Raw genomic sequence first — 141,102 nt, forward strand, 5'->3', positions numbered from 1 at the left:
CTGCAGGTTCCCCACTCTGGCTCTACAGTGACTATTAGGCACCTGGAAGAATCATATCACACTATTTTTTACTGAAAACTAGGGTGCCAGAACTCAGAATTTCAAAAGGAGAAAGCAGCTAATCAGGGCTTCTCAGTGCTCCACAGCTACCCTCCTACATAGCAGGAAGTTACAAGACAGGAGCAGTCACTAGACCTGTGCATGCCTACATTTTACATGACAACTGCTAAAAGCACCCCTGACGGATGAGGTGGCGCTCACCTCCAAAATCCAAGTAAGTTCATTAACCTCCAAAGTTTAATAATAATAAAAAATCATAATACAATAAAATAACACACCCCTCCCTACCCTCAACAGCCCACCCTCCCCTGCTGGAAAAAAGGAAAAACACTAAAAAGAGAAAGACAAAAGGACTTTAGTGTCAGAGCCTGAGGCAGCATGGGGCCCACGATTTGGGGGTAGGAAGGTCAGGGTGGAGTAGAGGCTGGAGTGGAACGGGAAGATTCCTTGCCCTTTCCACCACCCTAAAGAACAAAGTGGTTACCCCAGTTCCTATAAAACCCAACAGGTACCAGGAGGAAGATAGGGGTGTTTGGGGAGAGCTGCCCCTCTGTGCAACAGGAGGCGCTGCCCCTGTTGTATCTAGGGAATGCTGGTACGAGGAGCAGGGCACTGCCCTTAAGAGGGCACCTGACTCCTCTTACTGCCAGAAGCAAGGAGCTGGGGATTTTCCCAGCACACACTGCTATCGCCACCCACAACAGGTCTCTGCAAGGCTCTAGTCCTTACAGCAACAGGGTGCACCCTGCTGCTTCCACCAAAGGGAACTGGTGGGTCCTGCATTTGGTGCCCATGGTGACCCCTGCAATGCCTCCCCCTGCCGAGGTATCAACAATACAAAAGGAGGAAAAGAAGAAAATGAAATATTACATCATCTGAAAATAGTCTGGTGCAGGGCCAGTGCTGAGTCCGGGTGGGGGAGATTGTAGCCTCCAGCTTCTGGGACTAGGTGCCTCCCCCCCATGCAGAGTGCTAGTCAAACCAACAGGGTGACATGGGGCTGCCAGAGTCCCTTGCAGTGCAGTATAGTCCAGGAAGGGGAAATCCAGGCATCATCTAGCCGTCACAACTGCTAGAAAAAAGGAAGACAGTTACTACACATGAACTATTCGCCTGACTTAAAAAAACCAAGCACCCAACCCCTGAGTGCCCCACTACTAGCTCGGAACATGCCCCATTCCACATTTACCCCAACTCCATTGTGGCTGCAATCTGTGCCTGCTGCAGGGGGAGCCCCACCCTGAGGCAGCGCTGGGTCTGCCCCCCGGATCTTCTTTGGCTCTAATTCCTCCTTGGGCAAGGGTGGGTAGTCGCCACGCTCTGTCTTCCGCTTCCGCCTTCGCTCAGAGTCTCGGCCTCTCCCACGGGTGCCACGCCGCTCTGCTTGCTCCAGCTGAAAAGGAACAAACAAGAAAGCAGGGGTTGACAAATCCTGTTTTTCTGATGCGTATGTGGGGTTATTACGTAGTTTATGCCTCTTACAGATACACAGTGTAATATCCTAGCCTACTGCAAGCTTAGGGACGCGGGTGGCGCTGTGGGTTAAACCACAGAGCCTAGGACTTGCCAATCAGAAGTTTGGCGGTTTGAATCTCCGCGACGGGGTGAGCTCCCGTTGCTCGGTCCCTGCTCCTGTCAACCTAGCAGTTCAAAAGCATGTCTAAGTGCAAGTAGATAAATAGGTACTGCTCCGGTGGGAAGGTAAATGGTGTTTCCGTGCACTGCTCTGGTTCGCCAGAAGCAGCTTAGTCATGCTGGCCACATGACCCAGAAGCTGTACGCCGGCTCCCTTGGCCAATAAAGCGAGATGAGCGCTGCAACCCCAGAGTCGGTCACGTCTGGACCTAATGGTCAGGGGTTCCTTTACCTTTTACTGCAAGCTTTGGCTTAATTTCATTTTTTCCCCATGGCAGAACTACACCACAGATACAGATCTGTCATGATGGCACTCATCTGTGCCTGTGAAGTTGCTGCAGCCAACTCACTCAAGGCTTTGCAAAAGTATTCAAACTATTCAGAAACCCAATATTGGGAAAATGTGAGAAATGTACAAAGTACAACAATGGGCAGGGTTGATTTCCTTGATGCCATATAGAGCAAGACCAGGGTGCTCCAATTCTGCCCCTGTGTGACTTCCAGAGAATATCACAACTGCTGCAGTTACTGCAAAATGCAAAAAGAAAAAGGATGGATTCAAAGCTAATTCGAAGATAATCCTGTGCAGGTAATTCTAATGCCTACATAGTAATCAGTTGCTTCTACAATGCTGTTAACTTATGACTCAACCCCTCTGCACTGACCTGCATGATAAGCCCTTCCTCAGGCCCCTTCACACAGGTAATGCAACTACAGGCACACTTATTCTACACCAGAAGTCTACCACTTATTCTAATAAACCGCCTTCAGTTTTTCTGGATTCTTGATCTGCTCTCTACTAGAGAGCAGGTTGGATAAAAGAAGCCATGTTAGGAAAACAGAGAATGTTGCAGCACTTTAAAGACACAACAAATATCACATTTTTAAAGGTGCCCCAAGGCATTTCATTGTATTTTTGTTTATTGCTCTTAGCTGAGCACCATTGTTTTGAAAGGCAGGATACAAATGCAACAATTTTTTTAAAAAAGAACAACAACCAGCTGCTCAGTTCAAGAGTGCCTCCAGCTCTGATCAGAGTCCCTTGAGGTATGAATCTATTCCTAATTCACTGACAAATACCACATCCAGGAGTCCTCCTCCAACACTCTTGTGATGAAGGGGGCCATAATGAATTCATGGCTAGTGAAAGAAGTCCCAACAAATAAGGAATCAGATCAGGATTTCTGATGATAATTAGAATATGCCCCCCCCGGGGGGGGGAGCGTGGTTGCTTACATCTAGCAGTTGGTGGAATTTGTCGAGCTGGGGAGCAGAAGCAGCCTGCAGCAGGCGCCAAATGCTCTGGCTCTCATCTAGCGTCACCTCCAGAAGATCTCCCTCCATTAGCAGCTCCTCCAGGGGTAGGCGAATGGCATCTGTCACCTCCAGTACAGGGCCCTGCAGCCGTGGCAGGTAAGAGCAGAGTGTCTCCAGGTCTGTGAGAGGGGCAGAAAGGCAACTGAGGAGAAGAAACAGATAGAATCCTCTGCTGCACAACAGGGCTAGGACTAATTTCCCCAAATAATTGTTAAACCAGGCAGACACCAAAGGTGCCTAAAAATAAGGGGAACACTCAACTACAAACTTCCTAAATTCTACGTAGGGAAGCTGGCAAAATAAGGGCTTTACTAGAGAAATACCTGAGGCACAGGAGCCATTCTTTTCTGGAGCTGTGGAGTCTCCGTTCTCCAAGGAAACCTGGTTGAGGAAAAAGAAGATGCGTGATGAAATGGACTTCCACGTCACAAATGCAGTTTCTGCACAGGGACTAATGTAGCCCTGCAGAGAGATTCACTTGAGATCATGGTAGTCAAGGCAAGGCAATTCAAAAGATGTATATTACATCACACTTTGTCATGTTCAAACCTTTGAGAGACAGAGTGGCTAAACTGGTGTGATGGATTGGAATGCTCAGCTGTTTAAGGAACAAAGCAGTTGGCAAACCAGCTTTTGAGGGAAGAAAGTGGTAGGTTTGGGTGAGGCTGAAATCTCACACACAGTTTGAGGACTGTGAGGAGGTCCCAGGACATAAAACAGCTATGGAAAGAGGGGTTCAGAATAGGCAATACAATGAGAGACCTGTAGAAAGTGTCAGGAGAAAAAGGCTTGCAGAAATGCAGAGAAAACTAGGAATTGAGGCAAGGGACTAATCAAGAAAAGCAGAAAAGGACACTGAATGAACTTTCCAGTGCTTAAGGAGAAGTGCTGCATACTAAGTGAGGAAGAGAGAGAGGAATGCTGGAGGTGGTGGTCCAGAAAGAGGGTGGCTAAAACCAAGTGGGACAAACTAGACAGTGGCCTGAAGAACCAATGGGTGATGGATGTGGGGCAAAATAACACACAGTGTCTGGCGATAGGACAATTGCGCATTAATAACAGGAAGTGGGCAAGCAGGGGTGTATAAGGGCTAGATGCAGGAAAATTCTGGCAGCAGTGGCTTCTCCTGTTATTATAGCAGTGTGTCAAGGGAGATGAAGGCCAAACAATAGGAGTGGGAGATGAATTTCACATATTGATCTGAATCAAATAATTATTTGGTTTCCAAAACAGATGAAAAGATTTAAGATTCAGAAGCTGTCAAAGAATTGTATTTTTCCAAGTGGCTCCATTCTCTTGCATATTAATGGTTCTAGCACTTCTTTTTGTAAAAAGGAAAGTAGATTATTGTTCCTCCTTATCTCCCTACCTACAATATTTTTTTGTAATTTTCATTTTTTTAAAAACCAAAATTACCAAATTCTTTGAAGGCCCCAAATACAGTAAAGTGTATTCAGAATTCTGCCAGTAGGTGTGGGCACTAACAAATATACAACAAAAGAAGTTTCTTATTGCAAAGGCTGTAAGGGTGAACACCCACCATCCACTGACTGCACAACCGTACGAAGATTTCACTGCCCTTTCTACACTGGAACACATGGATTATAACCATCAATCTCATTTAGATACTTATTTGGACAGAAAATCTATACATTTACTTTTTATTGTTATTGCTAAGCTGACGTTTCTACAAAATAAGAACATTCTGTCACTGGAAAGCAAACACACCTATATGAAAGACAAATACATGCACCACACTTGTGCTCCCAATCCAGACTTGGCTAGTTAGCACTAAAAACCAACCCATCTCCCCCTGCACTCACTTACCTTGGTCTGTTCATTACAGCTGCTCTCTTTGAGAGCACCTGCCTCCTTGGCCGAATCTCCAACCAGTCGTTGCCGCAGCCCCGCCAGACGCTCCAAGGCAGCTGCTACATCTGAGGAGGCTAGGAGCTGGCGGGCACGGTCCTGCCATGTAATGGCTCGCTCTGTCAAGCACTGTAGAGCTTCTCCCTCGGGCAGTCGCACAGGAAGCTTTTGTAGGGCTACAAGCAGAGCCAGGATCGTCTCCAGGCGGGGCCGGCGCGAGCGCTGGCAGAGTGGGCAGAGGAATTTTGCTTCCCATTCCCACCATGCAGGAGAGGGGCGGGGGTTGCCAAGGCGGGGCCAAGCCACACAGGTGGTGTGGAACCAGTCCTGACACAGTTCACACTGCAGCATAGCAGGGCTTGGAGGCTGGGAACATACACAGTACTGGCCCCCGGGAGGACTGTGCGTTGATGGCACAGGCTTCTGGGCATTTGACTGACGTAGGCGTAGGATCCCCGCTTTCTCCTTCTGCTCACCTTCTTTGAAGGCCAAGATCTGCTGGCACAAGGTTACATAGTCATGATTACACAGAAGTAAAAACGTAAGCAAAATCCAATTCTCCTCACTAGAACCTAATTTCCCCTTCTCCAAACAAGGTACTACTAGATTAGTGATGGGAAATCTGTGGTCCTCCAGATGTTGCTGCACTATCTGGCTGGGCATTTATAGGAGCTGGAAGGTTACAGCTACCCCATCTCTGAACTAAAGCAAGTTATTAGCAGAAATCCAGACATGCTACCCATTTCCCAGATTCTTCAGTACTCATCTACAAAAGCCCAAGTCCACCACATCAATTTTTATATTTCAATACCAATGCAGTCCTGCTTGCTTTCAGAATCATTAAATTTTAAATATGGACCTCGGCAATATCTAAAGCATTGCTATGATTTTATTGAATTGTATCAATCATTTTGATGAATTTGTTGTTTGCTTTATTCATGTGTTACTGTGTTTGATAGTATAGTGATTGCAATGTCAGTTGTTTTTTAATGCTACTGTGATGATTGTGAGCTGCTTTGAGCTCAGAAATATTAGATCAAATCAAATCCATCACCATTGCAGGTGAAGATATGAGAAACAATCCCACCAACCTGGGGCTAGTTCAGAACCAACACCTCTCATAGGAGAAAAGGCCCCAGATCCCATTCATAATACAAACAGCCCTCTCAAGCCAGCCACTCACAACGGAGCCAGGGTCCCTGAGGTCTTGTGCTGAGAGGCCCAGGCTTTCTGTATCAGATTTGTATAGGCCTGGTTCCTTCTCCCGCTGCCACTTGGTGCGTTTGACACTGTCCGAGTCGGCATCAGCACATGGGCACAGCACCTGGGAGAAAGAGGCAAGGTATGAAGCCTTTGATTCAAGAGGTCAGGCCCTAGAATGGCATCCACCCATCTCACATGCACAACGCCATCACTAACCTCAAGTAACGTGTAACAGGAATTCTTTTTGAGGAAGGTTTTGGAAGCCTTTTCCCGCCAGGAATGTGCAGTAGCCACTTGCACTTCTAAGTGACGCAGTTCCTCCAGACGCACCGGCAAATCCCTACCCACAGCTACAAGCCCCTCCAGGTCATCCAGGCAAGGATAATGATCCCCATTCTGTAAAGAGGTTATAGGACATATTGAAGAGGTTACTGTGTGATCCTGGGGCCTTTACAGCAAAGTTACCCAAATCCTCAGGGCTACAGCACACCTGGATCTCCTCAACATCAGCAATCCAAGCCTGTGCCTTAGAAAGAGCCTCCTTGAGTGACAGGATATTGGGCAGGTGCACTGGGATGTTCTCTGCCTCTTTGATGATGGCCTCTAGTGTAGCTGGTGGGTGCTTCTGCCTGCAAGTGATGGGGAGGGAAGTCATCAGACAAGGATTTTCATGGGCATGTTTTGGCACATACACAAATAACTAAGTTCTGTTGAGGTGAACCCTCCCAACAAGAGCTGTGGATACTCAGGCATCTGAACTCTTCCCTGTCAACAATGGTGCTTAAACCTCACCTGGCCTCCAGGCACATCTGGGCTTTTTCCTCCCAACGCTGGGCAATAGTGAGTAACTCCTGTAGTTCAGCCATGGCTTTGTCCACAGCAAGGCTAGGTGCAACCCCACAACCAGAGGTGATGAGTGCTCTCATAACAGATAGAGTGACTTTATCTTGGGGTGAACGCAGCGTCTGCTTGACCTCCTCCAGCCAGACAGCCTGTTGCACCTGTCTCTCCAGTAGTTCCATCTCTGGCACCTCCACCCCTAGGCATGTTCCCTGAGCCAGCAGTCTGTGCAGCTCTGGGGAGTTGCCTGGGAGATCCTGTAGAGCTTCCTGAACCTCAGCTTGGAAAGCTTCCACCTTCTCCAACACACCCTAGAATAAGATACATATCATCAAGTCAGACGGATTCCTTTACAGTCACTCAATGTTTCACCTAGAAAGCAACACCAGTCATCAGTGTTCCCAGTGGAGCACAATATATCTTCAGTTGTGGCAGGGGGCCACAAGACACCACCAATTATCCCACCTGGACTTCTTTGATTTGGTGCATGACACAAGGCAAGTTGCTCATTTGCTCTAGGAAAACACGCAATTCTTCCACTGTCATATGGACTGATGGTTCCCTGTAAGAGCAAGCAGGAAAAAGGACAGAATGCACTTAGCAGCTATAAAGAGAGAAATACAACAAAACTTGATCCCACAGAAAACTACTGAAGAAAACAGCCCCCTCACCAATTCAGTACGATTAAAACAAAGAAGAGTATCCCTGCAGAAGAGGCACCCTGGAAAACGGACTGCCTCAGCCCAATGGACATATAAAGCTGGATGCAAGACTATGCCATCCACACTTTATATTGTTGTATATAAAACTCATTATCTGCAGTCTTCACTCACCCAGTTTCTTGGCTGCTTATCAGACCCAGGGCCTCTGAGACACACTTCTCTGCTTCACTCAAGCAGCTTTTGAGTCGATGAAGGAGCTCATTCTCAGGGAACTTCCTCTCACGCGCCTCGGACTCTAGGGCACGCAATTCCTCCAAGGCTGCAAGAGCAGACACACTTCATGAAGTTCAGAGCCAATTACACCTCTTCAGTTACACCTCCTGCTATTAACCTCAGGAACCCAGGTCAGAAAAAAGCCCATGAGTTGCCAAAAGCTTTCCAACGATTGTGGGATTCTTGTCTCTCAATCAGTGGGTGACACATTACCTGATTCCCAGCTCCATCACTCTCATTCTGAATTTTATGCTTCAGTTCCTACTACCGTGTCCCACTTGTCACTGCTTTTCTCACATTCTGCTTTACAAAAGGAAGCCCTAATGCTTATAGCAAGGGTGCATACTTTCTGCTTACATCATACCTCAGCCTGTATGCAGGGCCTTGGGGGATAATTGCACACATCCCCACTGAGACCACAGAAATTAACCTTATTCGTTAGAAGACACCAGTGCCTTAAGAAATAAGAAGCCCAAGGTCACTTACTTCTTTTGCGTCCATCTTCAACTTCCAAAGCAATTCGAACCTTGTTGGCCCACATGTCAAAGCACTCAGCTCGAACCTTCAGCTTGTGTAACATGGCTGGGAGCTCATCCAGAGTGTACCGATACCTGAATGGAGGAGAAAAAAGAAGGGATCAGTCTGATCTCAAAATCAGAGCAAAGCCCACAAAAGTCCATTCATCAACCCTCAAATCATACCTAACAACCTGTACTGAAACTATTATTTCCTCCTCTCACAAAGCAACACACCATCTTTTTAAGAATTTGAACGCACCTACAATTTATTTTAGTGTCAATCTTCCCATCACTTTCATTGTGTCGTAGTTACTAGAGTGGCTGGGGAAACTCAGACAGATGGGTGGGGTATAAATAATAAATTATTATTATAAATTATTATTATTATTACTAATGGCTACTGCTTATCACTTCCAAGTTAGCATCTCTGAAAAAATGAAACCTTCAGCATTCCTATTCTGCAACCTTTTTACAGACAATAGGTTTATAGGAGCACTTCAGAGAACTCTTAACATAGTAATAAAGTATCCTCCAAACTTCCACATGCAAGCCTGAAATGTCAGGCAGGCACAGGTGTGCCATTATCTTGCAATGCTCTCAGCAAGTTTCCCAAGCCCACCCACCCCTTTTTCCCAGGGTGTCTCCCAACCCCAACATCTGAGTCAGGGTACCAAGATGCTGCCGTGTGAACCATTGGGGTAAACACATCACTCCTAGAACAGTTGTGACTGTTGCCAATTTTGTGTGCTAGACAGATGGCTGCCTATGTTAATTTTGTTTTTGAAGTGTGACAGTCATGACGATTTCACCTATACAGAAGCTGAGCCTAGTAACACTTCAGGAGTCATAAACCATACATTTCCCTGTGTCCAACTCAGCACCTCTCCTCTAAAGTGACACCAAGAAAACAGTCTTAAGATCTTAGCTGCTTTTTAAAAAAAGCAGTGTCACATGTTTCCAATGCTATAATACTCAAATCAATGTAAAACACCTAGTTCAGGCCTTCAGCACTGAAAGGGCCAGTCAGCCAGATGAAGGGATACAAATAAGGGGTGGAAACAAATAACTTGTTCAAAATAACTCATTTACATGTCTTGCATTTACATGTCTTTTTGCTCTGGCTGGTTAAATTACCTGATTTCTTCTTTTCGTGTGCTTTAAACTGATGTTTTGTTGCTTTTATGTAATTTTTTGTTTTAGTTACACACTGCTTAGAGCTTTTTAGAAGTCTAAAGTTGTTTATAAATGCATTTAAATGAACAAACAAAGCAGTCTACTTCTTTCTGCCCACCTGAGGTACTGCTTGCTGCTGGGGCACTTGCAGAGGTCATTGATGTGGTAGAGGCAGACAAGACAATCTGGACAATCATAGCAAGCTAGTGCTGACAAGAAGCATGTTGTCTTGCACTTGTCACACTGGCGCTCATCATCTGGGAGCAGCTCAAAGGCCTCCCGCTCTGCCTCCGTGATACCCTGGGGTGGGAGGAAACAATGATCAACTGCTCAGGCATCCACAGCTATCATACAATTGTTCCCTGCCCCTGTATCATATACCCATCATATTTCCCTGCACCTTGTCAAGAAGAGCCTTGCGCAATTTGCGTTCCTCTTGCACCAGAATAAACATCTCTTTGTGCACAGCAGCTGCCAAGTTCAGGTCCAGCTTCTCAGGGCAAGCAGCCATCTTACAGATAAGCTCCTCATGTGAGAACACACAATATCGACGGAGGCGGCGGTAGTGCTCAATGCACTGGCGACCAGCTGGCAACTAAGAAGAAAAAGAAAGAAGTCCATTTGTCAATACAGCTGAGGATCTCTGGCTCCCAGGATTGTCAGGTGAACCTTACATACTCCACAGTCATAAACTGCAACCCATGTGCATCAGCCTGAAGTCCTGCTTTGGTAGCCCACCACACTCTTTCTTACAAGAAAAAATTTCTAAAACTGCAGAAATATGACTCACCCAGTCAGCAGTACAGAAGTTTACTGCTTCAGCAAAGTTATAGCCCTGGTTGAAACCACTGTGGTAGGCTCTAGGGAAGGTAATGACAAACTCTCCAGCACACTGGTTGGTTCGGACAACCTGCAGAAGCATACAGGGGGAAGCAATGAGAACAGGGCAGTGCAAGGGAGACACACACACATGCTACAGACTGATAGATTACTCACTGGGACCCCATGAGCCATGAGTGTGTTGGGGTTCATGAGCGTCACCAACTGGTGCAACAAGTCTGGCTGACTCTCAAACAGTTCTGGGGTCAGCTTCTTCATTACATCTTCCAGGTGTTCAGCAGCAAATGATGGGACCCCATACCAGGTTTTGGGCTCACCCCTGAAAAAGAAATTGAGTCAGGAAGTGCTGCTTTCAGCTACCCCTAAAATACGGGAGAAGGCAGCCTGAGCATCCACTGATTCCCAACCTCAAAATGCCCCCTCAAGACATATGGTTACTGAAGTGTATAGAAAGAAGCAAATTTTATTTCAGACAAATTTTGTCTCCCAAACTGGTTCACATCAAGGTTCAAAAACAGGAGGTAGTGAAGGAAGTCAGAAAAAGGGAGGAAAACTGACAGAGTAACAAAAGAAAGCGTACTCGCTGCACTGCTTATTTTAAAGGCTTATTATTTAAAGACTATATAATGTGACCTCCATTATAGAAGAATTCTTTCTGGGGGTCCTCTAAATTCCATGCAAAGTGCCATGAAAGCGGGCTTGTGTTCACTGTTTTTCTATTTAGATTTAATAAAAATAAAATATTATTTCGCCCTTATTTGTGATTCTTAAATTTTTACTGTTTGTAATAGTGACTTTCTTACTTCCAACTTGGGCTGCCTTTAGAGAAGCCTTGCACTAGACAACAAATCCAGCCTCCATGGCCCCTCCCCTCCCCACCCCAGATGTCTTACCAGTGGAGGTAGTTAATAGAGTAACTCCAATGATCCTCGATGTGCCAGCAGAAAGCAGAGAACACCATGCCCACGTAGAGCCATGGAACCTTCATGCCCGAAATATCAGCATTTATGTGGCATAGCACTGATTGCTTCAGCACTGGCATCACATTGAGGTTCCAACCGCTAGCTGCATACTCCTGCAATCACATGTAGAGAGCTAAGAAAGAGGGTAAGGCTAGTAGTACAATGTAAGCCTCAAGTTACAAAGGGTGAGGGGCTTAAGATATGTAGGCAAGAGGACGTCTGCCTTCAATAGGGTACACACCGCTTCCTCTGGAGAGAGCTGCCTTTTGCCATCATTGATGGGGAAGCCACTTCCAAATTCCTTGGAGTGGATATCAGCCCCATACTCCACTGTTACATCTTCTTCAATGCTGTTTACTAAGCGCCAAAACTCCTTTTCCACCAGCTCTGTTGGCACCATCTGGGAAAAGAAGCAGAGGAAGAAGTCAAGAATACAGACCCCACATTTTTAAACTCAAGACACTAGAAACTGCATGGCAGAATCTGCAAAAGAACAGGATGCTGTGTTCCTTCCTTCCAGCACCCAGCATATTCCACAACCTTTCCAGAAATAAGTTGGGTCCTACTAGCCCATGGCCTAGCCTACAGTGAGGGTACTGTGACTCACATGTACAGGCATATTGAAATAGTCTGCCTTGAAAGAATCTGCCATCTCGCCAAAGCTCTGTAGTGTGTACTCTCGAGTGGCCTGCTCAAACCCAAAAGCCTCTGGGGGGCGCTTGCATTCCTATGGAAGAACAAAGACAGAAAAAAATAAGTAAAAGGATTCAGACATGGCCACTGCCCCCTCCCACCAAATTATCAATGATGATCAGGTTAGCAGTAGATTCATAATTAGTTTTTAATAAAAAACAGATCCATTTAGATCCATTCTTCACATCTAGACATGAAAGAAATGTTCCACTGTGCCTACTGTCAAGAGGCAGAAAGGGACCCCTTACCGCCATGACACATTTAGGACACCTCCAGACGCCTTTTGGAATTTCAGGTAAGGGGGGCAATAGGCAGAAGATGTGGTAGTTGTCATCACAGCCATCACATAACAAGAGCTTGTCATCCTCATCTCCCCGTGCACAGATACGACAAACAAAAGACTCAATCTGGAAGAAAATAGAGCAAACCCTAAGCACTCATATAAGAATCAAGAACATGTGTCTGCTAAACCCCATCAATGGTGTTTCTTTGACAGCAACCATCACTGCATGTTCCAAAGGAAAGTACAAGACGGTGATTCAGCTATTGAATACAAGCACGCAAAGTGTGACTGAGGTCACATCTCCCTGCAACCAGCATCTATTAATCAGTCTTGATCCATCCCATCACTGATAAAGAGGAAAATGAGATCCTGAGACCTTGAACAAGAGAGAGGAGGTAACCCGCTCTAGATGCCCTCCTCCGCCAACAAAGGATACTTAATGCAAAGGCAGGATATAGAGGGGCAAATGGAGGCCACCTGACTAATGAGTAGGAACACAGAAGATTCCACTTACAAACTGAGTGTTGTGGTTGCGACGCAGGCGCATTGTCATCTTGGTGCAAGGTTCTGGACTGTGCCTCAGCTCCTCCTTCATGTTTGCATAGCGTCGGGGTGATGTGGGCTCCAGCTTAGTCTCTGGAACAGGGGCCTCCTCTTTCACAATCACTGTTGGAGGGCACTCAGGCATCTCCTTGTCTATATTTGGGGAGAAAAAACCTTAGGAATGGAGAGGGCCGACTCTGCCTCCGGCTTTTCAAATGCAGGGCTAGCTCACAATTCCCACCTTTCTTGCGCATATTCTTGTCCTTGGCCACAAGCCCCAAACCGAGCATTTTAGGCCCAGCACCATAAATCTGCAGTTTCTTCAGTTCTGGATTCTTCTCAATGTCTTCCTCTGTTGGCTCTGGCTGCAAGGAAGGTGTAATTAGAAAGGGGATAACTATATAAGGTTACCAGCCTTAAACGGTGTCACAAACACTCGAAGAAAGCAGCAGCAAAGGAAAGCAACAGCAGAAGATAGACTGGGGAGAAGAACTGTTGCATAGGGAGAACTGGATAATGCAAGGATAGTGCTAAGCTGTGACTGAGCTCCTGGGGCAGAACCTCACATTGTGCAACAGAATTCTTGATTACATACATCCCTGATGTGAAACATGCCATACTGCAACATAAACAAAAGTCAAGAGTGTATTATGGGAGATTTAGTCTCCTTAGGCCGTATTTCCCATTCTATGTGGTCTATAGACTTCCAGCCATGAAGCAGGATAAGTAAGAGTAAAAGAGAGGCAGGAGAGATGGACAGAACAGGAACTGTACCCATGCTTGAGGCGCTCGCTCAGGTAACAGAGCTGGGGCGCTGGGAGGCTCAAGGCACGATTCGGATTCCTGTAGGAGGGCGACAAAATGAGTGGGGAGTAGGGATCAACAACAGGGCTGCAGGAATTTTAATGAAGGGAGTAGTACTGGATTATAATGAAGGAGATGGCTGCCTGGTCTATGACTTCTTTTTCTTGAACATCTAGAAATGAAAGGAATTAAGGTGCCTTACAATTGAAATCCATCTGCTACAATGGAGCTACAACTGGTTAGGCTTTACTCTCCCCTGGAATTCCTCAAGAATTTCAGGGTAGTCATGGTGGGGGAAGGGGCAAGAAGGAAAGGGGAGAAAAACTAATTTTTGGTTCATTTTACTGATGGGGAATCAAGAGGGGAACTATTCAGCAACACAACAAAGCTTAAAACATGGGAAGGGAGAAATAATCCTGAAATTTTAATTCTTACCACCACCCCATATCCTCTATAGACACCCAAGGCACCTTAATGTAGATTAGCTAGCCCTTCACACCTTTAAACCATGCTGTCACCCTAGTTCTTTCAGAGTTTTGAGAGTAGGAAAATGCGGATTTTGAGCTATCCTTTCACTGTAAACAGACAAAGTGGGGATTCTAATCCATATTCATGATGAAGACCATGGAATCATAAGGTTATTTCAGATTAATTCATGCCAAAGATCTAACTTTGTTTGGAAGACATATCCCAATAAATTCCCATGCTCCTAAAGATGAGCAACTCCCAACCCCTTTACTATTATTGGTTGTGTCTTTCATTTTACAACTGAAAACAAAATATATGAGGCTACGCTCCAATTGCACACTGTTAACCACAAGACTCATGTCCCCGCCAACCCTGAGAGAAGTTCTTAAAAGGTTGGGCCAAGGACATCCAAAATGTTGTTTGCTCTTCATGATCCAACCTCACCCGCTGAGATATGGCAGAAAGGTCTTGCTCCATGTTCCACCACCGCCTAAAGTAGGGATGGGGAACTCCCAACTTCTGAACCAGATACAGAACTCAGCGGAACTCCTTCAGGCTTGCTAGTTCCACTCCCACCTATCAGCTGTTCAGCAGGGAATGGCTGAGAGGGAAAACTGCTTTGGTGTTGTGCAAAGTGTGCAAATGCAGATCCTTTCTTTGTAAGAAGATCAGCCAAGAGGTAGTCTTGTGTTCCTGGCAAATATGCAAAAAGCATCTGTACATATTGCAACTGAATGCATGAAATGAGGCTTTGAATAGCTGCAAAGCAGGGCCTGAAGTTTAGCGATGCATTGAGGTTATCTGCATTCTTCTGCTGGTATTATAGGGTATTTTTTGTTTTTTTGGGTGTGTTCCTTTTGCAGTCAGGATAAAGGGTTTTGAAGAACTTTTTTTTTAGCACTTTTAAAAACAAACTAGAAATGGTGAAACTAGAGGAGATTTACTAAGAATTAAACATACGTCTCTGTTTCCATGGGAAATAGCTTTGCGTGTGTGTGTGTGTGTGTGTGTGTGTGTGTGTGAATATGACTGTGTGGTCAGGCTCCATCCACTTTTGGGGCTGGTGGCCCCCCAACCGCTACTGGAATGCAGCTGACAACTTCCCACTGGGGTAATATGGTTTTTCACCTATGAGTTTTCCCTACCTCTGGACAAAAGGATAACAAGTGGCTATGCAGGACAGGGCTCCCTCAAGTTGCAGCACCCATACTCTGGAATGCTCTCTCTTGTGAGTCTGCTCTACCCCTTCCCTCTACTGAAAGACAGCCTCTTTAGGCAGGCCTTCTGCTTGGAATAATCTGCACTCCACAAACCAGCATATTTTTATCCAACTCTTAATGACATGGTGTCTGCTGTTCTCTTATTGAATCTTTATCATATTTTAGTTATTTTATTGCATGCCACTTTCAAAGAAGCTGCTGCAAAGCAGCTTATGTATTTTAATTAATAAAAATGCATAAACACACCTGTCCCTTGAACATGCTCTAAACAACTAGATTCAACATTTACACATACTGTACTATACAGGTACAAGAATAGTCAGATTTTGCTTTCTTAAAACCAACCAACCAACAAAAAAACAACAACAAACAAACAAACCAAAAAACATTTATTAAAAAAAACAACCCAAAACTACATTCCAATAAACCTTTAGTGGTTCTCAGCTGACTAAGGCTTAAACCTACATTGTTAGCTCATAAAGATGAAGCACACACACAAAAATGTGAGGCAATATCCCTTCTATAGAAAAGAACACCCACGTTTGTAAACTCTCATCTACTTGGTCTTATCACCATTCCTTTCTCTTCCTGCCATAGAAATTTAAAATCACTGAGCTTGTTCCTTCCAAAAGCAATGCTTTGTCCCAGAAGAGCCAAAGACAAACATTTCCAGTCCATAAGACCTGTGAGGACAAGACTTCTTTATGTGGGAGGGATGCACCCCAGCAGGTCTAGGAAGAAACAAGGCTTTCTGCAGAGTCAGGGAGATGCATGTGTTTAACAGCCCTGGGAGTTAGTGACTGGCCCAACCCAGAACAAAAATTGTAATTAGGGCTGAAGGTGTGTCTTATACTCACCTCCTGCTGCAGACGCTTGGCCCGGCGCCCATAGCTGTTGAACTTGGATGGCTGAACCGATTGGCGCAATGGGATGCTGTGTGGCTTATACTCCTTGTCTTTCTCTTCGTTGTCAAATGGATGGGTATTGCACTGCTGGGGGAGAGTAGAATTAGCACCAAACAGACCTCATGACTACACCGACCCCATCACTAGGAATCAGATAGCAAGTGCTTAATCCAGCTCTCCCACAAGAACAAGAGACTAACACAAGGGAACACATGACATCTTTGTGCAGCTCAAGTCTCTGCCTTCCTGCCTACAAAAAAATCATTTTCCAGAACAGAATAGTTCCCAAGCGGAATGCATTCATGAGGTTCCAATCTTTCCTATAAGCATCTAAAATAAGAAGGAAATGGCAAGCGCAATGAGGTTTTAAGAGATCTGCTACTCACCACCAGGTTGGCACCGGACTGGTACATTTCATAAGGATAGATTATGCGCTCATAGTGGGAGCGAAGAAGGGATCCAATGTTCTTCCCCGATGGATAGGAAAGGCGTTGAGCCACTCGTGCCCACCGCCGATCCTTGCAGATGGCTTCATATCCACCTTCCTCCATCACAATCTGGAATACAAAAATATTGAGAAATACTATTCCTCCCAAGCTTGGCTAATTTCACACAAAAGGAATGCATATTCCAGTATCATACTTGGTTTTTCCTATCCCTGTCTCCAAATCACGATCCACAGCAACCCAAGGCTGAGCCCTGGCAGTCCCTTCACCAAACCAGTAATGAAATCCATCCATTCTACCATCCCTTTTAAACTTTACATATTATCTCCCATCTCTGTTTTTAAGGAATAGCTTATTTTCAATGGAGGAATTTAGTTTCCAACTTACTTTGCTGAGGCTGTACAAGTCAAGGATTCGCCTCTCTACATTGGGGATTTTCAGTGCAGAACCTTGGATTTCCCAAAACTTTGCAATCTGGTCTAAATAGTTCAGCTTCACTCTGGTCTGTGCCTGGCAATAGGGACATGACAAACTGCAGTCAGCTTTTCTCATATCAATGACTTACATTAGTTTCCGACTAATCATGGAATCTTTCAATCACCAATTACTGACCTCTAACATATTTTCATGGTGCCATGATGAAATCAGTTTTGTAGATAGCAGACACACTCATTGAACTGGGCTTAGACATGTGCACTATTTATTAGACATTTGACATATTTCAGCTTTTCTCATCTACATAGCTAAGACTTTAAACTTTAACTACTTCACTCCAAAAAGGAAGCTAGAGTGCTAGGTCACCATCTCACACCTTAACTCCTTACAGCACAATCCTATGTAAGTAATTCTCAGTGCCTCCAACAGGGCTTAACAAGTGCATTTAGGATTGCAGCCTCAGAATGTTCACTTATTTTACCAAGTACAACTCAAGCTGCAATCCTATACACATTTAAGTCGGAGAAAGACTCACTGAATTCAATGGGGCTTTCTTCTGAGTAGACATGTATAGGATTGTACCATCTTGCCAGTACCTTATGCACATATATCTTTTAAAAGGTACAAGAGAAGAAATCACAAGAGCAGAGAATCAGAGATACCCTAATTAAAGCAATGAAGATGTGGGGAAACCCTTAAAATAAATTGTAATACAATTACTACAATACAAACAAATATACTACATACAAAATTGACAGCCATTAAACCCAGAAATCCCACAATTTCTCATTATCCTCCAGGGTGCTCTCATATTTCTCGAATTATATTAATTTTGCTGCAATTGATTAAAGGCTTCTCCTGATAACCTTTTCCAGTACCAAGAAACAAGAAGGCACGGCATCTGTCTTATCTAGCCTATTCATTCTATCAAAAATGTGCAAGGAACCTTACAGTTCTCTGTCTCTACACTTGCAAGACTCACCTCTAGTTCATTGAGCCTCTGTATTCGTGGGGTAAACCGGAAGTTATCCACTTCCACAGCAAAGGGAGGCTGCCAGTCCTGAGAATGAGAGGGAAAGATGGTGTGGTTAGGATCCCAATGCTCTTTGTGCACACATGTAAATCTTTTAAATCTAAACAGCAAGAGATTCCAGTACTTTTGCTCACAACACACCACCATGAGCACAGATTAAGCTAAATATCTACGTGCCTTGAAGCTCAGAAAGTAGTCTCACAGGATCCCATTTGATTTTAAGCTTAGACTGCTTAAGCACGTTAGTTAGATTAAAAACAGGAAAACTTTGGCAGAAGGGGGAATACCCTTGATGTAACAACAAAACAGCCCCCCATACACAAGAGAGATCAAGCAGAGACCCAGCTGACACTTGAAAGAGGCCTAGCTTTCCACATGGATGCCTCCTAGTGAAGCATGAATGCATTAGGCAGTGTAAAGTGGTGCGCATGTGTATGTCTTCATCTTGACCATTTATACAGATAGAAGCACAGGACATCATCAATGTCTCTTTCACCCATTAGCAATATTCTTCCCCAAGGCACTGGACATACAGGAACTGAACTATGCTGATGCTGATACGCAGGCACTTCAAGGGTGGGGCAACTGCTTATGGTCATCAAATGCCAGACATAAAGACAAGGGAAGGCCTGTGAATGAGTGTGTGTGTGTGTGTGTGTGTGTGTGTGTGAGAGAGAGAGAGAGAGAGAGAGAGAGAGAGAGAGATTCCAGGTCTCGTAACAAAAGTGGGTCAAACTGATGGTTACACATTTTAATTTCGATCTGCTTGAACAGCCACCAGGATTTGTGTGTCCCCCTTCCGATATGATTCATATAAATATGTGCTATTTCTTGGACTTGTGGCAGCAAAGAATGGTATTTTATTGGTTTCTAACAGTATAACTCAACTAAAAAAAATAAACTTAAGAGGCAGGCTAACTTGGAAAATTCCTGTTTTCTCAGTTGCAAGGCATTTTATCACGTTGCTGATTTCTAGTGAAATGCTTGCTTAAGGAATAAAGCAGATCTACAATGCCATACATTCTACTAAATGTTAGCACACACACAAAATCATGACAAAGATATCAAACAGTAATGCCTCTTAGAATTCCAAAACCTAAAAATGGAAGAGGAAAACCAAACATGCTAACAAGACAACTCTTAGGCACCATTGTCCAGACTCACACCATTGTCCAGACTCACATTGTCCAGGTTCCCATCCTACATCAAGCTTGACTACAGCAGAAACAGTCGATATGGAGGACACTGACTAGTTTCAACTACAGCATATAGCTCTCTAGAAACAAATGTGGAACAAACCACTTGTTCAAAATGTTCCATTTTACCTTCACAAAAACGCTATTCACTGGACAGATGTTGGTACACTGACTAAAAACCACAATAGTTTCTCAGTGAAGAAGAGAAAGAAGGGTGGGTGGAGTTGTTTCAATAGCTTAAGTGGGACCAGAGGGCAAGAAATGCTAAAACAGATGGGCCCTCTCCTCTAGACACACCTACCTGAATTCCATTTCACCATCTCTTCTGGTCCCACAGAAGAATCAAAACTCTATGCAATGCCTCGTTTGATACAATCTCTGCTAGAAAAGCAGCATTGCTCTAATAATACTTACTAGCCTTTCCCTCTACTGCTTCTTAGACAAAGTTTATGTCATTTGGACATTACAGAAATGCTTTCTGTTTCGGGTTTTGAAATCTTTAGGCTATGACCAGTTCCCCTGCATCAAAATAATACAACAGGGAAAGAACTAAATAACATACATGCAAATCAATAATATAAGCTTAATTTCATCACTGTTGAATGAAACTGTTAGCTGTAGTGCAGTTTACAGCTGAGGCCCAGCAAGGGAAAAACTAAGAAATTCATGAGACATCAGAATGTAGAAATAATCATGAAGTAATAGAAGCAGGAGATAACCCAATCTACAACTTCTACAACTTTGCAAAAGAACAAGCTCTACATCAAAACACACATTTCACCACATCTTGACAACTCAATCAGAAACTGAAGCCTCTTCCAAGCCCACAAAAATATGACAGAGGTTGATACAAATATTATGAAGACCGAGAATCAACATTCTTCCAAACAAAGCCAATCACTCCATCAACTTGCTCATCTACTCAGCATCCATTCACTGATTATGTCACAAGTGATGCTCCAATGTGAATGCAGATGGCTCAGCTCCCAAACAGCATGCTGGGCATCACTGCCTCAAGCATCCACAGATGCTACGTATCCATTCTTATTATCATGCCAAGACAAGCATCCCAAAGACTAAAAACACCTAATGTGGTGATCTCCAGATATTGTTGGACTACAACTCCAATCATCCTTGATCTTAGGCCACTCTGGTTGGTGCTGATGGGAACTGGAGTTCAACAACCTCTGGTGGGCACTGGGTTGGCTCCCACTGCTATGACTTGCTGGAAGAACCCAAATATTTCAAACCCACCAAGGCCATACATCTTCCACACCACACTCTACTCCTTCCATAACTATGACAGCTCTCAATAGTTCCTTTCAGGAGCTACAACAGCCCCATACATCCTTATGACAGCTCTCAATAATTCCTTTCAGGAGTTACAACAGCCCCATACATCCTTAAAGTCATGTTATCCACACCCAAGCCCTGTCACTGGTGCTTCTTGAAATTGAACTCTCTCACCCACTGAAAGGGGAGCACCCCAATACAAGTCCCACTCAATCTACTCCACTTGCTCACTGGCAGACACTAGCCCCAACGGCCCTCACCTGCTCGAAGCACCTGCCTGTCGCACACCAAGAACCTGCTGCTCCAAATTCCGCATGCCCACTGGCAGGCACGGGCTACTCCGAAATCCACAGGCGCCCCCCAACTGGTGTCCCCTTGCCCACAGTATTCCATACTTACGGCAGGAGGGCGGATCTTGCAGATGCCGCTCTTCTCTGCGATGGGCCGGATTTTCGCAATGTAACCTAGTGGGTCGCTGAATTCAGCCCAACTGGGCTCAAAGACGGGACACTCGGGCGGCGGCAAGAAATCCTCCGGGGGCAACGGGGGATCGGCTTCCCCTGCCCAGGCCGGGCCACGCTCCACCCACTCGCCTTGCTCTGCCCCCCACAGCCCCCGGTCCGCCTCTTTGGGAGCCCGAAGAGCTCGATCTCCCCGGGGACCCCCATCCCCTTGCTCAGCCTTGTCGCCCCTGGGAGCCCCTCGCTCCCCCTTGGCAGCCCGCTCGGACTTCTCTGACCTGGGACCACGCTCCCCACAATCCCCGTGCTCCCAACTCTCGCCGGAAGGGCCTCTCTCCGCCCGCGAACCCCGCACCCCTCGCTCCCCTTTCTCCTCGCGAGGCGCCCAGTCTCCCTGGCCTTGGTCTCCCGCCTCGGTCTGCTCCCCCGGCTCCTCCCGGGACTCCATGCCCCCCGCCCGCTCCTCCCTCCCGGGGCCCCTCAGGGGGCCATACCCGGCCCCTCCCCCTCACTTGAGCCGCAGGCCTGACTGAAGAGGGTTAACTAGGCCGCTCGGCCGTAGCGGTTCCCCGGGGTCGCCGCTCCCCTTAGCCTTGCTCCCGCCTCCTCTCCGGGGTCTCCCTGGTGCCTCTCCGGGCCCGGTGCCGCTCTCACAGCCCTCCCTTCCCGGACTCAGGGCCTGCCGGGTCCCCTCGGCCTGGCAGCCGCCGCCATCTTGGACTTTCTCAATACCCTCCGCTGAGGCTGTGCCATCAACAACAAAGCGTCTCCCTCCGCCACTCTCCTCAGGTACGAAAGGAGCCTCCCCCAAATGTCGCCGCGCGCCTCTAAAAGGACCTATCTCGTGCAGGAACCCCCATCCAAACGGCTCAGCTGAGTGCGTTGAGTTACGTCGGGAGCTCCAGAAGCAAAAGAAAGCAGAAGAAAAAGTCCCTCAGGGCCAAGGCGGAAGGATTCAACCAGCAGGGGAATGTGGTTGCTGGAACTCCTTGCGCACGTTTAAAGGGCCGCATCGCGCCTGCGCCAGAGAACAGAAAACAGGAAGAGGGGGGAGGACGGTCGAGTGGGCGGGGCAAGTGCTAGCCCCACCCATTCCGTTGTCAGAAGAGCCTAAACCTCACAGCTGGTTCGGTTCAGTTCAGTTTCTATTAGCAGGATCAATAGCTGCATATTGTTGACAGATTACCTCATGCGGACTCCTTTAGGCGTGTATGCGATGCGTTTAGGAACAAGTCAAGCTTTTGACTCCCGATTCTTTGCAATCTGTTGTTCTAATATATCTTGGTCCAGCAGCTGGCTTTTCCATTTTAATTGCAACCCATCCAACAGGGTTCAGCACGAGCTTCTTCAGCGCACTCAGGGCAAGGCAATCTTGTCCCTGAGAGAATTGCTATAATATAGACGTTTATTTCTTGGAGCCTGACAATGCTGGAGGACAATGCGGGTGGCGACAAGCAGGGTAGTAACTAAGGTGTTGGCATGTTGCTGCTGTATCCTGGTTTGATAATTTCAGAAAAGTATTCTATTAGATGTTCCTTTCTACACTCATAATGTCTACAAGGGTGTGTTGCATATTGCTTGTGGAACAGGCCAGTGCTTATCACTGATGCAATCTATCCTTGTTTTTCTTTTTCTTTTTCTTTTTTTAAGATTACATGGAAATAGTGAAGTTATCAGGGGTCCTTTGCCAAATATCAGTGGGCAAGGAAAATTACCAAATGCCTAAAGTAACTGGGGTCTCAAACAGGTAAGAGACCTTCTAAAAATAGATTAGGGAAAATAACAGGATTCTGCCTATATCATAAATGATATAGAGTGGCTGGGAAAACCCAGCCAATTGGGCAGAGTATAAATAATAAAATTATTATAATGATTATAATGATTATTAATGCTCATTTTTGTGGCTATACCACTTCAAGGACAATGGAGTATATTTTTTCATTTTTATATATATAAAACAAACAAACAAACAAACAAACCTGAAGTTCATTCCCATGTTTACAAAAGAAAAAAAGGGAGGGAGACGTGACAGAGCACTGCTGAGATCCACTGAACCCCAGAAGTAAATTCCACTCTAGGGAGTCATGCAGTGCCAGGTTGACTTCATCTTGACACAGGAGTTGTAACACTGATTTGGGGTATTTGAGTAATGTTAATTTGGCAGGCCTCCTTCATGGATCACTGCCTTGCCGTGGCGAAGGGGCTTGAATAACTCAGGGAAGCTATGAGCTATGCCGTGCAGGGCCACCCAAGATGGACAGGTCATAGTGGAGAGTTTTGACCAAACGTGATCCACCTGGAGCAGGAACTGGCAAGCCACTCCAGTATCCCTGCCAAGAAAACTCCATGGACAAAGACAACAGGCATATAAAAGTTATGACGCTGGAAGATGAGCCCCTCAGGTCGGAAGGTGTCCAACATGCTACTGGGGAAGAGCGGAGGACAAGTACAAGTAGATCCAGAGCTGATGAAGTGGCTGGGCCAAAGCCGAAAGGACGCTCAGTTGCGGATATGCCTGGAAGCGAAAGGAAAGTCCAATGCTGTAAAGAAAAATATTGCATAGGAACCTGGAATGTAAGAACCATGAACCTGGGTAAGTTGGATGTGGTCAAAAATGAGATGGCAAGAATAAATATTGACATCTTGGGCATCAGTGAACTAAAATGGACGGGAATGGGCGAATTCAGTTCGGATGACTATCATATCTACTACTGTGGACAAGAAACCCGTAAAAGAAATGGAGTGGCCCTCATAGTCAACAAAAGAGTGGTGAAAGCTGTACTGGGATACAATCTCAAAAATGATAGAATGATCTCGATACGAATCCAAGGCAGACCTTTTAACATCACAGTAATCCAAGTTTATGCACCAACTACTGGTGCTGAAGAAACTGAAATTGACCAATTCTATGAAGACTTACAAGACCTTATAGAAATGACACCAAAGAAGGATGTTCTGCTCATAATAGGGGATTGGAATGCTAAAGTAGGGAGTCAAGAGATAAAAGGAACAACTGGCAAGTTTGGCCTTGGAGTTCAAAACGAAGCAGGGCAAAGGCTAATAGAGTTCTGTCAAGAGAACAAGCTGGTCATCACAAACACGCTTTTCCAACAACACAAGAGACGACTCTACACATGGACATCACTAGATGGGCAGCATCGAAATCAGATTGATTATATTCTCTGCAGCCAAAGATGGAGAAGCTCTATACAGTCAGCAAAAACAAGACCTGGAGCTGACTGGCTCAGATCATCAGCTTCTTATAGCAAAATTCAAGCTTAAACTGAAGAAAGTAGGAAAAACCACTGGGCCGGTAAGATACAATCTAAGTCAAATCCCTTATGAATACACAGTGGAAGTGAGGAACAGGTTTAAGGATTTAGATTTGGTGGACAGAGTGCCTGAAGAACTATGGATGGAGGCTCGTAACATTATACAAGAGGCAGCAACTAAAACCATCCCAATGAAAAGGAAATGCAAGAAAGCAAAGTGGCTGTCCAACGAGGCCTTACAAATAGCGGGGGAGAGAAGGCAAGCAAAATGCGAGGGAGATAGTGAAAGATACAGGAAATTGAATGCAGATTTCCAAAAAATAGCAAGGAGAGACAAGAAGGCCTTCTTAAACGAGCAATGCAAAGAAATAGAGGAAAACAATAGAATGGGAAGAACCAGAGATCTGTTCAAGAAAATTGGAGATATGAAAGGAACATTTTGTACAAAGATTTCCATAATAAAAGACAAAAGTGGAAAGGACCTAACAGAAGCAGAAGACATCAAGAAGAGGTGGCAAGAATACACAGAGGAACTATACCAGAAAGAAATTGATGTCTCGTATACCCGAGGTAGTGTGGTTGCTGACCTTGAGCCAGACATCCTGGAAAGTGAAGTCAAATGGGCCTTAGAAAGCATCGCTAATAACAAGGCCAGTGGAAGTGATGATATTCCAGCTGAATTATTTAAAATTTTAAAAGATGATGCTGTTAAGGTGCTACACTCAATATGCCAGCAAATTTGGAAAACTCAGCAGTGGCCAGAAGATTGGAGAAGATCAGTCTACATCCCAATCCCAAAGAAGGGAAGTGCCACAGAATGCTCCAACTACCGCACAATTGCACTTATTTCACACGCTAGCAAGGTTATGCTTAAAATTCTACAAGGCAGGCTTAAGCAGTATGTGGACCAAGAACTCCCAGAAGTGCAAGCTGGATTTAGAAGAGGCAGAGGAACCAGAGACCAAATTGCAAACATGCGCTGGATTATGGAGAAAGCTAGAGAGTTCCAGAAAGACATCTACTTCTGCTTCATTGACTATGCAAAAGCCTTTGACTGTGTTGACCACAGCAAACTATGGCAAGTTCTTAAAGAAATGGGAGTGCCTGATCACCTCATCTGTCTCCTGAGAAATCTCTATGTGGGACAAGAAGCTACAGTTAGAACTGGATATGGAACAACTGATTGGTTCAAAATTGGGAAAGGAGTACGACAAGGCTGTATATTGTCCCCCTGCTTATTTAATTTATATGCAGAATACATCATGCGAAAGGCTGGGCTGGATGAATCCCAAGCCGGAATTAAGATCGCCGGAAGAAATATCAACAACCTCAGATATGCAGATGACACAACCTTGATGGCAGAAAGTGAGGAGGAATTAAAGAACCTTTTAATGAGGGTGAAAGAGGAGAGCGCAAAATATGGTCTGAAGCTCAACATCAAAAAAATGAAGATCATGGCCACTGGTCCCATCACCTCCTGGCAAATAGAAGGGGAAGAAATGGAGGCAGTGAGAGATTTTATTTTCTTGGGCTCCATGATCACTGCAGATGGTGACAGCAGTCACGAAATTAAAAGACGCCTGCTCCTTGGGAGAAAGGCGATGGCAAATCTAGACAACATCTTAAAAAGTAGAGACATCACCTTACCAACAAAGGTCCGTATAGTTAAAGCCATGGTTTTCCCAGTAGTGATGTATGGAAGTGAGAGCTGGACCATAAAGAAGGCTGATCGGCGAAGAATTGATGCTTTTGAATTATGGTGCTGGAGGAGACTCTTGAGAGTCCCATGGACTGCAAGAAGATCAAACGCATCCATTCTTAAGGAAATCAGACCTGAGTGCTCACTGGAAGGACAGATCGTGAAGTTGAGGCTCCAATACTTTGGCCACCTCATGAGAAGAGAAGACTCCCTGGAAAAGACCCTGATGTTGGGAAAGATGGAGGGCACAAGGAGAAGGGGACGACAGAGGATGAGATGGTTGGATAGTGTTCTCGAAGCTACCAACATGAGCCTGACCAAACTGCGGGAGGCAGTGGAAGACAGGAGTGCCTGGCGTGCTCTGGTCCAGGGGGTCACGAAGAGGCGGACACGACTAAACGACTAAACAACAACAACAACAATTTGGCAGGGAGAACTTATTGAAGTTATTTATTGATCTTATTATTTATATGCTGCTTAATGCCAAAATAGGCTTCCAATTGGTTTGCAAGTAAAAAAACCAATTTACAATAAACTCAATATTTCATCTAGGCATTTTTTGTTTGTTTTCTCTTCTGCTATGAACCCAATATTTCACTTCTACTGTACATCTTCTGTTTTCTTCTCTAGGGCTTCCTGATAGCCTAATGAGGAATTTAAATTAACATTCCAGGGTCTAACTTACCTCAATAAGTTTTCTGTTAAATTCTACTTTTGAAGCATGTTACTAGTAAAATTACTTTTTAAAAGTTAAACTGTAGTCATTTTGAAATCAATAATTTACTTTATTTCCAGGTAGGTCTTCAAAGGGGGCTTTTCAACCACAATAGCAGATGGATAGTGGCAAAAGTTGGGGGCAGGTGAGATTTGTGAGGGCTTGATATATTCCACTATTATAAAAACCTGGATGTTCTAAAAAACAATAAAATGAAGAAAACATGTCTAAACTTTCTGTAATTTATCATGACATATCTACCTGATGAGTGCCATGAGTTAGCCATGTTTCAGGCAGCTATGTTGAGAAATGGCTAAAATGCAACACTTTAAATCCATTTCCCTTCTTCAGCAATTTTCCTTTTACAGCCATTACTCCCCATAAAGTTCCTTCTGTCTCCCTCCCCCCAAATATATATATTTTGAAGAAAAATGGTAGAGAATATTGCAAGGTCTTGGTTTTCCCATGTTTGTGAAAACCATAATGCCCTCATAAAGATATACACGTTTAAAGCTATCATTGTAAAACAGGGCAAATCTTTCAACCCATGCTCAGTGTGTGCCTTCTGCAAGCAAGTAAGTGCCAGGACAGTGGGGGGGGGGGGGGAGAGAGAGAGAAAAGGCCCCTGGTGGTCTGGATTGGCAGCACAGAAGCAGTCCTCCCACATGCATGGCACGATGCCCCCACCCCCTAAATCTTGGACCTAAGCTGGCACCTCTGGTTGAGGGAGCTAGGTATGTTCAGCCTGGAAAAGAGGAGACTGAGGAAATATGATAGCCATCTTCAAATATCTCAAGGACTGTCACATGGAAGATAGAGGTGAGCGAAGAAAGTATACCTGTCCTTAAGCAAAGCAAAATGTGTTGAGTGCTGGGGAGAGCTGGGTAAGTTGTCCTGTTGAATGTGGAAATCTAACTGCCTACTAGGAAACTTTTCCTCCCATAGAATTATAGTTGGATGATCATCTTGTCCACCCTTCTGCAATGCAGGCATCTCAACTAGATCACACATGACAGATGACAATCCAACCTCAGCTTAAAAATTTTCAAGGAAGGGGAGTCCACCACCTCTTGTGGGAATCTGTTCCACTGTCAAACTGCTCTTACTATCAGAAAGTTCTTACTGATGTTTAGTTGAAATCTCCTTCCATTGGTTCCAGTCCTAGTCTTGAGAGGAGAGGAGAAAATAAGCTTGCTCTGTCCTTGTGTTGAACCGAAGGTGAAGTGTTCCAGCTTTGCTAATTTAACCTTGGTAGTCAAAATAACCCTACCATTAGTTGATAGCAACGAGGTCATATATGTTTATATACACTTGCTTTGATATAAGCTAATTGGCTTGCTTTGATGTTATCCTTATCTGTGGGTTTGGGGTGCTGGGCTCTGAGCTCAGAAAGGGGAACTATTTGTAAGATTTGGGTATCTGTCACCTATGCCATCATTTGGGCAGGTGAAGCGATGGAAAATCCCAGACAAAGCAACGTATGTTGGAGGGTATGGAGTTATGCAACTCCCGAACCAAGGAGAGAAGTAACTTAAAAACCTTTAAACATTAACCTTTAAACCATTGTTTAATGTTTTTATATATGTTGGAAACCGCCCAAAGTGGCTGGGACAACCCAGTCAAATGGGCAGGGTATAAATAAAAATGGTTTTTGTAAACCTAATTTACCCTTCCCACATATTTAGGGCTTCTGAATGAATACTGACTCCCACTGTCCCCAATTATCATTTAACTTTTTCCTGCCTCCCCCCCAGCTGTCCCAGCTTCCTTTTTTTGTTTAGTCGTGTCCGATTCTTTGTGACCCCCTGGACCAGAGCACGCCAGGCCCTCCTGTCTTCCACTACCTCCCGCAGCTTGGTCGAACTCATGTTGGTAGCTTCGAGAACACTGTCCAACCATCTCGTCCTCTGTCATCCCCTTCTCCTTGTGCCCTCCATCTTTCCCAGCATCAGGGTCTTTTCCAGGGAGTCTTCTCTTCTCATGAGGTGGCCAAAGTATTGGAGCCTTAGCTTCCTACTTATGTACTGTACAATAAACTCTGGGATGGGTAGTTCATGAAAGACAGAGGAACTATTTGGATGCCGTGCTGCCTCTTACCTTCCTTTTGCACTTTTGAGCAAAAGTGTGCATGTATGTGGCAACAGTATACAAGGTTTGAACCACTGTGTTGCAGGAACTCCTGGAGACCAGCAGTAAACTGTGCATTGGAGGGTGCTCTGTTATCTGGAAGGTGCCATGGGAGCACAGTCCCATCAGTGCGAATGGATTGGCTCCTTCCTTGGAGGAGTGACACAGGGATGTTGTCACCACCGTAACCCATTGTAATAAGAATTTTAAGGTCTTAGATATATAATAAATGTTCATAAATGTACCAAGCAAACACATACATAAATGTATAAACCACATGTCTGAAGCTGCACAGGAAGACAGTCCTGAAACCATTTTAACTCTCCCCAACTGACCAAATGTTTCTCTGCAAGGAAAGAGGAAATGAAAAAAAACAAAAAACCTTCCCATTGTCTTAGGAATTAAGTAATCACCATCTCAACGGAATGGCAAGATTACCAGAAAATGCAATCAGATAAGGCATTATCAGATAACCTGACAGACAGGAAAAACAACAACATTCAAATTTGTGTTGTAGGCTGCCTCTTCTGTGATCTATGAATGATGTATGGAGGGGTGGGCTTGAGCTCCAGGGCAGGGAATTTCAAAATGGCTATATAACGGCAAGCACACATGGTTCGTGGTCCTCCTCCTCTCTCCTGCTTGTGGGGGGAGCACCCTGTTGCAACTGTTTAATAAAGATTAGGCTTACTAGCTGCTTTGCTTCTCAATATTCTCTGGTTGGCCTCTGTTATTTTCTCCTACCGATGGAGAACCTATAAAGGACTCTATAAGGGCTCTTATGTCCCCCATAAGGGAATAAGGGCAGATTTTGTTTACAACACCATAAATGGTAACGGACAACAGTGTTGCCACTAGTTTAGGGTTGCCATGTGTCCAGATTTTCATTGTTTGAAATATGGCAACCCTACACTAGTTTTGCATGTGTGCTTTTTTTTTTACTGCAGCTCTGCCCTCTCTCCACTTACGTGCTGGGAATATATATAGTGCATGTTGCAATACTACTATTGTGCTGGCATAAATGTCCCTCCTCTCTTGTGTAAGTGGAGTGGAAGAGCCTGTGCTTGTGGCAAGGTGAGGGGTAGGGAATGCACAGATGTTCAGACCTTATGCCAAGCCAGTGATGGGGATCCTGTGGCCCTGCAGATGTTGTGGGACTAAAACTCCCATTGTCAGAGATCATTGGCCATGCTGCCTAGGGCTGATGGGATTTGGAATTCAAAAATATTTAGAATGCCACAGGTTCTCCATACCTGTGCCAGACCACAGGTAAATGTGCTTACTTCTCACCTTGCCCACCAGCAGCTCTAGCCCTGCACACTGTCAGTATGCTGCCTCCAACATATTATCCCTGAGGTAATGTGGCCCTCACTGGAAAAATAGTATCCTACCCTTTTAGTAACTAAATCAGAACTGCCTCTTCCATGTACAAACCTACATGAAAACTCCCTTTCACTTTGGAGGCTCTCTTCCCTGTCCCCTGACCATCAAAGATGCAGTAAGTGAACGAGGGACCCCCCCCAGCTGTTGCACAGTGGAATCCACATTGCAGAATAGCTGCCCCTGGCTCTATTACTGGTGACCCCTTAAAATACTGAAACTGAGCTTGCAGTGAAAAATAAAATCTGAATTTTGGAGGATAAAACAATGCAGCTAACACCAGCTACAGTCCCAAATGCATGTGTATAATAAAGCTACTTTAACTTGCAACACCCTTGACAAAGTTCAGCATGAGTCACCCAGATGTCACAGTGCAATATCTTAGGTAGGTAGCACTATAAAATTTTAGGTTGCACAAGCATAGCAGATACACACTCCACAGAAAACCAATCCTTCACCCTTCAAAATTTAGGAAATGTTCCCTAAGAAAATTGCACCTTATTTTAACACAGAGAACAATCCCAAAAAGCCATCTTGGCTCTCCTGATGACTCTAAATATTTCCTCTATAGAAGAGAAACCTTTTCCAATAGTTCTTTCACTTACAAATCCTACGGGCATATTTGTGGATGAATAGGGTAGGCCTGTGACCTGGATTCAAGAACTAAAGCATTTACCATCTCAAAAGAATGGTCAGACTGCCCAGGTAATGTAATGTAGACCACATCCAGTGATGTATGCATGATGCCTTGAGGGTGGTCTTTGGCTAAGGGGTTAGGCAATGTCTTTAAAGGTTCCTGCACACTTTTGCTCTGGGTCTCTCCTACCTCCTTGCAAGAAGGTGGGGGGACTCTGTTGCAAACAGAAAAAATAAAAGATCTGCCTTGCTTTCTATGGATCTTGCCTCCATCCATTCATCTCTGACCCATGATGGACTTAGGGGACTCAGTCCCTTGGGGAATTGGGCAGCAAAAGCCACCCCCCCCCTATTTTTCCTGCAACAATAGCTATGCGACTTATGAACGTTTATTTATTGGATTTTTTTTACTGCCTTTTTGCCAAGGCCCCCAAAGCAGTTTACCATTGTAAAGCACTGATTATACGTTATATATATACTGATTATACGTTATATTATACGTTATATAAAACGTCGAGACTGAGAGCTCTCATGCCAGCATTGGCGCCCTCCCTGGCCTGGGCGCCGTCCCTGCCGCCTCCCCTCAGGGCGCCCAGGTAGCAGCGCCTCAGGTGAGGTGGGGGAGCAGCTGCCCCGGGACTCCCGCTCCCAGGCCTCGCGCGGTTGATGGTCCCGTCAGGAGCAGGTGGCGACTTATGGGCGCCGCTCCGTGGAGCTGGCGCGGGTCGCCTCCGCTGCCGCCTCTGCCCCGGGGCGCTGGGCGGAGCCGGCGGGAGGAGCCGCTGCCGCCGCCGCCGCTGCCGAGCTCCAGTAGCAGGAAGATCCTGCTGGAGGCCGGATCCGGGTGAGGCGGCGTAGGAGCGGCGGGATTCGGAGGCCTCTCGGAGGCGCTTTCCCAGGCCGGCGCCTCAGGGCGAGAATCGAGGGGCGCCATGAGGAGGAGATCGCTGGGCGGGGGAGTTGAGTATGTGGGCCGCCGGACTTGGCCTCGCGCGCGCCAGGAGAGACGAGGGGGCTGCCTTGGGGTTTGGGGGGCGGGCGGGCGGAAGGGGGGACGGGGCTGCGCGAGGGGCTGTCGGTGGGTGGTCGAGCGAGAGCAACGCGGGGAGCCGTCTTCCCTCACGACGAGGGCCCGGCGTCCTTTCCAGGGTCGCGGCAGACAGAAGTGCAACAGGTCTGGCTTCCCTGCAGCATCTTCTGCGTAGCGACCGGCGGGCGGGAAGGAGGCTTCAGGAGCTGCGCCGCGGCCGCCCGTGCAGCTGTTGAAGGCTCGGGGCCCGCCTGTCACCTGAGGGGAGGGAGGGAGAAATTATTTAAAAAGGTTGATTTTAGAGTAACGTGGGGAGGGGTGAAGGACAAGATGGGGGGTTAAGCTCCGCTGCCCCAAAGGTCCAGCTTGGAGGGAAATCCGAGCAGCTTTAAATTCTCTCTCCGTTTGTGTATCAGATTCCCTTCCAGTGTCCAGCGATGAGTGGATCTTTGGCTCCCCAGCCCCGAAGCTGTAGGGAGAGAGGTGATCCAGGGCAGGTTAAAAGGAAAAGAGCCCCAGGGTCAAACAAGGAGCGGTTCACTCATGGCAATTGTGGCAGGGCAGGCCTGGGCTCAGGAAAGATATCGAGGTCAATTCAACTCCATAGAATTCAGGGGGTGGTTATTAACTACAGTATTGTGCAATTTCTTTGAGGCGATTACCCTTTTTTGCCCCTGTGGCTTTTGAGGACAAATGATGATGTGGAGCAGAGAGGAACAGGACTAGCCAAGATCCCGTGACCAGAGAGATCGTAGTGGAGTAGGAACTTGAACCCTAGGCCAATGCTGCTAATATTCTGCCACTTGAAGCCTGGTCTGCAGGCAGGCAGCGGAATGAGAGGGTGATAGAGAATTCTGAGGTTCTGCAATGCATTGTGCCACTTCAGTCACAAGGCCAGAAACCACATTCTTTCCCCAAAACACTCCATTGTAAACGAGCAAGTGAGCAGAAACCACCTAAAAAACAGCAGAATGGGGGGAGAGTTCTAGCTCAGGTCTCCCTCACAGTCTACTGTGCACCTGTTTTTTGTTTAATGTGGGAGAGCATTCAAAACATTGCTCCCGCCAAAAAGGGTACAATCCATCCTACCACCTCGTTTTGCTGTAGACCAGGCCTCACTGCTGTCCAGTGAGTGGTTTGACAACATTTCTGGGACATTCCTCAGTCACTGCACCTCAGTTGTAAAACATCTTTGCCATGGTGACTTGCTGAAGTCCTCTTCATGTGTTGGATTTTTAAACAGGACAAAGACATGTTTAAAACAGAACATAGTTGTTTGCACAGCTAGCCATAAAGATTCCTGCTGTGTTTACTTTGAGATTGGAAAGTGTCCAGTAGTTACAACTGATTAAAAAATGTACCGGTAGGTGCAAAACTCTTGTTTTGTAGTATAATACCTACTTTGAAGGAGCTGCACTGGTTACAGATAAGTTGTCAGGTGCAATTCTTGCACTTATGTTGACCTTCAATCCAAACCCACTGATATTTGACTAAGTCAAATTGTACTCACAGGAAAGTTTAAGTTACTGAAGTTACTGATCATAGTTGGGTTTTGAAAACATTTGTTGAGGGAGTTTGGGGGCAACATTCTTTCTTGCCCCCCTTCTTAAGCTGGAGGCCAACCCATCTGACATGTCCAAGGACATGGAGATGCACTTGTTAGGCAGACTGACCACCATCTGGCCCTTCATTCACCACCATTCGGTATCCCCTCGTCAGGCCTAATTGAGTTGTACATTTATTGCCCACAATAATTAAGTATCCAAGAAGAGCGTCATCAGAATTTTGCACTTGAGAGAACTGAGCAATAAGATTCTTGGGAACCACTAGGAAATGGGTTGGAGCTTGTGGGGAAATGTCACGGAAGGCAAGGCACTTATCGTCCTCGAAGATGATCTTCCCAGGGATCTCTTTGTGGGTGAACTTCCCAAAGATGGTGTTTCTGCCTGGCTGCACCACATGTGCTTTGCTGATATTGTCGGCCATCACTCTCCCCACCGCCTCACCTGCTCACTTTTCGTATGTTTGATTGAGGGGTATTGCAAATGTTGGCTTAGTAGCTCTGAGCTGGAGAGAAAGAATGCAAAACTCATTTCTGTCATGCTACCTTTAGGTGCAACAAACGCTTCTGACGCTAATACAAGTCCAAGGATGAACTCCCCCCGCCCCCCAGTTTGGAGCTGGGGTAGAAGGCAAGGATGAGACACTTCATCCTATTGTAACATAAACAAAGGACAGAGTCACCCTGAATTTTTGTCTAGCTCCCAAGTCAGAAAGCAGTGAGATGCTAGGTGCCTCTGAGGTCAGGGAAAGCCAGGTCTGTTTGTCAGTCATACACCATTGAGGAATTGGCAGGTATAATTGTGGTCCGTTTATGGTTGGCAACAACATGACTGAGGGTTGTGATGTTCCAGAAATGGAATTCCCCTGATTGGTCTAAATACTTAGGAGGTTAATGAAAATGATTCATTTTTAGAAGAGTATTTGGATAATTGGTTTAGCACAGGGTTGGGGGACTTAGCGTCTTCCAGATGTTGGACGCCAGCTCCATCATCCTTACAGCAGCCAGCATGGCCAGCAGTTAGTGAGGTAAAGTGGTTTGCATGTCAGTCTATGACCTGGGAGACCAGGGTTCCAATCTCCACTTGGCTATGAAGCTCACTGGGTGACCTTGGGCCAGTCATTGCCTCTCAACCTAACCTACCTCACAGGATTGTTGGGATTAACTGAGGGGGAGAACCGCTTTGTGATATAAAAGCAATAAAGCAATAATGATGGGAATTGTAGTCCAACTACACCTGGAGGGTACAGGTTCCCCTTCTCTGTGGGTTGATGGGGTTTTTTATGCAGTCTGATGTTGATATATTTTATTTATTCATTAATTTATATATATATACCACTTGACTGTAAGAAAAAGCCTCAGAACAGTTTTAAGTAATTGAGGGTTTTGTTTTTTTTACAGATTCATTTATTAGTACATAAATTATTCTTAATGGTTTGTCACCACAGGGGCCTGTATTGACTGTTTTGGCAGAATAAATCTATTTCAAATAAAATTAAAATTGGGTTTGACTGTGGCTCCCTGCTGAGAGGGCAAACCAGGGTTTGTTGCTGTGTAAATGTATGAAATGGCCCATAGTCTGGAAATAGTACAGGATTGTTATCTTGGTTGTCTCGTTGGGTGATGTGAAAGTAGTACTTTAATATTTGTTTGATATTTTTATGTTTATGTCTTTTGAGTAGTGCAGACTACAGTATGGGCTGTTTGCATTTTAAAAATTCTTTGGGCTGATTCAGATTACCATTTCTGATCTCCGTAGTTTGAAGGGTGCATGTGACTAACCCATCTCAGAATCCCTCACCTGCCCTGGCACTTCAGGAGCCTAGTAGCATTGGATTGTCGCTGGTTCCGGACACCCTCAAGGGGCCATGAGACTAGCAGGTGAGTTTTAGCTTGAAAGAAGTATTGAAAGTTTTAGCTTGAAAGAAACATTTAGATTTGGTTAAGACAACGGAATTGCAGCACTTAGCCAGTGATATCAGATATGCCTTTTGGAGCCCTTAAGCTCCTGGGACAACAAGGGAAAGATGTAGTAGCAAGGACTGCATTATGACGGCAGTTAGGTTCAATCATTCAGGGGTTTGCTGGTGTTGTTGCAGATCTGACTTTGTCTGTCTTAACCATCTCAGGTCCCCTTCGTGTTGTTGTGATCGTCTTGACAGCAGGACTGACCTGGATCCTTGTCAGCGTCTTGTTGGGTACCCAGAGTGGCTTCTCTCGCCTGCAGCAGTTCCTCAGGAGTAAGAACCAGAACAGCTAGGAGTGGGGATGGTGGGCTATGGTGGGGAAGGGTTGGAGCACTGGGTCATGGCGGAACAGTTGGCTTTGCAGCTGCCACTGCCTTACCTGTGTCTGCTTCTCCATGCTTCAGTCCCAGCCATGTTGTTGGGTTCAGGAAAAGGTGAAAGAGGACAACTATGGTTGTTACACCTAGAGCAGGGATCGGATCTGTGGCCCTCCAGATGTTGTTAGACTCCAACTCTGATCATCCCTGGCCATTGGCTATGCTGGTTGGTTGAGGCTAATGGAAGTTGGAATCCAACAGTCTCTGGAGAGCCACAGGTTCTTCATACTTGATCTAGAGGTGGATGTGTGGAACTGGCAGCAGAATAACTGGAAGGCTAGGATGATTTTTAGATTAGCCTTGCATAGGTCTAGTAAGAGCTATTCGCCATGAGATCCAAGTGGATCTTTTCAGACAGTGTAACTCCAAATACCAGCTGCTAGGGACTGATAAGGGGAGAAGGCCCCTGCCTTCATTCATTTCATGCTTGTCATCTGCTCCATGAGGGCTGCATGGTGAGCTGCAGAGAAAGTTCCACTGTGCTATGAGCATATTGTATCTGTGAGTGTTTCAGTGTCTTGGGCTAGCCCTACATGGCCCTAAACAGGAAGTGAGATTAGAGACCTTTATGGAGCCCAGTCGCAGGGTCACTAAAGTCTCTGTGCCTATAACATGTGACTTTAGAAGAGTAATTAGGCTTAAAGCAGAGGGGGTACAGAAGCCAGTGGCATAGCGTGGGTTGTCAGCACCCGGGGCAAGGCAAGTAATTTGCGCCCCCTAACCCGCGATGTTGTGCCCCCCCCCAGATGTTGCGCCCAGTGCGGCCGGGCCCCCCCCTGCACCCCCCACGCTACGCCACTGACAGAAGCTCCCTCATGGCAAAATCTTCTGATATTTACTGAGTGCAATTTATTTTCTGCTGATGTTTTCACACTTACTTTCTCAGACATGAGATGTTACTCTAATGAATAATTCCAAGAGTACTAATTATGTAACTTCTGCAGAATTTGCACTTACTGTTCCAATGCAGTTTATTTATTCCCCTCTTTCCCTGCCTTGCTAATTTTTGTAACCCAAAGGAGTTAAGGGCCATGTACATGGGCTTTAACACATTTTTTTCCATCAATGTCCCTGTAAAGGAGGTTAGGCCAAGCTTGTGTTTAAGCACTTGTTTGTTAGCCATAGCATGTAGGCTGGTGGAAGATGGACAGGGTGCACCATCACTCCTCTGAACCTAGCATGAGATCCAAGCAGGCTGCTGAGGTGGGGGGCAGCTGTCTCCTTCATGCCTAGTGTAGAAATGCTGGAGAATATACAGCGCTTAATAACAATAACAATAATAATAATATTAATATATCCCACCCATCTGGCTGGGTTACCTTAGCCACTCTGGGTGGCTCCCATAAGACACACTTTTTCCTCCCTAAAAAGTAAGGGGAAACGTCTGTGTGTCTTCTGGAGTGAATGCACTGGACAGCAGAGGGATCCCTCGGCTGCCACTGCAGTCGCGAGCTGAGGGATGCCTCCGCAGCCGGAGCCATGGCTCCCATCGGTTATTTGCTGTGAAGCCAGCAGAGCAAGAGCCACCTGACATGCTCTGCGCAGCTCTCGCTATTCTTGCTTTAAAGTGAGAGCTGCACAGAGCCTGTCAGTGGCTCTTGCTCTGCTGGCTTCACAGCGAAGCGGGAGGAGGGACGGACGGGATCAAGCAAAGCGAGAGCCGCTTAAATGGCTTCTGTCCTGCTTTGTGCAGCTCTCACTTTGTTTACCCATCCCTCCTCCCGCCTTGCTGTAAAGCAAGCAAAGCACCTGTCCCGGTGTCTCCTCCTCCTCTTCTTGCTCCAGCGTCGCCGCGCTTTACAGCGAGGCGGGAGGAGGGATGGGCAAGCAAAGTGAGAGCTGTGCAAAGCGGGACAGAAGCCATGTAAGCGGGTCTCGCTTTGCTTGCTTTAAAGCAAGAAAAGCGAGAGCCGCTTACACACTCGGCACAGAATATTTTTTTTCTTGCTTTCCTTCTCTAAAAACTAGGTGTGTCTTATGCTCAGGTGCGTCTTATGGAGCGAAAAATACGGCACTTCCCTAAATAGGGCTGCCTTCAGATGTCTTCTAAAAGTCAGATAGTTGTTTATTTCCTTGACATCTGATGGGAGGGCGTTCCACAGGGCAGGCACCACTACCGAGAAGGCCCTCCAACTGGTTTCCTGTAACCTCACTTCTCGCAGGAAGGGAAATGTCAGAAGGCCCTTGGAGCTGGACCCCTCAATTCCTCCACTGCAAACCCCCAGCAGGCTACTAAGAAAGTTTGAATGCTTATAACTTTTTGTGAGCTTGTTTACAAGTCTGGGTTGGATCAGACAGAAAGTGATGGACTTAGGGTCACAAAGCTGAGTGAGCTTTGTGAAAATGTAGGGGAAAGATGGGGAACCTGTAGCCCTCCAGATGTTGTTGGACTCCACCTCACATCAGCCTGAGCCAGCATGGTCAGTAGCCAAGCCTGATAGGAGTTGTAGTCCCAACACCTGGAGAGCCACAGGTGCCTAATCCCTGAAATATGGATTTGGACTCTGAAGACCATTTTTGAAGTGGATAGTGTCAAACTTGATCACATTTATTTACTCATTCATTCATTCATTCATTTGATTTATATACCGCCCTTTATCACAGCTTATAGTGTGGAAGCTTATAGTGTGCACAGCTTATAGTGTGCAAGCTGGATTTCGAAGGGGCAGAGGAACCAGAGACCAAATTGCAAACATGTGCTGGATTATGGAGAAAGCTAGAGAGTTCCAGAAAGACATCTACTTCTGCTTCATTGACTATGCAAAAGCCTTTGACTCTGTCGACCACAGCAAACTATGGCAAGTTCTTAAAGAAATGGGAGTGCCTGATCACCTCATCTGTCTCCTGAGAAATCTCTATGTGGGACAAGAAGCTACAGTTAGAACTGGATATGGAACAACTGATTGGTTCAAAATTGGGAAAGGAGTACGGCAAGGCTGTATATTGTCTCCCTGCTTATTTAACTTATATGCAGAATTCATCATGCGAAAAGCTGGACTGGATGAATCCCAAGCCGGAATTAAGATCGCTGGAAGAAATATCAACAATCTCAGATATGCAGATGACACAACCTTGATGGCAGAAAGTGAGGAGGAATTAAATAACCTTTTAATGAGGGTTAAAGAAGAGAGCGCAAAATATGGTCTGAAGCTCAACATCAAAAAAACGAAGATCATGGCCACTGGTCCCATCACCTCCTGGCAAATAGAAGGGGAAGAAATGGAGGCAGTGAGAGATTTTACTTTTTTGGGCTCCATGATCACTGCAGATGGTGACAGCAGTCACGAAATTAAAAGACGCCTGCTCCTTGGGAGAAAGGCGATGGCAAATCTAGACAGCATCTTAAAAAGCAGAGACATCACCTTGCCAACAAAGGTCTGTATAGTTAAAGCCATGGTTTTCCCAGTAGTGATGTATGGAAGTGAGAGCTGGACCATAAAGAAGGCTGATCGCCGAAGAATTGATACTTTTGAATTATGGTGCTGGAGGAGACTCTTGAGAGTCCCATGGACTGCAAGAAGATCAAACGTATCCATTCTTAAGGAAATCAGCCCTGAGTGCTCACTGGAAGGACAGATCGTGAAGCTGAGGCTCCAATACTTTGGCCACCTCATGAGAAGAGAAAACTCCCTGGAAAAGACCCTGATGTTGGGAAAGATGGAGGGCACAAGGAGAAGGGGACGACAGAGGACGAGATGGTTGGACAGTGTTCTCGAAGCTACAAACATGAGCCTGACCAAACTGCGGGAGGCAGTGGAAGACAGGCGTGCCTGGCGTGCTCTGGTCCATGGGGTCATGAACAGTCGGACACGACTAAACAACAACAACAAATAGTGTGGAAATGCAGGAGCCATTCCATATTGTGGTTTTTTTAACTGACATAATTAAATTTTACTAGTCAGAGTAGGGGTGGGAAACCTGTGGCCCTACTGTTGCTGGACTACAACTCCCATCATCATCCTGGGGTTGATGGGAGTTGTAATCCAGCATTGTCTGGAGGACCACAGGTTCCCCATCCCTGAGCTAAAGTGTGATCTACATTTTTTTCTGGCACCTGAGACTTCACTCCTGTTAAATGTCTAGACCCTACATATAAATCCTCATTTGCCTAGTTCTTATAGTGCTTTAGAGATGTTACACATTTATTTCTTCAGTGATGGAATATATGTATGCTCAGGTAGCCTTTGGCACCCTTGGTTGCTTGGCTGGGAAGTTCTAATCTACTTTTCACCATAAAGAAGCTGATTTTTCCCATGCAAAGCATTACACTGTTATTTTAATGATGAAATGGAGACTTGTAAAAAGTGATTTTGCAAAGTGGATAGCTCAAACTAGTGATAAAAGCCACATAATTTCCAAGTTTGCAAGAAGAGTGATTTTTTTTTTTTTGCTTTTTCAGTATCGCCTCCAAGCCTTACAATTTTATATATATCTCCTGACCTAGTATTGCATTGTGATGATGGGTGGGATAAAATACTTTAAATAAATAAACCGAAGAGGTTTTAAATCAGTTCTTTGGCACCTGTCCTGTTGCGGTGTTTTGAGGAGTAAAGGAATTTTAATCTTGACATATTGCTACTACATCCTTGAAGTGATGAGACAAGGCACAAGATCTGGAGTGGATCTTGCTGATACAGCTGTTTCTTTGCTTCCTTGCAGGTCCTGAGAATCCTCCTACATCAGGTAAATGGCTTTGGCTACATTCTCATGGGGTCTACACTAACACACACCCGGTTTGCAAACCCATCGTTCACTCTGACTTTGTTGGGAGCAACACAGGTCTTGGAGCTTGGGCACTCTTAAACTGTGTTGAACTGTTCTGCCACTTAATGGAGAGACTTTTTAAACTTCCCATAGTGCAACTGAGATAAACCAGAGAGATCTTGCTTGTTTCACAGTGCTGATTGTCACTTTGGATCAAGGAGAAGGCAAAGGGAAAGAGCAAGGAAATCCTCGGGGAAATGGGGAGATTTATCTCATCATAGCCCATCATACAGCATCACCAGCTGAGGGACATAACAGTTTGTCATGTAGCACCAACTACCAAGCAGTGGTGGGAGACCAAACAAAATGCACACAGAAATTAAGGGGGTGGCAGAGAGAAGTCTTCATTGGCTGTCTAGAACAGTTCTGTGCTGTATTGCGGTTCTCAGTACAGTGGTGCCCCTCAAGACGAATGCCTTGCAAGACCGAAAACCCGCTAGACGAAAGGGTTTTCCATCTTGGAGGTGCTTCGCAAAACGAATTTCCTATGGACTTGCTTCGCAAGACGAAAATGTCTTGCGAGTTCCTGCAGGGTTTTTTTTCCCTTTTCCTCCCCTTTTTCCCAAGCCGCTAAGCCGCTTATCAGCTGATCTGCTAAGCCGCTTAACAGCTGATCACTAAGCCGCTTAACAGCTGATCACTAAGCCGCTTATCAGCTGATCTGCTAAGCCGCTTAACAGCTGATCGCTAAGCCGCTTATCAGCTGATCCGCTAAGCCCGCTAAGCCACTAATAGCGCTAATCCGCTAAGCCGCTAATGGGCTTGCTTCGCAAGACGAAAAAACCGCAAGACGAAGAGAATCGCGGAACGGATTCTTTTCGTCTTGCGAGGCACCACTGTAGCTGTCTGATAGAGTGGGGTTCAGTTTGGGGTGGCTTTGTGGTATATCTTAAGATAAAGTGGAATCATTAATTTCCCTTAGCAGCAGATGTGATGGTAGTGACTCCCTGCCACTCCACTGTGGTAGGAAATGAGTTTGTGGTGACCAGTTCAGGAGGGATTATGTTGTACTGTGACCTTCAACTCCCATCATCCCTAGTCGTTGGCTATGCTGGCTGGGGCTGATGGGCGTTGGACTCCAACAGCAGCTAGAGCAGAGTTTTCCAAACTTTTCAGGTTGGTGGCACATTTATTACATGCATCATTTCGCGACACAGTAATACAGTTTTACTACGAAACCAGAGGTTAAACTAACCCCTTTCCAGCCCTGGGAGGAGCACAAGGAGCATCCGTGCGATGCGCTGACACGCTAACTTGTCATGACACACAGTTTGGAAAGCTCTGATCTAGAGGGTTTGCCCATCCCTGCTTGTTAGGGTAAGTGGGAAATGGGGGTTCCACATCACTTTTTCTTTTGCATCTCCTCTGGCTCTTTATGTGTGTTTTGCCATCCCTAGAAAATACTGGTTTACCTCTATGTCCTCGGGTTATTCGCCAAGAATTGGCCAGCATGCTTGATGAGATCAGAGTGGTCACGGCAGAGAAAGCAGGCAGCAACAGTAGATACCGCAGTGAGTTCAGATGAGTTGAGAGAGTGGAAGTAGAGGATAGTACAGTGGAGCATATGAAGGCCTGTTGAAAGCAAGACTTATTCCCAGCTTTCTGCTTTTGGTCATGCTGGCTGGGGAACTGATGGGAGCTGGAGTCCAAAAGGAACATCAGAAAGCCTCATTCCTACTTGTAAGGGAAGGTTCTGGCCTGCCCTAGCTGTCAGAAGAGAAGTGTTACCATAGTTCAGTCATAGAGCACATGCTTTCCATGTAACTTTCTGCCATCTTTGGGTTTAAAATAATGTTTGCTTTGATGTCAGGAAAATCCACAACCCGGCATCTTGGAGAGCTGTTGCCGGTTCCATACAAAAGTCTCCTTCAGTTCCTGGCAACAGCTTTCCTTCAGCTGGTCAAAAAGTGACTATCAGTGGAAGGGAGATATCCAGACATGGGATGTCTCCCTCAAGATAGGCAGGGTTAATTGATGCAGCTTTGAAGACTGAGGCAGGTAGAGGAGGCTCCACCCTGGTTCCTTCCCTGCCTTGCCCAAGTTCAGATTAGTTACACTTGCCTCTCTTGGCCTTTTTTTTTTGCCTGGTCCACTCTTAAGCCTTTTATCTATCTTGTCTAGTTTTACCTTAAAAGTTACTTGCCTTGTTGTACTGCATTCCTTACCCTAATTGAAAAAAACCCATTGCCTCTGTTATTCCCCCTCTGCTATCCCTTCTTTTTTCCTCCTTGCTGGAATGTGGGGGGGGGGGGGGGAGAAGGATGGTCACTCTTGCAGTGAGAAAAGCAAAAGAAAGCACAAGTCAGCTTACCTGGGGAGGAGTGAGAAAAAAACCATCACTTAGCCCTGTGGCATTGGCAGCCATCACGGAACCTCCTGCAAGACATTCCCAGAGAGGATTGCCCCAGGAATTCCATTATTATAATGTATAAGGTGGGCAGGATCTTTTAGGCGGCGTTCCCTGCTGTATCTTGGGGCTGGATGACTAAAACACTGTTGTGCCTCCCCTCGCCACCAGCAGTTAAGAGCAATGCAGCAGTGTGGGGTTGGGGAACCTGTGGCCCTCCAGATGTTGCTGGATTCCCATCCTTGACCATTGACCCTGTTGGCTGGGGCTGATGGGAATTGGAGTCCACAGATTGCCCAGCTCTTGACAGGGCAAGAAAGCATCCTGTTTGGCGCAAAAGGGTACTTGTAACGATGAGGCTTTAGGATTTCTCCTTTGCTGTCTACTTAGAACCTAGGCCTAAGAAGTACAAGTGTGGCCTTCCTCGGGCCTGCCCAGACAACTCGTTCGCCTTCCGGATCATGAGCGGTGCAGCTAATGTCATTGGGCCCAAGATCTGCCTTGAGGATAAAATGTGAGTCATTGCCACTGAGGAGGACTGTGGCTCTCAAAGCCTTTCTGTAACCAACCTGACTGGAGGTGGTGATGCTCATGGGCTGCATCTACTTGCTCAGGTGCAATCCCCTATGGGTGGCTATTGGAGTGGGGGAAGAAACTAGGGGAAAGCCTTACCAACCAGATGTGACCCCACTCTAGCCTCACTTAGGTCTCTTGATGGGACATTTTCTGACCAGCCCTGATCTTCCTTTCAGGCTAATGAGCAGCGTGAAGAACAATGTAGGCCGGGGCCTGAACGTTGCACTGGTGAATGGTAAGGTGGGCTTTTGAGAGGGTGGTGGCCATGAGTGATGTTGTTGTAGGGCAACATAAAAACTAGCCACCAACACTGTTCTGTTCTGCTCTGCTTTGCAGGAGTGAATGGAGAACTGATTGATGCAAAGTTCTTTGACATGTGGGCAGGAGGTGAGTGTGCTGTGTTGGTAGGAGTTTGGTACTCAAGATGGGGCAAAAAGAAGGGGAGATACAGGGATTATTTGAGAAATCTTAAGGATGTGTTCCAATATAGTTATGGGGGCACAAGCAGCCTTTGGATTTGGAGGAAGGCAAAATAATTTAAATAATAATAATATTTTTATTCATTTTAAAACATATTTATTGTCATACATTCCACAAAATTTCACCTCTTATACAATTTTTTGGACTTCCATCAGCACCTCTGATGATCTCCCATTTTTATGATTCCTTCTGCATTTCTTAAATTCATATTGCCTTTAATTATCATAACTAACGTCATCCTTTTCGTTCAATAATGCAATAATTCAAATTATTCCCCTTACAAAACTTCCTGCAAACCTACAAATGTAATCTGATCATCACAATTACTTTTCAAATAGTCCGTAAATTTATGCCAATCTTCTGTGAATGTCTGGTCCTGCTGGTCTCGAATTCTTCCCGTTAGTTTATCTAGTTCTGCATAGTCCATCAATTTTAGGAGGAAGGCAAAATAATTTCAAGGAAGGTTGCCATGTTGACTAACATGCACTGGATTACAGAAGATAGAGGCTGCCTAAAAAGAGGCTGTAGCATAGGGTTGCTGTTGCTCTATACTGTTTTTTCACCAGGCTAAGAGTCCTGGGCAGGAGGCGGAACAACAGTGGATGGATTTGCAGGCTAGGTTTGTGTGAACAGGGGCACCTGAGGCTGTGCAAATAGCTTGTGGTACTGGTGCATACTGGACCTGAAAGGAGACCAGAATGTGCTTTGACACCCAGCACAACTCCGGGTGCTTGATGGGGGGAATGGGCCCTGGGTCAGGCAGAAGACCCAGTACAAATGCATGTGCTGGGTGAAGGTTCCTCAAAGGTCAAGACACTGTAAATGCATCAAGAGGGCACATCCAGATTGCAACATATTGATGATGTGGAGGGCATCCCTTGTAAAGGAACAGACTTTAGGGGTCATGGTCATAAAATAATTGCTTTGCACATTGATCACACTTGCATATTTTCTGTGTTGATACTTACACCCTTTTTTGCACAATGTATTCCTAATTTGTCTCTGCTAGTAGTGAGGAAGGGTTAGAAGCTAAGCAGAGTGCTGAAACCTCACACCTAACCTCTGAGAATTGGGTCCAGCCACCCTTCTATCATCTAATAATTCAGCAGGCATTGCCCACTTGCACTTTGGAGCAAATCTGCCCCAACCACTTTGGGGTTTTTAAAGTTAAGTTTTTCATAATGCTGAATCCTACACCCTGTGCCACCATCTCTGCAGAATTGTAGCATTTATGCAAGCCTTTGGTCTATGACACTTGGGAGGAACAGTTGTTCTGAGATCTCCTTCCATTCTCTCCCTACCCTTCCAGATGTGAACGAGTTGTTAAAATTTATCCGGCCGCTGCACGAGGGGACGCTGGTGTTTGTGGCCTCATACGATGATCCTGCCACAAAGTGAGTGTTAACAGGGGGACAGTTATACTTACTTCTGTAAAACAAGAAAATCTTTAATAAAAACAAAAACAAAACGGAGACAGCCAGCACAGGTTACGCTCAACTCATGTAGTAAAAATGTACTCAGACTGAAAGGAAGCTACCTAACTTATATAAAACTAATGCAAAGCGGTTGTTGGGGAGGCTGGGGAATCCCCCTCTTAACAGGTACTCAAGTAAAATTGGGAGTGTATTAAGAAAAGACAGCCGTTTGTTGCATCTGTTTTTTGATGCCTAGCATTTGAGACTCTGAGATCCAAAGTTGGTCTCCTTCAGAGGACTGAGAGGGTGGTCTATCCTGTATCTAGCATGGGGGCCCCTGAGGGCTTATTCAGACCTGCATGCCCATGGCTTGATTATTTATCCTTTGATTACTCAGCCTTTGTGTCCTGAACCACTGGCCCAAAGGAGGGATCATGGGAGTGGTTGAGTGCAGGTATCCGGAAGAAGGATGCCAAAAACACCAGAGTGCTGTATTAAAGAAAGGAGTAGACTTACAGCCTGCCAGGTCTCCTAGTCGTTACATGTTCGAGAGAGACACCACAGCAGGAAGATGGCTTGTCTGCACCCAAGCAAATGTGCACACATTCTTTATATACAAAGCAGCATACATCACTTTGTCTAGAATTTCCCATCACTTCACCTCACCAGATGAAGGCATAGACTGGCAAATATCCAAGTCTTACAGATAGCTCCCCTTTCTGGGCTCAAAGCCCAGTACCCTAAACCCACAGATAACGATAGCATCAAAGCAAGTGAATATAAACAGTGATTTTTTTTCTAGAAAAACAGGTGCAGGAATGCTGCCCTGTCCCTCCTGCTTCTGCACCAGTGGAAGAGGGAGGGCTGCTGTGTGAACGGGCAGAGATAATGCTCAGGGAAGAAGCCTCCCTGTGTGTCTGCTCTGCAAGCTGCCCTGTCCCTTCTGCTTGCTTGCGCAAGCCGGAGAGACAGCGAGGCTTGCAGAGCTGAGGCAGGGGAGGTATTCTTCCCAGGCATCAGCTGTTAGCCTGGGAGGCTGAAGAGCCTCATTAAAGCCCTGGTGCACCTCTGGCTCACGAGACCCTCTGCATTGCCCATAGAGGATGTCCTCTTTGCGCTCCAGGGAGAATCTTTTTGTGAGCCAGAGGTGTGGCAAGAGGTGCCGGAATAATTTTTATTTATACCCAGCCCATTTGACTGGGTTGCCCCAGCCACTCTGGGCAGCTTCCAACATATATAAAAAACATAACAAAACATTAAACAATAAAAAGTCCCTATACAGGGCTGCCTTCAGATGTCTTCTAAAGGTTTTTAAGTTACTTCTCTCCTTGGCTTGCGAGTTGCATAACTCCATATCATCCAACATATGTTACTTTGTCCATCACTTCACCTGCCCAAATGACACCATAGGTGGCAAATACCCAAGTCTTACAGATAGTTCCCCTTTCTGAGCTCAGAGCCCAGCACCCCAAGCCCACAGATAAGGATAACATCAAAGCAAGCCAGTTAGCTTATATCAAAGCAAGTGTATATAAACATATATGACCTCATTGCTACAGCAACTGCCAGTTAATGGTGGGGGGTTATTTTGACTAACAAGATGGCGTTAGCAAAGCCTCTGGAACAGTTCACCTTTAGTTCAGCACACCTTGATGAACATGCAGCCTGGACCTATTAACAAGCACGTGTGTCCGAATGTCCTGAGAAATGTTTGGTCTGCTTATATGCCACCATTCAATGTAAAGTTGCCACAGAGACTCTCATGTTAACATAATAGGGTAACGATAAAAAATGGTGTTTGAAATATGAAAACATGAAATATGAAAGTTTCATCTGATTGGTAATGACTTCTCCACACAGGCAATGTGTGGTGCTTGATGCTGCAATTTTCAAATGATGGGCATGCATGTATGAATAAGCTTATAAGAGAGAGGGTTTGAAAATTAAGATATTGTGGCTTTATATTATGGTTTAGGACAGAGATGGGGAAGCAGGGGCCCTCCAGGTGTTGTTGGACTCCTAACTCCCAGCAGTCCCAGCCAGCATGGCCAGTCGTTGGGCATGATGGTAGTTGTAGACAAGAAACATGGTGGGGGCACTGGTTCCCCATCGCTGAATATTGGATCAAAGGGAGATTGCCAGACTTGGTGCAGGACAGGGCTTTTTTACCTGAAGGAATAACTTGTGTTTAAGTACAACTTCTCACACCACTACAGCATTTGGATGGGAGAAGAAATTCCAGTTGAAAGTCTTGCTCTGTACAGTAGTTTCTTGGCACCACACTGAACTTTTTCCAGGAAGAGGAATGTTTTACTGTGTTGATGGGACCAGAGGAGTGAATAGTAGAGGTTTGTTTACTCACATTTTCTGTTCCCTCTAGGATGAATGAGGAGACCCGTAAAATCTTCTCAGAACTGGGCAGCAAGGTTGCCAAAGACCTAGCTTTTCGAGATAGCTGGGTTTTTGTAGGAGCCAAAGGGGTGCAGAACAAAAGTCCTTTTGAACAGGTACTAAACCATTTTTCCTTTTCACAGATATCACCTTGAAATGTCTGTATTTCAGAGAAATCCTGAAATCACTAGCTCACAGATGAGGGAAACTGGAGCACTCCAGATATTGTTGGTCTCCAACTTCCATTGATTCTGACTTATTGGCCATGGTGGCTGGGACTGATGGGAGGTGGAGTCCACCAATATATGGAGGGCTGGAGGTTCTCTACCTCTGCCTTAGATAAAATCTGGGAGGAGAAGCAGAGGAGTGTGAAATATCCATGTAAACCCTGATTTTGTTATTTTCATAGCACGTCAAGAACAAAAAGAGCTCCAACAAGTATGAGGGTTGGCCTGAAGCACTTGAGATGGAGGGCTGCATTCCACAGCGAACTGCTGAGGTCTAGCGAGGACCTGTTTCCTTGAAGCCTGCGGTGTCTTTTTGTGGTGGGGGAAAGGTCCTTGCTTGTCCACCTGTTGTTGTCTTCCCATATGGTGGCAGCTATCCATTCTCCTTCTCTCCAGCAGCCTCTGCCTCAACTAGGCAATCAAGTTTTCCTTTCCAAAAGGCACGTCTGGCCCAAACCCTGGGAAAGGAAGTGAGGTATATGTGAGGCCACCCCCCCCCCAACTCTCCCCTAGTGCCTTATTTTTCTCTTGGTTAGAAGAGCTCACCCTACTTCCCCGTTGCCTGTTGCTCTGAATGTGATGAGCAGGTGGGTGCCCTCTGCTCAGAGGAAGCAAGTGTATTTATGTGACAGTCTTTCTTTTTCCACAGTGATCTGCTCACATGGTGGGGAACCTGTGGCCCTTTGGATGTTGCTGGACTCCAGCTCCCATCAGCCCCAGTCAGCCCTGCCAGTAGTTATGGGGTGATGGGAGCTGTAGTCCCAACTACATTGGGAGGCCCACAGGTTCTTCATTCCTGCGTTAAAGGGACCACTACTTTTCTATAATAGTTTATGTGGTTTAAGTTAGTTCTTCCACTACTACAGACACTAATATATAGGAGGAAGGAGATTAAGGACAATCCTTTTTTTGGTTTTGGTGAATCTCTTGAAAAATGTCAAGTTGCTGTTTCCTGAAAGACAATGTTGGTACTTAAACTGTGATGGGAATTGGAGATGGATCACTGTTCATACATTGTTGTGGAAAGGAATCAAAGCTGAGTTTCTTTTTTTCAGAACACTTGTTGATAAACGGTATCTCCAATAAACAATGTGCACAGCAGCTGCTGGTTAATTGTTGTTCTTTCAAGAGCAGAACCAGTGCTGTTCCCTTGGGATCCGCAATTAGTGGCCAAGAGAGTGACTGCACTCTTGTAAACTCTTCCATTCCTGCTTTAGGTAGAAGTCTGCAACCAGCATTTTGGCCTTCCGCTGCAGATAACGCCTAATCTGCCCTTGGGGAGTGGGCTCCTAATTTCTTTCCTGTTGCAGTAGGAGGACCCAGCTCACACATTCTTGGAAGGAAAGGATGCTACCTCTGTCTGAACCTGGGCTACTGCAGCTCTTTTAATAGCTGGGGTGGGGAACCTTAGGGACTGAAGACAAATGCTTCCCTTGGGACTCTTCCCAGCCCTACCCCTCTCCTAGTCTTGTTTTGTGCTCTCCTTGAGTGTTTTTGTCTAGCCTGGCTAGAATGTGTCCTTGACTCTGATAAAGCCTCTTGCTTCCCTGGATGGAGGGAAAACAAAGAAGAGTGTGAGTAGAAACTAGCCTAGTGTACAAAGGTAAAACTTTACATTCTTTGCTCTGCTCACCTTTGCCTCTGGCTTTGCACACAACTGAGTTGCCCAGGGCTGAATACAGCTGGAAAGGTTGTCTAGCCCTTTACCAGGATTTGGGCTTACTATCTTCTCCCTCACCTGTTCCCCTGCTTTCTTCCCAACATGTACCCTGTCAAAGGTTTTTCATCACCGCAAGCATAATGTAAGACTGCGCACAGTTATGGTGATCCAAATCATGTTACCACTAGATGGGCTTATCCACACCTTAGTTTGCCCCAGCACTTTCCTCAGGAAAACCCTCTGTTTAGCCCTGAATTGGAACAAATGGCAGTCAGGTTTTCTGTGGACTGCCTTTGTTCCAATTGAGCGCTAAAGAGTAGGATTTCCAGGGGAAAGTGGCAAAGGCAAAACTGCTCAGACCTGTGCCTAGAAAGCACAGGACAAGCAGCAGGGTGGACAAGCCTGATGTCCTCTGTAACTGGGAGCAACATCCAGAAGGGGGAAGCACTTCTACCAATCTCACAATCACCCTGACGCTTGGGACTTGGGACATACCTGTGTCTCTGTGCTTAAGACTAAACTGGATTTTACTCACATTTCTTTTTTTAAAAGCTTCAACTAGCCACTTAAGTTGAAGAAAAAGTAGCCACTGCCCCACTCCAGTATTCGCTTCTTATCATATCGGGTTTTTTCTCAACATCACCATGCCCTTAAAGGTGCTATTTGCATTAATTGGCACCTTTGAGGGTAAATAGCAGCTGAGGAAGGTGACTTAGGTTAGGAAACTGGCATGGGACCTTGTGAACTGCCCTGAGATCTACAGATTAAGAGCAACATGCAATTTTAATAATAATAATAATAATACTGGGGCCCCACTCTAGATCAGCAGCTGCTTTTTCTTTAAAATAGTGGACACTTGACACATGTTTCTAGAGTGTGAATAACATGTAGTTTTTCCTTGGATCATGTCCATAAAAGCTGGGCTGGCTGCATCCTATGTCTGCTGTTGTGCAGTTTTAATAGAGCATTTAGGGAAGCCTAGCTTAAACTAATCACTTCTGCCTGTTGAACAGAGAGCAAAAGGTGTCCTCGGACAGTATCTACAGAAGAAGTTCCAGGTAATCTCAACTTTTGCCTGCCCGGGATGGGGATTCTTCTGGATCCATAGGTAGCCATTCTTTCAAGTATTGCCAAGTACCTGGGGCAGCCTTCCCCAGCCTGGAGTCCTCCAGATGTTTTGGACTCCACCTCCCAACTGGCCAGTGATCAGCAATGATGGGAGTTGTAGCCCAATGATCTCTGGGGGGTACCAAGTTGTGGAAGGCTGACCTGGGTCAATCACTTTCTGCTGGAAAGGGGGGAAGGAAACAAAGATATGCTGCCTTGGGTTTACAGGTGCTCTTCACATATTTATGGTCATCTAAGGCACAGATTTGCAATCAGTTTTCGTTAGTAAAGAAACGATACCTACCATGCCATGCCTTGTGCAATAAATTCCTTGTGGAATGGGAATGGTTTGAGGAAGAGAACTTAGACAAGTTCCTTGAGCTGCAGAAAATCAAGATGCATCAGAGGAGCAAGACACAGGAGCGTGTCTCATGGCCAGTGGAGCCTGGTGCAAAAAAACAGAATTCAGAATATGCTGGCTCTGGGCCACTGCTGAACAAATGGATTTAGTTTAAGTGCCAGAACTGAGCTGAGCTCACAGTCCTTCCATACAAAAATCCATTGTTGTTACTGTTAAACAATAGGGAGTCAGAAACCTCCCAACTTCTCACCCAGTGATTTACCAATGGAGCTTGTTCTGCCTTCTGCTGGTGTCAGTGACCAAAGTAAGCACACTGGAGAGAAGGAGCTGCCTTGTATGGAGTTGGACAACTGGCACATCTAACCCCTAGAACAGCTGATCTACTGACAGGAGCTCTTCTGGGATTTGACCAGGAGTTTCTCAGTTTTGCTTTCCAAGACTGGCCACAGGCTCTAGGGTGCTCAAGGCACCCCTAAGCTGTCTCCCTCTCTCTGTCCCCTCACACTTTTTGCTATTGCCACGTACTTGGTGGTGTTCTCCCTCAACTGGGCTTTGTTGCAGCTTTGTGACTTCTGAGTGGGCAGCAACAACCAATGGATTGAAGTAGTTTGTCTGCTTGGTAATATTCCTTTTGTTCCCCTGCCCCCTTTTCCTGAAAGCAATAATAAAGCAATTATTTAAAAAAGTGTATCTGTTTTGGCCCACCAGAGTCCCTCATTATAATGATCACAATTATACAGTGGTGCCCCGCAGGACGAATGCCTCGCAAGACGAAAAACTCGCTAGACGAAAGGGTTTTCCGTTTTTTGAGTCGTTCCGCAAGACGAATTTCCCTATGGACTTGCTTCGCAAGACGAAATGTCTTGCGAGTTCTTGCGAGTTTGTTTCCTTTTTCTTTAAGCCGCTAAGCCGTTAATAGCCGCTAAGCCGTTAATAGCCGCTAATAGCCGCTAAGCCACTAATAGCCGTGCTTCGCAAGACGAAAAAACCGCAAGACGAAGAGACTCGCGGAACGGATTAATTTCGTCTTGCGAGGCACCACTGTAGTGATCATTACCATGCAGACAAAATACATAAGAAGAACCAACCTAGATCAGACCCAAGCCCTATGTAAGCTGGCATCCTGTCTCCACAATGGCCGCCTTTGGCAGGGGGTGAAACTAGGCTTTATTTCACCCGAGTCAAAGACCCTGTTTGGAACACACCCACCCCATGTGCATTTGCACACACACAGGCTGGGAGCCTCAATAGAGTCCCTCTGGAGGCTTCACCCAGGGCAAAAAAACCTGGCTAGCCTCCCTGTAGCAACGCCTCTGCCTTTGGGAAGTCCACAAGTGGCATTTAACATGCAGACGAAACTCCTGAGTGGTGAGAGATCTCAGGGATACCAATACACACCTTGAGTGTGCTACCCTTAGAAATAAGGATGCTAGAGACACATCTTTATAGTACCGGGTTTTATTTACACACATCTACAGGTTGAGTATAAGATGGAAGGGTTCACAGCATTAGCACTCAAACACATCATGCTCCACCATTAAGTTTCCAGACTTCCACAAAAGCCAAAACTGACCTAGCTGATGTCGGACTCTCCTCCGACATTCACTGATGATATCACTTCAAGGGTGGGGCGGCGGCAGGGAACCTGTCCACTTTTTTGCTTAGCTTCTGAAAGCATTTCCAGTCATACTTTCTGTGGCAAATCAGTCACTTGGACTTCTTAGTCATGCAAAGAGATGCTAAACAGGCCTGGCTAGAGCTATTAAGAGACTGGTTTGACTACTTCAGTAGCCTGCCTTTCTTCAGAATATCATTTTACAGATATAAAACTACAGGCTTGGAGGGAACCTACAGACAGGGTCATACCTAGGGATCCGCTAGGTTGGCCCCCACCCAGGAAAGGGTGCAAAAATCACACCTCTCCACACCAAAACATCTTGCCAAAGGTGCACATGACTGTGTGTGTGTGTGTGTGTGTGTGTGTTAGTGTGTACCAATGCAGTTCCTTGCCAAGGACACAAGGGAGCCTAGGTATGCCTCTGCCCACAGATGATATCCAGACCACTACTCCCCCCAGTCCTATAACAAGGGGATGAGGGCAATCACCCTCTCCTGCTGTTCTTCCCCAGTGACTGGAACTCAGATGCACAAAGACTAGAATTGCACCAATCAAGCTTGCCAGTCATTAAGGTGGTTTAATTGGTATACTTGTTACATCTTTTGAAGGCCTAATCATAGGAGCTTTTAATAGGTGATGGGACTACAAAGCAGGAGGGAAATATCTTGAGATGGAGCTATAAAACAAGGAAAATTATGAATGCAGTCCCAATCATAATCCCTACAGATGTTAAAAACAGACAGGTAAACCATGTGTTTTGAAAAAACCTCCATTGTTATCAAGTGCCATTTGTTCCACTTTAATGTGGTGGTTTGGAGTGAGTTACATAATTTAGCAAGTTGAAACGATACAGTCTTGTGGCTAATAGTACAATCCTATTTCATATCATAGCTGTCAACTTTTCCCTTTTCTTACGAGGAATCCTATTCAGAAGAAGGGAATTTCCCTTAAAAAAAGGGAAACGTTGACAGCTATGTTTCATATAGATTTAGAAGCAAGCCCTGTTTAGTAAAATAGGGATAACGCCCAGGTAAATACGTACAGTATTGCAAAAGACATGATGAGTAAAGGGCTTTGAACAATCTGAAGTGGTATATAAATCTCAGAGAATCATAGAGTTGAAGGGAGTCCCAGGATCATCTACTCCAACCCCCTGCAATGCAGGAATCTTTTTGCCGAATGTGGGGCGCAAACCCCAAACCCTAAGATTAAGAGTTTCATGTTCTACCAACTGAGCTATCCCAGATCCTAAATATTAAGTTCCATCCATTATCTTCTATCAACCTCTGCTTAGTAAATCCTCTGGTGCCATATTAGAATCATAGAATCATAGAGTTGGAAGAGACCACAAGGGCCATCGAGTCCAACCCCCTGCCAAGCAGGAAACGCCATCAGAGCACTCCTGACATATGGCTGTCAAGCCTCTGCTTAAAGACTTCCAAAGAAGGAGACTCCACCACACTCCTTGGCATCAAATTCCACTGTTGAACAGCTCTTACTGTCAGGAAGTTCTTCCTAATGTTTTTCCTAATATTGTTACTGAGCTGAGAAGAAATGGCATTGGGAGGACTCTGCTTGCTTTTTGGTTTTCTTCCTTGCGTTTATATCTTCCCCACAACATTGCACAAGGGGAACAATGATTAAAGTCCTCCCTCTCATCATCCCTGAATAAAAATAATAATCCCAAACCCTCTTCTTAAACTCAGGAAATACTCTAACTAAATGCATTTAATTGATACAGGTGAATCCGTAATCCCAGCAGAGCAAAAAGCCTCCCAATCCCATCAATCCGAGGATAGAAGGCCTTTAAATTGCCCAATCGAATAAAAGGATGAGCTTAATCCTTTCCATCACATCACCGCCTAATCCCATTGAGATAGTTAGCGGTGGAGTGCATCCGTTTCTTCCAATCAGCGCTCGGCGAGTTTCTGATCCAGCCAACCCGGCAAAGGGTTTTTGCTAAACGGAGCAGAATGCAACTATTAATCTCGCATTTAGGACAGACGTGGTTGTCCACTTCCTCCAATCAGAGCCCAGAGTGCCCCTATGATCCTATTTATCGAGGCTCAGAGCGATCTTAATGCCTCCTGCTGCTCTCTGAGATTTAAAAACACACACAAGCCAGCCAACCAGCGCATGGCAGGGCATTCTTCTTGCTTATACCAGATCCGAAGTGTTTTCCCTGTTGTTCTCTCTCTGCGCCTAAAGAGCATTTATTTATTTTTTGCGGGGGGGGGGGAGACTACAAATCCCAGCATGCCCTGCTAAACTCCCGGGGTGATCCTGCCATGAATTCGCATTCAGTTGGTGTGGGCGGGGCTATGATTGTGATGTGCCGCCACCCCCGGGGGGCGGAGTCGGAGAGGAAGGAAGAAGGAAGGAAGGAAGAGAACGCAACCAAATCCAGCGGCGGAGTTCAGCTCTGGGGCGGCGGCGGCGGCGGCAGGTGAGGCGGTGGGAGCGCGATAGAGGCGGAGGGGTCAGACCAGGGCAGATTTTCGGGCTGAGGATCGCGGCTTCCCTGAGCGCTCCTTTGCAGAGGACTTGTTTAATGGACGGCTGGGGAGAGAATCGGGAGGGGGGCAGCTGCTCAAGGCTCTTGCTGGATCGTTGCTGATTTGGGGGGGGGGGGGTCTTTTTTGGTAAGACTCTTGTAGCGGGTTTTTTAGCGGAGGGAGAGAGGGAGATAAGAGGACGCACTGGGGGGGGGGGTGAAGGGACGGGCCGCCTCCCTTTCAGGGAAAGTGGAATCGGTTTGGAGGAAAGTGTTGCGAGAGGGCGGTGAGCTTTTCCTCTTGCCTAAGAAAAAAGGGACGAGAGAGAGCAAGCAAGTTTTGTGGCTCTTTCCCAACAGGTGTTTATGGCTCGGAGAGAGAAGTGACTCAGCTGAACTGCAGGGGAAGCAGGAGAGCAAAGCGGGGGGGCTGCTGGTGCCCTGCGCCTCCTTCACCCCTTCATCTGCCTGCCCCCTTCTCGCTCACACGCGCGCCCTCCCTCTGCCAAAGGGGCCACTGAGTGCAATGGGTGGTGGGCCAGTTCCTGTGGGAAACACCTCGCCCTCGTGGGCTTTAAAAATGTTTGAGGAGTTGGAAACACTTCAGGCCTGGACAGAGCAGCTTAAAGACGCACACCTCAGATCTAAAGGGAAATTGTAGGAGGTCAAGCCAAAACAAATGGAACACACCTAGAGCCAGTACATTTATGGCAAGCCTGGTGCTATTTAAAACAATCCTGAGATGGGAAGGCAGGGGAAATCATTGTCTTTTTCTGCATAGGGGAAGAGGCAAGGTTCTCTCTTTTCAAAACTATCTGCTGAATTTAGAAGGGAGGTTAAGGGGAAACGTACTTCCTTGTGTGGTTTTTAAGAAAAGATAAATGTGGGGCTGCCCCATGTATTATTGCTGCCCTAGGCAAGCTGAAATGTTGTCACACTGATTGTTATGCTTGTCCTAACCTTTAACACAGGGCAGCCAATGAAGGTCTGAGGGTTACTGGGCTGCTGCCTAGCTTGAAAGTGCAGGCAGGCTCTTCCTCATACCACTGTTTAGCTATCTGGGGCAGGCACCCCTGGAATTTGGGTGCCCCAGGGAGTTGCCCAGCTTGCCTTTTTGTTGGATTAGCTCTGCTGAGCAAAGGGTTGCATAGACTGGGAGCACTCTGGCAAACCCTCTGCCCCTCTCATAATCCCGATTATGTCATCCACCCTCCCATATGCAAGCCAGCCTGTGAAATTGCCCCCAGATGGGGTTTCTTGGCCATGCTCATTGTCTCAGCACCCGCTCTGTGGCCCTTCCTGCCTTAGGGTCAAATGAGTGAGAGCCCTCCTTGTTCCAGTTGTTGGGAATGGAGGGAACAGTGGAACAGGAGGCTCTGTGGCTGCAAGACTGTTAAAGATTAGAGGGTTCTGCAGTTTGTATTATGACAACCCTCACTTGGGATGCTCTAGGCCAGTGTTTCCCAACCTTGGGCCTCCAGCTGTTTTTGGACTACAACTCCCATCATCCCTAGCTAGCAAGACCAGTGGTCAGGGATGATGGGAATTGTAGTTCAAAAACAGCTGGAGGCCCAAGGTTGGGAAACACTGCTCTAGGCCAAGGGTAGCTAAAGTCACTGGCCGTTGGCTGGGGCTGATGGGAGTTGGAGTGCAGCAACGTCTGGAGGGTCTCACATTACTACAGGCCCAGAATACCCTTCCTTGGGTTAGGACATGGGTAGGCAACCTAAGGCCCGGGGGCCGGATCCGGCTTAATCGCCTTCTAAATCTGGCCTGTGGATGGTCTGGGAATCAGCGTGTTTTTACATGAGTAGAATGTGTCCTTTTATTTAAAATGCATCGCTGGGTTATTTGTGGGGCATAGGAATTTGTTCTTTTTAAATATATATATATAGTCCGGCCCCCCACAAGGTCTGAGGGACAGTGGACCGGCCCCCTGCTGAAAAAGTTTGCTGACCCCTGGTAGAAGATCAAATGAAGTGGTTTACTTGGTCATGGTGTGTGTGCCTCTAAGAATTATCCAATGTTTATTTCCTTGTAGGTGAACACTGTGCAGTGTGCTTGAACACTCTGCCTCCCTATCCACTCCCTGATTTGGTTGGATGCTTCTGCACCATCACTGTTGCATCAGCAGAGGGTGCCCTTGGACCTGAGCCCAAAAAGAGAATGACCCCTGCCCAGTGAATCCATGTTTTGTCCATGCTGGAGAGGGAACGAAGTTCTGCATGGAATGAGTCCTTTACATGACTTTGCCAGCCAGCTGCGCCATGGGTGGGGCAGCCCTATTCTTTCTCCACCTGTTGGTGGCTGGTTGGGCTCAGGGAGCGACTGCTGACAGCCCTTACCTTAGTGTGGGGGACGGGACAGCATTGGAATTTGACTTCCCTGCAAACAGCCGTGGTGTCTTGCTGGTTTCCTGCCGCTATTCCGGGCCCAACGCTTGGCTGAGCGCGGAATCTCTAGAACCTACCGTTGTTGCCGTTGAGAACGTCAGCGCTTCCTGGGGAGGAGGTTTTATGGTTGGGTTTCAGTCCAGCTTAGCTGGCCTAGCTCCGCTGCAGCTGCAGTTGCTGGAGCAGAACCGACTTATCGAGAAAGCCGATTTCCAGATCCGTGTCAGTGCTCCAGAGCCGGTGGCATCATCGGGGCTGGGCCACTTCTCTGAGAACCCCATCCTCTATGCTCTCCTGCCTCTCATCTTCCTCAACAAATGTGCATTTGGCTGCAAGGTGGAGGTGGAGGTTCTGTGGAACCTGGTGCGCCAACCCCACCCGATCATGCTAGGCATACTAGGCCAGTTTGTCGTCATGCCGCTGTACGGCTACCTCATGTCTGTGGCCTTCTCCTTGCCTAAGCCGCTGGCCTTGGGACTGGTCATTTCTTGCTCCTCACCTGGTGGTGGTGGCGGCTACCTGTACAGTCTGCTGCTGGGTGGCGACGTCACCGTGGCCATCTCTATGACCCTCCTGTCCACAATTGCAGCCACGGGGCTGATGCCGCTCTCCTCGACGTTCTACGGCTGGTTGCTGGGCGCCCACGAGACTCTCCACATCCCCTTCCTCAAGATCTTCATCACCCTGCTCTTCATCGCTGTGCCCATCTCCACTGGCATGTTGGTCAAGTGCAAGCTGCCTCGCCTCGCCCGCCTCCTGCTGCTCCTGATCAAGCCGTTCAGCTTCACCCTCATTATAGGAGGACTCTTCATGGCGTACCACATGGGCGCCTTTATCCTGGCGAATGTGCAGGCCCCGATTGTGCTGGCGGGCGTCACTGTGCCCCTCTTTGGCCTGCTGTTGGGCTACTTGCTAGCTTGGTGCTTAGCGCTGCCTGGGCCACAGCGCCGGACGGTTAGTATTGAGGTTGGGGTACAGAACAGCCTGCTGGCTCTGGCTGTGCTGCAGCTCTCCTTCCAGCGGGCCCAGGCTGACTTTGCCTCACAGGCTCCTTTCATCGTAGCCCTGAGCAGCACTTCAGAGATGTTGTTGCTGGTTTTGGGGAACCTGGCATACAACAGACTCTGTTCTGCAGGCTCCTGAGTGCTCCTGGGTGAGGGGAGGCAGATACCAAAGATGTCAGAACATTGGCTGTGGCCTGCAAGAAGAGACGGATACCATAGGCCTTAGAAGCTGGTCTTGGGGTGCTTTCCCCCATCCCTGGGGTGTGGATTCCAAGGCCTCAGCCTCTCAACCTTTCAAGGGGTGGCTTGGGTACCAAAGGGGCCCTTTGAAGTGAGAAGCACACACCTCCCAGAGGCTGCTTGAGTGCTAGGAATCCACATCATCTGGCCTTTTTGTTTTCTTTTTTCTTGTCTACTTGTTTTTCTACACAGCGAGTGGTGCCTCTGGAGCTTAGAGCTAGAGCTGTACTGACTGTGAGGTGGAAGATGGGGGGTGGAACTGACCCATTTCTTCTCTCCCATTCACCAGGGATACAGGGTTTGAATAAAACGAAAGAGATAATACGTTCTGTGTGGCTGTCTTCCTTCTTCTTATTTCCTTCCAGGAGCTGCAGAAATGGGGCTCTGTGGAGTGATGGGCAGACGTGGAGGCAGCCTAGGAGGATTGTTTCACATTTTTTTAAAAAAAGCTAGTGTCCCTGAAATGTGCTTGAAGGCTTAGGTGAAAATGTCAGAAACAAATAAAAACTCCAAAATCCACACTTGTGCGATGCCTTTTATTACGGCCAACCAAAATGTCACTTGTAGGACCTAATAAAGGTGTTGCCCAACTGTGGATTTGGGATTATTATTATTTTCTTATAGACCGAGATGGCTACCTTTGCTTTTTATATAATGAAGTAAAAAAGTTTGGAGTTGGGTGATCGTTTTCTTCAGAGAATTACAGGGAATATGAGAGGGACATTGTAGTCTCCCTCCCTGTGTGTGCTTAAGTGTTTGTAAGAATATATATGCATCCTCTCTACTGTTGCCTCTGATAAACAAATTTCTTGTTTAACAGTGCAAAAATATTAATAAGTTTTTAAAATGGAGGCAGTGAGGAAGAGTATATGCAGACCATGCTGTCGCTCAGCAGTCTGAACAAAAGGAACTCTACCTCTGGCCTGTGAAGAGCCAGCTCTGCTGCGTCAACATTCAGTATCCTCCTAGTACAGCAGGCACTAACCTGTTGGCCTCCGGCTCCAGCACGGCCAATGGTCAGGGGTGAAGGGAGCTAAAGTCCAACAACAGTGGGAAAACCACACGTTGGCCACCTCTGAGCTAGTTCAACTTCAGCTCTCGCTACTCATGCAGAATGCCTGCTGAGTATAGATCACAGTCTGCTTGCCTTTCACTATTTCCAGGCTGGCTGTGTCTTGCATACCACAGGGGACATGGTGGAGGGTGGTGACATTTGTGCCCAGTTCACTCATCCAGCACAGTTTGTTCTGAGTGATCGTTTACTGCGGTTGGGTGTCTCAATTAAAGGTGTTTGATCTTGTGCCAGAGGGAAACAGTGACTTTACTACTACTGAACCGCCCTTCTCACCTGTCAGCTTAAAGAGTCCAATCTACTCTTTCAACTATGGCCCCAAATCCATTTTAAGGACCACTTTCCCTTTCATCACCCCCCTCACCCTCCCCTGCACTGCCTGGTTGGGTGGACAGTGCTGGAGATGGATTAACAATCAGGCAGAGAATGGAGTAGAGTAGGACACACACACACACCCCTAAACTGGGAGCCCCTCATGTGTTGTAAGTATTCAGGAGAGGTAAGGAGACGCCTGTTCTGTTCTTCTCTTGGTGGGGAGAGGCATGTTCTGCTCCAAAAGTCTTCATGGAATGGTTTGTTTCATTGTTTGATAGAGCAGTAAGGATGAGTACTAGCTAATGTTTGCAATCCTACCCGCACTAGGGAGTAGGTCTCATTGAAATTCAGTGGGAATTGTTTCTGAGTAAACATGCATAGGATTACATTGCAAGTTTTGACGTTGGCCTGCCAGCAAAGCTCTTGGGTAATGGTCGGGGTGCGCGTGATGGAAGTTGTAATCTAGCTTTGAAGAGGAAGTTAAATGAAAAAGAGAAGTGGTATCATAGATGCATTCTGGAAATGGTCGGGGTGGGGGCGGGATTTCAACTAATGAAAATTGTGGGATTAGCAGGACGTTCATAACTGTTCCGCATCTGTGGATGAGGGTTGCCTAAGGGCATCAGATGTATAGAATTCAAATTCAGTCGTCGTAGAGCTCCCGTATCCTTTAATCCATTGCTGGGCATTATCTTTGTCGGTTTGCTTGGCTATTTCCATTACTTAGAGGTGGGTGTTGGAGGACGGTTACTTTCCACTCTCGAAATAACTTCTTTGTGGTCAGGTGTCGTGTTTTTCTCTCCTCCTTGCATATCCCATGTCAGCCCAGATAGAGCTGCTCTTCCAGGATGTCTGCATCAATTTTACCAACACCTCCACTCTGCAGCCCCATTGGGTAGCAGAGCTGGAACCTGCTCACCTAAGAGCTTCTGGGCAATGTCTTTATTAACATAGGCTTCACAGATTAAAAAGAAAAAAGTGTTGGCATGAAGGCCACTTGGTAGAGCCCACCTAGAGTGCCAAGTGTACCCAAAGGTAGGCTGTTGAAGGGGCAATACTAGCAGGACTGCCATATTGTGCTTTGCTAAGTAGAAGTGGTTGACTAATATTTCCCCACCCCTGCTGATAAAAGAAAAATCCCATATCCTCTAAACTCCTCTACTTCCCTTGAAGGGCATATGAGATAGGGCTTGAAAGGCAAGATGGGGGACATTCATGTGTTGGAATAAAAGTATTTGGGGGAGTTTTTATGAGGCCTTTTTGCTCATTTCACCTCTTTTGATATCTTTCTTAGTTCCCACAGCGTTAGTGGTTGTGATGTGTAGACAGCCATTCAAAGGAGCAGGTTGAAATTTGTCAGTTTGGCTTAGGAGTTTCTGTGACTATGTTAACACAAAAACAGTGGTTCCATATAAGTATATTATTATTAATTCCATAGGAGTATCTGTTTCTACAAATAAATAAAGTGTGTAGATTAGCAATTGGGAGTAAATGGCTGAAGGGCATAAGAGGCTCCTGCCAAAGCCTCTGTGGCTATTTACACAAGGGAGCTACAAAGGTGAGGAGTTCCTCTCAGGCAAGATATTCCAACTCATTTCAGGAGGAATACCTTTGAAAGCGCAGGTCAGGGCTGTGTACACACCATACATTCAAAGCCCCCACACGCCAAATCCTGGTAACTGCAGTTTACCCTTCGCAAAGCATCTTAACAAGATGCAGTTCACAGGATTCCTTTACATGCAGCCCAGTCTGGGTGTTAGTGGGCCCAGTTTGCACTTTCAGAGCACTGGACAGCCTCTTAAATGAGGTGAGCTTACCGAAGGTACTGATCAGACTGGCTGACAGCCAACCTGATTCATGTTTTCAAATGTGTCCCTCCGGCCGCTGACCCATGGGGGTGGGGAATCAAAGCTCCTCATTGATTTTTCTTCTGTAGGTTAATGGTCCCTGATAAGACATACCTCACCCCTATGCCAAAGAATCATTTGTGTAAGGAGTGAGTCAGTGAGTGGAGCAAGTGTTGGTGACTTAGCATGTTACCAACATGGAATTCGAGGGCTGTTATTGAAATAAGACTTATTTATCTGAAGATAAGCATGCCCACATTAAAAACTCTTGCTCCTCTCCCCATATTCTACACCTACTCCTAAAATCTTGAAGAATGTGGAATATCCCATAATCAGATGATGACCAGTGGATGGTTGATAGATTGTGGGGGAGTGGCTCATAGTTCTAGAATAGTTCTACAATCTCTTCATCTTGTACTCCTCACATGCATAGAGCTTTGATGGTCTTCCTCAATCCCCAGCCAACTACTGCTGAGCTCTGATTTTTCAATAAACGAAAGCAAAAATATAAAATGTTGTGCAAATACATTTATTATGCATTTGTAAAAGTTGCAAGAAATCCCATCAAGCTTTTCTTTGGGGGAAGTTATAGAACCGTAATGCTCATTTCTGAGAACCGGACTTCAAGGTGGTGGGGCTTTACCTCAGATGTTCTTTGGAGTGGTATTGCCAGCCAGGCAATTGGATTGGACATTGTATCGTGGCGATGCCTCCACTTGTTTTTAAAACTAAGAAATGCAATCATAGCATATCTAAGTCTGGCATTTCTTTTTCTTTTGTTGCTTTGCCTAAGATATTGAATCCAAAAACACAGGCTATGCAGCACCTGCTCCCATCATGCACACAGATAAATTATCAACAAATACCTATATATTATTATCCCTTGAGTCAGGTCACAGGCAAAAAAAAAAAGGGAAGAGAGACTGATAAGCAGAAAGGAATGAAGAGAACTAATTTGAGGGCAAGGTTAATCTAACTTGACAGGGCAGGTGGAATGCAATCCGCTCTGCACACCTGTGCGTGCATGCACACGCCTGCAGTGGCACTGTAGACAGGAAATTTCCATGAGATAAGATCACACTCCGTAATTACCTCCAGTTTACAAAAGAAAAAACACCTTCTCCCTCTGTAACTAGAGACATATATGCCACAACAGTGGAAGATGATTCCACAATATCAGCAGCATTAACGGATGGAATACAATGAGATTCACAAGTACCAGACTGGCTTTATTTCTGAAAGAATGAAAATACTGTCCCTGTTTGGCCACTACAAGCATCTCCCAACACATGAAAAAAATACAAGAGGAGGTGGGGACACTCTTCACTAAGATGTGAGACTGGTTAAATATCAGTCTTTGCAGAGGTTGCCAAGTTTTTGGAGCATGTGGACACATTTGCAAAGTGGAGAAACCTCGCATACAAGACATCCTATTGGGGAAGGGCCATCGCTCAGTGGTAGAGCACCTGCTTTCCCAAGTTCAATCCCCACTGGCATCTCCAGGTATAGCTGGGAAAGAACCCTACCTGGAATCCTGGAGAGCAGCTGCCAGTCAGTGTGGACAGTACTGAGCTAGCTATACCAAGGGTCTGACTCAGTAGAAGGCAATTTTCTATTCTATTGACTACAATGAAGTGATTGTTTCAAGGTTAATTTCAGTGGGGAGAGGGTAGGTGGACACTGGGCTCCAGAGAAGGCCTGGGTGGTGACACACGAGTGCTGGGAGGGGCCAAGTTGGCGACCCTGTAGGTATTTCAAATGTCAGTTTTAAAATTCTATTCTTCTGGCACAGGTATTTATGTGCAATGCTATTTATTGATGTTGAAACTGTCTTGACTGATTCACTTGTCAATTGAATCGGATCAGAGATGTTTGTTTTTTTAATCACAATAGATGTGTTAATTAGCTGATCAATATGCTACAATGTCTGTGACTGAAAAACTTTGTGTTTCAGATTCCAGTATCTTTTGTTCCAGCCCAAGTTTCACCCCTCTGCAGATATCTTTGTGCCTTCCTGGCAGACAGCTGTAGCAATATCCCAAGGGACATGGCTAATTGTGGTAATAAGGTTTTACCTGCCTCAGATCCCAGTGCTCTGTTACCTTCCTGTTGTTCAATCCATGTGTTAATTAGCTGTCCATGGTAGACAGAATAGGCTTGAACTGGTGCAATGCCAATTCAAATCCTCACACTGCCATGAAGCTCACTTAGGGCTCATCTACACTTACTTTTGCTCTGCACTTTCCAGGCACAGGTCTGGGCTTTCCAGGTCTGCGTCTGAGCAGGGTCCCCCCCCCCCCGGTGCTTTCCCCAGGAAAACCAGCATTTCATTGCTGAATCAGACCAAATGGCAATCCATGGAAACATGGCACAAAAGGAAGTGTGGATGAGCCCTTAGTGGGCCTTTGATGACCAACCAACTAGAAAACTACAATTTAAACAGCACCACTAGTTGTTCTGCTGGGCTTGGGATTTATGCAAACAAAATGTTTCCTAGGCCCTCCTTTATATCTATGTTGTAAACTTCTCAAAACTGCTGATGCCATGCTGACAGCAAAGTATTTTCTAGAACATGGCAGTATAACCGGCAATGGCAATTTGAAAAGTCCAATATGAAGAATTGAAGGTCATAGGAAGCTGCCTTATACTGAAGCTGCATACACGTCATACTTTGAAGAACATTTATATTACATGGCTTTCCCCAAGAATCCTGGAACTGTAATGGTGCCGGGAACTGTAGCTCTGGGAGGGGCATATTACTGTCCCCAGGATTCTTCAGAGGAAGCCATGAGATTTAAATATGCTTTAAATGTATGGGGTGTGTGCAGTCTCGGTATAAGGCAGCTTCCTATGTACCTATGATCTCTCCTTCCTTGTTTTAGTCTGGTACTCAGAAATGCTGCTTGTGTGCAGTGTGTGTGCTACAACTTGAACACCTGCCCCTGTAGCAACTGGGTTACTGCTGTCTGTTCCACTGGACTCTTGGGAGGGTTTGATTTTTTGTTTTTTAAACATTTTTTTTTAATTTTTAAATTTTTTTATTGCAATTTAAAATTCCAGGTACACATCAACTTTTTCTTTACATTAACATACATCTTCTACTTTATTCTTCTACACATATTTGCATACTCTAAATAATAATTATTGACTTCCCTCTACCTCTTAACAGCTGCTTCTTCTCTATTTCATTTTCTTTTGTACTGTGTCAAAATCCTACCAACCTTCTCTTTATATATGATTAAATATTTTGTAATTTTGTGAAATTTACTCTAGGCACATCCAAGCTTTGATTTGGGAACCATGTTTACACATATAATTTTTAAAACAATCCCATTCTTTTTTGATCCTTAAGCTCGAGTGATATAACAGTATCACCAAGTGTTCCACGCTGCCCATATTTCCAGTGCAATTAGCACACTCAGAGTGAAGGGGCAACAGCAGAAGGGGCTTGGGAAACGAAGCAAACTTTTAAAGCAGAGCTGAGTTATGTTCCCATTTTGTTCAAGTGTTTTGAAATAACCATGCCCGTTCGCTCCCAAAAAGTTGTATCACTTGCTAGAGGAGCCTGCTTCATCTTCGATTGTTAAGAAGAAAAGGTTTTGCGGAGAAAAAGGCAGCCCAATTTATCAGAATGGAACACTTCCCCATGAAGAAAGGCTATATAGATTACAGGTGTACTTTGGATCCTGAACGCCTTGCAAGTTGAACGTTTTTGCTCCCGAATGGCACAAACCTGGAAGTGAGTGTTCCGGTTTGCGAATGTTCTTTGGAACCTGAATGTCTGATGTGGCTTCCTGCAGCCAATCGGAAGCCATGCCTTGGTTTCTGAATGTTCTGGAAGTCGAATGGACTTCCGGAACGGATTCCATTGGACTTCCGAGTTACCACTGTAGTACCTTTTGGTTTATGAAAAAGGTAAGTAAGAGGGGTTGAGATGGATGATAACAGCATGAGAATAATAGAACTGTAGAGTTGGCAGGAGTCATCTAGCATAACCCCCTGCAATGCAGGAATAAAAAAGCCTGCCATGCTAATGGCTTATTTAACACAACATTCTGTTTCCGACAGCCACTACATACATGCCTATGGGAAGTCCGCAGGCAGGTTATGAATACAACAGCTTGCTGACAATGCTAAAGTTGGTATTATTTATTTATTTATTTATTTATTTATTTATTTCCTTGCCTTTTCCCCTGATGGGACTCGTGCATGAAAACTTTAAAAAGAAGCACCTGCCTGGCCAGCAAAAAGAGCAGACGGCTTGTAAAGGCAAAATTATAGATATGATATGCTTTCACAAATTAGAACCACCAGTTTGGTAGGCAAGCCCACTGAACGTGCGGTGGTGTGTGTGTGTCAGGGACCCCTTTGTATTTTTTTGTTTTTGGAAGGGGGAAAAAAAACTCAACACGTTTTGCTCTCTCCATAGCAGAGGAAAGAAAGCCGGGACCAACCTACTGAACTTCATCCTTAGTGTTTTATAGACACATGACAGACACATGATGTAAAGGAGTGTCAGCTTGGCCCTGCGACTGTGGGTGCCCACAGCGTCCATGGTCCTGGCACTGAAATTTGTAGGTTCCCAGCCCCTCCACGGGGAATTTTGTGGGTGCTCCCACGGCCCCAGGAAGTTGGCACCTCTGTGAGCGAGCATGCCGAGAGAGAGAGAGCGACACAGCAACATTTTCTAGCTTCTTTTGTGCTTTCTTTGAGAGGCGGCACACAGGCCCAGACAGAGGGGGGGGGCCATATGGGCCACTTGGCCCGGCCCTCCGATTCCAAAGGGGGTCTCGGTCAGCATATTTATCTATATTTTCCATTTGGTCTTTATATGCAGATACGGCTCAAGCCTTGAAATAAAATTATTTGTCAGCATAACTTTTTGCGAAAATTATTTATATACTTATTATTTATAAGACTTCAGTTATCCCCAGGGTAAAAAAAAGGGGGGGCACGTTATCTACCTGGCTCGGGCCTCTGCCTGGCTCTGCAAGGCCCTGGCGGCACAACTACGGTATTTATTTCAAAGCACTTCAACGAAGGAAAGCTTTGAGTCCGCCTGGATTTCGGCCTTTTATATTGCCTCCTCCCCTTCATGGATCACTGCCTTGCCGTGGCGAAGGGGCTTGAAGAACTCAGAGAAGCTATGAACTACGCCGAGCAGGGCACACAAGATGAACAGGTCATAGTGGAGAGTTTCGACCAAACGTGATCCACCTGGAGGAGGAACTGGCAAGCCACTCCAGTATCCTTGCCAAGAAAACTCCATGGACAAAGACGACAGGCATATAAAAGTTAAGACGCCTGCTTCTTGGGAGAAGGGCAATGACAGGCCTAGACAGCATCTTGAGAAGTAGAGACATCACCTTGCCAACAAAGGTCTGTATAGTTAAAGCCATGGTTTTCCCAGTAGTGATGTATGGAAGTGAGAGCTGGACCATAAAGAAGGCTGATCGCCGAAGAATTGATGCTTTTGAATTCTGGTGCTGGAGGAGACTCTTGAGAGTCCCATGGACGGCAAGAAGATCAAACCTCTCCATTCTGAAGGAAATCAGCCCTGAGTGCTCACTGGAAGGACAGATCCTGTAGCTGAGGCTCCAATACTTTGGCCATATCATGAGAAGAGAAGACTCCCTGGAAAAGACCCTGATGTTGGGAAAGATGGAGGGCCCAAGGAGAAGGGGACGACGGAGGACGAGATGGTTGGACAGTGTTCTCGAAGCTACCAGCATGAGTTTGACCAAACTGCAGGAGACAGTGGAAGACAGGAGTGCCTGGCGTGCTCTGGTCCATGGGGTCACGAAGAGGAGGACACAACAAAACGACTAAACAACAAAATATCGCCTCCTGTTCATTTCTACTGATTTCGCCCCGCGCTTGGCAGATTTTAAGGGCCGCGATCTACAACCTGAAATCAATTAATCAACTAATTAATTTCATAAAATTTACACACCTCACAAACCCTCAAAGCGGTTTACAAAAAGATAAAACAACAGAATCAGGGGGGGGGGACTCACAACCCTACTTCAAAACATACACAAGTTAAAATACCGAAAATGAAAATGAAAATAAAATTACCTTCGCTTTCTAAGCATCTTATTAAAGTCTCTCAGGCTGCGGCCCCCGCGACCCCCAGTCTCCCTTATTCCCGCTCTACCCCACCTCCACTCTATGGTTAATCACTCCCGGGCACGTGAGCCTTTGCATCATAGAGTTTCATATGACGTGGAAAGAGGTTGGGTTTCGCTGCGTCCACCAGTTTCCGGTCTTCTCGGACGTTGCGCTCCTCCTACAGACTCAAGTTCCGCCTCTCTGGCCGCTTTCTCTCTCTGACAGCTTCAGTGCGCGTGCGGCCCCCGTCGAGATGAGAGGCCTCCGCGTCTTCCTTTCGCCTACGTAACTTCCCTTCGCCGCGCCGCTCTGCCTTCCGGACAGCTTCTTCCTCGCGTGTCTATGGTTCAGTTAAAGGGGCCGCTTCTGGCTTTCCGAGCTGCGGGGTCCCGAGATGCTGCTGACGGTGAAGGCGCTCCAGGGCCGGGAATGCAGCCTCCAGGTATCCCTCCTGCTGCTGCTCCCGGGCGGTGGGGCGCTGAGTCAGGGGCCGAGGCCCGAGCTGGGTGTGGGCTGCTGCCTGGGTGTAGCCCTCGCCCGCCCCAAGCCCAGAGGAGCCACCGGGAGGACCTGGCCTGGAGGAAGGAGGCCGAGGGCGGCGGGAGCGGGTGGGGGGCCGGAGGGCAGCGAGGGGTCCCTTCCAGGATGAAGAGAGCACAGCAGAGGTTGTATTTTCTGAGAATCCTCCGGAAAAACGATCTCTCAGAGGACCTGCTGATGGCATTTTACCATTGTACACTCTGGAGAGTGTATTAACTTATGGTCTGTGTGTGTGGTTTGGGAGCTGCACGGTCAGGGGGGAAACAATGCTGTCCAGGGTTGTAAAGACTGCGGAGAGAATAATTGGGTGCACTCTTCCCACCTTGGATCAAATCTATGATTCCAGGTGCCATAAGAAAGCTGCAGAGATAGTGCAGGACAGTGCGCACCCCGGAAATGATCTCTTTCAGCTTCTGGAAGAAGGTACAGGGCTATAAAGACTAGGACTAGCCACCTGAGAAACAGTTTCTATTCAAATGCAATTTTGGTTTTAAACACAGTGTAAGGCAGTCTCTAAAGGAGTGTATTGTATTTAATTATGGAGTATCAGAGTTTTTAGGGGACTAACAAGGCTGGGATAGCAGGCTTGTTGGGTTTTGAATGTTTGATGTAGATTTTTTCAATTTCGTTGTTCTGTATGGGACAATGACAATAAAAATTATCATATTGTATAGATGGCTGTGAAGGGATCTCATGCACTCAGGGGGTGGGGGCTCCTGGGCAGATCTGACACCTCCCGGCCCTCAGCTGTTTCTCCTGCTGCCTTTTCCTTTCTCTGTTTACAAAGTCGAATTCAGCTCTGCTGCTGGAATATTTATTTTCATAGAACGGTAGAGTTGGAAGGGACCCCCAGGGTCGTCATGCTCCTCTCAGTCTCCTCTTCTCCAGGCTAAACATACTCAGCTCCTTCAACCGTTCTTCATAAGGCTTGGTTTCCAGACCCTTGAGCCTCTTGGTCTCCCCCCTCTGCGCATGTTCCAGCTTGTCAAATATACTTCTTAAATTACGCTGCACAGAACTGGACACAGTATTCCAGGCGTAGTCTGACCAAGGCAAAATAGAGTGGTAGTATTGCTTCATTTCGTAAAATGTGTACACAGCTTGGTTGTAAAAGAGAAACAAACCAAAAACCTCAAAAATACAAAACGGCAGAATCAAGTTAAAATGCTAAAACGGATTAAAAGTGGCATCAGCTTCTAAGTATCTGGGTGGGGTAGGCTTGTCTAAACAGCTTGTACCTATTTGAGATCAAGCAGGAGCCCTCACTGCACCAAAAGGAGTACAGTGAGGGCTCCTGCTTGATCTCAATAGGCAGGGAGTTCCAAAGTGCAGGCGTGGGCATGCTAAACAGCCAAGTTCTTACAAATGTGGAATGGGTACGGCACCTGTAGTAGTGCCAATTCCATCCATTGGATGAGTTGATTAGGGTAACACAATCTTATAGGTAAACTGGTCCTAAGTTCTTAAGGGCTTTATAGTGTCTGCTATTGCTAGGGCTCACGCCCAGGATCTGGATAGAGGAAGGTAAGTGTTTCTAACCATGCATTCTGTGCCTTCCCTTCGCAGGAAAGTAACCACATGCCTTTGGGTCAGGGTTAAGGGCTCTTAATACAAGGTTGGGCTACCTGGGGAGTTGGGAGACCAGCAACATTTGGAGGGTCAGAGGTTCCCCATCCCTGATTTAGCACATTTATACCCCTCTTTTTTTCCATAATGCTCAAAGCAGACCAGACCCAAACCACCTCAGCTTCAGCAAGTGGTTGCATCATGTGGGAGGGTTGTACTCGTGTTCTGTTTGCAAACTTCCCACAGGCATCCGGTTAGTCACTTTGGAAACAGAATGCCGGACTAGATGGTTCTTTATCCGATCCGTCAAGGTTCCTCTTGTGCTTTTATATTCCCTCAGATTGTACCTTGAAAAAAGATTACTTCCTTCCAAGGTTGGAACATCCAGTAATGTTAGAAGTACATAAAAATGTATTTCATTTTTCATTAATCTCAAGTGATTTAACAGTAAAAAAAATCAACAACTAAGACAGTTTCTCATATAAGAGCAAAACAATCTCCACTTAAAAGAACTGTTGAAAAACCAGAAGGTCTTCAGCAACACCAAAAAGACAATAGAGATGGTGTCTGTCTGATATGCAGTGGGAGGGAGTTCCAAAGGATAGATGCTGCCACACTAAGAACTCAATTCCTACATTGTATGGAACGGACCTCTTGCTGAGATAAGTGTTTGCTACTACAGCGTGCAGTAGTTGGTTGGCTATATAAAGGGTGAGATGGTCTTTTAGGTATCCTGGTCCCAAGCTATATAGAAGGCTTTGAATACCAGGACCAACACATTGAACTTAATGTGCATTGCTCTTCCTAAGCATTGCACACGCATGAACATTGTCGTTCTTATAACAATTGCTTAAGGCTTCCCTGTATTTATAAAAATATCAATAAATGATAATAGTATTATTGTCATGTTACAGCTGGGGGAACAGACTTTCAGTGGTTTCAAGGGAAAACAGAGATTTTAACTATGAATTTCCAGTTCATACCTTATACAGTCAAACCTTGGCTCCCGAATGCCTGCTCCATTTTGGAACGTTACGGCTTCCAAACACTGAAAACCCAGAAGTAAATGCTCCGGTTTTCCAACGTTTTTCAGAAGCCGAATGTCTGACACGGCTTCCGCTTGAGTGCAGGAAGCTACTGCAACCAGTCAGAAGCCACACCTCAGTTGTCGAACATTTCGGAAGTCCGAAATGGACTTCCGGAACAGATTACTTTCACCAATGAGGTTTGACTGTACTTTCTACCTTCAAGTGATATCAGCATTTTCATGCCTGGGAGAAAAAGGGGCCAACACTAACTTAAGTTGAAAAACACTATATGCCTACTTAGTAATGTTATTTAACAAGTACCTGAAAAGCAGAAAATATTCATGCTGTGAAAAGCTGCACTTACTGATCTTCTACCTTTCACAGGAGCTTTGCCAGAAGGAGAAAGAAAAAATGCCAGCCATAAATAGAACAAAATTATTTCCTGTGGACCAATTTGTCAATGGGGCAAGCTTCTTAGAGCAACTGGAGGGGTGGGGGGTGAGGTGGGAATTCACTCTGAAAAGGACCTGAGAACGGACAGGTACTGTAAGTGTAGGGTATATTACTGAACAAAAGGTTTGATCAGCTTTTCTAGTTCTGTGCTTGACCAGGGCCTATATTCTCTAGCATATGAAAGCCCTTGCTCTGAGCCTGTCAGTTTTGGGGGCCAGCCCCACTTCATCACATTCTTCCTTCTTAGGTCTCCCCAGATGAACGGATCTCCTCTCTCAAACGCTTGGTCTCCGAGAAGTTGAATGTCCCAGTATCCCAGCAGCGCCTGCTTTTCAAAGGCAAAGCTTTGGCAGGTGGGTGCCAATGTTGGTTTAGTGTGACTGTGTTGGTGGCCCCCTATGTTAGAGTATGGCAAGGCCAGTCCTATCATTAGGTAGAATAGGCGCCAGGTGAAAACGTTCCTCTCCAACCAGGCCTTTGGCTAAGTGGCATCCGATACCCTCGCTGTGGGTTAAACCACAGAGCCTAGGACTTGGCGATCAGAAGGTCGGCGGTTCGAATCCCCGCCACGGGGTGAGCTCCCGTTGCTCGGTCCCTGCTCCTGCCAACCTAGCAGTTCAAAAGCACATCAAAGTGCAAGTAAATAAATAGGTACCGCTCCAGCAGGAAGGTAAACGACGTTTCCGTGCACGGCTCTGCTTTCGCTAGAAGCAGCTAAGTCATGCTGGCCACATGACCCGGAAGCTGTTCGCTGGCTCCCTCGGCCAGTAAAGCGAAATGAGTGCCGCAACCCCAGAGTCGGTCACGGCTGGACCTAATGGTCAGGGGTCCCTTTACCTTTTATCCTTTTAAATGTGTGATGGGAGGGAGGTGTTATTGGTTTGTTTTTGTTCTTATTTTTATTATATATTTTGTGTTTTTTATATTGCAATTTTATGTTGTGAACCGTTCTGGGATCTGCAGATGAAGGGCGGTATACAAGTTTAATAAATAGTAATAATAAAACGAAGCAGCTGTCTCAGGCAACTAAGTTTATTGAAAGGGTAGTAAGAAGTTTATTTATTTTTATTGTATTTTACTCTCAGAGTGAGGTGTTTGTGGGATTTCCTGTCTTGGACCAGACCTGACTGTGTGTGAGGGAAGGAGGGCATCTTTGGATAGGAATCAAGGGGATTGGTTTTGGGGCGTGTAAGTGGGGTTGTAAATGACCTGTATGTATATGTAAGAGATTTGCATTGATATAGGAAATGCAATGTTTGAAATTCAAGAAAGCTTTCATCTGTACTGAAAGTATATTTTCTTATGCTTGTAACCTTTCTAAAAAAATTGCTACCTACAAATGGAGCTTGATGACTTCCTTTCATTTCCCTAATGTCTTCCCGAAGCATCCCAGCTATAGCTCTGATTTGTGCTGTTTTTTGTCTAAACCTTTTCAAATCTCATTTGCCCTTATTTCATTTTGAGACTCATGGCTGTGAGATTTGTGACATGTTTCATAGAAAAGAATAGTCTCTTAAGATTTGCCAATATGCCCACAAAAAAACCTGCTATGTCACTGTGGGGACTGGATGTTCTGTGACAATATGAAATAACCTGGTTTTCATAAGCCAAAACACAGATTTATTTTGCAGCAGATATGAAGAATCTATAATCTTTGCCTTTATGGGGGGCATATATTTTCTGCTGTGAACTCACAGCAAATTATGTTTTGACTTTTAATGCAAATGGAGATGTGACTAGCTAGGATTGTTGGAAATTTAGCAATCTAGATGAACAACTCCCATAATAATAATGGTATTAATTCATTGCATACCCTGCTCATCCATTCTGGGCAGCTTCCAGAATAATAAAAGCACAGCAAAAACATCAGACAATAAAAACTTCCTGATACAGGGCTGCCTTCAGGTGTCTTCAGAAAGTTGTGTAGTAGCTTATCTCATTGACATCTGATGGGAGGGCGTTCCACAGGGCGGGCGCCACTACCAAGAAGGCCCTGTTCCCAGTTCCCTGTAACTTCTCTTCTTGCAGCGGGGGGACACACTCCTGATCATTGGCTATGCCTTCTTGGGGCTCTTGGGAGTTGTAGTTCAGCAGCAGGGGTGCCAACTTGAATAAAATACTGGGGGGGGGGGGTAGCTAAGCCCCACCCCACATAATTGATCACATGACACAACACACACACCCATTTGAATGACAATGCCCATGAACTTTGTGGGGGCGCCAGGCCCCTCAAATATTTTATAGAGGGAGCTGAAGGAACCTCGGCCCCTAAAAGTTGGCTCCCACATTCAGCAGCATCAGGAAAACCAGAGGTTCGCCACACCTGCACTAGCTGGATGCTTTCCCCTTTAGTTTTCTGTAGTAAATTGTATCCTTCCAGTCCGTGCAAAGCTATGGCTGGTGTGAAACCATAGCTTTGTGGCCCTATGGAAGTTCTGGTTGCCAGAGTGAGGCCTCTTATACTGGCTGGCACCTGGCCTTTCAGCAGCTTGTGCTTCCTTCCCAGATGAACACCGTCTCTCTGATTACTCTATTGGACCCGAGTCAAAACTGAACCTTGTGATCAAGCCGCCAGAGAAGGCATCGCCTGAGGAACCTGGCCGCAGAGCTGGTCCCCCACAGAACCCTGTCATCTGGCACACACTGGCCCAAGTCCTAGGCAGGCATTTCAGCGTAGCTGATGCTGAGAAGGTGTTGGAGCAACTGCAAAAGGTAACTTTCTAACAGGAGTGTCTGGGCCGACTTAAGCATATCTGGCGCCATGGTGCAAAGCTCCCTCCTGTCCCCCCCCCCCATTTTCCAGAGTTTTTTAGGGAGGACGGCAGGGCTGGAGGAGGTGGGCAGCTGCTGGAGGGCGGCTCCTCCAACGGGGAAGAGGCGGAGGCTGGATGTGGCGCCTCCCGGCTCAGCTGGCCGCTTCGTGCCGTGGTGGCCATGGCAGACGAAGGCTCTGTGCGTGGTGCTGCTTCAGCGCGGCATGGCGGAGGCGGGCGAGGGTGGCAAGCTGATGCCGGGAGGCGCACGTCCAGCCTCCGCCTCTTCCCTGGCGCCCTCTAGAACTTGGCACTCTGCGCCACTAGCCTCTATGGGTAAGACTGAAGAGTGTAGGTGGGAATCCCCTCAGGTTTGGCTTATTGGTTCCTCTGACACTTGTGCAGCCTGATCCTAAGTGCCTTTAAAGGTAAAGGGTAAAGGGACCCCTGACCATTAGGTCCAGTCGTGACCGACTCTGGGGTTGTGGCGCTCATCTCGCTTTACTGGCCGAGGGAGCCGGCGTACAGCTTCCGGGTCATGTGGCCAGCATAACTAAGCCGCTTCTGGCGAACCAGAGCAGCGCACGGAAATGCTGTTTACCTTCCCACCGGAGCGGTACCTATTTATCTACTTGCACTTTGACGTGCTTTCGAACTGCTAGGTTGGCAGGAGCTGGGACTGAGCAACGGGAGCTCACCCTGTCGCGGGGATTCAAACCGCCGACCTACTGATCGGCAAGTCCTAGGCTCTGAGGTTTAACCCACAGCGCCACCTGCATCCTTTAAGTGCCTTTACTTGGAAGTAATTCCTTCCGAGTTCAGTGAGGCTTACAGTGCAATCCTAACTATGTGCCATGGAGGGGGGCGGAAATCTCATTAAACTCAGTGGGCTTACACCCAGGCAAGTGGGGTTAGGACTGCAGCCTTGATCTTGACCGAGTGTGCTTGTGTTTGCAGTTTCGGCCTGCAAAACATTATTGCTGTCTTTATCTTATTCAGTCTGCAGTTCTGTGCCCAGTTATCTGGGAGTAAGTCGCATTAAACTCAGTGGGATTTACTTCTGAGAAGACATATATAAGCTGTCGTGCTGCCGGTGTCCCAGCAGCTCCTTGGCATAACCTGCTTTTATTTGATGGCAGCGAGAGCTGAGAATGAGCCAGGCACCTGGTTCACTCACACACATGCATCAAGTATGTATGAATCAGACTCCAGTGACTTGCCCAAGATCACCCAATAAGCAGGATTTTTAACTTTTGTCTCCCACATCAAAATCTGTCACTGTATTTTAAAAGATTGCATTGGCTAACTTCCTGCAAATCTACACACACAGCAGTTTCTCATTGGGACCCTTTTAACTACAATATGTCTGACTATCTGGCAGGTGTGCTTCTAAACGCTGTGTTCAATTCTCTCTTTCTCTCTCTCCTCTGCCCCCCCCCCCATCCCAGGATTATGAGCGGAGCCTTCGATTACTGAGCCTGGATGACATTGAGCGCTTGGCCACACGCTTGCTTCACCCTGAGGTGGCTGAAGCTGTAGAAATGGGCTTTCTGGATTAGCTGGTGAACTTGGGGACTGAGTCTGCCTCTTTGGACAGAGAGCCCCTGGGCAGGGCCCAGCTTGGGGCTTAATGGGGGCGATCCCTCTGGACTGCTGTTAAAGGGGCACAGAGCATCTGTAGCCGCTCCCCGTCCATTAAAGGTGGTGATGGGTGAGACTCATCTACTCTGTCTAGTGTGTTCGTCCGAAGTGGGGGAATGACTCTTGGGGAAAGATTGCTTGTCCAGTGCTGAGAGATGCAGCTGCCATTGGGGTTGGGTGCTGCTGTGTTTAATAATATGGGGGGTTTCTTTTTCATCACCTAAGCCTGGTTGCATCTAATAGATTCATATTTATTGTTGTATCCAAAGGCCATCCTAAAAATAAAGTTTACCAAAATTTTCAGACAGAAAATCAAATCTGAATAACCCAATTTTAAAATACGAGTTTTGAAAACCTTAATATTGATGCTTTCATATATGTGTATGTGTGAGAGAGAGAGAGAATGAGAGAGAGAGAGAGAACCAGACTTGCATTGTGCTGGGAGCAGAACGATGTTGCCTTTTTGCTAGTAGAACAGCCACTGAATCCAATCCAATATATGCTCATTGGAGGAGGAAGAACACACAGCCCAGAAAACAGGAAATCAACAAGAGATGCTTACAGCATTCCAGGACATCCTACTAAAAACCATTAACCAGGGACTGTCCTGGCACTCACTGCCACCTGTATAATGCTTACCAGAGCATAGAGGCAGCCAATGAAATCACCAAGGTGCAGACATGTTCTCATCACACAGCCCTCCATCACTGCACACATAATGTCAACAGTAATGCCAGCGTGCCCACTTTCCATCAGTTCCTGTAGAACAAACAGCAGTGGCCCCAGCAGCACTAGTCCCTGGGCATCCCTATAATCAGAGGTTTTAATATTCTGATGCTCCTTATGAACACAACACACAAACGCACAGAGGGGAGAGAGGAGCACCCACATAATGAACGTAGCACCTCCATAGTTCCTTGGGTAGGGGTCCTGCAGGAAGTATACATGGCCCTCCTATGGACAAGGGTTCAAGACCTGCCCAGGGTGGAGAAGATTCCTTTGCCAAGCAGCCAGAGGCAGGGGCGAAGACACACTGGTAGTAGCCCCCATAGACTCACTGCATGGACCAGAGGAGCTGAGAAGCAGGAGCCAGGAGTGTGAGCCCCATTAAGAGGAAAGGATAACTATGGTCCTAGTTGCCTCTTGAATGCCTGGGAAGCAAGGGAAGTACCGTATTTTTCGCTCTATAAGACACACCTTGTTTTAGAGGAGGAGAACAAAAAAATTTATCCTCTCCCCCTCTGCGCAGCACCCCTTCAGCGAAGCGGCAGGAGAAACGGAGCCCCCCTTCCATTTCTCTTCCCGCTTCGCTGAAGGGGCGCTGCGCAGAGAGGGAAAGCTGCGCAGCGCCTCTCCAGCGAAGCGAAGCCAGGAGAGCAAGAGGGATCAGTGCGCACCGATCCCTCTTGCTCTCCTGGCTTCAGCGAAAGCAACGCGAAGCCTCCGGTGTGCAGCAGGAGCTCCATAAGACGTACACACATTTCCCCTTACTTTTTAGGAGGGGGGAAGTGCGTCTTATAGAGCGAAAAATACGGTGATATCATTTGCAAAAGAGTAAAGTGATGTGCAATTGGTACTCAAGCCCATGCTGCAGATCTCACAAGGCAGGTCCCTAACCACTCAGAAACAGCAGCAGACAGGGATCAGGCAGATTATTCATCTTCCCCCACCCACCTCCAGCCTCAGCATCCAATCAAATGCCAGTAGGAGGGTGGGGGCAAAAATGCTACATGATCAGTTACAGAATGATTTGTCCCTTTCTAAGAGTACAGATCGTTCTTCTTGACTCATCCTGTTCAGATTGTATGAAAGATTCCCCACCTCACGCATAGAGTTATAAATGAAGCATTCAAACAGCATGGTAGATCCTCCATCTTCAGGATGCCACAAACAAACTCTCTGAAGATGTTTAGTTGTTGCTTATGTGACTGTCAGAGGCAATTGCTAATATTTCTTTGTGTGGTGTTTCTGGATGGTGGCCAGATAACCAGCTCAAGGAAACTGGATCTGTCTAATGGAAAAGCACCCCAAATGAAGGCTGTATAATATATTCCAGGATTGTGCAGAAGAAAGAGACACTGTACACTACTGGCAAGCTGAAATGGACATGATGCAGGAGATCTGGGACTGAATCTCCAACATTTTCTTTTTCACTTAAAAGCAGCTGCAGAGAGCTATGCATGTCATCAGAGCCAGAGCCGTCTAGGGAGGGGAGAGAGTGACCAGCCCCTACCCCACCAGCGATGCTGTCAGTTCTAAATCTCCCTGCCCAAAATGTGCTTTGAGCATCCCTAGCAAGAAAAGGCAAGCCTCTCTTTCTCCCCTCTTCAGCACTGTGGGGATCATAGCACTCCTTGGTGTTTGTGTGTCTAGATCTGGGAAACAATCCCATAATTGTTAGGAAGGGTTTAATTCCTATTTCTCCCAGTATCTTTGCTTTTTAAGTAGGTGAATAAACACATAGGAAAGTCCAGTCGTTGATCTCTTTGTTTCAGGCCTTACTGACAAGTTCTACTTACTTACTTATAGTGTATAGCCCATACTGCAGTGGGAGGCAGGGGCTAACATCTGCCACTCCAGATGTTGCTGGACTCTAGCTCCTATCATCCTTAACCATTGGCCTCATTGGCTGGGGCTGATGGAGTCCAGCAACATATTGGGGGCAGAGGAGAACCGATTCCTCGCTCCAGATCTACGCCAAGATGTTGCCGCTTGGGTAATCATCAACACAGATGGATGTTGGCACAACATTTTCAATCTATGCTCTCGGACTTAGACAATGAACAATCTGGATTCTGCAAGGTATTCATGAACGTTGTTCCTGTGAGGTGAAAAGGCAACAGTTCAAGTTCAGATTTATTTGGATTAAGGCGCAAGCCAATTAACCATGCCATAAACTTAAAATATAGCACATTTCACATGAAATACTTAACTCTCAGGCATAAGGTCAGGCCAAGAGAGCCTGAGAGGACGAGGAGGGGGTGGTGGGGTGGTGGCTAGCAATAACAATAACATAATTTACAGAGATGTAGGATTAGGGAGGCTGGATACATCGGGGTGTATGTGAAGCAGCAGCAGCAGGCTGTGTCTGGGAGCTATGGACTGAAGAGAGATGTGCCAGCAGTGGCAGCAGGGGTTATGGGAGAAAGGGCTGGTGGGGTTTCTCTGGGCCCTATGACACTGCAACTAATTTTAACAGGGATTATATTTTGAGTTAAATAGAAGCTATCAAAACAGTTGGCTCTGCCTCTTCATTCACTCCCATCCATGTGAACTAGAATGCAAACAGGCAGTTCTTTAACACCTTTCTTCCCAGTGTGGGTAGCAAGCATCCTTGTTAGAAGAATAAGCTTCCTTTAATTTTGACAACTCTTTCCCCTTGTTTTTGTTGTTCATACTGGGAGGGTGGGAAGATCAAGTGCCCTTTGCCAGTAGGCTTTGGAAGAAGCAGCTGCTGTATGTGTAATAAAGCCAGGAGATGCTCAGGGCCAGTTGGAGGCTCTGTGCTTGCCCAGCAATTATTTTTGTTACGTGGCCTTCAGTGGTTCCCTTCCAAAGCAAAACAGCCAGCTGTGTAGTGCTGAGTTGTTGTCTTTGTGATTGCTCTGCATCCTGATTTCTGACATGTGCAGGCAGGCTCGGCCTAAACAATGGGGAGGGAAATGTGTGCTGTGTACATTCAAAGGCATATGCTTAGCTGCTGCTGCTGTTTGGTGAGGGAGGTTAAAATCATATTCTGCACTGAGCCCTGCACCTCAAGGTTAGGCACTTTTGGGCTGGCATCACTGTAGATATTGGAGTCTAAAGGACGGAGGTAATTCTGCACTAGGAACAGAAGGCAAACCTTTGCACAGCTCAATAGTGGAAGAGAACTGGGAATGATGGTTCTGCTAATGGCTAGAGCAGGGAAGGGGAACCTGTGTCCTCTAAGATGCTGTTGAGCTCCCAACGGCCATCAGCCCTGCCACCATGGCCAAGTGGTCAGGGATGATGGGAATTGTGGTCCAACAACATGTGGAAGGGCACAGGTTTCCTCACTCCTCAATGGAGCCTCCATATTCAGTGGTAAAATACCTCTGAATATCAGCAGCTTGCAGAGCAATGGCAGGAAATTGGTGTTGTTGGCTTCATGCTTTGCTTGCGGGCTGCCCAGAAGCAGTTGGCTGGCTACGTTTGGGAAGAGGATGCTGAATTATAGAGAGCTTTTGATCGGATCTAGCAGGTCTCTTCTCATCATTCTATTTCTGATGTTGCATGCTGTGAGAGCTATTGTTTATTGTATCCTAAACAGCATCCCTCCCCCAACTAAGAGAGAGGTAGCAGCAGCCTTTTGGGAACCCAAGTATTGCAGAAGTGCACAAACCAGGGACAAAAAGGCTAGAGAATCCAGAACCATAGGACTGAGCATGCTCTGTGGCCACATAGGACTGATTGATTGTTGGAGGAGCTGAAAGCCAGTGTGGGGAGAGGGGGAAATAGAATAGAGTGGCATGGATGAGGGTGGGGGGAGAAAGAGACACAGTCATAAAAAGTTCAGAGAGCACCATCTCATTGTCTGGAAAGGTCAGTTCCTGATTCACACTGAGATGCTATTTACAAATTTCCCCAGGGAGGAACGGATGCGAGAACTGCCTAGTGGCGTAAGTGGAGAAATGAAATGATTGTACCTGGCGTTGAGGACAAGCATGTCTATCACATACAGAGAAAATTAAAACGCAGAGAGAAAACCCAAATGGAGAGGGGGAAATCCCCCAAACAGGTCAAAGAGGGGGCCCAGGGGCCACGAAATGCCAGCTGAGTGTTGGGGAGAAAGGGAATTCTGGGGCCTGGGAAATTCTGAACAGGGAACCCTCCACAATTAAATGTGTGCTCTTCAAGTGAATGAAATGCCCTGGCTGCAGAGGAAGTGAATGGAATTTTCTTCCTTGTTGAGGATCTAAATGGAAGGGAAAGCTATAGCACCTACACCAAAAAAACCCATGTTTTTTTGCAAGCTGCTTTGAATACTGAAAACCTTGGCTTTCGTTTTACAACAGTGAGCTCTGAAAACGAAACTTCTAGCCCAGCCCACACGGCTTAAGGAAGGAATAAACGAAAAACTTCAAATGGTATGCAGCATGATGTACCCAAAGCTGAGCGGGCAACTCCATTTTCTCCAATGAAAATGATTAAAGGCAGAAATCTAGCAAACACATGCTTCCTTCTGATGGTACTTTTTGTGTGTTTTGCATACACACAGTGCTTTTTTCTGGGGATACACATACCCCTAAACATTTTGTGAATCTTTGTACTTTTGTCCATTTACTGTATTTCTTTTCCCTGATTTGAACTATAAAATGGTGATTTTCTTGAGTCAAAATGAGAGTACCCCTAAACATTTTTTTTTGGGGGGGGGGAGCACTGCATACACATATTACAAGGATAACATATCACTGACTATATGAGCCAAGGAGGCAAGCAGATTTCTCCTGGAAACTCATTTACTGAAAAGCAAGTTTCACAATAATCAATGGAGCCTCCAAGTACAGGTTGGCACCTGAATGTTTACCTCTGTGGCATCCACTGTGAACTTGCATACAGAATAGAATAATAGAATTGTAGCGTTGGGTATGTGTCTGCATCCTCACAGATCAAACTCTACAGGCAGAACATAATTATTTGCAAGCATTTAAAGCACTTTAACAGTCATAGCTTTCCCCCAAACAATCCTGGGAACTGGGAATTTGTTAAGGGCACTGGACTCTAGCTCAGGGCAGGGTTTCCTAACAATTCTCAGCACCCTTAACAGATTACAGTTCCTAGTAAGACTTGTTATGGTACTGCCTTAAGTGTACAATGTAAATGTGACCAATGCAGTATGGATTAGTGATTACATGTGAAGAGCTGTCGCAGGCAGATAATCACAGACGAAACCATTTTTCCTGTAGTCACCCATGCATTCTGCTGTAAGGCCTCAAAAGCTGGGGCATACGTGTTTACTATTTGAACACTACCGCATCCCGTCATAACTTGCATGTATGAGAAGAAATAAGAATGCAACCAGAACTTGCATATCACCACAATGCTTTCAATAGAGGTGAGCAGTCAGCTTATATCTTCAGCTGCAGAGAGCTTGAGAGCTTGAGTTACCCACCACTGATGTACACACATGTGTGAACTGAGTACACAGTTAGGAATGATATGTAAGTCATTGTCATAACTTTAACATGCCCATTGTGAATCTGATGCTGAACTAAAGATATGCCAGTTCTAGTGCCACCTAATGCTGCCAACCACCCTCTTCCTTAACTACTACATGCCATGCATAAATTCAGACAAACACTGTTTTTTTCACTGGCACATCCCTATGCCAGCAAACACTCTGCCTGTTGGATTGCTGCCTGCTGTACAGCTGTCAAAAGCTCAGGACGTGGTGGCAATTCTGTTGCCATCCCCATTGGTTCAAAGAGTCCTGATGATGAGAAACGACTTGGCACATCTCCCAACATGCCGGGAAGCGTTTCTTGTAATACAGAAAATAAACCAAGGCACAGAGTTATAGATAGTTTGGGCCCAAAGGGGAAAACAACAGATGGCATTTGAAGGAAGGTGCATTCCGGTTAGAAACAAAGATAGCACATTGCTATGTAAACTGATGATGTTTTATTTATATTGTGTCCTTTCCCCAGGTCTCAGAGCAAGTGGTAGCATATTTGTTTGTTTCAGGTGAAATCCGTAAAAAGCAAGTTTTGACAAAACAGAAAAGCCCCCATATTTCCACAGTATCAGTCCAAAAGAAGATGTTAGCATGTCTAGGTTCATGTGGTGGGGACTTGACTCCTGAAACAAGTATTTAGTTTTGTAGTTTGCTTTCAGGGCTGGTACACACACAAATATTCATCACCAGATCACTGCAACACCCATCAATAAGTTTCACCTGTGAATGGACACCACAGACTGGACTTTTACCATGCTTCAAATGCAATATTGTTTCCCCTCAATGAAATCTGTTTGCACATTCAGCAGGTAAATGCAGAGAAACGAAATTATGGAGAGGGTTTTTATTTTAATTATAAAGTGTCTAATGTTTTCTCTCTAACATTTTCTAAAACAATGCAGGCCCTGCTCACAGAATTACGGTCTTTCCTTTGTTTTCGCATGTCTCATACAGTGGTGCCTCGCAAGACGAAAAGAATCCATTCCGCGATTTTCTTCGTCTAGCGGTTTTTTCATCTTGCGAAGCAAGCCTATTGACAGCTTAGCGGATTAGCGCTACAGCGGTCTAGCGGCTTTTCGCGATCAGCTGTTAAGCGGGTTATCAGCGGAACAGCTGATAGGCGGCTTAGCGGCTTAGGAAAAGGGGGGGGGGGAGCGAAAAAAAACCGTGGGGACGCGCAATATTTTTTCGTCTTGCGAAGCAACCCCATAGGGAAATTCGTTTTGCAAAGCGCCTCCAAAACGGAAAACCCTTTCGTCTAGCGGGTTTTCCGTCTTGCGAGGCGTTCGTCTTGCGGGGCACCACTGTATATGAACTTAAACCTAAGACAGCTGATTCACACAAGCAATTCATCCTCTCATGTTACAGTGTCTAGCGACAAACATTGTGGGAACAAAACCACAGTATTATGAGGTGTGAGTTGTTGTTGTTGGCCTACAGCTTCCCTCATCCCTGCTGCCTGGGGCTGGTGATGGGAGTTGGCTTCCAGCGCCTGGAGGGTCACAGCTTCCCGGCTCCTGCATTAAGGACCAACCATGCACATGTTGTGTGAATAGGCCTGCCAAGAAGAGGGGAAAAAAATGACTGGTTACTTGTCTCTTCAAATTTTGGTAGACACTGCAGCCTGAGTTTGAATTCTTCTTTGAATGACAGGCAGGAAACACTCCTCCACAGTGTGCTTTTTGGAGGTTCTCCTTGGGGGAGGGGCCCCAGGGCCCCCAAAATGGATAGCCTATCGCTTTAAGAAAATGCGGGGGATGATATGTTTTTGGATAATATGTCTTGTTATAATTTTGAATAGAAACAAATTTTAAAAAAGAAAAAAGGAGGACTCCCCCCTTGCCCAGCTCAGCCGGAGGAGGGAGCCTTCCACAAGGTGGCAGAAGGGGTGGGCAGAGCGCTGCCTCTTGCTTTTTCGCCGCCTGAAGTGGGTGCTTTGCCCTGTCTCCTCAGTGGGCCGGCTCTGATTACGTGGACCAGAAAGCCAGCAACTTACCTGGGGCTTGCATTCTAGGAATCGCACCTAAAGCCAAAATCACCTGTAGTCAAAACACACTGGGTGGAATGGTGTGCCAGATTGCCAAAGTCTTTCCCCCCAGATCCTTTCAAACCCTTTTTTTCAATTAAACAACAACTGATGAGCGTAGAAAGCTGAAAGTGTGCAAATTAAATGTACGCAAATGGCGGGATTGCTGTACTTTATACCAAAAGTGATTGGCCAATTGGCAAGCTATGCTCCCAACCCTGCACACATTGGGTATATTTGCCTCTAACATTCATAAGCGCCTGTTGCTCCCCGCCACCTCTTCTCCGACGCTGCTGCAGCTAAGGCGGGTGGATTCCGAAGGATCCCCCCACGTGGGCTGGCCGCTCCCTGGGATCCACCCTCGGCGCCCCCGGGGGAGGAGGGGGAGGCGGCGGCGGCGGCGATGGAAGGAGCGGCGGCGGCGGCGGCCGGAGGGAGCGCTGTGTCCCGGCCAGGCCTCGCCTTGTATCCGGCGGAAAAGCAGCAGCATTGCGCCCGCGGAGGAGGGGGCGGGCTGGGCTCTCGGACGCCTGGGTCCCTTGGAGGGAGGCATCGCGGTCCCCCCCCCCATTCCTTGTTTCCAAGAGGGGCGGGCATTCCTGCTCGGGGCCTCCTTTCCTGGGGAGGGGGCAGTAGTTTCCCGGACTAGGTTGGGGGGGAGGACAGCGCCGGGATCGCGGGGCGAGGGGGGGGGATCAGGCCCCCGGCTGCCTCGGTGCGCCCTGATCCTGCCTGGAGGAAGCGGGAGGGGCAAAGGCGCTTGAAATGGGTTTCCTCGGTTGCACATCGAAAGGGGAGTTAAGCTCCTGCCCAAATACCCGCCTTTGTGGTGCCAGAAGCGCAAAAGCCTCGCCCAGTCCTGCAACTGAAACACGGATGTGCGCCGTAAAAATAAAATAGAAACGGGTCCTGGGCTGTAGGTTCAGTTGAGAAGTGCGATTAGGATCCGGCAGGTTGGGCACTCTTGCTGGGAGGGGGGGGCAGGGGGCCGGAGTCCCTGGTCACTTGCCAGGGTGTTGCTGAAGGGACTCTAAGCGCAGACCCACCACATGCATTTGAATGAATTGCGCGTGTGCTAAGTTGCATTTCCAGAGCTGCTGGGATATCAAGGCGGTGGGTTGCTAGGGTTTCACCCGCAAAGTATTAGGGGCACTTTGTAGCTTTGTGAGGGGTAAGCTGCAGTGCCCAGGATTCTTTGGGGAGAGAAATGGGGATAAGTTGCCCTTTAATGCGTTTTGACCCCTAGCTGCAAATAGGACAGAATGGTGACTGAGAGGGGTGAAGGGAAAGAGGTAGGAAGGCCTTGAATGAAATCCACATGCCCTGGGCCCCCTCCTCTTCTAGTTATAACACATCTCCCCCTGCTTCCCTGATGCAAACCCCCCCTCTAAAAATAGTAAGCGAAAGAGATCGGCACAAAAGTGGCCCCCTCTACCCTCCACCCTGCAATTTGAACATTGGTCTTGAGTTTTCTCCCATCCACAGTCATGGAGAAGCAGGGATTCTAATCCGTGTCAGAGCTCCGCAGTCAAAAACCAGGGACTAGAAGCTCTCCCAGAAATATTAAACATAGAATACAAAGGTGACTTTGAATAAGAGAGAGTGTCTCTTGTTGGAAAGGTGGGCAGTGTGTGCCTGTGGGGGGGGGGGTTATTGTACGTTTTATGCTCCTTATCGCTACCCCCAACATCAGTGAGCTGAAGATCCCTTTCCCATCATCATCATTGGCCCAGATTGCGCTGGGCTCCCTGGCCCCTGACCCTGAGCCCCGCAAAGAAGGGATCAGCAAGGAACTGGATGTGACGGAGGACATATTGCATGTGTGAGTATTGGCCGGGCGCCCCCTTCTACAAGAGGCAAGGTGTGGCGACAGTCGGGGCAGATGGTGGGCTCTGAGTCCTGGGTGCAGCCTGCTGGAAGGTCTCCTGCACAAGCTGCAGGAGGATGAGAGACAAGGTGGCGCCGTAATGGATGGCATGTTGGACTTCAACCAGGGTTTAAACAACAACAACAGTTTTATTATTTGTACCCCGCCCATCTGACCAGGTTGCCCCAGCCACTCTGGGCAGCTTCCAATAGATATAAAAATATAAAACATTTAAAACTTCCCTATACAGGGCTGCTTTTAGATGTCTTCTAAAAGTTGTATATTTATCTTCTTGACATCTAATGGGAGGACGTTCCACAGGGTGGGTGCCACTACCAAGGAGGTCCTCTGCCGGGATCTCTGTAACCTCATTTCTCACAGGAGGGAACTGCCAGGAGGCCCTTGGAGCTGAACCCTTTGAATGAGTCTGTTTCTTGGCCTGACCCACCCTGCAGGGCTGTTTTGAGCATAACTTGGAGGAAGAGTGGGGTGCAAGTAAAAGAAAGTGGTGTGCTGAGCAAGACCTGCATTTGGATCCTTGTGCTTCTGCACACAGGACAACTTCCTGGCGACGTAGGAATCTGCCTACCATCCAGTTAGCACCATCTACAGTTTTTCAGGGGGACAGACAGGCGTAGCTCCCAGACCTACCAGGGATTGACCATCTGCATGCAAAGTGGCTGCTCTCCCACTGAGCTGGGGCCCTTCTGCACCCCGACCTTCTGTTGTCTCCCCTTGCTGACTTAGCTGCCAAAATCATTCATCTCTCACACCACTCCCATAACATGATGCTCATCCCTCGGATGCATCACAAACGCCTTGCTCTTGCCTTCAGAGCCCTTTGTGGCCATGCTCTCCCATCCTTAGGACAGCATTCTTGTATCCAGATATGTCTCTGCCTGTGATCTTTGCTCCTCAACGTCTAGACGTCTTCTGTTCCTCGAAACAACTCTGCCTTTTCCTCCCTGGTGCCCCATATGCCTGGTACCACTTCTCAGAACCTCTCCATGCACCCTCCTCACTTATTTCCTTCAAGCCCTCCCTCCCATCACCTTTCCCATGAAGCCCTTGGAGCAGGGACACTACAGCAGCCAGGCCTCTTAACTAAACCTCAGCATTTGTCAGTCGAATCATCGCCTTCTTCGCCTGCCCCCACGTCCCTTTCCTTTCTCTGTTGTGCCAAATTTTAAACTGTAAGCCTGTCAGGGCAGAGATCTATCCCCTCGTATTTTCTGTAAAGTGCTATACAAGCTGATGATACTGTATGGAGGAGGAGGAGGATAAGAATAATTCCTCCCTCTCTGTTCTGTACTTTGCATTCAGGTAGTGCTATAATAATAATTAAGTGGAACAGTATATTTTCTGGCATCCAAATCTATTGGACCAGGTGCCCAGTGTCTGCCCAAGAGTAAAAGGGAAGCTGAAGGTCTGGAATAGAATGAGGATATTGGCAGAAGGAGTGGCATGTTCATTCGACTGTTAAGTGTAGTGCAAGTGTTGACGTTTTATGTTCCAGTCTGCACAATATATATATATATATTATTTTTTTGCAGTCGATGGAGAGCGGATGAAGCCCGGATTCTGCGTGTGTCCATCAGCTCCTTCCTGGAGCATCTCTGCCTGGTGGTGGAAACTATGGACCTGTTTGGGCCTCCTATGGCTTGATAGATGGTTGCAACAGGAAGCTTCCCAATAATCTTGGCTGGACTCTGGACTTGCCCATGGGCTACTGATGTCAGAGGAGGCGCTGAGCATGCCATCCTTAGAGCCAAGATGTTGCTTTGTGTTCTGGACATACTCTTGGACATTGATAGATTTTGTGTGCTGAGAAGCAGGCAAGCCTGGGACTGCCTTGATATAAGACAATGTACATAGAATCTGGTGCTTTAATAAATTGTCCAGTGTGCTTTACTTTTAGTCTGTATGTGTTAACTGATTAAATATATTTGAGCCGGCTCACCATATTGATTAATCAATTACACAAACACAAGCAAAATCTTAATCAGAGTGTTTCTGCAGGTGTTGCTGGACTCCAGTTCTCTTCCGTCCCATTCAGCATGGCCGAGGGTCAGGGATAAAGGGAGTTTTAGTCCTTGCAGCACCTGGACAGAAACAGGTTCCCCATCCCCATTGCTGCATCTCTCTGTCTCTCTTGCCACCAGGGGGAAAGCAGCTAATAGCGGCCAGTGAGGAAGAGGAGGGGGCCAAGTGGCAGAGGAGCAAAAACGGATGGTGTGGCCTTGAAGTCCTATTTATATAGCAATATTTGCCTTTTTTCTTTCTTTTTAGCAGGTTCCTTTTAAACAGCAAGCAAAACTTCCCTACCTCGGTCACCACCTTTGCATTCTGGTGAAAGCTTCACCTGTTGGATTTCTGTTTGGCATTTGTCGTAAGTTACACTTGTAGCTTGCAGCTCCCTCTTGAAGACACACCTGCTGAAACCTGGGTTTGTGCTTGTGTAAAAAGACCCAAGAGCGCTTCTTGCCAGCCATTGCTGTTCCTGAACCAGGATAGTCTTGCCCAGTTATCCATGCTCTGGTAACCTCCAGAGTGGGATTACTGCCATGCACTGTAAGTGGGGCGATCCCTGAAGACCGTTTCAGAAATAACTAGTGCAGAAAAATGTATTTAGTTTTGTAGTTTGCTTTCAGAGCTGGTACACACACAAATATTCACCACCAGATCAGTGCAACGCCCAGCAATAAGTTTCACCTGTGAATGGACACCACAGACTGGACTTTTACCATGCTTCCAATGGCTTCCAGCGCCTGGAGGGTCACAGCTTCCCGGCTCCTGCATTAAGGACCAGCCATGCACATATTGTGTGAATAGGCCTGCCAAGAAGAGGAAACAAAAATAATTGGTTACTTGTCTCTCCATTGGTCCAATGGTTTGTAAAGCCCCATCCTGGTAGGGAAAAAATAGTGCAAAAACATTTGTGTACCATTTTGGCAAAACAAACAAACAAATAAATAAATCCTGAAATCAACATAATTGGTTATAATCTATAATGAAATGAAAAAGATATTAAGCTATACTTTTGTAAAGAAGCCTGAAGCTTTTTTATTAGGCATGGTGGGAAAAGATATTAAAAGAAAGGACTGTAAAATCTTCCAGTACGCGGTAACGGCTGCTAGAATTGTGGTAGCGCAGAAGTGGAAGCAGGAAGAAAGCCCAACGATAGCAGAGTGGAGATTAAAACTGACTGAATACGCGGAGCTGGATAAATTATCAGGGAAAATTAGATATATTAAGGATCAAAAGTTTATTGATGACTGGGGGAAATTTGTGGGTTATCTGGAGAACAAATGTTTAGTAAACACAACGCTAGTGGGATTTAAAGAGGCACTGTAAAGCACTAATAAGTATTGCCTATTGGAAATAATGTATGAAGGGAGGTATGAATGGCAGTATGAACGATTGGAATGTGTTACAAAGAAACAAATACGAATGAATGTCAATGACGTTGAAGGAAGTCCAAAATGTATGAGATGTACTAAATACGGATATAATGTATATAATGTATATAAATACGGATATAATGGAATATTAATAAAATTTTAAAATGCAAAAAAAAAACAAAAAACAAACAACAACAACAAAAAAAAAATAATTGGTTATAAACTAAACAGGGATCCGTGGCCCATATTTTTTGGTTCTTGCGGGGGGGGGGGATCTCAACCCCAATATTCCTTCTTTGACCATGGTCTCTTTTGACAGCCACTGCCAAAATGGAAATAGCTGTCAGGTGGGAAATGGGGGGAGGCCCTCACTTTACGATCTTAGTTTTACCCAGGTATGGGAAATGGCACTATCTGGGAGTTTGAATCGACACAGCAGCGTGATGATAAATGGGCAGGACAAAAAGGATAAATTTCTAAGTACATGGTAATTGTTCATTGATTATATCAACAAATTGGCACTGTCGCTATGACCACCTGCCATGGGTATAGCCAGGATATATTTTGGGGGGGGGGGCAAGTTAGGGTTGCCACATTTCAAAGAGCAAAAAAAAGGACCTCAAGACAATTCTCATTTTAAATACCCTTAGTATATGTAGGCTATAGAAGCTGTGATATATTGCTGGGGGGGGGGGCAGGAGAAGAGAAAAGATGGGGAAAGCAAGTCTTCAATCACCAGTCTTGTCTAGGACTCATCCAGAAACTATAGCCAGAGACATTATGGCAAATTTTAAAAATGTTACCCCTGAAAAAGAGGATGTGTCCTGGAAAAAGAGGACAAACGGCAACCGGGGGGGGGGGGGCAGAATTGAGTCACCTGCAACACAATTGGTCAGTTAAATATTTTTATTTACAGTGGTACCTCGGGTTACATATGCTTCAGGTTGCATACGCTTCACGTTACAGACTCCGCTACCCCAGATATATTACCTCAGGCTAAGAACTTTACCTCAGGATGAGAACAGAAATTGTGTGGTGGCAGCAGCAGGAGGCCCCATTAGCTAAAGTGGTGCTTCAGGTTAAGAACAGTTTCAGGTTAAGAACAGACCTCTGGAATGAATTAAGTTCTTAACCCCAGGTACCACTGTACTTGATTGGGGGGCAGTTCTCCCCCGAACCCCCGGCCACACCACCTGCAACCAGGGGTGAAGGAAGGGTGGTGCTATAGGTGTCCCCACTGAGGGGGGGTGACAAAATGCCGGGCGGCACTCACCATGGGGCCTGCAGTGGGCCCAAGGCTCTGCGCTGCCCAAACGGTCCGCCCACTGCCTCCCCCCCAGCTGTAGGGCGACTGAGTGGGAGGAGGCAGGCAGACTCTGGGGGCCCCACGGTGCGCCCTGCCCCTATGGATGCCTCGCCCTGCCCCTATGGACACCTTGCCCCTCCCTCACCTGCCCCTATGGGCAGCTTGCTCCCCAGGCACCCAAGCAGCTTCCTCCGCCGCTGACTGTCCCTGGCAATAATACTGGTTTTAGAGGTAGATAGCTTTAACAGTCTCTTAGCATTTTCTTAAAGCATTTTCTTAAAGCGATAGGCTATCCATTTTGGGGGCCCTGGGGCCCCTCCCACAAGGAGAACCTCCAAAAAAGTACACTGTGGAGGAGAGTTTCCTGCCTGTCACTCAAAGACCTACATTGGCTCCCAGTACGTTTCCGAGCACAATTCAAAGTGTTGGTGCTGACCTTTAAAGCCCTAAACGGCCTCGGTCCAGTATACCTGAAGGAGCGTCTCCACCCCCATCGTTCTGCCCGGACGCTGAGGTCCAGCGCCGAGGGCCTTCTGGCGGTTCCCTCATTGCGAGAAGCAAAGCTACAGGGAACCAGGCAGAGGGCCTTCTCGGTAGTGGCACCCGCCCTGTGGAACGCCCTTCCAGCAGATGTCAAAGCGATAAACAACTACCTGACATTCAGAAGACATCTTAAGGCAGCCCTGTTCAGGGAAGTTTTTAACGTGTGATATTTTACTGTATTTTTGGGTTCTATGGAAGCCGCCCAGAGTGGCTGGGGAGGCCCAGCCAGATGGGCGGGGTATAAATAATTAATAATAATAATAATAATAATAATAATAATAATAATAATAATGAAGAATTCAAACTCAGGCTGCAGTGTCTACCAAAATTTGAATGTTCAGATCAGTGCGATACTTGGGGAAATGTCATTAAAAGGCACAGCATGTTCTACACATAGCCAAGCAAACAAAGACATTGATCCAGGAATGACACATACCCTGGCTTAGGAGCTAACTCCTCTTAAGCCCCCCCCAAAAATATTTGAGGGGCCGGGACCCCCCCCCCCCAAGTTGATGACCATTGCCATTTAATTGTGTGTGCCGTGTCATGTGACTATGTAGGGCAAGGCCCACCCCCATATTTTACTCAAGTTGGCCCCCCAGCAACCCTGTTATTAGGGAGTGGGGCCGGCACTAATTTCTCCCCCATGCGCAGTGATCCCATTTTGAAAACAAACCCATTTGTATCCACTGTATTAATGCGCCAAGGGACTATTTTATGTGTCCTTATGACTGACAGGTGGTGGAAGGAGCGAGCCAGAGTCTAGTGAGTGAGACTGTCCCTGGCTATAATACTGGTTTTTGCCCTCTCCCTGGTCAGAGCTGAAGTCTCACTGAAGTTGTTATTTACAACTTTAAAAAGAGATACAACAAATTTTCCATTGCGATCTCCATAGTTGGCAATTTTAAATGTTGCTTGTAGATGATAGATAGATAGATAGATAGAAAACTCATAAAAAACAGCAAGATGAAGATTTTAAAGAGAATCAAGAAAAGCAGATACACCTGATGACTAGAAAGGCCAAGGGAAAACGAAGATACATGAAGGAATGTGAGGGGCAAAATCAAGTTTATTTCCCTTTCGACCAACAAGTCTTTGGATGTACAAAGGAGCAGAGGAAAGGGTAGGTGGAGATGAAGAATAATTGCAGAAAATAGAAGGCTTTTCTTTTAAAAGGCAACTGGAGAAGCCATTTCATAAAAAGAAGGCTGGCGTTTCTGTTGCTGAAGTTATTATTATCATTACTGTTGTTACTATTTATTGAATTTCTATACTGCCCTATACCCAAAGGTCTAAGGGCGGTTCACATAAAATATCAAATGCACCAAATCGAAACAAAAAGAACGACCCAAGAACGGGTTTCCAGAGCAGAGACAGCAGGAGTCAGGCTACCCCTGTCCAGAGAGGGGTGCAACTGGGCCACCAGCTGAAGCTGATGGAGGGCACTGGGGGTCACTGAGCGCCTTCCCTTGTCTCTCGACAGGTGCAGGGCGACCAAGGCCGTTTCCGTGCCAAAAGCAGGCCTAAACCCTGATGGAAATGGATCCAGATATTCAGCTTCTTCCAAGGGCACCTGGATCTGGTCTGCAACCACTCGCTCCAGAACCTCGCTCCAGAAGTTGGAAAAACCAAGACGGGTAAGATTTTAAGACAGGTAAGACTTAGAAGTGAGAAGGGTAGGGGGATCTAAGGGGATCCAGGGGGAAGGAAAGCTGTGCATGCGATAAAGAGCAAAGCAGAGGCGCAGAAGACAACATAGTTCCATTTAATTTCATGTTAGCTCAGGATGCCTTGTTGACAAAAATGATTTGCAGCCATTTTGTTATAGCTTAGTGGGGACTATAGATAAGCTCCTTCACTAATGGGCAGAACTTCCTTTCATTTATAATGTGGCTTCCCAGGAGTAGAATAACAAACCCTCTTGAGCAGCAGGCTTGAAAGTTATGGCATTTGGCACATGAAGCCAAACAAATTGTACTTACTGGGCAACTGCAGAAGAGGGTCACCAAAATATTGTTGAGTTTTTGTTCCTTCCGAAGTGTATAAATCCAGAAGGTTCCAAACATGCCAGCATTTTGCATCCTCGCCAGTAATTCTGTTCCCAGGGGTATTTATGTATTTAGAATACCCATTTTAAAAGCTGATGCATCAAACTGCTTCTTTTGTCTGTAACAGTTGCCTTGCTGATTTCAGTGTGAAAAAGCAAATAAGGCATTTTGAAGAAGTGTGCATGCACACGAAAGCTCATACCAAGAACTAACTTAGTTGGTCTTTAAGGTGCTACTGGAAGGAATTTTTTTTGTTTTGACTATGGCAGACCAACACGGCTACCTATCTGTAACTAAGGCATTTTGAGGGTGAATCTACTGATGGCAATGGGAGAGGTGGCCTGGTAGAGGCCTTGGAGTGAGTAGAGGTTTTCACCATTTTGCCAGCCATTTTTAAGCAAAAAAAGTCCAGCAAACATTTAAGCACAAACATATTCACAATTAGGAAGGATGAGCCGTGACCATTTTTTCCTGTACATAAAGGGCAGAATTTTTTTCTGCTAATGGTAAGGCTGAAATGACTGAGAAAATATTTGAAATCTTATGAATCCCGACTCTCTGGCCATTTTTACTCATACATAAGGGGGTGGCTGATTGTTCCACTAATGACCAGAGAGGGCCACACAAAATCATAATAACCCACATTTGTGAAACATTTTGGAATAGAGGTCTGTACCCTTCAATCCTGTAGATAAAGGAGGCATGTAGCTCCCAATTTTCTTTGCCTGGGGTACATGTATGATTGTTTAACGCAGGGAACATGATCCATAAATGCTGAGACTATTCGAAATTTAATTTGACCCAGATGGTATTACTGGCTTTTTTGTGAAAACTTGCACAATAGGGTTGATAGTTGCTGGGTTTCCAACAAATACAAAAATCAGGATCCTCACCAGTACTTCTGTTCCAAAGGTAATATATTTTAAAACCTGCTGTAGTGAACTGCTTATTGCCTGTAACCTCTCACTTGGTTACCTTCAACTGCAATCGTAGCTTCTGTTAATAAAACATTTGAATTCTCAGAGGTGGCACTAATAACTAACAAGTAATCTCTAAATGCTCTATCGTAATCATAGCAGCAATAAATTTGTGTGTCTTCTGGCTGAAGGTGAGTATCTTGTGCTTGGCTGAGGGGAAAATCTCTGTTGTGTTCTGCCTGCAACTCTTTGTACAAAGATTCTTTCAGGTCGCAGTGAGGGGGACCATTCAAGCACCCTGAGCCTGTTGGAGAAAAGGTAGGCTCTAAGTGGAATCATACATCAAATATGCAAACTAAATATTCCAAAGAGCTTGTATTGAGCAACGTTGGTTATTCAATCCCTGTTTCAGAAGAGCTGCAAACTCGAAAGCCTAATGCAGTCACTCTGCGTGCTTCTACCTGGAGGGACTTCTCTTGTCGGGACACCACTGCAGGGGAGGCCCTTTCCTGTGCCATCACCACACAATAAGGTACATCTTTTGGTGGGACGGCCATCCTTGTTTGGTTCCAGCTTTTTTTTTTACAGACCTCAGAGAGCTACCTGTGCCGGAGGCAGATCTGCTCCATTGACAAAAGGCAGTGTCAGAGCTTTTGATCCATCAGGTGAACATCTGCAGTGCAGGATTGAGAGACACCTGCGTCTTGACTGCGCTGCTTTAGGTAACCGGCTGTTTTTGCTCCTGTGTCTGGAGGGGAGGGCTGCTGAAGACCCTAGTCTCTTCCAGGTGCATCTCAGGGACGCAAGAAATAGAATTTTGCAAGCCTTAAGGAAACTTAATGGCAAGTGAACTTCTCACTCCACAATTCAGTGATCTTTTTCAGTCCAATCCTTTTGGGCTGGCTTCTCCATTTCCCCCCGCTTGATCTCTTCACAGTTCTGTCCAAGAGCCCACCACACTCAGGGGAAGCCAGCTCTTCCTGCAGAAGTCAGGTCAGTCAGAACAGCTGGGTTCCAAAAACATTTCTCTGGAATTGGCGGGAATGGGCCGGGGACAAACTAATGAGTCCAAATTGCTTTTCACAGACCAGCAGAAGGAACTTCCAGGCCCATGAATTCACACTTCAGAGGGACAAACAAAAAGGTGAGCATAAAGGCAGAGTTTGAAGACTGGAACCAGTCTCTCTGTTGTGCCCTGCAAATTAATGGCAGTCAACATGGCACTCTGTGACTTAAACACATCTAGGTGAATATCGGATAAAACCTCGATTGTGTTCTGTCTGCAGCTTCATAATTCTTAAGGGTTTTCTTTTTTCCTGAGAGAACATTCTGTATTCAGAGTGTTCTCTCAGGTTTTGCTTTTCACCTTGTTGCATTGGCCAAAAAAAAGCAAAAGACGCTGGTGGTTGGCGCTCCTGGTTTCCAGGACGGGGTTCAAGCCCCTGCGGTGTCCCTGCTTACTTCCAATGCAACCTCTCTCTCTCTCTTCATCTATCTCTCCCCCCTTAAGAACTAAATGAAGCAAAGTGCTCCTCTGATGCATCACTGGTGTGTGTCTAAGACAAGGTGGATTACATGGATGCTTCCCATCCTAGCACTCCTTGCCATAGGGAACAAAATATGTACAGGTGAAACTTGGAAAATTAGATTATCGTGGAAAAGTTAATTTATTTCAGTAATTCAACTTAAAAGGTGAAACTAATATATGAGATAGACTCATGACATACAAAGCGAGATATGTCAATCCTTTATTTGTTATAATTGTGATGATTATAGGGTACAGCTGATAAAAACCTCAAATTAACAATCTCAGAAAATTAAAATATTGTGAAAAGGTGCAGCTATTCAATCCATAACATCTGCAATGGGTTCAGTAGGAAGCACAATCATGGGGAAGGCTGCTGACCTGACAGTTGTGCAGAAAGCCGTCATTGAGACCCTCCATAAGGAGGGAAGGTCTCAAAGGGTAATTGCAGAAGAAGTTGGATGTTCCCAAAGTGCTGTATCGAAGCACATTAATGGAAAGTTATGCGGAAGGGGAAAGTGTGGAAGAAAAAGTTGCACAAGCAGCAGGGATGACCACAGCCTGGAGAGGATTGTCAGGAAAAGACCATTCAAACATGCTGGGGACTTTCACAAGGAGTGGACTGAGGCTGGAGTTAGTGCATCAAGAGCCACCATACACAGATGGATCCTGCAGATGGGCTTCAAATGTATTCTTCTTGTCAAGCTGCTCCTGAACAAGAAACAACGTCAGAAGCATCTTGCCTGGGCTAAAGAAAAAAAAAGAACTGGTCTGTTGCTCAGTGGTCCCAAGTCCTCTTTTCTGATAGGAGCAACTTTTCCATCTCATTTGGAAACCAAGGACCCAGAATCTGGAGGAAGAATGGGGAGGCACACATTGCCAGATGCTTGAAGTCCAGTGTGAAATGTTGATTTGAGGAGCCATGCCATCAGCTGGTGTTGGTCCACTGTGCTTAAATGAACTCGCCCCATTACTAAAACTGGTGGATGCTCACAGCCGTAAACTAAATGTATCAAAAATTACCATCCTTCTATATGCAGATGATATGATTGTGCTCTCATGAACTAGACTTGGCTTAAAGCGTTTGCTAAATGCCTGTATGTACTATTTGTCTAGAATGAAAATGAGCATGAACTTCAATAAAAGCAAAATAATGGTCTTCGGGAATTCTCGTAAGATATATAGTTGGGTTTTTGGTGGGAAACATATCCAGCAGGTATTCAGATTCAACTGTTTGGGGATCACTTTCCATCACAGGCTCCGGTGTTCCTCGCACTGCGCAAGGGCGGTAAATGCCAGCCAGCTGTTTATGCAGGCCATATTGCACTTTTTTGCAACAAGAGGTAACCAACACATCCCTTCTGCCCTCAAAGTTTTTAATGCTAAAGTTAGAGCCAAACTGCTCTATGGAATTTCAGTCTGGATGTCAGGGTTTACCCAGTCAGTGGAACAAGTGCAGGCAGCCTTTCTGTTGAAGATTTTCGCTGTCCCACACTGTGTACCTTACGCAGCCTTGTTGTGTCTAGAGGGAAGCCAACAGAAGCTAGAGACAGTTGCCTGGACGAGTTTTCTTTTATGCTGGCTAAACATTTGTTTTTCAGCAGACAAAGATACTTTACTTAGCAAAGTTTTGTCAGACCCCTTCCCTTCCCTTCTCCAGGGCTACAACTGTTTTGCACAAAGTTGGGGCAACTTGGGCTTTCAGAGGATCTCCTGGGTGCTGTGGCTTTTCCAATCGCCAAGGCCATGTTAAAAGTTAAAGAAAGTGAGCAGTTGGGTCCCACAAGGATCAGAACCGCTATTATTTCATTTTTTCATTTTGTGATCTGGAATTAGTGCTGGAGACTATTGAAAAAGGAACTGAAAATGAAACGGTCAGTATTGTAATGTCCCTGTACGGTTCTATAGTGTGGTCCCATTTGGAACACTGTGTACAGTTTTGGGTGCCATCTCTCTAAAACGAATATGGCATAGCTGGAAAAAGTGCAGAAGAGGGTGTTCTCGCTCTGTGTGGGATGGTCATTCTCTTACATGGAGTGTGTGGCTTTGGGGGGGGGGGTGCACAGTGATGGGGATGGCAGACACATTCCTTGCCCCTCTGATCAGCCAGATCAATCCTGGTGATCAACAGGGTGATAGATGTGGCAACCAGATTGCTCTTACATCTAGAATTGGGCAACCAAATGATTAAGGGGGCACAGTGCTTTTCCTTTGAGAAAAGGCTGAAGGGTTTGGAAATGTTCAGTCTATAAAAGGTCTATATAAGAGGGTAGCAAACACGATAGAGGTTAGAAAATTAAATAAGATAAAGTGGTTAGAGAGAACTTTTCGTCACTCTCCCAAAATACTGACCTCAGGGGCACCCAGCGAAAGGAAAAACCACTTTATTCCATGAGAGATGAAACTGTGAAGTTACATGCATGAAGATTTGGTGATGGCCACAGGAAAAAAATATTATTGGGACAAAAATTCTGGCCCACTGGTCTTATGTACCCGTTTAAAATTAACTTTGGGAAATTATTCCAATAAAAGAGACCATGCCAATATATATAGAGCTTTCTTAGTGACATTTCTGAGCAATTGCACAGAAAGGTAGAGACAGAGACACTGAATTAAAGCTGATCATTTAACATTTTCCTGTATAATTTTATATACATTTGTGCCAAGAGAAAGGAGAAATGGATATGGAAATGACCGGCAGAATCCGAGACCAGGGAGAAGAGTCGGTGGAAGAAGATTGGAAGAAATTTAAAGACTATTTACAGAAACACTGCAAAATCAATGAATGTTAGAATGATGTTGGATTGAAGTTAAGCGGTTTTTAGTAGCAATGTTATAAAGGAGTATGTAAAATGGTTTGTTAACAGGTGATAATATAAGGCTATAATATATTAAGATAAAAGATTAAGATAAAATCAAAGAGGGAAAGGATTTGCTGAATTAACTAATTGAACTGGAATACAAAAAAGGGAGGTGTGAGGAGGTCAGGGAAACGAGCAAATGAAAGATAAGATTTGGAAAAACTGATCTGTTTTTAACTGTTTTTACTTTGTATTTTTCTTTTTTCTTTTTTTTTCTTTTCTTATTTTTGTAAAATGTTGAAACTTCAATAAATATCTTTTAAAAAAAAAAGAAAGGAGAAATGGATAGAACTAGCAGGATACACACAGATGATAGGAGAACTGAGAAAGTCAGAGCTTGGGTTCGATATTTAAAAACTATAATTTAAACATTTACTGAACAGTCACAAAGATCAAATATGCACAACTTTCTTTTGCAGAGGTCATCCTGCAATTAACTAGCAGCCTCATGCAGCCTTCTCTGTCTGTCCACATGCTCATCACACCTGAAAGCATAATGCAGAGAATTAGATGCTGAACTTACATTCTTCATTCCTCCTTTCATAACAACTTTCCCTAAACATTTATCTGATCTTTTAGGAAGATATTTCAGGCTTTAGGTGCCATCATAACACTAATGTTTCAAAAATGATAACAACAGGGCATTTTTGACAAGTGGAAAAGGCACTTCAGGTGTGGTGCGGCGGTTATGAGTGGTGGACTCAGTAGCGAAGCTGCAAGCTCTGGCACTGGGGGCAGAGAGCAGGTGAGTGCGTGGCTTGTGCGCATCCCAGGAGGCATGGAGTGCGTCCCGGGGGCATGGTGCACTGCACGTGGGGGTGTGGTGTGCATCCCGGGGGCATGGCGAGCATCCTGGAGACGTGGTGTGCCGCCAGTGGGGACGTGGCGCCTGGCGTGCCAAGGGAGCGCGGCATGTGTCCGGGCGGGGGTGGCCGCAATGGCACCTCAACAGAATGGTGGTGCCGGGTGCGGTGGGTTCACTCCACACCCATTCCTCCTGAATGAAGAGGCAACTAAATGGGAAAATTGTTCCATCGTGACCTAGCTCTTTGGTCATGATCACCCTGGAGGCAAGAAAGGCATCTATTATGTGGTCATTTATCCAGTTTGATCCTTTCAGTGTGTCTATGTCATAACCATACACACAGATGTTGGCAACTGAACCCACAAGTTACTCGGTTTGTGTGTTGAAGGTTTGTGTGTTGAAGGTACAGTTGTGCCATGGGGGAACTGATGTAGAAATCATTGGTTTGCCCAAATACTTCTCACTTTGCGTTGAGAATATGGGGCTTCTATCAAAAGAATCAATATTGGTCACTGTCAAATCCTCTTTCCCACTTTTTGGAGTGGAGGTCATCTGAGGTTGAGTGCTTTCCAGGTCTCTCATAGTCAGTCAGTGATCTGTTTTTAAGGAGTCCAGCTCCTCAGCAGCCTGCACTGAATCAGATGCTGGAACTACAGTTATCTTCTCCTTCAGTCTGGAGAACTTTCTTCCTGAGCTACTCTTCTGCCTTTTATTTTGCTTCAACTGTGTGAGCTGCAACCGGCAAGGCTTCCCTGGTTCCGGTGGCATGCCGACAGATTTTTTGGCAGCTATAATATGGTAGCAAGTCCTGGATGATGGGCAAGAGCAGCTCTCTTTCGGAAAAAGGCGGACAACATAATGCTTTCCCTTTACTACCCCTTACCACAAATACACCAAGCTATTAAATTGTTCAGTACCGTAAAGCCCGCTAGTACAATTTGACAAACTGATGGTGCCTTCTCATAGTTTTCATCTTTCTTGGGCCACGGAAGTTCTCCCCTTTGTACAAGATCCAAGATTTGTGATGGATCACAAGCTATATAAGGAAAGACTGTATGTTCTGGCAATCTTGAGTGTCTGATAAACTGAGGCTGCAAATGCAAGCTTCCAGTGTTACATAGTCCACACAAAGTTTCTCTCCAGTAAAAATTTTGCATTGCATATAAGGATAACACCATTGCTTCCATCGTCATTTCTTTCCATTGTGAAAGTCTTTTTAATGCTGCATGAAAACTCTCAGAGACATTTCAGGTGATTCCACATTTTTCTTTATATATGTTCAGTCTCTTTAGAATCCAGGCCCCAGCATGCTTTATTATTGCTTGGTGCAGTTTTTCCTTAAAGTAGTCCAAGAATGCTTTGCTCCAACCTGTACTGAGTTTATCAAATTTGAATGTGTACTCTTGCTCAGAATTTGACCTCAGAAGATCAAAAAAGTCAGCAAGGTATACCTTGGTATCCTCTGAACTGGCCCCATGTTTTTTCAACCAAAATACGATGTCTCTGCGGATGTGATTCCAGCACACCACTCTGTGGCTCTTGAGCAAAACATGATCCAAAGACTTTTCAATTCCTTTTTCTTGTCAGACACTAGGACAACTTTTTCTGAATTGAGCAATGGACACTGCTTTGAAAGGGTCTCCTGTGATTGTCCTCTCGCCTGCTGTCATGCATCTTGAACATTACAGGAATCAGTGGTGATTCAGCGAAAAGCACATTTTGAAATAGTAAAGTAGATAGGAAGAAGTCTCCAAGTTGAAAAGTTGTGTCATATGAAAAAAGCATAGGTAAATCTGTCTTCAGTGATATTATTTTCCCAATTTCAGACGAAATATCCTGTAGGCCGATAACAACAATCACTGTAGGAGAGAGAGACATATCATGGATGAAGCCTTCAAGGCGTTCTGTTAATTCAAAAACACTGTACAAATCATCACGACTGATTTGTGAACGTTGTCTTTCAAGCTTGTTTAGTTTCTTACCTAAGGAAACAAAAATCAAAATTGTATGGAATGCTTGTAAAGTACAGTGGTACCTCTGGTTACATACTTAATTTGTTCCGGAGGTCCGTTCTTAACCTGAAACTGTTCTTAACCTGAAGCACCACTTTAGCTAATGGGGCCTCCTGCTGCCACTGTGCTGCCGCCGTGCAATTTCTGTTCTCATCCTGAAGTAAAGTTCTTAACCCGAGGTAATATTTCTGGGTTAGCAGAGTCTGTAACCTGAAGCATATGTAACCTGAGGTCCCACTGTAGTCATGAGAGGTCATTTCATACAACAAAATGCAGTAAAAAAAAAAAAAAGAGCCAAGGAAGCAAGGAAAAAAGAAATTTTGGATGCCCAAGTTAGGAACAAACCCAAATAAACAATCGATAAAACAGGCAAGAAAATGATTACAATCACAGCATTCAATGATAAGCAATGAAGAAATAGCATGGAAAGTTAAAAAAATGAAGCCAAAATTCTTTGAGCATGCAAACAAACCCAGAAAGTTGTTAGCATGGCAATTAAGGAGAAATCAACAGATGAATTATATATATATATAGGTAAAATTCATTCCAATGGGAAATTTCTAGTTAAAACAAAAGAAATAAGGGAAGCCTTTAAAAAATATTTTCAAAATTTATACAAAAGAGGAAATGAAAAGGCAATGAACATACAGGAATATATAAAAAAGAGTAAACTGCCAAAGATAAAACAAGAAGAGATAGTATTCTTAAATACACAAGTAACAGACCAAGAAATCGCCGAGGCAATAAGGCAAATAAAGGTGGGCAAATCACCAGGAACAGATGGATTATCAGCAAAGTACAATAAAAAAATTTAAAGAACACCTTGTAAATCCAATGAAAGATATAATGAATGAAATATCAACAAAAGGGGAAATTCGAGAAACATGGAAGCAAGCTTATATTACCTTGATTCCAAAACAAGATACAGATTTGACCTTGGTCAAAAAATATAGCCCTATTTCAGTTTTGAACAATGATTACAAGATATTTGATAACATTTTAGCTAATAGATTGAAAAAGGTCTTAAATGTTTAAATACAGACCAAGCGGGATTCCTTCCAGGTAGGCAGATGAAAGATAAAATAAGAAATATTTTAAATGTAATAGAGTATTTAGAAGTAAGAAATGAGAAAAAAGCAGCAATGATGTTTATAGATGTGGAAAAAGTTTTTGATAATGTATCTTTGGACTTTATAAGGAAAGTGACGGAAGAAATGGAATATGGAGAAAAGTTTATAAAAGGGATACAAGCTGTATACACAGAACAATGTGCAAAACTAATTATTAACCAGGTGATAACTAATGAATTCCAAATTGGAAAAAGGAATGAGACAAGGATGTCCGTTATCACCTTTATTATTCATTCTGGTCCTGAAGGTTTTGAACAGAAACATAAGAGCAGACAAACAGATTGTGGGAATAAGAACGGGGGAAATGAATTTAAGTTGTAAGCATTTGCTTGTTGACTTGGTAATTACAGTTGAGGAAACAAAGCTATGTCTCCCTAAAGCTTTTGAAAAAATATAAGTTTGGGCGAGTGGGAGGATTTAAATTAAATAAAGGAAAGACAAAAATACTAACCAAAAAAATGACGGAACTGGAGAAAATAATAATAATAATAATAATAATAATAATAATAATAATAGTAATAATATTTTATTTATACCCCGCCCTTCCCGGTTCAAAAACCGGGCTCAGGGTGGCTAACAACAAAATTAAAACACTTAATTATAAAAGCAGCATAAAATACAGTATAAAAACATGAATAACAATAAAATTCAAAATTCAAAAATCAGTTTAGGGAAAATAAGCATTGGATAATCCCCAGGGCTGGCTGGCTGAATTAGTCCTACCTGGGCCAGCGAGGAGGCCAGGGGAGAATTAGCTGTGGGGTCTCAGAGCAGGTGATCTTCATAAAAGGGGAGGGGGAGGGAAGAGAAGGGAAATAAAAGATCAGGCTGAATTAAAATTAAAGGCCAAGTGGAATAGCTCTGTCTTACCGGCCCGACAGAAGGAGGTTAAATCCTGAAGGGCCCTAGTCTCATGGGACAGAGCATTCCACCAGGTTGGAGCCACCACTGAAAAGGCCCTGGCCCTGGTGGAGGGTAGTCTGACTTCCTTAGGGCCCAGGTCCTCTAAACTATGGTTATTCATGGACCTTAAGGTCCTCTGCGGGGCAGACCAGGAGAGGCAGTCCCATAGATACGAGGGCCCTAAGCCACAAAGGGTTTTTTAAGGTCAAGACCAGCACCTTAAATCTGACCCTGTACTCCACCGGGAGCCAGTGCAGCTGGAAAAGCACTGGGTGAATATGCTCCCATGGCAGAGACCCCGTGAGGAGCCTCGCTGCAGCATTCTGCACCCACTGGAGTTTGTGGGACAGTTTCAAGGGCAGCCCCATGTAGAGTGAATTACAGTAGTCAAGCCTACATGGTGGATCATTTACAATCTTCTGATAATCAGGATGAGATGGAATATGAAGGGCTTCTTCCACTGCAAAAAGGAGCGGTTTTCCTGCAGTATAAGATCATTGTGAAGAGTCCTCCACTCTACATAATTGTGAAAGCTTGTTTCATAAAATATTTTTAAAAATGGAACACGCAGCTCCAGGTCCTTGGGGGACTCTGTGAGCCCTCTAGGTAAAGAGGACTCCCTGTGGTCAGAGATTAAAGAAACAGGCAGGACCAAGGCAAATTGTATAGGGAAGTGGCTAAGAAGTCTGACCCTTACTCTAAAAGCAACTGCTATAGCAGGGTCCGCACTCCTCTGGCAGCGAGATGAGTCAGACCTCGAACAGAAGGTGCCCCCCACTTTTATTAGTTCCCCAAATTCCCAGTCCCACCTCCAATATTTCACCATTGCTACATCACTGATGCATCCCACAAGGGGAGGTACGGGGCAGTACCTGGGTAGCAGATAGCTGTCTTTCCCCACCCTTTCCCCATCTCCTGACACCCGTGAACACAAGACACTAAAACTATTTACATTTCGTGACTCCTCTGGTCAAGTTCCTCACGATTCTTTGGTCCCCTGGAGTCCAAATCCATTTCAGGGTTGCCCATCTTTGTGATCTGTCTGGCATTGGGTTAGGTGTTTCCCCTGCGGAGAGGCCATTTGCCTACTGACTCTATGCTTCCTGGTAAATGGTTCTCTTGAGTCACCCTTTAGGCCTACCTTTCCCTGTACAGAACAGGACTCATGGAAAGAATAGCTGTTTTCTAGTGGATTCCTAAAGTTTCTTGTACAGTTTTTGTTATACAGTGACTTACACATGAACTTTCACACTGTAACATTCTAACTGCCTGGGAGGATACATGCATTCATAGAGGCTAGTTACAGGTAGATAGCCGTGTTCTTAGAGACCAACTAAGTTTGTTATTGGTAAGAGCTTTCGTGTGCATGCACACTTCAGATACTTCAGGCTGTCTCTGAAGTGGATACATTACATTTAGCTGTGGCGCTGTGGGTTAAAACCACAGAGTCTAGGACTTGCCGATCAGAAGGTCGGCGGTTCGAATCCCCATGACGGGGTGAGCTCCCGTTGCTCGGTCCCTGCTCCTGCCAACCTAGCAATTTGAAAGCACGTCAAAGTGCAAGTAGATAAATAGGTACCGCTCCGGCGGGAAGGTAAACGGCGTTTCCATGCGCTGCTCTGGTTTGCCATAAGTGGCTTAGTCATGCTGGCCATATGACGCGGAAGCTGTACGCCGGCTCCCTCGGCCAATAAAGCGAGATGAGCGGCGCAACCCCATAGTCGGCCACGACTGGACCTAATGGTCAGGGGTCCCTTTACCTTTACCAGTGTTCCATACTCTAGTTGGTGCTGTTTGCTAACATTCATTGGTTGGAGCTTGATAGGTCATTTAAATAGACAATTCAAAGCACCAGGTCTATTCATTCACTAGATGTGATAGTGCAGTTTTCTCGTTATTCTTTGGCTGCCTTTATTTAAAGGGCCAGTAATGCTTTTTATTGTGTACACTCTAGCTAATGGTTTCAGGTAAGTACACATGAAATAGCCGACACCAGAGAATTGTTGGGCACCACATTGGAGACCTCTGATTTCCATGTTTGCACTGACAAAATCTGTTGGCAAGAAAACTTGCAGTTAAACCTTCATTTATAATTACCACCCCCCCAAAAAAAACCAACAACTTTTGTCCCAAAACCTTTTGTACCTTAATTGACGCAAGACACATTATTGCTTTTCATGGTTACTTTGGTGGTCTCCATCTAGTTGGTTCGATATTTTACATTCACAGTTAATATCATCACCATCTCTGCCTTCGATATTCTTCAAGATTGGTGTGATCTAATTTGGTGGAGTCTATTTAACAATCATGACGATTCCTTAAGGATCAAAGTATTTAATATACAGTGGTGCCCCGCAAGACGAATGCCACGCAAGACGAAAAACTCGCTAGATGAAAGGGTTTTCCGTTTTTTGAGTCGTTCCGCAAGACGAATTTCCCTATGGCCTTGCTTCGCAAGACGTAACGTGTTGCGAGTTCTTGCGAGTTTGTTTCCTTTTTCTTAAAGCCGCTAAGCCGTTAATAGCCGCTAAGCCGCTAATAGCCGTGCTTCGCAAGACGAAAAACTGCAAGACGAAGAGACTCGCGGAACAGATTAATTTCGTCTTGCGAGGCACCACTGTATTGTTCGTTTGTTTGTTCCTTGGCTGTGCTCTGTGGTTTTTGTGGTTCATTCTGTGGTCGGTCATATACATGGTTACAGGAATTTCAAGGGTGGGGGGGCCTGGAGACCCCACCCCATGAGTACACACTTACAATGAACATAGCACAAACATCACCCACCCACCCAAATGCTTTTCCATGGCCCGACTAAATTGTTACAATGTATCCAAATCAATAGACCATGTCTGATTTAATCAACTGTTTCCGCTTTTGAGTGAAAGTGTTTTTCTTGCTACATAGGACCCCATAGCGTTTTCAAATATTAATATAAAATAAACCACCCCATGCATCTGCACCATTCCGCATTTGATTTACAGGAGGAGGGCGGCCAAAGGAGGGAGGTATGCAACACGTGACTGGCAGCCATAATCCTTTCTGCAAGAAGTCATGTTCGCAGCAATCTCCCCTTCCTGAAGATAAGGTCACACGCAAGTGCCAGACTGCTCCTCATTGACTTACTGTGCTGGTCCCGTGGGTTACCGAGAGGTGAGGTCCAAGTCTGGTCTGTGGTCAAAGGTGCAACGGGGAGGCAGTCCGTAGTAGTTGAAGCTGGGTGCAGGGCAGGGAGTCAGGTGAAGTCAGGAACAGGCTTGCAAGCAGGGAACCAGGGCAGGGCAGGAGCTCAGGCAGGAACTAGCAACTAACAATGTTGCTCCCGCAACTTGGGACTGGGGCCGGCCGGCTTTTGTCTGCCCCAAGGCATAGGGCGGCCCTGGTCCTCTGGTGACTCTCGCCTCTCCTGGCCTGGAGGCGAGCACTCCTCCTGCGGGAACTTAGTTCCCTCTGCCTCTCTGCCCTGAGCCTCTGCAGCTCAGGAGAGGCTGGAGGGTTACCGGACCCAGAGGCAACCCAGAAAACTGTGGAGCCATAATTATATATATATATTCAAATTTAGGAGGATAGGGAAGTACAGAAAGGGAAAGGGAAAAGGGGGGAGGGGATAGATAATATTGATAGAGAGATAGAGGGATAGAGAGATATAGATAGATAGGCAGATTAGAAATTTAAAAGACCTATAAAGATTATCAAATCCTACAAAGTACTGAGCGCAAATATAACATTGAATCACAATGGCACAAAATAAGTCAGCAAGCTGACATTTACCAAGAGTTAGACAAAGGTTAGTGTACTAAATATTATTTACAATTCTTGGTAGTTTGCTATTAGAGAAATACCAGATATTTCTTCAACACCTCAGGATATATTTTCCACCGGATTTTGATGAACACCAGTTCGCTAATAGGAGAAATAGGTCAACAGATGATGCCATAGCCACAGCTTTTCTCCTTGCACCGAGTCAACTGGAGAGACCGGGGAATTATGTCAGAATGCTGTTTATTGATTATAGCTCGGCTTTTAATACCATTCTTCTGGACATTCTTATTAAAAAGCTGATGGACCTGGACCTTTCCTCTACCATCTGTGGTTGGATTAAAGACTTTATGAGGGATCGCACACAGATAGTGAGGATTGGGCCTGTTACATCTACCTCTCTGAAGCTCATCACTGGCACCCCACAGGGATGTGTGCTGAGTCCCTACCTGTACTCGTTGTATACATATGACTGTATTTCATCTGATCCATCCACTGCAATTATTAAGTTTGCAGATGATACCACCATAATGGGTCTAATTACAGGTGGAGATGAATCAGCGTATAGGGAGGAGGTTCAAAAAGTCTCCACATGGTGCCTAGAGAATAACTTGCACCTAAATATCAGCAAGACAAAGGAGATGGTGTTGGACTTTTGGAGGAAGAGAGGGGAACTAGCCCCGTTGTATATCAGGGTGGGTTGTGTGGAGAGAGTCTCTTCCTTTAAATTCCTGGGAGTTTACCTTAGTGAAGACCTCACTTGGAAAATCAATACAACCCAGGTGGTTAGGAAGGCCCAACAGAGACTCCATTTCCACAGGGTCCTGCAGAAGAACAAGGTCAAACAAAAATTGATGATATCCTTCTACCTGGCCACAATAGAAAGTGTCCTTTCATACTTTATTACAGTGTGGTACACTGGTTTGATATACATCTATATTCTCTGCAGCCAAAGATGGAGAAGCTCTATACAGCCACTGGGCCCATCATCTCCTAGCAAATAGAAGGGGAAGAAATGGAGGCAGTGAGAGATTTTACTTTCTTGGGCTCCATGATCACTGCAGGTGGTGACAGCAGTCACGAAAGTAAAAGACGCCTGCTTCTTGGGAGAAAAGCAATCACAAACCTAGACAGCATCTTAAAAAGCAGAGACATTACCTTGCCAACAAAGGTCCCTATAGTTAAAGCTATGGTTTTCCCAGTAGTGATGTATGGAAGTGAGAGCTGGACCATAAAGAACTGGCACTGTCGTTATGACCACCTGCCCCGGGTGTAGCCAGGATTTCTTTTATTGGGGGGGGATTAGGGTTGCCATATTTTGAAGAGCAAAAAAGAGGACGCCGTGAAGATTCTCATTTTAAAGACGCCTACTATATGTAGGCTATAGAAGCTGTGATATATTGCTGGGGGGGGGGGCAGAAGATGAGAAAAGATGGGGAAAGCAAGTCTTCAGTCACCAGTCTTATCTAGGACTCATCCAGAAAGTATAGCCAGAGACATGAAAAAGAGGATGTGTCCTGGAAAAAGAGGACACACGGCAACCAGGGGGGGGGGGCAGAACTGAGTTACCTGCGACACAATTGGTCAGTTAAGTATTTTTTTTTTATTTACTTGATTAGGGGGGCAGTTCCCCCCCGAACCCCTGGCCACTCCACCTGCAACCAGGGGCGAAGGAAGGGGGTGCGGTAGCTGTGGGGCAGCCCCGGGTGTCCCCACTGAGGGGGGTGACAAAATGCCGGGCGGCACTCACCATGGGGCCTGCAGTGGGCCCAAGGCCCTGCGCTTTCCAAACACTTTGCCCACTGCCTCCCCCCCCCCCAGCTGAAGGGTGACTGAGTGGGAGGAGGCAGACAGACTCTGGAGGCCCCACAGTGCGCCCTGCCCCATGGATGGCTTGCCCCACCCTCGCCCTGCCCCTATGGGCAGCTTGCTCCCCAGGCGCCCAAGCGGCTTCCTCCGCCGCTGACTGTCCCTGGCAGTAATACTGGTTTTAGCTCTGTCACTGGTCAGAGCTGAAGTTGGGATTTACAACTTTAAAACGAGATGCTACAAATTTTCCCTTGTGATCTCCATAGTAGACAATTTTAAATGTTGCTTGTAGATAGAGAGGGGGGGGTAGACAGCTTTAAATTTCTTAGCATTTTCTTAAAGCATTTTCTTAAAGCGATAGGCTATCCATTTTGGGGGCCCTGGGGCCCCTCCCCCAAGGAGAACCTCCAAAAAGGCACCCTGTGGAGGAGAGTTTCCTGCCTGTCACTCAAAGAAGAATTCAAACTCAGGCTGCAGTGTCTACCAAAATTTGAATGTTCAGATCAGTGCGATACTTGGGCAAAATGTCCTTAAAAGGCACAGCAGATTCTACACATAGCCAAGCAAACAAAGACATGGATCCAGGAATGAGACATACCCTGGCTTAGGAGCTAACTCCTCTTAAGCCCATAACCCCCCCAAATTTTTAGGGGGCCGGGAACCCCCCCAAAAAACTGTTGATGGCCATTGCCATTTAATTGTGTGTGGTGTGTCATGTGACTATGTAGGGCAGGGCTTACCGCCCGCCCACCCCCCATATTTTATTCAAGTTGGCCCCCCAGCAACCCTGTTATTAGGGAGTGGGGCCGGCACTAATTTCTCCCCCATGCGCAGTGATCCCATGTTGAAAACAAACCCATTGGTATCCACTGTATTAATGCGCCAAGGGACTATTTTATGTGTCCTTATGACTGACAGGTGGTGGAAGGAGCGAGCCAGAATCTAGTGAGTGAGACTGTCCCTGGCAATAATACTGGTTTTTGCCCTCTTACTGGCCAGAGCTGAAGTCTCACTGAAGTTGTTATTTACAACTTTAAAAAGGGATACAACAAATTTTCCCTTGTGATCTCCATAGTTGGCAGTTTAAAATGTTGCTTGTAGATGATAGAAAGATAGACAGACAGACAGAAACTAAATAGATTCAGTAACTCCCTAAAAAGTGTTAGGAGACGCAATACATTTTAAATTTAAAGGAAACAAAGAAAATAAGAAGACCAACAAAGAATTAATCATAGTAAAACAGGGAGAGTAAATTCTGGACAGATGCTAGACTTTGAGAAAGCCCCCAAAGGAAAGCTTAGCCAAGAAAAATTTAAACTAAAAACTCATAAAAAACACCAAGATGAAGATTTTAAAGAGAATCAAGAAAAGCAGATACACCTGATGACTAGAAAAGCCAAGGGAAAACAAAGACACATGAAGGAACACGACGGGCGAAATCAAGTTTTATTTTTCTTTCGACCAACAAGTCTTTGGGTGTACAAAGGAGCAGAGGAAAGGGTAGGTGGAGATGAAGCCTGCTTCAAGCAGAGTGAAGAATAATTGCAGAAAATAGAAGGCTTTTCTTTTAAAAGGCAACTGGAGAAGCCATTTCATAAAAAGAAGGCTGGCGTTTCTGTTGCTGAAGTTATTATTATCATTACTGTTGTTACTATTTATTGAATTTCTATACTGCCCTATACCCAAAGGTCTAAGGGCGGTTCACATAAAATATCAAATGCACCAAATCGAAACAAAAAAACGACCCAAGAACGGGTTTCCAGAGCAGAGACAGCAGGAGTCAGGCTACCCCTGTCCAGAGAGGGGCGCAACTGGGCCACCAGCTGAAGCTGTTGGAGGGCACTGGGGGTCACTGAGCGCCTTCCCTTGTCTCTCGACAGGTGCAGGGCGACCAAGGCCGTTTCCGGGCCAAAAGCAGGCCTAAACCCTGATGGAAATGGATCCAGATATTCAGCTTCTTCCAAGGGCACCTGGATCTGGTCTGCAACCACTCGCTCCAGAACCTCGCTCCAGAAGTTGGAAAAACCAAGACGGGTAAGATTTTAAGACAGGTAAGACTTAGAAGTGAGAAGGGTAGGGGGATCTAAGGGGATCCAGGGGGAAGGAAAGCTGTGCATGCGATAAAGAGCAAAGCAGAGGCGCAGAAGACAACATAGTTCCATTTAATTTCATGTTAGCTCAGGATGCCTTGTTGACAAAAATGCTTTGCAGCCATTTTGTGGTAGCTTCTTGGGGACTATAGATGAGCTCCTTTGCTAATGGGAAGAACTTCCTTTCATTTATAATGTGGCTTCCCAGGAGTAGAATAACAAACCCTCTTGAGCAGCTGCTTAAAAGTGGTGGCATTTGGCACATGAAGCCAAACAAATTGTACTTACTGGGCAACTGCAGAAGAGGGTCACCAAAATATTGTTGAGTTTTTGTTCCTTCCGAAGTGTATAAATCCAGAAGGTTCCAAACATGCCAGCATTTTGCATCCTCGCCAGTAATTCTGTTCCCAGGGGTATTTAGGTATTTAGAATACCCATTTTAAAAGCTGATGCATCAAACTGCTTCTTTTGCTGTAACAGTTGCCTTGCTGATTTCAGTGTGAAAAAGCAAATAAGGCATTTTGAAGAAGTGTGCATGCACACGAAAGCTCATACCAAGAACTAACTTAGTTGGTCTTTAAGGTGCTACTGGAAGGAATTTTTTTTGTTTTGACTATGGCAGACCAACACGGCTACCTATCTGTAACTAAGGCATTTTGAGGGTGAATCTACTGATGGCAATGGGAGAGGTGGCCTGGAGAGGCCTTGGAGTGAGTAGAGGTTTTCACCATTTTGCCAGCCATTTTTAAGCAAAAAAAGTCCAGCAAACATTTAAGCACAAACATATTCACAATTAGGAAGGATGAGCCGTGACCATTTTTTCCTGTACATAAAGGGCAGAATTTTTTTCTGTTATGGTAAGGCTAAAATGACTGAGAAAATATTTGAAATCTTATGAATCCCGACTCTCTGGCCATTTTTACTCATACATAAGGGGGTGGCTGATTGTTCCACTAATGACCAGAGCGGGGCCACACAAAATCATATTAACCCACATTTGTGAAACATTTTGGAATAGAGGTCTGTACCCTTCAATCCTGTAGATAAAGGAGGCATGTAGCTCCCAATTTTCTTTGCCTGGGGTACATGTATGATTGTTTAACGCAGGGAACATGATCCATAAATGCTGAGACTATTCGATATTTAATTTGACCCAGATGGTATTACTGGCTTTTTTGTGAAAACTTGCACAATAGGGTTGATAGTTGCTGGGTTTCCAACAAATACAAAAATCAGGATCCTCACCAGTACTTCTGTTCCAAAGGTAATATATTTTTAAACCTGCTGTAGTGAACTGCTTATTGCCTGTAACCTCTCACTTGGTTACCTTCAACTGCAATCGTAGCTTCTGTTAATAAAACATTTGAATTATCAGAGGTGGCACTAATAACTAACAAGTAATCTCTATATGCTCTATCGTAATCATAGCAGCAATAAATTTGTGTGTCTTCTGGCTGAAGGTGAGTATCTTGTGCTTGGCTGAGGGGAAAATCTCTGTTGTGTTCTGCCTGCAACTCTTTGTACAAAGATTCTTTCAGGTCGCAGTGAGGGGGACCATTCAAGCACCCTGAGCCTGTTGGAGAAAAGGTAGGCTCTAAGTGGAATCATACATCAAATATGCAAACTAAATATTCCAAAGAGCTTGTATTGAGCAACGTTGGTTATTCAATCCCTGTTTCAGAAGAGCTGCAAACTCGAAAGCCTAATGCAGTCACTCTGCGTGCTTCTACCTGGAGGGACTTCTCTTGTCGGGACACCACTGCAGGGGAGGCCCTTTCCTGTGCCATCACCACACAATAAGGTACATCTTTTGGTGGGACGGCCATCCTTGTTTGGTTCCAGCTTTTTTTTTTACAGACCTCAGAGAGCTACCTGTGCCGGAGGCAGATCTGCTCCATTGACAAAAGGCAGTGTCAGAGCTTTTGATCCATCAGGTGAACATCTGCAGTGCAGGATTGAGAGACACCTGCGTCTTGACTGCGCTGCTTTAGGTAACCGGCTGTTTTTGCTCCTGTGTCTGGAGGGGAGGGCTGCTGAAGACCCTAGTCTCTTCCAGGTGCATCTCAGGGACGCAAGAAATAGAATTTTGCAAGCCTTAAGGAAACTTAATGGCAAGTGAACTTCTCACTCCACAATTCAGTGATCTTTTTCAGTCCAATCCTTTTGGGCTGGCTTCTCCATTTCCCCCCGCTTGATCTCTTCACAGTTCTGTCCAAGAGCCCACCACACTCAGGGGAAGCCAGCTCTTCCTGCAGAAGTCAGGTCAGTCAGAACAGCTGGGTTCCAAAAACATTTCTCTGGAATTGGCGGGAATGGGCCGGGGACAAACTAATGAGTCCAAATTGCTTTTCACAGACCAGCAGAAGGAACTTCCAGGCCCATGAATTCACACTTCAGAGGGACAAACAAAAAGGTGAGCATAAAGGCAGAGTTTGAAGACTGGAACCAGTCTCTCTGTTGTGCCCTGCAAATTAATGGCAGTCAACATGGCACTCTGTGACTTAAACACATCTAGGTGAATATCGGATAAAACCTCGATTGTGTTCTGTCTGCAGCTTCATAATTCTTAAGGGTTTTCTTTTTTCCTGAGAGAACATTCTGTATTCAGAGTGTTCTCTCAGGTTTTGCTTTTCACCTTGTTGCATTGGCCAAAAAAAAGCAAAAGACGCTGGTGGTTGGCGCTCCTGGTTTCCAGGACGGGGTTCAAGCCCCTGCGGTGTCCCTGCTTACTTCCAATGCAACCTCTCTCTCTCTCTTCATCTATCTCTCCCCCCTTAAGAACTAAATGAAGCAAAGTGCTCCTCTGATGCATCACTGGTGTGTGTCTAAGACAAGGTGGATTACATGGATGCTTCCCATCCTAGCACTCCTTGCCATAGGGAACAAAATATGTACAGGTGAAACTTGGAAAATTAGATTATCGTGGAAAAGTTAATTTATTTCAGTAATTCAACTTAAAAGGTGAAACTAATATATGAGATAGACTCATGACATACAAAGCGAGATATGTCAATCCTTTATTTGTTATAATTGTGATGATTATAGGGTACAGCTGATAAAAACCTCAAATTAACAATCTCAGAAAATTAAAATATTGTGAAAAGGTGCAGCTATTCAATCCATAACATCTGCAATGGGTTCAGTAGGAAGCACAATCATGGGGAAGGCTGCTGACCTGACAGTTGTGCAGAAAGCCGTCATTGAGACCCTCCATAAGGAGGGAAGGTCTCAAAGGGTAATTGCAGAAGAAGTTGGATGTTCCCAAAGTGCTGTATCGAAGCACATTAATGGAAAGTTATGCGGAAGGGGAAAGTGTGGAAGAAAAAGTTGCACAAGCAGCAGGGATGACCACAGCCTGGAGAGGATTGTCAGGAAAAGACCATTCAAACATGCTGGGGACTTTCACAAGGAGTGGACTGAGGCTGGAGTTAGTGCATCAAGAGCCACCATACACAGATGGATCCTGCAGATGGGCTTCAAATGTATTCTTCTTGTCAAGCTGCTCCTGAACAAGAAACAACGTCAGAAGCATCTTGCCTGGGCTAAAGAAAAAAAAAGAACTGGTCTGTTGCTCAGTGGTCCCAAGTCCTCTTTTCTGATAGGAGCAACTTTTCCATCTCATTTGGAAACCAAGGACCCAGAATCTGGAGGAAGAATGGGGAGGCACACATTGCCAGATGCTTGAAGTCCAGTGTGAAATGTTGATTTGAGGAGCCATGCCATCAGCTGGTGTTGGTCCACTGTGCTTAAATGAACTCGCCCCATTACTAAAACTGGTGGATGCTCACAGCCGTAAACTAAATGTATCAAAAATTACCATCCTTCTATATGCAGATGATATGATTGTGCTCTCATGAACTAGACTTGGCTTAAAGCGTTTGCTAAATGCCTGTATGTACTATTTGTCTAGAATGAAAATGAGCATGAACTTCAATAAAAGCAAAATAATGGTCTTCGGGAATTCTCGTAAGATATATAGTTGGGTTTTTGGTGGGAAACATATCCAGCAGGTATTCAGATTCAACTGTTTGGGGATCACTTTCCATCACAGGCTCCGGTGTTCCTCGCACTGCGCAAGGGCGGTAAATGCCAGCCAGCTGTTTATGCAGGCCATATTGCACTTTTTTGCAACAAGAGGTAACCAACACATCCCTTCTGCCCTCAAGGTTTTTAATGCTAAAGTTAGAGCCAAATGCTCTATGGAATTTCAGTCTGGATGTCAGGGTTTACCCAGTCAGTGGAACAAGTGCAGGCAGCCTTTCTGTTGAAGATTTTCGCTGTCCCACACTGTGTACCTTACGCAGCCTTGTTGTGTCTAGAGGGAAGCCAACAGAAGCTAGAGACAGTTGCCTGGACGAGTTTTCTTTTATGCTGGCTAAACATTTGTTTTTCAGCAGACAAAGATACTTTACTTAGCAAAGTTTTGTCAGACCCCTTCCCTTCCCTTCTCCAGGGCTACAACTGTTTTGCACAAAGTTGGGGCAACTTGGGCTTTCAGAGGATCTCCTGGGTGCTGTGGCTTTTCCAATCGCCAAGGCCATGTTAAAAGTTAAAGAAAGTGAGCAGTTGGGTCCCACAAGGATCAGAACCGCTATTATTTCATTTTTTCATTTTGTGATCTGGAATTAGTGCTGGAGACTATTGAAAAAGGAACTGAAAATGAAACGGTCAGTATTGTAATGTCCCTGTACGGTTCTATAGTGTGGTCCCATTTGGAACACTGTGTACAGTTTTGGGTGCCATCTCTCTAAAACGAATATGGCATAGCTGGAAAAAGTGCAGAAGAGGGTGTTCTCGCTCTGTGTGGGATGGTCATTCTCTTACATGGAGTGTGTGGCTTTGGGGGGGGGGGTGCACAGTGATGGGGATGGCAGACACATTCCTTGCCCCTCTGATCAGCCAGATCAATCCTGGTGATCAACAGGGTGATAGATGTGGCAACCAGATTGCTCTTACATCTAGAATTGGGCAACCAAATGATTAAGGGGGCACAGTGCTTTTCCTTTGAGAAAAGGCTGAAGGGTTTGGAAATGTTCAGTCTATAAAAGGTCTATATAAGAGGGTAGCAAACACAATAGAGGTTAGAAAATTAAATAAGATAAAGTGGTTAGAGAGAACTTTTCGTCACTCTCCCAAAATACTGGCCTATTTGTGCCAAGAGAAAGGAGAAATGGATAGATCTAGCAGGATACACACAGGTGAAGGGAGAACTGAGAAAATCAGAGCTTGGGTTCAATATTAAAAAAACTATAATTTAAACATTTACTGAACAGTCACAAAGATCAAATATGCACAACTTTCTTTTGCAGAGGTCATCCTGCAATTAACTATCAGCTTCATGCAGCCTTCTCCTCTGTCTGTCCACATGCTCATCACATGGAGACCTGAAAGCATAATGCAGAGAATTAGATGCTGAACTTACATTCTTCATTCCTCCTTTCATAACAACTTTCCCTAAACATTTATCTGATCTTTTAGGAAGATATTTCAGGCTTTAGGTGCCATCATAACACTAATGTTTCAAAAATGATAACAACAGGGCATTTTTGACAACTGGAAAAGGCACTTCAGGTGTGGTGCGGCGGTTATGAGTGGTGGACTCAGTAGCAAAGCTGCAAGCTCTGGCACTGCGGGCAGAGAGCAGGTGAGTGCGTGGCTTGTGCGCATCCCAGGAGGCATGGAGTGCGTCCCGGGGGCATGGTGCACTGCACGTGGGGGTGTGGTGTGCATCCCGGGGGCATGGCGAGCATCCTGGAGACGTGGTGTGCCGCCAGTGGGGACGTGGCGCCTGGCGCGCCAAGGGAGCGCAGCATGTGTCCGGGCGGGGGTGGCCGCAATGGCACCTCAACAGAATGGTGGTGCCGGGTGCGGTGGGTTCACTCCACACCCATTCCTCCTGAATGAAGAGGCAACTAAATGGGAAAATTGTTCCATCGTGACCTAGCTCTTTGGTCATGATCACCCTGGAGGCAAGAAAGGCATCTATTATGTGGTCATTTATCCAGTTTGATCCTTTCAGTGTGTCTATGTCATAACCATACACACAGATGTTGGCAACTGAACCCACAAGTTACTCGGTTTGTAGACTGAGTGTGTTGAAGGTACAGTTGTGCCATGGGGGAACTGATGTAGAAATCATTGATTTGCCCAAATACTTCTCACTTTGCGTTGAGAATATGGGGCTTCTATCAAAAGAATCAATATTGGTCACTGTCAAATCCTCTTTCCCACTTTTTGGAGTGGAGGTCATCTGAGGTTGAGCGCTTTCCAGGTCTCTCATAGTCAGTCAGTGATCTGTTTTTAAGGAGTCCAGCTCCTCAGCAGCCTGCACTGAATCAGATGCTGGAACTACAGTTATCTTCTCCTTCAGTCTGGAGAACTTTCTTCCTGAGCTACTCTTCTGCCTTTTATTTTGCTTCAACTGTGTGAGCTGCAACCGGCAAGGCTTCCCTGGTTCCGGTGGCATACCGACAGATTTTTTGGCAGCTATAATATGGTAGCAAGTCCTGGATGATGGGCAAGAGCAGCTCTCTTTCGGAAAAAGGCGGACAACATAATGCTTTCCCTTTACTACCCCTTACCACAAATACACCAAGCTATTAAATTGTTCAGTACCGTAAAGCCCGCTAGTACCATTTGACAAACTGATGGTGCCTTCTCATAGTTTTCATCTTTCTTAGGCCACGGTAGTTCTTCCCTTTGTACAAGATCCAAGATTTGTGATGGATCACAAGCTATATAAGGAAAGACTGTATGTTCTGGCAATCTTGAGTGTCTGATAAACTGAGGCTGCAAATGCAAGCTTCCAGTGTTACATAGTCCACGCAAAGTTTCTCTCCAGTAAAAATTTTGCATTGCATATAAGGATAACACCATTGCTTCCATCGTCATTTCTTTCCATTGTGAAAGTCTTTTTAATGCTGCATGAAAGCTCTCAGAGACATTTGTGGTGATTCCACTTTTTTCTTTATATATGTTCAGTCTCTTTAGAATCCAGGCTCCAGCATGCTTTATTATTGCTTGGTGCAGTTTTTCCTTAAAGTAGTCCAAGAATGCTTTGCTCCAACCTGTCCTGAGTTAATAAAATTTGAATGTGTAGTCTTGCTCAGAATTTGACCTCAGAAGATCAAAAAAGTCAGCAAGGTATACCTTGGTATCCTCTGAACTGGCCCCATGTTTTTTCAACCAAAATACGATGTCTCTGCGGATGTGATTCCAGCACACCACTCTGTGGCTCTTGAGCAAAACATGATCCAAAGACTTTTCAATTCCTTTTTCTTGTCAGACACTAGGACAACTTTTTCTGAATTGAGCAATGGACACTGCTTTGAAAGGGTCTCCTGTGATTGTCCTCTCGCCTGCTGTCATGCATCTTGAACATTACAGGAATCAGTGGTGATTCAGCGAAAAGCACATTTTGAAATAGTAAAGTAGATAGGAAGAAGTCTCCAAGTTGAAAAGTTGTGTCATATGAAAAAAGCATAGGTAAATCTGTCTTCAGTGATATTATTTTCCCAATTTCAGACGAAATATCCTGTAGGCCGATAACAACAATCACTGTAGGAGAGAGAGACATATCATGGATGAAGCCTTCAAGGCGTTCTGTTAATTCAAAAACACTGTACAAATCATCACGACTGATTTGTGAACGTTGTCTTTCAAGCTTGTTTAGTTTCTTACCTAAGGAAACAAAAATCAAAATTGTATGGAATGCTTGTAAAGTACAGTGGTACCTCTGGTTACATACTTAATTTGTTCCGGAGGTCCGTTCTTAACCTGAAACTGTTCTTAACCTGAAGCACCACTTTAGCTAATGGGGCCTCCTGCTGCCACTGTGCTGCCGCCGTGCAATTTCTGTTCTCATCCTGAAGTAAAGTTCTTAACCCGAGGTAATATTTCTGGGTTAGCGGAGTCTGTAACCTGAAGCATATGTAACCTGAGGTCCCACTGTAGTCATGAGAGGTCATTTCATACAACAAAATGCTGTTAAAAAAAAGAGAGAGCCAGGGAAGCAAAGAAAAAAGAAATTTTGGATGCCATATCAAAGAAAGAAAACGAATTAGGAAAAAACCTAAATAAACAATCGATAAAACAGGCAAGAAAATGATTACAATCACAGCATTCAATGATAATCAATGAAGAAATAGCATGGAAAGTTAAAAAAATGAAGCCGAAATTCTTTGAGCATGCAAACAAACCCGGAATGTTGTTAGCATGGCAATTAAGGAGAAATCAACAGATGAATTATATATATATAGGTAAAATTCATTCCAATGGGAAATTTCTAGATAAAACAAAAGAAATAAGGGAAGCCTTTTAAAAATATTTTCAAAATTTATACAAAAGAGGAAATGAAAAGGCTATCAACATACAGGAATATATAAAAAAGAGTAAACTGCCAAAGATAAAACAAGAAGAGATAGTATTCTTAAATATACAAGTAACAGACCAAGAAATCTCCGAGGCAATAAGGCAAATAAAGGTGGGCAAATCACCAGGAACAGATGGATTATCAGCAAAGTACAATAAAAAAATTTAAAGAACACCTTGTAAATCCAATGAAAGATATAATGAATGAAATATTAACAAAAGGGGAAATTCGAGAAACATGGAAGCAAGCTTATATTACCTCGATTCCAAAACAAGATACAGATTTGACCTTGGTAAAAAAATATAGCCCTATTTCAGTTTTGATCAATGATTACAAGATATTTGCTAACATTTTAGCTAATAGATTGAAAAAGGTCTTAAATGTTTAAATACAGACCAAGCGGGATTCCTTCCAGGTAGGCAGAAGAAAGATAAAATAAGAAATATTTTAAATGTAATAGAGTATTTAGAAGTAAGAAATGAGAAAAAAGCAGCAATGATGTTTATAGATGTGGAAAAAGTTTTTGATAATGTATCTTTGGACTTTATAAGGAAAGTGATGGAAGAAATGGAATATGGAGAAAAAAGGGATACAAGCTGTATACACAGAACAATGTGCAAAACTAATTATTCACCAGGTGATAACTAATGAATTCCAAATTGGAAAAAGGAATGAGAAAAGGATGTCCGTTATCACCTTTATTATTCATTCTGGTCCTGAAGGTTTTGAGCAGAAACATAAGAGCAGACAAACAGATTGTGGGAATAAGAACGGGGGAAATGAATTTAAGTTGTAAGCATTTGCTTGTTGACTTGGTAATTACAGTTGAGGAAACAAAGCTATGTCTCCCTAAAGCTTTTGAAAAAATATAAGTTTGGGCGAGTGGGAGGATTTAAATTAAATAAAGGAAAGACAAAAAAACTAACCAAAAAATGATGACAATGACAGTTCTCCTGGACAATGACAGTTCTCTTTCTCAAGCTCTGGGAGGAAGACCTTTCATTGCCTACAGACAGCCACCCAATCTTAAACAACTCCTAACCCACAATAATACTACAACCAGACTTAACACGGACACTGGCACCAGAGCCTGCAATAAACCCAGATGCCAACTTTGCTGCCACATACACCCGGACAACACCATTACTGGCCCCAACAACATCACACACACCATCTCTGGACTATTTAATTGCTCATCGTCTAACATTGTGTATGCCATCAAATGCCAACAGTGTCCTTCAGCTCTCTATATTGGACAAACAGGCCAAACCTTACGCCAAAGAATAAACGGACATAAATCTGACATCAAGAATCACAAGACAGAGAAACCAGTAGGAGAACACTTCAATCTCCCAGGACATTCTATACAAGATCTCAAAGTAGCTGTTTTACTACAAAGGAATTTCAGAAATAGACTGGAAAGAGAAGCTGCTGAATTGCAAATCATTACCAAACTTAAAACCATGGAGACACCTGGCCTGAATAAAGACATTGGATTCTTATCTCACTATACATGACAAAGCCATTTTTCACCTTCTCACCCCTTGCTTTTTCCTGTAAGACCTACTGCAGTCGTTAATAGTCGTCAACAGGCTCATCACAGCTATCTGCCAATCACCCATCCCCACCCTCCTCTGAGTAATACCCCTCCCCACCTTCTCACTATATAGAAGGATCTGGCAACTTCTGTTTCAGTGTATCTGAAGAAGTGTGCATGCACACGAAAGCTCATACCAAGAACTAACTTAGTTGGTCTTTAAGGTGCTACTGGAAGGAATTTTTTTTGTTTTCAAAAAATGATGGAACTGGAGAAAATAATCATAATCATAATAATTTTTTATTTATACCCCACCCTTCCCGGTTCAAAAACCGGGCTCAGGGCGGCTAACAACAAATTTAAAAGACTTAATTATAAAAGCAGCATAAAATACAGTATAAAAACATGCATAACAATAAAATTCAGAAATCAATTTAGGGTAAATAAGCATTAGATAATCACCAGGGCTAGCTGGCTGAATTGGTCCTACTTGGGCCGGCGAGGAGGCCAGGGGAGAATTAACTGTGGGGTCTCAGAGCAGGTAATATTCATAAAAGGGGAGGGGGAGGGAAGAGAAGGGACATAAAAGATCAGGCTGAATTCAAATTAAAGGCCAGGCGGAATAGCTCTGTCTTACAGGCCCGAGGGAAGGAGGTTAAATCCTGCAGGGCCCTAGTCTCATGGGACAGAGCATTCCACCAGATCGGAGCCATCACTGAAAAGGCCCTGGCGGAGGATAATCTGACTTCCTTAGGGCCCAGGATCTCTAAACTATGGTTATTCATGGACCTTAAGGTCCTCTGCAGGGCATACCAGGAGAGGCGGTCCCATAGATACGAGGGCCCTAAGCCACAAAGGGTTTTTTAAGGTCAAGACCAGCACCTTAAATCTGACCCTGTACTCCACCGGGAGCCAGTGCAACTGGTAAAGCACTGGGTGAATATGCTCCCATGGCAGAGACCCTGTGAGGAGCCTCGCTGCAGCATTCTGCACCCGCTGGAGTTTGTGGGACAGTTTCAAGGGCAGCCCCGCGTAGAGCGAATTACAGTAGTCAAGCCTGGAGGTGACCGTCGCATGGATCACTGTAGGAGATTGCAAAAATATAAATTCATTAAAAAGTCAAATATTTAGGAATTTGGCTTGATAATAAAAATGTAAATTTATATAAAGACAACTATGAGAAAGTTTGGAATGATAGATTTGGAAGTTTGGAAGAGAATGAACCTCTCCTTGATGGGAAGGATAGCAGCAATACAGATGAATGCATTATCAAAGATGTTATATTTATTTCAGTCAATAGTGATAATAAGCAACCTTGTCTGATATATAATGAATTTGGGGGAAAATGTTTAAAAAGACTTTTGCTAAGAAACCAGAAGAATTACTCCTATAAATTGTAGATCAAGATATTAAAAAAAGAAAACCAGAAATTATGTATGCAGCAACAGCGGCAATAATTATATTAGCACAAACTTGGAGGACAGAATAAATACCAACGAAAGAACAATGGCAAGGGAAACTTATGGAAAATGGAGAACTTGCAAAACTATCAGATAAACTACATGAAAAGGACAACAAAGACTTTAAAAGAGAAGGGGGACCATTTTCAGCATATATGAAGAGGCAACATAAAGAAATGGACTCCTTGGCAGGGTTTGAGAAAACAATCACAATTGTATGCAGCAAAAAGTAAGATAATCTGCATTCTGTGAAATTTTGGCGGAAAAAATGCAGGGTGAACAATATGGAAATAAAGCAAAATAGGCGTATGAGGGAAGTGCAGGGGAGGAGGGTGGAAATATGAAAAATTGTTAAGGATATATCGTTAGAAGAAGTATACATGGAAAAATCAATTAAAAATATTTTTTTTAAAAAAGTTTGTTTCTTACCTGGTCCAGGTTTCGTGGCTGAGCTGCAGGCATATGAGCTGAGCTGGTTACAGGGTCATTACAAAGGTCTTTATAGATTTTTGAAGCCTTAGCACTTGTATCTGAAATCTTTCTTATTACTGAAGGCGTTGTCCGTACATGTGGTCTTAGCAAATTTCTCTTTCTGTCACCATGAGGAAGTGCATGGAATTCCCTCTCATTTCCAATATAGTGTATCAGAACCATTTCACAAGAAGGCTCGAGCAGTCTATAACTGTGCCTTATGAAGTTGTCTGGACTTGAACAAGTTTTGATTTTATGGTGAAATTTCCTCAGCTTCGGATTAATTCTCGGCCACCGTCGGACACCACAGTTGATCCAATGATATTGATCACAGCGCCAATCATTTCTTTTCTGAGGAGAACCTTTGAACGAATACAGAAAGACATCACCACCAATAGCCTTGCATGGTGGATCATTTACAATCTTCTGATAATCAGGATGAGATGGAATATGAAGGGCTTCTTCCACTGCAAAAAGGAGCTGTTTTCCTGCAGTATAAGATCATTGTGAAGAGTCCTCCACTCTACATAATTGTGAAAGCTTGTTTCATAAAATATTTTTAAAAATGGAACACGCAGCTCCAGGTCCTTGGGGGACTCTGTGAGCCCTCTAGGTAAAGAGGACTCCCTGTGGTCAGAGATTAAAGAAACAGGCAGGACCAAGGCAAATTATATAGGGAAGTGGCTAAGAAGTCTGACCTTTACTCTAAAAGCAACTGCTATAGCAGGGTCCGCACTCCTCTGGCAGCGAGATGAGTCAGACCTCGAACAGAAGGTGCCCCCCACTTTTATTAGTTCCCCAAATTCCCAGTCCCACCTCCAATATTTCATCATTGCTACATCATTGATGCATCCCACAAGGGGAGGTACGGGGCAGTACCTGGGTAGCAGATAGCTGTCTTTCCCCACCCTTTCCCCACCTCCTGACACCCGTTAACACAAGACACTAAAACTATTTACAGTTCCTGACCCCTCTGGTCAAGTTCCTCACGATTCTTTTGTCCCCTGGAGTCCAAATCCATTTCAGGGTTGCCCATCTTTGTGATCTGTCTGGCATTGGGTTAGGTGTTTCCCCTGCGGTGAGGCCATTCGCCTACTGACTCTATGCTTCCTGGTAAATGGTTCTCTTGAGTCACCCTTTAGGCCTACCTTTCCCTGTACAGAACAGGACATGGAAAGAATAGCTGTTTTCTAGTGGATTCCTAAAGTTTCTTGTACAGTTTTTGTTATACAGTGACTTACACATGAACTTTCACACTGTAACATTCTAACTGCCTGGGAGGATACATGCATTCATAGAGGCTAGTTACAGGTAGATAGCCGTGTTCTTAGAGACCAACTAAGTTTGTTATTGGTAAGAGCTTTCGTGTGCATGCACACTTCAGATACTTCAGGCTGTCTCTGAAGTGGATACATTACATTTAGCTGTGGCGCTGTGGGTTAAAACCACAGAGTCTAGGACTTGCCGATCAGAAGGTCGGCGGTTCGAATCCCCATGACGGGGTGATCTCCCGTTGCTCGGTCCCTGCTCCTGCCAACCTAGCAATTTGAAAGCACGTCAAAGTGCAAGTAGATAAATAGGTACCGCTCCGGCGGGAAGGTAAACGGCGTTTCCATGCGCTGCTCTGGTTTGCCATAAGTGGCTTAGTCATGCTGGCCACATGACGCGGAAGCTGTACGCCGGCTCCCTCGGCCAATAAAGCGAGATGAGCGGCGCAACCCCATAGTCGGCCACGACTGGACCTAATGGTCAGGGGTCCCTTTACCTTTACCAGTGTTCCATACTCTAGTTGGTGCTGTTTGCTAACATTCATTGGTTGGAGCTTGATAGGTCATTTAAATAGACAATTCAAAGCACCAGGTCTATTCATTCACTAGATGTGATAGTGCAGTTTTCTCGTTATTCTTTGGCTGCCTTTATTTAAAGGGCCAGTAATGCTTTTTATTGTGTACACTCTAGCTAATGGTTTCAGGTAAGTACACATGAAATAGCCGACACCAGAGAATTGTTGGGCACCACATTGGAGACTCCTGATTTCCATGTTTGCACTGACAAAATCTGTTGGCAAGAAAACTTGCAGTTAAACCTTCATTTATAATTACCACCCCCCAAAAAAAAACAACAACTTTTGTCCCAAAACCTTTTGTACGTTAATTGACGCAAGACACCATAGGCGCCGACTCCATGGGGCTTGAGGGGGCCCGAGCCCCCTCAAAAATTCGTTTGGGGGGGCTCCGCCCCCCCAATAATCTCCGGCGCCCCTCCAGCAGAGCGCCATCGCCGCCCCTCCCCCAGCCCAAAATGCACAGGGAGGGGCGGGCTGCATGCCTCCTGCCCTCCCTCCCGAGCAAAAGCTCCACCCAATTTCCTTTGGAGCTGATTAATAGGCGCAGCACGCTCTCCCCTATTCGCTCACGAGGAGGCGGCGCCACTTTATTTGCATATTCATGAGCTTATTTATTATTCATGAGCTTTCCCGGGCCCCCCCAATATTTTTTATAAGTCCGCGTCCCTGCAAGACACATTATTGCTTTTCATGGTTACTTTGGTGGTCTCCATCTAGTTGGTTTGATATTTTACATTCACAGTTAATATCACCACCATCTCTGCCTTCGATATTCTTCAAGGTTGGCAGCATCAAAAAATTTCCAGGTTCAGTTCTTTACAGTGGAAGCTATGGATATGAATGTCACTTTAATACAGTGTTCTTGCTAACACGGAACCATTTCAGTTTTTATTTCGGCCATTCCATGGACATTGGTGTGATCTAATTTGGTGGAGTCTATTTAACAATCATGACGATTCCTTAAGGATCAAAGTATTTAATATATTGTTCGTTTGTTTGTTCCTTGGCTGTGCTCTGTGGTTTTTGTGGTTCATTCTGTGGTCCGTCATATACATGGTTACAGGAATTTCAGACATTAATCATGGGGCGGGGGGGGGCCTGGAGACCCCACCCCATGAGTACACACTTACAATGAACATAGCACAAACATCACCCACCCACCCAAATGCTTTTCCATGGCCCGACTAAATTGTTACAATGTATCCAAATCAATAGACCATGTCTGATTTAATCAACTGTTTCTGCTTTTGAGTGAAAGTGTTTTTCTTGCTACATAGGACCCCATAGCGTTTTCAAATATTCATATAAAATAAACCACCCCATACATCTGCACTATTCCACTTTTGATTTACAGGAGGAGGGCGGCCAAAGGAGGGAGGTATGCAACACGTGACTGGCAGCCATAATCCTTTCTGCAAGAAGTCATGTTCGCAGCAATCTACCCTTCCTGAAGATAAGGTCACACGCAAGTGCCAGACTGCTCCTCATTGACTTACTGTGCTGGTCCCGTGGGTTACCGAGAGGTGAGGTCCAAGTCCGGTCTGTGGTCAAAGGTGCAACGTGGAGGCAGTCCATAGTAGCTGAAGCTGGGTGCAGGGCAGGGAGTCGGGTGAAGTCAGGAACAGGCTTGCAAGCAGGGATCCAGGGCAGGGCAGGAGCTCAGGCAGGAACTAGCAACTAACAATGTTGCTCCCGCAACTTGGGACTGGGGCCGGCCGGCTTTTGTCTGCCCCAAGGCATAGGGCGGCCCTGGTCCTCTGGTGACTCTCGCCTCTCCTGGCCTGGAGGCAAGCACTCCTCCTGCGGGAACTTAGTTCCCTCTGCCTCTCTGCCCTGAGCCTCTGCAGCTCAGGAGAGGCTGGAGGGTTACCGGACCCAGAGGCAACCCAGAAAACTGTGGAGCCATAATTATATATATATATATATATATATGCAGGTTTTGGTGTCCTCGGGTGTCTTCCCGTGTAAAAGTTGGGGTGTCTAGGCGACGTTTCGACGAGGTCTCACTCGTCATCTTCAGGCTGGTGCTTTCGGCTTCTTGTTACTGGAACAGAGCAGGATCTCAGTGTTTGAGTTCCTATAAATACTGTTGAGGGGTGTGTTCTGGGCAGAGAGGAAGTTCCCAGGCTAGTGTGCCTTTTCTTCTTTTGTTCCTTAATTGCTTGAGGGATATCTTGAGTGATTTCTTGAGTGATATCCTGAGTACCACTTAGGTGGGTCATTAGGTGTGGATTAGTTGCTAAAGCCTTTGTGTCTTGACCTCTTGAACTTTGTGAAGAGTTTTTCTGAGAAGATGGCTGTACTGCATTTAGTTGTGCTCTGGCTTGGCTTCGTGTATAGGGGCGAGCTGTGGTTTTGTGGCCTGTGCCAGCCAGATCTGTGTAGGGATTGCAGGGGGGTGCAGCATCCGGAGGTGCCACCATGGTTTGGCTACTGGATGGTGTCTGTAATTTATCTGTGGAGAGGGTCTGGGTTTGGGTCTGGTGTGGTTGATTGGTGATGGCGTTCTGTGTGCCTCTGGATCTGGTGTCAGTTTTTGTAGGGAGGGCTAATTTCCAGATGTCTGGCAAGCGGGATGTGTCGTCACGCTTGTTCATGTTGTGAGGGTGTTTCTCTATCTCGATGGCTTCCATGATTATTCTCTTGTGGTGATGTTCCATGTTAGAGAGCAATTTGGAATCTGCAAAATTAATTTCGTGCCCTGTTTCTTTCATGTGTTGGAAAAGAGAGGAAGTTTTTTCTTCTTTTTTGACGGCATTCTTGTGTTCTGCGATACGTGCATTTATTCGTCTGTTTGTTTGTCCAATGTACGTGGCTGGGCAGACTTTGCAGGGTATTTCATAGACCCCTTGGTTTTCCAACTGGATTTTATCCTTGGGGTTTCTGAGGATATTGGCTATTTTTTTGGTTGGCGCAAAAGGCTGTTTTGATATTGTGTTTATGGAGGATTTTGCTAATTTTATCTGTAGTGCCCTTGATATAAGGAAGGAGGGCCATGCCATTGTTTTCTTCTGTGTCTTGGTTTTTGGGGGGTGTTTCTTTTTGGATTAGCTTCGTAACCCTGTTTTGCTGGTATCCATTGGCAATTAACACATTTGAGAGATTCTGTAACTCAGTTGTCAAGTGGTCTTTGTCAGCCAGGCGTTTGGTTCTGGAGATGAGGGTCTTGGCTACGGAGTTTATTTGTGCAGGGTGGTGGTGAGATTGTGCATGTAAGTAGCGGTTGGTGTGTGTTTTTTTCCGGTAGATAGTGTGTCCTAGGGAGCCATCAGGTTTTTTGTAGATTAGGACGTCAAGGAAGGGAAGTTGGTTGTTGGCTTCTATTTCCATAGTGAATTGTATTTTGGGGTGTAGGCTGTTGAGATGTGTGAGGAAGCTGTCCAGTTTTTCCTTCCCGTGTGGCCAAATTACAAAGGTGTCGTCAACATATCTGAGCCAAAGTTTGGGTTTGTGTTCTGACTTGTCTAAAGCATTGGTTTCAAAGTGTTCCATGTACAGGTTTGACAGCCATTCAAAACAAATACAATCCCCCCGAATACATCTTGGACCTGACCAACCACTGCCTAACCAACACGTACTTCATCCACAATGGACAAAGATACAAACAGATAGAAGGAGCACCTATGGGATCTCCCCTCTCACCGGTCATCGCAAACCTGTACATGGAACACTTTGAAACCAATGCTTTAGACAAGTCAGAACACAAACCCAAACTTTGGCTCAGATATGTTGACGACACCTTTGTAATTTGGCCACACGGGAAGGAAAAACTGGACAGCTTCCTCACACATCTCAACAGCCTACACCCCAAAATACAATTCACTATGGAAATAGAAGCCAACAACCAACTTCCCTTCCTTGACGTCCTAATCTACAAAAAACCTGATGGCTCCCTAGGACACACTATCTACCGGAAAAAAACACACACCAACCGCTACTTACATGCACAATCTCACCACCACCCTGCACAAATAAACTCCGTAGCCAAGACCCTCATCTCCAGAACCAAACGCCTGGCTGACAAAGACCACTTGACAACTGAGTTACAGAATCTCTCAAATGTGTTAATTGCCAATGGATACCAGCAAAACAGGGTTACGAAGCTAATCCAAAAAGAAACACCCCCCAAAAACCAAGACACAGAAGAAAACAATGGCATGGCCCTCCTTCCTTATATCAAGGGCACTACAGATAAAATTAGCAAAATCCTCCATAAACACAATATCAAAACAGCCTTTTGCGCCAACCAAAAAATAGCCAATATCCTCAGAAACCCCAAGGATAAAATCCAGTTGGAAAACCAAGGGGTCTATGAAATACCCTGCAAAGTCTGCCCAGCCACGTACATTGGACAAACAAACAGACGAATAAATGCACGTATCGCAGAACACAAGAATGCCGTCAAAAAAGAAGAAAAAACTTCCTCTCTTTTCCAACACATGAAAGAAACAGGGCACGAAATTAATTTTGCAGATTCCAAATTGCTCTCTAACATGGAACATCACCACAAGAGAATAATCATGGAAGCCATCGAGATAGAGAAACACCCTCACAACATGAACAAGCGTGACGACACATCCCGCTTGCCAGACATCTGGAAATTAGCCCTCCCTACAAAAACTGACACCAGATCCAGAGGCACACAGAACGCCATCACCAATCAACCACACCAGACCCAAACCCAGACCCTCTCCACAGATAAATTACAGACACCATCCAGTAGCCAAACCATGGTGGCACCTCCGGATGCTGCACCCCCCTGCAATCCCTACACAGATCTGGCTGGCACAGGCCACAAAACCACAGCTCGCCCCTATACACGAAGCCAAGCCAGAGCACAACTAAATGCAGTACAGCCATCTTCTCAGAAAAACTCTTCACAAAGTTCAAGAGGTCAAGACACAAAGGCTTTAGCAACTAATCCACACCTAATGACCCACCTAAGTGGTACTCAGGATATCACTCAAGAAATCACTCAAGATATCCCTCAAGCAATTAAGGAACAAAAGAAGAAAAGGCACACTAGCCTGGGAACTTCCTCTCTGCCCAGAACACACCCCTCAACAGTATTTATAGGAACTCAAACACTGAGATCCTGCTCTGTTCCAGTAACAAGAAGCCGAAAGCACCAGCCTGAAGATGACGAGTGAGACCTCGTCGAAACGTCGCCTAGACACCCCAACTTTTACACGGGAAGACACCCGAGGACACCAAAACCTGCATTCCTGTACCCGTGAAAATCTACGAAAGCATATATATATATATATATATATATATATATATATATATATATTCAAATTTAGGAGGGTAGGGAAGTACAGAAAGGGAAAGGGAAAAGGGGGAGGGGATAGATAATACTGATAGAGAGATAGAGGGATAGAGAGATATAGATAGGTAGGTAGATTAGAAATTTAAAAGACCTATAAAGATTATCAAATCCTACAAAGTACTGAGCGCAAATATAACATTGAACCACAATGGCACAAAATAAGTCAGCAAGCTGACATTTACCAAGAGTTAGACAAAGGTTAGTGTACTAAATATTTACAATTCTTGGTAGTTTGCTATTAGAGAAATACCAGATATTTCTTCAACACCTCAGGACATATTTTCCACCAGATTTTGATGAACACCAGTTCGCTAATAGGAGAAATAGGTCAACAGATGATGCCATAGCCACAGCTTTTCTCCTTGCAACTGGAGAGACCGGGGAATTATGTCAGAATGCTGTTTATTGATTATAGCTCGGCTTTTAATACCATTCTTCTGGACATTCTTATTAAAAAGCTGATGGACCTGGACCTTTCCCCTACCATCTGTGGTTGGATTAAAGACTTTATGAGGGATCGCACACAAATAGTGAGGATTGGGCCTGTTACATCTACCTCTCTGAAGCTCAGCACTGGCACCCCACAGGGATGCGTGCTGAGTCCCTACCTGTACTCGTTGTATACATATGACTGTATTTCATCTGATCCATCCACTGCAATCATTAGGTTTGCAGATGATACCACCATAATGGGTCTAATTACAGGTGGAGATGAATCAGCGTATAGGGAGAAGGTTCAAAAAGTCTCCACATGGTGCCTAGAGAATAACTTGCACCTAAATATCAGCAAGACAAAGGTGATGGTGTTGGACTTTTGGAGGAAGAGAGGGGAACTAGCCCCGTTGTATATCAGGGTGGGTTGTGTGGAGAGAGTCTCTTCCTTTAAATTCCTGGGAGTTTACCTTAGTGAAGACCTCACTTGGAAAATTAATACAACCCAGGTGGTTAGGAAGGCCCAACAGAGACTCCATTTCCTCAGGGTCCTGCAAAAGAACAAGGCCAAACAAAAACTGATCTCCTTCTACCTGGCCACAATAGAAAGTGTCCTTTCATACTTTATTAAAGTGTGGTACGCTGGTTTGATATACATCTATATTTTCTGCAGCCAAAGATGGAGAAGCTCTATACAGTCAGCAGAAACAAGACCTGGAGCTGACTGTGGCTCAGATCATCAGCTTCTTATAGCAAAATTCAAGCTTAAACTGAAGAAAGTAGGAAAAACCACTGGGCCGGTAAGATACAATCTAAATCAAATCCCTTATGAATACACAGTGGAAGTGAGGAACAGGTTTAAGGATTTAGATTTGGTGGACAGAGTGCCTGAAGAACTATGGATGGAGGCTCGTAACATTATACAGGAGGCAGCAATGAAAACCATCCCAATGAAAAGGAAATGCAAGAAAGCAAAGTGGCTGTCCAACGAGGCCTTACAAATAGCGGGGGAGAGAAGGCAAGCAAAATGCAAGGGAAATAGTGAAAGATGTGGCTCACATTTTTTGGTTATTGGGGGGGGGGGATCTCAACCCCAATATTCTATCTTTGACCATGTCTCTTTTTTGACAGCCACTGCCAAAATGGAAATAGCTGTCAGGTGGGAAATGGGGGGAGGCCCTCACTTTACAAACTTGGTTTTACCCACGTATGGGACATGGCACAATTTGGGAGTTTGAATCAACACAGCAGTGTGATGATAAATGGGCAGGGTAAAAAGGAGAAATTTCTAAGTACTGTACATGGTAATTGTTCATTGATTACATAAGAAATAAGAAAATTATTGGGCGCGCGCAGCGGAAACGTCCTCCGCCGGTGACGTCACCCGGGCCTTGCGGAAAAGGCGCTGCGGGAGTCGCCGCCGCCGCGGCGGGGCCGCTGCAGAAGGGTGAGTGGCGAGGGCGGGACGGGGCCGCGCGCTCCTTTCCTCGGCTGCCCTCGTCGCGCGCCTTGGCTCCCGCGGCCGGTGAGGGGAGCCCGGGCCGCGCGCGGCTGCTGCTGCCGCCGCCGCCTCTCCTGGGGGCGCCGCCTCCCCGGGCGGGAACACTGCGGGTGCGCGAGGGAGGAGGGCGGCCCCCGGGGGCTGGGAGAGCCGGGCTGCCGTGGCCGAGAGGGCTGCTCTGCCGGGCGCCGCTGACATTGGAACTTAGAAAACTTCCCGGGGCAGGACCCCGGTATGGGCCCCCCCAATATTTTTTATAAGTCGGCGCCCCTGATTGATTATATCAACAAATTGGCACTGTCGTTATGACCACCTGCCCCAGGTGTATCCAGGATTTCTTTTTCTGGGGGGGGGGGGGAATTAAGGTTGCCATATTTTGAAGAGCAAAAAAGAGGATGCCGTGAAGATTCTCATTTTAAATACACCTACTGTATGTAGGCTATAGCAGTTTTTCCCAACCTTGTGCCTCCAGCTGTTTTTGGACTACAATTCCCATCATCCCTTGCCACTGGTCTTGCTAGTCAGGGATGATGGGAGTTGTAGTTCAAAAACAGCTGGAGGCACAAGGTTGGGAAACACTGGGCTATAGAAGCTGTGATATATTGCTGGGGGGGGGGGGAGAGAAGATGAGAAAAGTTGGGGAAAGCAAGTCTTCAATCACCAGTCTTGTCTAGGACTCATCCAGAAAGTATAGCCAGAGACATTTTGGCAAATTTTTAGAATGCTACCCCTGAAAAAGAGGATGTGTCCTGGAAAAAGAGGACACATAGCAACCGGGGGGGGGGGCAGAACTGAGTTACCTGCGACACAATTGGTCAGTTAAGTATTTTTTTTATTTACTTGATTAGGGGGGCAGTTCCCCCCCCCGAACCCCCGGCCACACCACCTGCAACCAGGGGCGGAGGAAGGGTGGTGCGGTAGGTGTGGGGCCGTCCTGGGTGTCCCCACTGAGGGGGGTGACAAAATGCCAGGCAGCACTCACCACAGAGCCTGCAGTGAGCCCAAGGCTCTGCGCTTTCCAAACACTTTGCCCACTGCCTCCCCCCCCCCCCAGCTGAAGGGTGACTGAGTGGGAGGAGGCAGACAGACTCTGGAGGCCCCACAGTGCGCCCTGCCCCATGGATGGCTTGCCCCACCCTCGCCCTGCCCCTATGGGCAGCTTGCTCCCCAGGCGCCCAAGCGGCTTCCTCCGCCGCTGACTGTCCCTGGCAGTAATACTGGTTTTAGCTCTGTCACTGGTCAGAGCTGAAGTTGGGATTTACAACTTTAAAACGAGATGCTACAAATTTTCCCTTGTGATCTCCATAGTAGACAATTTTAAATGTTGCTTGTAGATAGAGAGGGGGGGGGTAGACAGCTTTAAATTTCTTAGCATTTTCTTAAAGCATTTTCTTAAAGCGATAGGCTATCCATTTTGGGGGCCCTGGGGCCCCTCCCCCAAGGAGAACCTCCAAAAAGGCACACTGTGGAGGAGAGTTTCCTGCCTGTCACTCAAAGAAGAATTCAAACTCGGGCTGCAGTGTCTACCAAAATCTTTAATGTTCAGATCAGTGCGATACTTGGGCAAAATGTCCTTAAAAGGCACAGCAGATTCTACACATAGCCAAGCAAACAAAGACATGGATCCAGGAATGAGACATACCCTGGCTTAGGAGCTAACTCCTCGTAAGCCCATAACCCCCCAAAATTTTTAGGGGGCCGGGAACCCCCCCAAAAAACTGTTGATGGCCATTGCCATTTAATTGTGTGTGGTGTGTCATGTGACTATGTAGGGCAGGGCTTACCGCCCCCCCATATTTTATTCAAGTTGGCCCCCCAGCAACCCTGTTATTAGGGAGTGGGGCCGGCACTAATTTCTCCCCCATGCGCAGTGATCCCATGTTGAAAACAAACCCATTGGTATCCACTGTATTAATGCGCCAAGGGACTATTTTATGTGTCCTTGTGACTGACAGGTGGTGGAAGGAGCGAGCCAGAATCTAGTGAGTGAGACTGTCCCTGGCAGTAATACTGGTTTTAACCCTCTCCCTGGCCAGAGCTGAAGTCTCACTGAAGTTGTTATTTACAACTTTAAAAAGAGATACAACAAATTTTCCCTTGTGATCTCCATAGTTGGCAGTTTAAAATGTTGCTTGTAGATTCAGTAACTCCCTAAAAAGTGTTAGGAGACGCAATACATTTTAAATTTAAAGGAAACAAAGAAAATAAGAAGACCAACAAAGAATTAATCATAGTAAAACAGGGAGAGTAAATTCTGGACAGATGCTAGACTTTGAGAAAGCCCACAAAAGAAAGCTTAGCCAAGAAAAATTTAAACTGAAAACTGAAAACTCATAGAAAACACCAAGATGAAGATTTTAAAGAGAATCAAGAAAAGCAGATACACCTGATGACTAGAAAGGCCAAGGGAAAACGAAGATACATGAAGGAATGTGAGGGGCAAAATCAAGTTTATTTCCCTTTCGACCAACAAGTCTTTGGGTGTACAAAGGAGCAGAGGAAAGGGTAGGTGGAGATGAAGCCTGCTTCAAGCAGAGTGAAGAATAATTGCAGAAAATAGAAGGCTTTTCTTTTAAAAGGCAACTGGAGAAGCCATTTCATAAAAAGAAGGCTGGCGTTTCTGTTGCCGAAGTTATTATTATCATTACTGTTGTTACTATTTATTGAATTTCTATACTGCCCTATACCCGAAGGTCTAAGGGCGGTTCACATAAAATATCAAATGCACCAAATCGAAACAAAAAGAACGACCCAAGAACGGGTTTCCAGAGCAGAGACAGCAGGAGTCAGGCTACCCCTGTCCAGAGAGGGGCGCAACTGGGCCACCAGCTGAAGCTGATGGAGGGCACTGGGGGTCACTGAGCGCCTTCCCTTGTCTCTCGACAGGTGCAGGGCGACCAAGGCCGTTTCCGTGCCAAAAGCAGGCCTAAACCCTGATGGAAATGGATCCAGATATTCAGCTGCTTCCAAGAGCACCTGGATCTGGTCTGCAACCACTCGCTCCAGAACCTCGCTCCAGAAGTTGGAAAAACCAAGACGGGTAAGATTTTAACACAGGTAAGACTTAGAAGTGAGAAGGGTAGGGGGATCTAAGGGGATCCAGGGGGATCCAGAGGGAAAGAAAGCTGTGCATGCGATAAAGAGCAAAGCAGAGGCGCAGAAGACAACACAGTTCCATTTAATGTCATTTTAGCTCAGATTGCCTTGTTGACAAAAATGCTTTGCAGCCATTTTGTGATAGCTTCTAGGGGACTATAGGTAAGCTCCTTTGCTTAATGGGCAGAACTTAATTTTATGTATATTGTGGCTTCCAAGGAGTAGAATAACGAGCCCTCTTGAGCAGCAGGCTTGAAAGTTGTGGCATTGGGCATCTGAAGCCAAACAAATTGTATTTACTTCAGAAGAGGGTCACCAAAATATTGTTGAGTTTTGGTTCCTTCAGGTGTGTATAAATCCAAAAGGTTCCAAACATGCCAGCATTTTGCATCCTCGCCAGTACTTCTGTTCCTAAGGTAGAATACCCATTTAGAATACCCATTTTAAAAGCTGATGCATCAAACTGCTTCTTTTGTCTGTAACAGTTGCCTTGCTGATTTCAGTGTGAAAAAGCAAATAAGGCATTTTGAAGAAGTGTGCATGCACACGAAAGCTCATACCAAGAACTAACTTAGTTGGTCTTTAAGGTGCTACTGGAAGGAATTTTTTTTGTTTTGACTATGGCAGACCAACACGGCTACCTATCTGTAACTAAGGCATTTTGAGGGTGAATCTACTGATGGCAATGGGAGAGGTGGCCTGGTAGAGGCCTTGGAGTGAGTAGAGGTTTTCACCATTTTGCCAGCCATTTTTAAGCAAAAAAAGTCCAGCAAACATTTAAGCACAAACATATTCACAATTAGGAAGGATGAGCCGTGACCATTTTTTTCCTGTACATAAAGGGCAGAATTTTTTTCTGCTAATGGTAAGGCTGAAATGACTGAGAAAATATTTGAAATCTTATGAATCCCGACTCTCTGGCCATTTTTACTCATACATAAGGGGGTGGCTGATTGTTCCACTAATGACCAGAGAGGGCCACACAAAATCATATTAACCCACATTTGTGAAACATTTTGGAATAGAGGTCTGTACCCTTCAATCCTGTAGATAAAGGAGGCATGTAGCTCCCTATTTTCTTTGCCTGGGGTACATGTATGATTGTTTAATGCAGGGAACATGATCCATAAATGCTGAGACTATTCGAAATTTAATTTGACCCAGATGGTATTACTGGCTTTTTTGTGAAAACTTGCACAATAGGGTTGATAGTTGCTGGGTTTCCAACAAATACAAAAATCAGGATCCTCACCAGTACTTCTGTTCCAAAGGTAATATATTTTTAAACCTGCTGTAGTGAACTGCTTATTGCCTGTAACCTCTCACTTGGTTACCTTCAGCTGCAATCGTAGCTTCTGTTAATAAAACATTTGAATTATCAGAGGTGGCACTAATAACTAACAAGTAATCTCTATATGCTCTATCGTAATCATAGCAGCAATAAATTTGTGTGTCTTCTGGCTGAAGGTGAGTATCTTGTGCTTGGCTGAGGGGAAAATCTCTGTTGTGTTCTGCCTGCAACTCTTTGTACAAAGATTCTTTCAGGTCGCAGTGAGGGGGACCATTCAAGCACCCTGAGCCTGTTGGAGAAAAGGTAGGCTCTAAGTGGAATCATACATCAAATATGCAAACTAAATATTCCAAAGAGCTTGTATTGAGCAACATTAGTTATTCAATCCCTGTTTCAGAAGAGCTGCAAACTCGAAAGCCTAATGCAGTCACTCTGCGTGCTTCTACCTGGAGGGACTTCTCTTGTCGGGACACCACTGCAGGGGAGGCCCTTTCCTGTGCCACCACCACACAATAAGGTACATCTTTTGGTGGGACGGCCATCCTTGTTTGGTTCCAGCTTTTTTTTTTACAGACCTCAGAGAGCTACCTGTGCCGGAGGCAGATCTGCTCCATTGACAAAAGGCAGTGTCAGAGCTTTTGATCCATCAGGTGAACATCTGCAGTGCAGGATTGAGAGACACCTGCGTCTTGACTGCGCTGCTTTAGGTAACCGGCTGTTTTTGCTCCTGTGTCTGGAGGGGAGGGCTGCTGAAGACCCTAGTCTCTTCCAGGTGCATCTCAGGGACGCAAGAAATAGAATTTTGCAAGCCTTAAGGAAACTTAATGGCAAGTGAACTTCACATTCTACAATTCAGTGATCTTTTTCAGTACAATCCTTTTGGGCTGGCTTCTCCATTTCCCCCCGCTTGATCTCTTCACAGTTCTGCCCAAGAGCCCACCACACTCAGGGGAAGCCAGCTCTTCCTGCAGAAGTCAGGTCAGTAAGACGAGCTGTGTACCAAAAACATTTCTCTGGAATTGGCGGGAAAGGGCCGGGGACAAAGTACTGAGTCCAGATTGCTTTTCACAGACCAGCAGAAGGAACTTCCAGGCCCATGAATTCACACTTCGGAGGGACAAACAAAAAGGTGAGCATAAAGGCAGAGTTTGAAAACTGGAACCAGTCTCTCTGTTGTGCCCTGCAAATTAATGGCAGTCAACATGGCACTCTGTGACTTAAACACATCTAGGTGAATATCGGATAAAACCTCGATTGTGTTCTGTCTGCAGCTTCATAATTCTTAAGGGTTTTCTTTTTTCCTGAGAGAACATTCTGTATTCAGAGTGTTCTCTCAGGTTTTGCTTTTCACCTTGTTGCATTGGCCAAAAAAAAGCAAAAGACGCTGGTGGTTGGCGCTCCTGGTTTCCAGGACGGGGTTCAAGCCCCTGCGGTGTTCCTGCTTACTTCCAATGCAACCTCTCTCTCTCTCTCTCTCTCTCTCTCCCCCTTAAGAACTAAGTGAAGCGCAAAGTGCTCCTCTGATGCATCACTGGTGTGTGTCTCAGAGAAGGTGGATTACATGGATGCTTCCCATCCTAGCACTCCTTGCCATAGGGAACAAAATATGTACAGGTGAAACTTGGAAAATTAGATTATCGTGGAAAAGTTAATTTATTTCAGTAATTCAACTTAAAAGGTGAAACTAATATATGAGATAGACTCATGACATACAAAGCGAGATATGTCAATCCTTTATTTGTTATAATTGTGATATTATAGGGTACAGCTGATAAAAACCTCAAATTAACAATCTCAGAAAATTAAAATATTGTGAAAAGGTGCAGCTATTCAATCCATAACACCTGCAATGGGTTCAGTAGGAAGCACAATCATGGGGAAGGCTGCTGACCTGACAGTTGTGCAGAAAGCCGTCATTGAGACCCTCCATAAGGAGGGAAGGTCTCAAAGGGTAATTGCAGAAGAAGTTGGATGTTCCCAAAGTGCTGTATCGAAGCACATTAATGGAAAGTTATGCGGAAGGGGAAAGTGTGGAAGAAAAAGTTGCACAAGCAGCAGGGATGACCACAGCCTGGAGAGGATTGTCAGGAAAAGACCATTCAAACATGCTGGGGACTTTCACAAGGAGTGGACTGAGGCTGGAGTTAGTGCATCAAGAGCCACCATACACAGATGGATCCTGCAGATGGGCTTCAAATGTATTCTTCTTGTCAAGCTGCTCCTGAACAAGAAACAACGTCAGAAGCATCTTGCCTGGGCTAAAGAAAAAAAAGAACTGGTCTGTTGCTCAGTGGTCCCAAGTCCTCTTTTCTGATAGGAGCAACTTTTCCATCTCATTTGGAAACCAAGGACCCAGAATCTGGAGGAAGAATGGGGAGGCACACATTGCCAGATGCTTGAAGTCCAGTGTGAAATGTTGATTTGAGGAGCCATGCCATCAGCTGGTGTTGGTCCACTGTGCTTAAATGAACTCGCCCCATTACTAAAACTGGTGGATGCTCACAGCCGTAAACTAAATGTATCAAAAATTACCATTCTTCTATATGCAGATGATATGATTGTGCTCTCATGAACTAGAATTGGCTTAAAGCGTTTGCTAAATGCCTGTATCTACTATTTGTCTAGAATGAAAATGAGCATGAACTTCAATAAAAGCAAAATAATGGTCTTCAGGAATTCTCGTAAGATATATAGTTGGGTTTTTGGTGGGAAACATATCCAGCAGGTATTCAGATTCAACTGTTTGGGGATCACTTTCCATCACAGGCTCCGGTGTTCCTCGCACTGCGCAAGGGCGGTAAATGCCAGCCAGCTGTTTATGCAGGCCATATTGCACTTTTTTGCAACAAGAGGTAACCAACACATCCCTTCTGCCCTCAAAGTTTTTAATGCTAAAGTTAGAGCCAAACTGCTCTATGGAATTTCAGTCTGGATGTCAGGGTTTACCCAGTCAGTGGAACAAGTGCAGGCAGCCTTTCTGTTGAAGATTTTCGCTGTCCCACACTGTGTACCTTACGCAGCCTTGTTGTGTCTAGAGGGAAGCCAACAGAAGCTAGAGACAGTTGCCTGGACGAGTTTTCTTTTATGCTGGCTAAACATTTGTTTTTCAGCAGACAAAGATACTTTACTTAGCAAAGTTTTGTCAGACCCCTTCCCTTCTCCAGGGCTACAACTGTTTTGCACAAAGTTGGGGCAACTTGGGCTTTCAGAGGATCTCCTGGGTGCTGTGGCTTTTCCAATCGCCAAGGCCATGTTAAAAGTTAAAGAAAGTGAGCAGTTGGGTCCCACAAGGATCAGAACCGCTATTATTTCATTTATTCATTTTGTGATCTGGAATTAGTGCTGGAGACTATTGAAAAAGGAACTGAAAATGAAACGGTCAGTATTGTAATGTCCCTGTACAGTTCTATAGTGTGGTCCCATTTGGAACACTGTGTACAGTTTTGGGTGCCATCTCTCTAAAACGAATATGGCATAGCTGGAAAAAGTGCAGAAGAGGGTGTTCTCGCTCTGTGTGGGATGGTCATTCTCTTACATGGAGTGTGTGGCTTTGGGGGGGGTGCACAGTGATGGGGATGGCAGACACATTTCTTGCCCCTCTGATCAGCCAGATCAATCCTGGTGATCAACAGGGTGATAGATGTGGCAACCAGATTGCTCTTACATCTAGAATTGGGCAACCAAATGATTAAGGGGGCACAGTGCTTTTCCTTTGAGAAAAGGCTGAAGGGTTTGGAAATGTTCAGTCTATAAAAGGTCTATATAAGAGGGTAGCAAACACGATAGAGGTTAGAAAATTAAATAAGATAAAGTGGTTAGAGAGCACTTTTCGTCACTCTCCCAAAATACTGACCTCAGGGGCACCCAGCGAAAGAAAAAACCACTTTATTCCATGAGAGATGAAACTTTGAAGTTACATGCATGAAGATTTGGTGATGGCCACAGGAAAAAAATATTATTGGGACAAAAATTCTGGCCCACTGGTCTTATGTACCCGTTTAAAATTAACTTTGGGAAATTATTCCAATAAAAGAGACCATGCCAATATATAGAGCTTTCTTAGTGACATTTCTGAACAATTGCACAGAAAGGTAGAGACAGAGACACTGAATTAATGCTGATCATTTAACATTTTCCTGTATAATTTTATATACATTTGTGCCAAGAGAAAGGAGAAATGGATATGGAAATGACCGGCAGAATCCGAGACCAGGGAGAAGAGTCGGTGGAAGAAGATTGGAAGAAATTTAAAGACTATTTACAGAAACACTGCAAAA

The 141,102-nt window shown here is 45.5% G+C and overlaps 6 protein-coding genes, 3 long non-coding RNA genes and 1 pseudogene across 24 annotated transcripts in view; 6 read left to right on the top strand and 4 right to left on the bottom strand.

Annotated features, from left to right (window-relative positions):
- Nucleotides 1–279: 279 nt before the first annotated feature.
- KDM5C (lysine demethylase 5C) lies at nucleotides 280–22,094 on the bottom strand. 7 transcript variants are annotated; one of them, XM_028712233.2, is made up of 28 exons: nucleotides 21,071–22,094; nucleotides 18,132–18,209; nucleotides 17,102–17,224; nucleotides 16,655–16,825; nucleotides 16,221–16,352; nucleotides 13,646–13,714; nucleotides 13,113–13,236; nucleotides 12,843–13,024; nucleotides 12,294–12,452; nucleotides 11,960–12,079; nucleotides 11,594–11,752; nucleotides 11,284–11,465; nucleotides 10,547–10,709; nucleotides 10,341–10,460; nucleotides 9,951–10,145; nucleotides 9,669–9,850; nucleotides 8,346–8,470; nucleotides 7,758–7,905; nucleotides 7,390–7,486; nucleotides 6,877–7,235; nucleotides 6,575–6,713; nucleotides 6,301–6,480; nucleotides 6,065–6,205; nucleotides 4,840–5,379; nucleotides 3,336–3,393; nucleotides 2,932–3,131; nucleotides 1,250–1,453; nucleotides 280–1,132 (listed from the first exon to the last, which is right to left on the bottom strand). In XM_028712233.2, exons 1-28 carry the CDS (start codon nucleotides 21,578–21,580, stop codon nucleotides 1,124–1,126), a joined length of 4,869 nt encoding a protein of 1,622 aa, XP_028568066.2. In that variant the 5' UTR covers nucleotides 21,581–22,094; the 3' UTR covers nucleotides 280–1,123. The 7 variants fall into 7 exon arrangements, with proteins under 7 accessions (XP_028568066.2, XP_028568065.2, XP_028568063.2 ...); XM_028712232.2 differs by having other exon boundaries at nucleotides 280–1,129; nucleotides 16,221–16,355; XM_028712230.2 differs by having other exon boundaries at nucleotides 16,221–16,355.
- Nucleotides 22,095–29,870: 7,776 nt separating this feature from the next.
- Nucleotides 29,871–68,476, bottom strand: LOC144325976 (uncharacterized). Of its 3 annotated transcripts, none has more exons than XM_077921350.1 (3): nucleotides 68,286–68,476; nucleotides 51,168–51,308; nucleotides 29,871–32,249 (listed from the first exon to the last, which is right to left on the bottom strand). In XM_077921350.1, exons 2-3 carry the CDS (start codon nucleotides 51,168–51,170, stop codon nucleotides 31,569–31,571), a joined length of 684 nt encoding a protein of 227 aa, XP_077777476.1. In that variant the 5' UTR covers nucleotides 51,171–51,308; nucleotides 68,286–68,476; the 3' UTR covers nucleotides 29,871–31,568. The 3 variants fall into 3 exon arrangements, 1 of the variants encoding a protein (XP_077777476.1); XR_013391146.1 differs by lacking the exon at nucleotides 29,871–32,249 and adding an exon at nucleotides 49,348–49,643; XR_013391147.1 differs by lacking the exons at nucleotides 29,871–32,249; nucleotides 51,168–51,308 and adding an exon at nucleotides 62,716–68,115.
- FAM3A (FAM3 metabolism regulating signaling molecule A) lies at nucleotides 31,786–49,197 on the top strand. 6 transcript variants are annotated; one of them, XM_077921346.1, is made up of 11 exons: nucleotides 31,786–31,925; nucleotides 35,312–35,433; nucleotides 35,682–35,792; nucleotides 40,556–40,579; nucleotides 42,058–42,171; nucleotides 43,398–43,521; nucleotides 43,760–43,818; nucleotides 43,920–43,970; nucleotides 45,373–45,457; nucleotides 47,859–47,985; nucleotides 48,279–49,197. In XM_077921346.1, exons 2-11 carry the CDS (start codon nucleotides 35,421–35,423, stop codon nucleotides 48,372–48,374), a joined length of 804 nt encoding a protein of 267 aa, XP_077777472.1. In that variant the 5' UTR covers nucleotides 31,786–31,925; nucleotides 35,312–35,420; the 3' UTR covers nucleotides 48,375–49,197. The 6 variants fall into 6 exon arrangements, with proteins under 6 accessions (XP_077777472.1, XP_077777475.1, XP_077777473.1 ...); XM_077921347.1 differs by having other exon boundaries at nucleotides 31,787–31,805; XM_077921348.1 differs by lacking the exon at nucleotides 31,786–31,925 and adding an exon at nucleotides 32,117–32,135.
- On the bottom strand, nucleotides 32,796–35,312 carry LOC144325977 (adenosine 5'-monophosphoramidase HINT1 pseudogene; annotated as a pseudogene).
- Nucleotides 55,174–59,297, top strand: SLC10A3 (solute carrier family 10 member 3). Its single transcript, XM_028711646.2, has 2 exons — nucleotides 55,174–55,288; nucleotides 57,378–59,297. The coding sequence occupies exon 2, from the start codon at nucleotides 57,580–57,582 to the stop codon at nucleotides 58,870–58,872; it is 1,293 nt and encodes a 430-aa protein (XP_028567479.2). The 5' UTR covers nucleotides 55,174–55,288; nucleotides 57,378–57,579; the 3' UTR covers nucleotides 58,873–59,297.
- Nucleotides 68,477–68,624: 148 nt separating the features above from the next.
- Nucleotides 68,625–76,659, top strand: UBL4A (ubiquitin like 4A). 2 transcript variants are annotated; one of them, XM_028711648.2, is made up of 4 exons: nucleotides 68,625–68,760; nucleotides 72,153–72,258; nucleotides 74,412–74,617; nucleotides 76,107–76,659. In XM_028711648.2, exons 1-4 carry the CDS (start codon nucleotides 68,713–68,715, stop codon nucleotides 76,215–76,217), a joined length of 471 nt encoding a protein of 156 aa, XP_028567481.1. In that variant the 5' UTR covers nucleotides 68,625–68,712; the 3' UTR covers nucleotides 76,218–76,659. The 2 variants fall into 2 exon arrangements, with proteins under 2 accessions (XP_028567481.1, XP_077777478.1); XM_077921352.1 differs by lacking the exon at nucleotides 68,625–68,760 and adding an exon at nucleotides 69,144–69,281.
- Nucleotides 76,660–83,324: 6,665 nt separating this feature from the next.
- On the bottom strand, nucleotides 83,325–84,866 carry LOC144325937 (uncharacterized). The gene is made up of 2 exons (XR_013391091.1): nucleotides 84,763–84,866; nucleotides 83,325–84,053 (listed from the first exon to the last, which is right to left on the bottom strand). It is a non-coding gene; the product is annotated as an uncharacterized LOC144325937 (long non-coding RNA).
- A 1-nt stretch (nucleotide 84,867) lies between these two features.
- The window catches only part of LAGE3 (L antigen family member 3), a 143,489-nt gene continuing 87,254 nt past the window's right edge, over nucleotides 84,868–141,102 (top strand). The window contains exons 1-3 of one of the 2 annotated variants that reach the window (XM_028712461.2): nucleotides 84,868–84,986; nucleotides 86,215–86,343; nucleotides 87,942–88,299. In XM_028712461.2, the coding sequence (XP_028568294.2) occupies nucleotides 84,925–84,986; nucleotides 86,215–86,343; nucleotides 87,942–88,053 (303 nt within the window). In that variant the 5' untranslated portion in view covers nucleotides 84,868–84,924 and the 3' untranslated portion in view covers nucleotides 88,054–88,299. Of the gene's footprint in view, nucleotides 84,987–86,214; nucleotides 86,344–87,941; nucleotides 88,300–141,102 lie in introns of those variants that run through there. The other variant, XM_077921012.1, reaches the window with a different exon arrangement.
- LOC114587983 (uncharacterized) lies at nucleotides 94,707–97,039 on the top strand. Its single transcript, XR_013391138.1, has 4 exons — nucleotides 94,707–95,135; nucleotides 95,541–95,596; nucleotides 95,690–95,747; nucleotides 96,937–97,039. It is a non-coding gene; the product is annotated as an uncharacterized LOC114587983 (long non-coding RNA).
- Nucleotides 112,171–115,196, top strand: LOC114587685 (uncharacterized). Its single transcript, XR_013391152.1, has 4 exons — nucleotides 112,171–113,292; nucleotides 113,698–113,753; nucleotides 113,847–113,904; nucleotides 115,094–115,196. It is a non-coding gene; the product is annotated as an uncharacterized LOC114587685 (long non-coding RNA).

The sequence above is a fragment of the Podarcis muralis genome, chromosome 17 (genome assembly GCF_964188315.1).
Source record: "Podarcis muralis chromosome 17, rPodMur119.hap1.1, whole genome shotgun sequence".
Classification (NCBI taxonomy): domain Eukaryota; kingdom Metazoa; phylum Chordata; class Lepidosauria; order Squamata; family Lacertidae; genus Podarcis; species Podarcis muralis.

Bases quoted from the DNA above. Each gene is read 5' to 3' on its own strand.
- KDM5C (XM_028712230.2), bottom strand. From the start codon at position 21,580: ATGGAGTCCCGGGAGGAGCCGGGGGAGCAGACCGAGGCGGGAGACCAA. The intron at 17,225-18,131 runs GTGAGTCTTGCA...CCCTATTGCCAG, and splicing joins AGAGGCTCAATGAACTAGAG to GCACAGACCAGAGTGAAGCT. The intron at 9,851-9,950 runs GTGCAGGGAAAT...CTCCCACCCCAG, and splicing joins GCAAGGCTCTTCTTGACAAG to GGTATCACGGAGGCAGAGCG.
- FAM3A (XM_077921344.1), top strand. From the start codon at position 38,591: ATGTGCTGGATTATGGAGAAAGCTAGAGAGTTCCAGAAAGACATCTAC. The intron at 43,522-43,759 runs GTGAGTCATTGC...TCTTCCTTTCAG, and splicing joins ATCTGCCTTGAGGATAAAAT to GCTAATGAGCAGCGTGAAGA. The intron at 43,819-43,919 runs GTAAGGTGGGCT...TCTGCTTTGCAG, and splicing joins GAACGTTGCACTGGTGAATG to GAGTGAATGGAGAACTGATT.
- SLC10A3 (XM_028711646.2), top strand. From the start codon at position 57,580: ATGACTTTGCCAGCCAGCTGCGCCATGGGTGGGGCAGCCCTATTCTTT.
- UBL4A (XM_028711648.2), top strand. From the start codon at position 68,713: ATGCTGCTGACGGTGAAGGCGCTCCAGGGCCGGGAATGCAGCCTCCAG. The intron at 68,761-72,152 runs GTATCCCTCCTG...CTTCCTTCTTAG, and splicing joins GCCGGGAATGCAGCCTCCAG to GTCTCCCCAGATGAACGGAT. The intron at 72,259-74,411 runs GTGGGTGCCAAT...CTTCCTTCCCAG, and splicing joins CAAAGGCAAAGCTTTGGCAG to ATGAACACCGTCTCTCTGAT.